We start from the raw sequence: 124,812 nt of genomic DNA on the forward strand, positions 1-124,812 counted from the left end.
TAGTCATGGTCAGATCCCGTCAGAAAAGTGAAAGTGACTTACAGGCTGCAAATTATATTTGAATCATATGAAAAACTTGTTAACAAGCACTACTGGTTTCCCGTAACGCAGGGTACAACAGCGGTTTTCCATGTTACTACAACAGGCAGCCTGGCAGTAGGGCCCAATAACGCCCATAACGTCTATTTCCATCAGCTGGTGAGCAATCAGGTCTTTTTTGCCTAAGCCCAATTCTTTCCCATCTGAAGACCCACCAGGTTAATGCATTTCATTTAGATATTTCTAAAGAAGAAAGTTTGGCAGTCTGCAGAGGGATATGTTTCAATGAAAAAACACATGGAGAGAACAATAGTTAACTAAAAAAAAAAAGGCTGTGGCATAAATTGTACATAATGTAAGTCCATTATGAATAGAATTTCAGTTACTTACATCAGAATGGTAGAGTGAAGTTCTTTTTATGTTAATCATGGTTTGGCTTTATCATTTTAAGCAATCCAGTGAAGTACTTACTGCCCCACCCTGAAGGAAGAAGTTCTGAATCACTTGCCTTATGAAACAATTGTGTCTGAGACCGCAGTACACAAACTCTCCAGTGAATGCTGCAGGCTTCTGCAGTTAGAGCCCGTCTCCATTTCCCACACTCTCCTACAATCCTCCCTTGTACCCCACAGCATAGCTGCAGAAGCCCAGCACACCACAAAAGGAATGCCTTCAGGCCTGCCACAGCTATTCATCAACATTATTTTGGACCTCTGTTCCTTGGGCCTGTGCCATGCCCTCAGCACCCAGCACACACTCAGGTGTGTATCTAAAGGAGTGGGTTTCTGCTCGAAGCTGACCAGCACTCTCCTACATACTCCTCAGCAGTGCCATTTAACTCTCTGCTTTCCATGAAGACAGCCATGCATATGCATGACTGACATCAGTGAATCATGTGCTTCACTGTATCACTTGGAAAAAAAGAAAAAAAAAAAAACACGTTTTCTAAGTTTACTATGAGAACATACTATTTCAGTAGAAATCCTACTATCTATTCATACTTTATAATCATAATTACTTGAAGAAGACATGTATGTGATCAATAAAAAGAGAGCTATAGTGCTTATCAGTTTCCATCAAAAGTTTATATTCACTTCTAGGTCAAACCCATAGGCATTGTCTGCCCTTCCCTCTAAGTTCAAGCCTTCAAGGATTAAAAATACATTGGAAAAGAAACCTTAAGGAAAGCCTAACAATAATTAACTACCTTAACAAGGACTCATCCTGAAAAGGAATTGACCAATAGGATGCACCGCAGATGATAAAATTATAACCAGCAGAAAATAGGTGGGAAATAGTTGAAGTTAGCAGGAACCGAGTTCAGAACCAGCAAAGCGGGGTTTGTTTTTTCCACCTCAATGAAATTCCTTACCATAAGACATTAAAGGTTTTGATGTGCTCCAAGGCAAATTAGAAGGTTTGTGGAAGACAAATCAGGTGAGGATTACTAATTATCAATCCATTACATATAGCTGTATGACCTTTTAGAGTCAGAAAATACCCAGCCTACACATTGAGACACTGTTTAAGCTCACCTTGTTTTTTGTTGGTTTTTGTTTGTTTTTAAGGCATTCCTTGCCTAAATAGTTGCTTAATTCATTGTCTGAGAGGCAAGAATATTTGGCTAGCTGTACCTTTCGTTTATTAATACACCACTGTCCTTGCAAACCAGGTCCCTGAAAAACCCTAGGACTCAAGAGGGCAACCAGCTGAGGCCCATACTGCTGAATCCTTTCGATTGACAAAAGTTGGTACCTTCTAATTTCCGTCCTCCAGCAGTTTTATGCAGTTTTTTGTTGTTGTTGTTGTTCTTCCCTTAACTTGGCTTGAACAGTTAGGAGAAAATGTAACTTAAATCAGCTTCTAGGATACATATAAAACAATGGGCCCATACAGAAGCCAGCAGGTTTAAATAAGCTGATATAGATGGATATCCAGATAACCTCAGGGAAGTGCCAGTGAACAGCAAAAAGCCAGTGACTTTAGAGATGAGAGGGTAAACCAAAGGCAAATTTAGGAAAACCAATAAGGAAGCAAATGTTTGCAGGCCCTAGTGAGGCTGACAGAGACGCAGAACCCCTTGCAGTTAACTAGGTAACCAAAGCTGGATCCCCACAGCCCTACACCCAAAGCAAACTAGAACCCAATCCTTGTTACAGCTTGTAGAGATAACCACACACACTCTTCTTACAAATCAGCAGTGCTGTGCTGACCCAACCCCAAATAATCAGTAAAAGGGATGGTGAAGAGATACCAGTAAAGTGCAAAGAGGAATTGAAATGAAAACCAAAACATACAGAACTTGCACTTATTCCATCTCCTGGGTTTCCTTTGGTTGATTATAAACTCCTTTCCATCTTTTTTTTTTTTTTCCTCTGTTGTAGTTTCTATTCCCTCTGGATTTTTTTTCTTTTTCAACTCTGGTAATTCAAGGAATAAAGAACTTTAAAAAAATAAATAAATAAAACCCCTAACTTCTGCTGCTTGCTATTGCTACAACATACTAGGTTTCCTGACATTCTTAAACAAGTAAACTAATGGATTTCTCTCCTGGAGAAAATACCTTCTGGAAAGGGAAGGACAATTAAATAATCAAATGGTGATTTGCAGGCAAAACACACTGAGAAACTCAAAGAGATCAGCCCAGTGCTTCTAAATGAATTATGTAAGGCAGTACATTTCAGTGATTGGTGCAAAAGTTCCCACCTGCAGTAAATAGGAGAGTGACTGATCATTTCTGCTGTGTTAATGATGTTTCTCCTTTTCACTTCTGCTTAAGGCTTCTATTCCCTGACCTTGTGTTTTATTCAAGTGTTTTTCTCCATTTTATAGCTGCAGATAAGACTGGAATCACAAAAATGACAGAAGCATGGAGTTTTTTGGTGATCAGTCTCATATTTAGACCATATTCCTCATGCTGTTACACTTAGCCATTCAAATCATCTGCATTTTATGGAAGAATCTTACTTTTTGTAGGCCTATATTCTGTTACCTATGCTAGCAGTTAGACAGTTACGGCTGAATTTGCGAATGAACTTTTGTCAAGTTTTGATTTATACACTGGAAAATGCCCCTAATTAAAAAAAAGGGGGGAGTTGGAGGGAAGGGGGATTTTTGACAGAAGTATCTTTTTGAAAGGCTACTAGGTAGACTATTTTTGATGTGAAAAATATTTATGGCATGACAATGCTCATGTGAGTAAAATTACACCAAAATTACTCCCACAACCTTGGCAAATATCTGCAAGAGCTTCAGTATCGGCAGGTGTTGTAAAGCACTGAAATTTAAGCAATCCAAGATAAGTGGTATTCATAAGTGATCTCATTTATTTTCTTACATTGCCATGAATCAAAGACAAAGTCAACAAATACACGTTGGAGCCTATAGCAGATCATAAGCAAACAGCAGATATTTAACCAATAATGGATAATCTTTCCTATCTTATTCTCCAGTCCTGCAAACACACACACACACCCTTATGCATACATGATTCCTCCAATTCCTGTACTTACCAAGTAAAGACTTGCATCTGGAAGCAGATTACATCTCTGTAAGTCCCCGATGAGTAGAAGGGGAGATGTCACAGAAGTCCAGCACTGCATTCATGGTGCAGAACAGGACAATTACTGCGACAGGCAGAGGCATGTTCTGGGAGTTAGAGGTCACCATTTTTTCAGTCATCTCAAGTTTTTCATAAGCAACTGAATGAAGATCACATGCCTCAGAAAATTCAGTGCACCAAAGAAATTACACCACAGATTAACAGGCCTCCAAAATTTTCCTTGTATAGGTGAAACAGATCTATTTGCCTGCATGCAACAGCTGGCTTGTCTCTGTGCAAGCCTTGTCCCAGCGAAGGGCAGGGGAGTGCAGGAAGCTGAACGGTGGATTTTCTGAGCAGTGTTCCCTGAAAGTCCTTGTCTCTCACTGCAGCCATGCTAAGGGGAAGCCTGGATGCTGTAAATTCCATCCTGAGGGCAGAGAACGAGGTGCAGCCGGATGCGTGCAGAGCAGTGCAGCCATATGCTGTGCTCAGGAGGGGGGTGGCAGCAGCGTGCCCTCAGGCAAGCCCTTTCCTCGGAAGGTGTATTTCCCTGCAATCATATTGTTACATTAGTTACAGGTTGTGCTTTTTATGCTCAAAGTACTGCAATAGTATTGGCCATAAGCCACTCCCAGTATGCAGCCCCAAAGCTGAAGGCATCTCTATAGCAATAGCAATTACATTTGATTTTTGAGGGACCAAGGTTTCTTTTTGAGTATCTGCTGCCAGGGCAGCCTGTGCTTCGTTTTTCTCCCCAAACATATACCTTCTCCTCAGGTCGCCTCTCTTTCTAGGGCCCTGTCAGGAGCCAAGGACAAGCATAGCAGGTGACACAGAGCCACGTTGCACAGCTGCTGCAATGTGAGCTGCTGCCCTAAGGCCCTGGGCTTTGAGGAAGCAGCAGTCAGACCTGACGTGCTCTCTGGCTTCCAGAGGATAAGTACCACTGTCCCCTCTGCTTTGGCAAGGCAGGTGGACATGGGGTAGGTCCTGCTGTGAGACCTCAGTTTTCCTTCAGTCCTGTGAGGTTTGTGTTTTCACATGGTTATAAGATATTAGAATAACAACATTGACCTGCTGTGTGATCTACTCTCTGTCCATGGCAGAATTTTTGTCTTTTACAGAAACGTGACTGTGGGTGTGTATGGTCACCCCGGCTAGTTGCTGGTTGCTCAGTGCCAGTGGCAATGCAACAGAGCACTCCATCTCTGAGGTGAATGCAGCTGGTCTAAACCATCTCCCAGAAGCAACTATGCGTACTTCATTCCAGCGCTGAAGAAGTGGGGTGAGATTTCTGATGTGATTACAGCTCTGAGATGCTACGCCTGACTGTAGTTCTGAACAGAACAAGAAATCTCTACAGGGAACCCTTTGGGAGCAAAAAATCCCAAGTGCTTTTACGCACAGGAACAGAGATCAGAAAAAACAGAACGCAGGAAGCGAGAAGGATGAGAGAAGGCTAACACAAAGTGTGGCAGGAACAAAGGCAAAGGTGTCTGCTGGGAATGAAGAAATCTGGGGTTATTGCAGATTTACATGCAGCAATTAATTCCCTTAATTTGAATAATGATATTGACCTCTTTTGTAAAATGCAACAGAAGGTGAAGGTTGAAAAAAAGATGTCTGTCTTTACAGTCATTACATAACTGCAACTTTTTCAGTGTCACATTGAAACACTTCCGCACCTGGGCATAACACTAACAGAGCATGTAATATAAGGACAGACAAGATATTGCTCAAAAATCCATACAGACAGAAATCCTCCACATTCAGAGGTGGCAGGATAGAAACGATAAATGCAGCCAAATCATCAGGAAAAATAATGTACTATTTGAAATGAAACTGAGCAGCTTCTCAGCTGTTCCCTTTCTGTCTGGAAGGAAAATGTGTCTCATACTCTGAGAACAGTCAGCATAATCTTACAGCTCAGGCATTTCAAGATTTTCTCCCATACTGTGGTTCAGAGAGAAAAGTTTGGCACTGTTTACAAATGATGGAGGAGTAGGAAGAGACATGAGTGTCTGTGTATAAATTTCAAAGCTAGGCCAGGCTGTATGCATCTAGCTAAGGAAATATCAAGAACTGTTTTAATGATCACAGAGTTATTGTCTGCATGACTTGAGCATTAAATTAGGACATATGCAGAGAAATAACACGTGGTTTGGTGCCCATGAGGAGTGATCATAAGGAAAGAACCTTTTCAGAGAAAGAAGAAGTGATCCATTGCTCCTTTTTATCATATAGAAATAGGTTTTCTAGAAGGATGAGTTAATTCTCCAGGCTTCCACATAACTCACATGATTCAAGGAGAAAACAGAGCTTTAGGAAATAGAATATAATAAAGAACTACAAAATAGAGCATGTATGGCTGATACTAATCATTTCGTATTTTAAGATAAATACTAAACTCCAAAGATAGTATGTCTTTGGAAAGATGTTTGGTTAATACTGTTTAGAAGTAAGAATTCTATTAGGTAGAAGTGCGTGGTTAGTTAAATCTACTCAACAATGTCTACTTATACGGTGCCAAATGTCTCTCTCCCAATATGCAGTGTGTAGCTGAAGGAACTGGCTGAAATACTGCTTCACCCATAACAAATGAATTCTTTCTGTTCCTTCCTTCTACCTCTCTTAAACTGGAGAATGAGGGTATAAACATGACATCCCTGAAGTCCCTGGATTCAGAAGAAGTTCCCATTGTTCCCCACCAATGCCCGTGCCTAAATCATCATTAGAACCAGAATGAATTTTTACAGTTTTTCCATTCCTAATGGAATATACAGATAATATTTTATTATTTCTATTATTATTATGTATTTTAGGAAATCAAGGAGTTTCAGAATTGCCTGTGCAAATCAGAAGGACAGGAAATTCTGCTGTTTAACATATAGCCCCAGATACAAGGTTTGATGTTCTTGTTTGTCTTCTTGTTTTCACATTTTTATGACATTGTGAAAATCTTGTTTATAAAGAATTTTGAAAAAAAAAAGTCATATTAAATGCCAAATATTAAATTAATGCCAAACTGCTTTAAGTTATCCCACTCAAGACTTATTAAGAAAGGCTTAATAAAATTTCTCATATTTTACCTCAACACTTTCATTTTTCTTGGAGATTCAGACAACTCAGTATAACTACAGTTACAGCCTGTCTGTATTTCCCCTAGCGGTAAGGATAACATGTAAAGCTTTTTATGAATGAAATAGTAATTAGAATGATGTAGACATATGCCTAGAAGTGGGGTATACAAATTCCTCCACAGATGAAAAAAAAAGAGATTATGCTGTACAAAGTCACAAACAATAGCAGTAGCAGGGATGAAACCATTTGGGGTTGGTGCTCACAGCCCCGTGTTTCTGGTACCTAGAAAATATATTTCCATACATTGAATTCATCCACCAAGATGAGACGTTGGTAGGAGAATGCTGAAATGAGACCAGAAGATAATGATAAAAGATGTATTATATGCTACACTACAAAAGAAATTAAAGAATCACAAAGACGACTCTTGTAAACTGCTTACATGAAGAGAGCTCTGTTCTGCTGGGCTCAAATCCAACATCCAGCAGCAGCTCAACCCACCTCAGCCCAATGACACCATCACCCAGGGCTGTGCCATCACAGAAAGGTCACCCAGAAGCAGTGAAGCAAATCACCTACATAAAGTAGAAATTGATGGAACTGCAGTTTCAGCCTGTATATTCAGGCTGACTGAGTCAGTGACACACAGGACTCTGCGCCTCTTACCCAATCAGCACACAACCTCCCTTCTCCATACATCTATGACTACCACTACCAGCAGCTCTAAAGATTTTTGTGAGCTTGCTGAGTGTGTGGGACTAAGAACAATTGAGTATATGTTGCTTTTCTCTTTTTTTTTTTTTTTTCCTGTAGTTTTAGTCAGCTTTTCATTACAGGCACAAGCATGCAGTTTTAGCAGGAGCACATTCATTTCTTTGACTGCAGCACTGAATTCTTAAGGCTCAGGGAATTTATATGTCAGCACCTATGATCTGAGGATATTGAAGCTGTTTTAAGTAAGCTGTCTGAGAAGCCAGATGCTATATGTCTGCTGATTAATCCATTGAAGTCTTTGCCATGCCTAGGACTACTTCTTTGCTTTCATTTTCACAGGAGGATGAATGTGCTTTGAAACCTTCAGAGCAGGATAGAGACATCCAGGAGACAAATGCAGCGCGCAGTGATCTCAACACACAAGCAGACTCCTGGCTGGGTGCTGGCACTCCAGCTGCTGTCTTGAGCTGCTGCCAGCTGCTCCCTTTTAATAACTTCTTGCAGAAAAAAAAAAAAAAAAAAAGGCCTTCAGAAGGTCTTTCACCCTTGGCCTGTACTCAAGCAGCAAATGGATGTTGCAGCACATAGAGCTTATGCCAAAAGGGATCTTCAGCCCAGCCTGATCTAGCCACAAGATTCCCCATAGCCCTTTCTGGAAGGCTCAGCAGCCTTTGGCCACAGCACAGCTTGGGTTTCTGTAGCTAAATAGGGCATTGGTGCTCAGTGACCCTGCCTGCGTTTGCACTAAGCTGACAAGTTTGTTCCTGCCTAGCAGAGCTGGCAAAACAAAATCACAGGGTGATGACTAAAAGGGGTAACACAGAACAAGTTTTTTAAAACATCTGCGGTTGAGAGGAAATAAGAAAAAGGAATCAAGAAAAGATGGGTGTGAATCCAAGTTATCTTTATCTCTTCCTTCTTGCTCTTCAGTCCCTACTTTGGGACATATTAATATACAGAAACTCTTAGACAAAACTAAATTTATCTTAATGACCTAAAAAAGAGAATGTTTCAAGAACACTAGATTTTATTCAGAATTTAGACTAAATGTTTAAGAAAGCACACTCAGTTAAGGAATCCAAATTACCCTTATTCTCCTTCTGATAAGTGCCCTTAGGAACCCCAGTGAGATAACTGCCCTGTCAGTGCACTCTTCTTACAAGGGGTAAGGAAGCCTTTCTAAGCCAGCACCCTTTTTGGCTGCCCCAGAAGAAACAGCTCTGCTGTGGGACTGCACTTTGAGATAGCAGGGATCTGCAGCCCAATGTTCCAGGTCCAGATGGGTTTTCATATCTTCCACGTTTGGAAGCTGAAACCTCTGCTCCCTCTTAAGAGCTTGAACTAAGAACAAGGGATCTGTCCCTTTTCTGGAGTAACAGAAATAGGACAAGAGGTAATGGCCTTAAATTGCACCAGAGGACGTTTGAGTTGGGTATTAAGAAAAGTTTCTTCTCTGAAAGAGTGGCAGTGCACTGGAACAGGCTTTCCGAGGAGGTGGTGGAATCACCATCCCTGGAGGTGTTTAAGAAACATGGAGATCTGGCATTGAGGGATGTGTTTTAGTGGGCATAGTGAGGATGGGTTGATAGTCAGACTGGATAATCTTAGTGGTCTTTTTCAACCTTAGGCTTCTATGAAATGAATATATGATTTGGTCTTATGTGGGAGATTTCTTAAGGTTAACTCAGCAAGTTGAGCCAGTTTACTTAGGGTTCCTTGATGCATCTGTTGTGATAGCACCTCTCAGGGCTGTATTAATCGGCACTGGTCTGGGTAACCCCAGGCTGGATGTGAATGTCCACAGTAAGCAGCTGTCTGTGGGTTCAGACCGCTGTAATCTCATGGCTGAGGCACTCACCACTGCACCTGCTGCTAGGGGAGATGCTGTGAGCTGCTCTGCGCTACAGAGAACTGGGCCAAGCTGCGGTTCCTTGCCTCAGGGGAAGCACTGGAGGGATTTGTGCACATAAATAGTATGTGGAAAAACAAGGGCAAATCAATAGCAATCAAATGATATAGTCTGCATCCTCTCTGAAAAGCCCCAGTGAAAATGACAGGAGTTGCAAACCATACATAACAGCTAGCAGAATTTTGACTTCAGCTCATGTTTTTGGATGTGACAGTGATGCTCCCATGGGACCCTGATGTGGATTTAGCTACTGGCTTACCTCTGTTGTGTAGGTACTACTGCTTGAAGAAAACGCATTAATTCTGGCACATGACCCTCAGTTTGTACTCAGTCAGCACACACCTGCTGCCAGCAGCATGCTGCAGAAGTTGGGTTCTACCATCAGGGCAGCCTGGTGCCCCGGCAGAGCCAGGCCTGTCTGAGTGCTGTGAGAGAGGTGGCAGCTCCACATCTTCCCATTGCTCAGCCTCCCATGGAAGCTATGGTTTCAGTTACTGCGACACAGATCTTGCACAAGCAGCTTTGTGAAGAGCAAATCAGAGTCACCAGACCACCTCTGTGAGAAAAACATCTAAGAGGCCTTCTGCCTGGTCACCATTCAGCAGAGCCTGTTGAAAACCAGTTTCCTTCTCTGCTGCCTCCTGCATGTTCAGTACAACCTGCAGCAGAGCAAAACCTTGTGTAGGTATTTCCAGCCATGTGACTGACTGCTTGCGACTGTCACATGCAGAAGGAGTGTGCCCTGCTGCTTTAGCCGAGGCTATTCTTAGCAGGCAGGCAAGTAATAGAGAGGCAGTGCACATACTCCAACTTCTGTTATTCACGGATTGAGTCACTTTTTGGCACTCTCACTAAAGCACTTGGCTCACAAACTGTTTGCTCCTCTCCTCAGAAGCACTTGTACCAACCGGCCATTCCGCGTGGCACAGGCTGCAGCACCGTGCCATCCCTGAGGCATTTAGTGCGATGTTCACCAGTGGGACAGCCCTATAGCATAAGCTGATGTTTTCAAGAGAGAAGTGGAGCTTGCTAAGATGCACTGAAAATTACTGAGAAGGAAAAGAAGTTTGCCTAAGTATAATTTGAACACCACATACATTTTAGTTTGGCCTGAGTGTGATCTAGTACAGAAAAACAGTTATTGTTTTGCAGAAATCAAGTGATAGTACTTTGCACGTGTTTATTGCCTTTTCTCCCCAATTTCTGTTCTTGTTGGCAGGTCAAGGTGCCAGGCACTTCAGGCATATCTCCTAGAGCAAAGCCAGCACAGCCTCGCTCCTCAGCAGGAGCCACCTCCCTTCTTGGTCATGGTGCTTATCTTGGAGCACAGCAGGATGAGGGAGGACACTGGTTGTCTCATGCCTGCAGAAGCACAGTGGTAGTGACACTTGCAGAGCCCTTTAGATTGTAACACACAATTAGGAAACAAGCATGAAGAGAAAAAAAAAAATCACATTTTCGCCCCCTTGTTCTGGATGTGCTGATATTCCCTCCTAATGAAAATAGGCTTGCAAACATTCTCTTATCCTCATTAAAACAATTTTTAATTACACTTTTTTTTTCCATACTTAATATCTCGAATCTTTTGAAAGGTGCCATAAGGATACAGAAATCTTAACTTTTACTCAAGCTTCAGAGGGCTCTTTGGGACAAGGCTTGCGATGAAGCTTCACACAGTGGCCTCAGTGCTGTTAACTTCCTGGCTCCCCACTGCCTCCAGCCACACACCGAAGGGGCTTCTGCCTGCTCAGGCACCTCTGAACATTTTGTGGTAATTCCCTCGAGCTTCATCCTCCACTCTCCTTCAGAGTACTGGTGAACTAAACTGCTTTCCACTTTATTTACTGAGAATCCCTTCTCAGGGCTACAGTACAAACAGCAACCTTGTTGTCTGCTGCTCATCCGCTCTGCCCCTCTTCTTTTCAGGGTTATTGCCTCTAATTACAGCCAGCAATGCAGACACAGATTGAGCTTTGGGGAGTTCACTGAACAGAGGAATGGGCAAAAATAAGCTAATCACTTTTTGTATTTAAACTCATCAACACTTCTTTGAAAACAAACATTTTCATTAAACATACCTCCTTCCAAAATGGATCTGTTTGCCATGGCATACTGGAGCTTGAAAAAACCCGTTTGAGAAACTAATGAGGGTCAGGGAAAAAACACTCATCTAGGTGCCTGGTCAACATTTTTATGCTTGTCAAGTGACTGCAGTGAAGAGTCCATTCATTTCTATCACAGCATCAAACTCCAGTTTGACAGAAAAGGAAATTATTTGAATTGTTCTAGTATTTGGCAGCTGCTTAGAAATCCAGGTGGAACTAGTCACAGTTTATTATAGATGAGAGGAAAAAAAAAATTAAAAAAATTACAAACTACAAAACACAAAAACAAAATCCAATCACCATTCAATGTAGCCACAGACACAAGACAGCAACTGTAATCTTTAATTATTATATCACTCAGAGCAGTTATATCTCACAAAAGAGTTTGAAGTATATGCACATTATTATACTGAATTCACGTTCTATGTACCAACTATCTTTTGTTAACATTACTTCTTTCCTTATTGGAGGAAAAGCTCACAACACCAATCTTACTTTCACATGTGTGCTTTAAGAAATCAATTTCAAGCAGTCCAAAACTTTTTTTCGTGCAAATAATGCTCAGTTGTTGTGAAATACTTTGACAGCTCTATGGAAGTTCAAGATTAACCATTCAACATACATCTCAAATGATGAGCAATCCATAGACTGGCACCTACACATTTAACAGGTAAAGATAAACTGCTTCCTTGGAGTCGACAAGAAGCTCACCAGAGACAGAGCAAGGATGCAATGGCATAGTAAACAGTTTGCAGATACTGGAGATATTTTAATGTCCCTTGCTTAATTTACTGTGGGAGTAGTTTCTGTTCTGTATCAGGTGTCCTTGAGAGAGTTTTGAAAGTAAACCTGAACAAAAAATAATCACGATTGCAGAAGGACAATCTGAAGCTAGCGATTCCAAATTCTCTCTAATGAGAGCATAAGCCAGCAAGAGGCATTTCATCTGATTTCTAACACCAGGCTAAAGCCCATCTGCGTAAACTGTGTTTTATTTCTTCTCATTACAACATCTGCTTTTCCTTTCTGGCTCTTTTTTCAGTAGTTGCACAGAGAAGTGCAAGCTGTGGTGAAGGGAATAGATTTTTATTCCAAGTTCACATCTCTAGGTAGTCTTGTAACATTCTGGGAAGCAGGTAGTCATGTTCTCTGGAAGTTTTCCCAATCCATGTTTACACCACACAAAGCATATACTTGTTTAAAGCTTCCAAAACACAATTTATTGGTTCCCAGAATGTTAGACCAACAGGTACCGTGTGCATTGCCTCTGGTGTACCGGGCCTTACTGCCTCCTTTCTCCATGAGAGTTTTGGGTTTTTTTTTTTTCAGAAAGCTGTACTGCCACATTCACTTCTCTTTTTGAATCTTTTTTTTGAATCTATTGAACAACTTATAATAATACAGTGACAAAGGGCTTCTTATTAAGGACTTTCTAAATTACCAGGTTGATTGAGATTATATAATTTTGAGGGAGGTAAGCAAAGAACTTTCCAGCAGTTGAGTACACCTAAAAGTACATCTGGCTCAACACTAATGGAAGTGTTTCAGCTGGGTTAGGGTCGCAAAAGAGACTTTATAGTTGCCATTTACAAGTATAGTCATACAACTCCAGGGCAGCAGCATATCTGGTACACTCTTTAAATATCTCCATAGGAATGAATTTCCTGTACATCCTTTCAAGTATTAGGTGGCTGAAATCAGTAACTGAAAGCAGGAACAGGTTGAGCACACAAAAACGCATCTACAAATTTCAGAAGTTAATTTCACTCTTTCAGCTGAAGATGACTGAATGTCTCTAGGTGTGGCAGTCAGCAGCGATGCGGTAAATCAAGTCAGTATACAAATCAGTGGAAAAAACCAAGGTATTGAAAGCTGTCCTGTCATACCTAGCTGAGTTCCTTTACAAGACATTTTCTAATTTGTTATTAGCAAAAATATTGAAGTGATTTGCCAAAGCAAAAATCTGAGGCAAACCGATACACCACCTGTTTTTACACCAGTAAAACATAGCTGTGGGAAAAAGCAACCCTACACCCCAGACTGCTCAGGTAAACTTCTATGGTCACAGCACTAACAGAGATAACAAATCCACCATTTTACACATGAAGTAAAACAAACATTTGCCATCTTTCAAATATTTTATTTTAGTACTTTTAAATATGTTTTAATACAACAAAGATATAAAACAATATATTAATTCAATCTGAGTTTATAATCAAACAATATTTACTTATTTACAATACTTGCTTCAAACTTCACTGGCATACCTTCTAGCCATTACATAATACTATTTTCTCCGTCATAGACAAATTGAAGTAACTGCTCAGAGTGAAAACTCATTTTCCTATATGCCTGTTATGTTATGGAACATGTATGATGCAGTTTGTGCTTACTCACATGTGACAAGATTTTCATATTTGACAAAACCAGATTCAAAGAGACAGCAATACCAATTTACACATTGTCTTCATCTACATAATCACTGGGCTAGCACGTTAGGTTACTGTCCTCCGAATTCATCATCTGAAGTTCTTACACCTATTACAAACTGGCTTTTAAAACATGCACATCACTGAATTATGTACATAATGCTCACTGCACCTTTCTCAAGATACAACAGTAAGTATCCAGGAAACTGCTATAAGCAAAGTTCAGAGTTCACAACAGCATAGCGCTCAAAGGGCTGTGAGGGTTTTTTTGGATGCTTTTCTCAATACAACAAGCAAGACATCTGCACAATCAATCCAAAGGCCTTTTTTCCACTCCCCTCCTCCCCAAGAAATACAGTTTCAATTAAAAAAGTGGCAACGTCAAGGATGCATCAGAAAGAGTGAAGTCTATTAATCATCAGTGGTCTAGCAATCCTTGTTTCATAGTCCATATGCACAAAATAATTCAGAGGACAAGCTGGCTCACTGCTAAGAGTTCTGCTGAATTGAATTCCTACTGAAAGATTCTGGTGTTTTCGATAGTTACAGGTCAAGTTTTTATAAAGAATCCTAGATTATTAAAAAAGTAAAATCAAAAAGCCACAGAAGTAATACTTCCCAACTTTACAGTATAAACTATGTGGACTGGACAGATGAAATACTATTTGTCACTCATTATAGACTACTTCTCTTTTGCTTCTCATCCAAAAAATATTTTTTTTTCCCCAAGACATCTTCTATTTCTTCAATTTGATGCTTAGTGATTACATTTCAGCTCCACAATAGTTTTGATGCTTGAAAATCTCAGTGGACTTTAGTAGATCAAAAACCTTGCTAAATGGTAATGGACAAGTAGAGCACCTAAGTGTGCAAGTGTTGCTAAAAAAAAAAACAAGCCAAAACAAAAAAAAACAACACCAAGGAGATACTGACTGTTGCAAATACTTCTTTTGATGCCTGAGTTCTACCCTTCCATCTTTTCTTTAAATATTTTCTTTGGTACTACATGAGAAATTACATGAAGTGTCCTCATACAGAAAATGACATCATAGGAACCTGCACTTCAGCGCTTGTTGGAGGATTTCAAGTATTTCTTCATAACATTTAACGTTTTTCTGTTCTGAATTTTTTATTTTTTTATTTTTTTAAAAAACACTGTTCTCTCAAGACAGTTAGGTACAAATTTATTGGAAATTCTACTGGAATGTTTTATTTGATAGCTGATAAGGGGAAAAAAGGAAAAACTGAAAAGAAAGTGACACTACCTACTCCCATTACTCTATCATACACAGGATGCACTTGGCCTAATGCAAGGAAATGCTTAAACTAAAATGACAACCCTCACTAAAATCAGAATATTTAATGACTTGCTTACACATTTAATCTTATCATTTGCTTCACCACAAGCAGTATACTTACGGTATTCAATTCTTGCTAGTCTTGAGCATTTGAAATCTTCAGGCCTACCTACATTTCCATACCAAAGCTCTGCATTAGTGTTATCTTGTTTGCCAAAGGACATAAAAATAATTAACACATATGAAAGTTTTTAATATCATTATTAAAGAACAGCTGAAGTCCAGAAAGCCAATCTAAGAAGCTATGTCATGAGGTACATGGAAGATGAGTTACATGAGTGGCTGTGCCTATCACCTTCAGGTCTGTGCACACATATACTTACTTTCAGACATTTCCTACACACATAACACCAAAGTGGTAACAAGGAAGATCTTAAGACTATTTTCAAGTTCCAAATATTTCTAGATTTCCAAAGTTGCTAGGAAAAAAGAAGCGAGGGGGTAGTCCCACAGACAAAAGAAGATGACTTGGCACATAAGGGATGCAGCAAGCTGAAAGAGAGCAGAGACTGGTGCACCAATGCAAGGGAGGACAGACAGCCCTCAACATATTTAGCATTTAATCCAAATCTCAATGATGCTCTGCTGCATTTCCTCAAGAAGGCTTGTCAGCAGCAGAGTAGCAGCAAAATGCTTTTAACACACTGACTGCAGAAAAGAGGTACAGAATTTTAAGCCTGTCAGTCATTTGCAACTTGTTTCCACCTCATTAACAATAAACCTTTCATTACCAGCTCTTCAGACAGACTGCGATCTTTTAGTACATTAAATCAGAATTTCTGTCTTCTATCAGTTTCAAGCTTTCCTCTTCCGTGTTTGAACAGAAGAACAAACTTCCTTTAAAGAACACTGATAGGCAATGTTGATTTAAAACATGGATTTACTTAAAAGAATCTGAAAAATTAAATTAGAACAAAAAGAGAAGCCTTAAGTTTCAAAGAGTCCAAACTTCATTTTAAAAAATGTTGAAATAATAGTTCTACTTTATGTAAACATTGTTACACGGGGCTGCACTTGAAAATTCTCCTGTATGCCTAAATTGCAAAATATTTTTTTCAGTCTAGACACAGCTGTGCCAGCTAGCACTGACACGTTTCTTGTCAGAATCAATGGCTTTGCAAGTCTAATAGCATACACCTCCACATTTAAGAATTCAGAATATAACCCTGCACATCCTGAGAACAGATCCTTTCCTAGAGTTTAAAAAACAGCATTCATAAATTTATCTTTGCAATGCACGTGCAGTTAAGTTAACAAACTGAGCTCTTTGTTTATAAAGTCTCAAGAGGAATGTTCAAACAGCCTTTCTGAAATCAGAAAGATAAGGACAGCAAGTGAATTGTCTTTCAGAGTTTTGGTTTTTTTCCCCTTAAGTGTAAGCATATTTCACCAATCTGGATGGCAAGAGCCACTAGGCTATGGCAGACTGAACAATACAGAATTCTTGAAATTTTACTAAAAATTGGAATGTCACAAATATAAAGTCTGCACAGTAGTATGATGTATGTGTACTCACTGCAGGTGGCAGAGATACTTCAAGATGCACAATTTCTCTGTGAAATAGGAACTAAATTAATTTACCAAAGTAATACATCACAAAGAGTGCATGATGGTCAAGATGGTGTAAGCCAGGTTTGTGAAAGAAATAAACTGCAGAGAAGTGCAAAATTTCAAAAGGATTCTTCTCTAAGCAGACATAATAGTCATCGAGACAGCTTGAACTAAGCCAAAACTAATTCATGCTACTTTCCAAGTCTGACTTAAGCCATGACATGCCACCTATTCTGAAACTGCAACAACAGATTAAAACGGCTCCATTTTTATGGCTTGCACCTTTTACCTATCAGTTTTCACTGAGAATAAATGTGTTTCAAGCCTCTACAGTCAGCGTTAGTGTTGTCCACTCACAAGCCACTGCATAAGAGATCACTATGTAATCCTTGCTTTCACATTATGGAGTGTGCTATTTTTTAACAACCCAAGCTCAACTGCTTATGATACTTCTATCTTTCAGAGTAGCAAATGAGCAACTTAATTAATAACTAGTCTCTTTCATATTTGTTAGAAGAACACATACAGTGTATGTCTTTATATATATATATGTAAAAAATGTACGATGTTTGTATATCCAGAGATATTCACCATGTTGTTGACACCAGAATGCTACAATGCACATCAATATGAGCACTACTTCCTAAACTCACTATTATTACTCCTCTTGAAACAGTTACTACATGCATTTTCCCCATCCATTTATGGGACAGTAAGATATGTGAAACTGTTCTGTTCTTCCAATGTTAAAGAGCTGCTCCTAAAAAAGCATGCACTAGTTTGAGTATAAAAAGCAATTAAACCCACACAGAAAAGTTATGCTGTGGTTTTAAACGCGCTAAAGATAAATTAACTTTGCTTTCAGTGGCTGTAGCATTTACTTTAACTCATTTATTTAAAACAAAAGGGAAGACTTCCCAGTGCTAGAACAACCATACAGATGACCGATAGACTAGACTAAGTAAGGTCTCATTAAAAAAAAAATAAAACAAAAGCAGACATCATCACTGCATAGCCACAAGGCAGACTTTCATTTTTGGCAATCTATACGCAGACCATTTATATTGTCAGTTACACCTTAAGACTTGTTATTAAATAACAACAGTTAAGAGACCCTTTTAGCATGAACTATATTGCTTTCCTCGTTATGACACAGTACTCCTCAATCTTTAAGCATACACAGTTTGTTTTAATAATTAAATTTATGACTGTTTTAAAAGAAAGTCATCATAAAGTTCTAAATTTTTAGTCAGTATACGGGAAGGATGGCATGTCAGAGAACGGAGATTAACCGAGCCTGTAAAGGGTAGATCACATTCAGCACAAGCACACATTTGAGGTTACTTAAACATTCACACAGAACCTTACTATTCACGATTCGCTGAATGCCTCTCTACCAGACCCTGCGTTGTTTTTTCTTAAAGCAACAACAAAACACATTTCTGTGAATTGTGGCAACCCCATTCTATGGCTAAGAATCTAAGAAACAAGACAAGGAGGCGTTGGCCACGGAATGAAAAAACATTGCTTTATAACCCTCCAGCTAGCCTTGTAGGGTCTTAGTCATAACGCTTTATAAATATCTGAATTGACCCACACTCTCTTCAGCCAATCAGTCTTTTCATTATTGTAGGTTTTGAAAACGGCCAGCAGTACTCATTGGGAACAGTACCATTAACGTTGCATTCAAAAAAAGAAAACATTGGAAACCAGATCCTTGCTCTTCTACTCTGTTGATATGCTCTAGTATTAGCCAATGTGTGGTAATACAAAAAGAGTCTTGTAGTGATGTAAAAGGCAATGAAGACATCTATAGAATAATGTTCATGTGCAGCCAAAATGAAGAAGATTCCAAAGAGGTTGAGGACCCAAGACAAGGTGTGCAAGAAGTTCCAGCTCCTTGGCGTATCTAGGAGAAAACAGAGCAACTGACCTTAAGTGTCTCAAAACCCTGGGTCACTACTCAATCCAGGCCTAGATCCAGTAAGTTTATACGCAGTAGTTTGGTTTTTTTCATCTAAAAAAGTATGAAATTATTGTCTTCATCTAGACTTCACAAGTCAAATAAATTCAATGAGAGCATGTTATACATGTCAACCATTTCATTAATGCTTTACAAATACAGATATCACTCTTTTCTGAGTTAACCAACTACCTAAAATGCTTTAGGATCACGTAAAGCAGAACTTAGTCCAAACAGCTTTTGTTCAAGAAAATGCCTCTTCTATGCATTAGGGAGAAAAATATCATGAAGTATAGATTTTTCTGTTATTCCAGTCATTCCTTCAAACATGAACTCAGACTAATTATCTTAGATTGCTATATACTGCATCAAACCACAGTTCATATTTACAAGACAGCACTCTTTCATATATTCTTACTTATGTGAGGTTTTGTATTTCATATTTGTGGATTATACCAAAGGTACATCTAGCCTAAAATTTTACTGATAGGTTGCTGACAGATATCAAGGGAAGTGTATAAGGAACAGAAAATCATTAATAACTTCCCTAGTATTCTCCCATCAGCAAGCTACAAAACCTTTCTATAATTTCTTGGCTTGCTTTTTTTCAGATATATCCTATTTATCGTTCCATAAATTGATGTGGTGCTGTTTTTTTTTTCCTGTCTGCAATTGAACCACCACAAACCAAAGAAAAAGCAGACATCTGAATTTGTTAACTTTAATGTTACTCTCCATGCCTTTGGCTGAGGACAAGCAGAAAAGAACACTTAAGGACATTTAAGTATTTACACTTGTGCACCTTTGGTTGGCAGCAAGCAGTACAAATTCTTAACACTTCATTCAGCACATTTAAATATTGACACTGTGTACTTACATTCGGTGACAAAGAAGTTGAGCATGGTCAGGACAACAGTGTGGCCACTGAACATATAATCTCCACATGTATGTACTCCAGTAAGAGTCATTCCAAAGCCACTCCATATTGCAAATGCCCGCTGGAGTTTTGCCCAAACACTGCCATACAACTACGTGTAAAAGACAATAACATTAACCTTTAGTAAGTTCCTATCCTGCACTAACAATACATCCTTCAAGTTATACCACAGATAACTAGAAGCTAGCTCTCTATTACTATGTGTGGTTAGTAGAATTGATTCTTTGGGGTCTGTTATTAAAGTACATGTTAGCACATCACTGTCTTTTATTGTTGTGGTGAGTTCCATTAGTAATGGAAATTACTGCCTCTGATTAATCCTGGCATTTAGAGCAAGTATTTTGTTGCAAGTCAGTTACATATCAAGTGTCACTTGTTTTTTTTCCCTGAACACATTCTACCTCATACTGTATCACTGTCCATCTTCTACCATTCAGCTCAAATTTCTAACTAGAAACTAGGATAAAAATATGAAATCCCACATTAGAAAATAATATTTCTTCTTAGAACACTAATATTTTGTTCCAAACCGTGCACCCAACAAGATGAGGAAGTGATTACTCCACCTTCTAGTTTTTCTAAGATCTTTAAGTGGATATTTCTCTGAAAGATTCTCTCCAGTTTATTTTGTGAAATATTCTTAAAAGTTCCCCTTCTCCCTTTACCAAGTGGCTCTCCTCCCTCCAAAACAGCAAGAGTTTTAGAGACTCCTACACATGCAATACCTGCATAATGGCAACAAATGAAGCGGGGCGGAGAGGAAAAGAAACATGCTGATCTTACCAATATACATCTAACATGATAGCCACTATCATCTTTATCATGACTTAAATAATATTTTTTCAAAACCTTTTTAAAAAGTAAACAGGAGAAAATTTGAAGCGTTTCATGCTCTTACCTTTCCAGTACACTGCAAGTGCTGGCCTGGCACAGAGAGTGAGGTAACAAACATTGTAACACAACGTAGTAAGAATACTGTCCCCATAAGGCTGCACAGCCTTCGCAGAAGTATAGACCTGGGAAGAATACACAGAAACTGATAGTAAGAATCCCAATGTATTGTATTTTTATGCTGGTAACACCTTCTCCCACCTCAGCTTAATTCCCACAAAGCTCCAAATCACTGGATTTTACTTGTAAGCAGTACTATAAAGGCAATACTCCACATGACAGTGTGAGACAGTGGAGCAAGCCAACAAAAGCCCTACAGCCCCACTCCTCTGCATTTATGTTAGCTGCACTTGTACTAGCTTTAGCAGTCATGTCTTCTGTTGATGAACTGATAAAAATGAACAAAATGGTGAAAAGTTAACTTATAATAGGCACACACATAAATGGGTTTTCTACCCTTCAGTGACAGTAAATCGCTAGACTGGCTCAGTCATCCTGTGGAATTTCATTCTCAGAATGAACAGAATTGTTACAACATGAGAATATATAATGGTGAGTCCCTGAAATATGCATGCTCTGCAGGAAATTACCTGCAAGTCTGGTAGAAAAATAAATTCAGATTGCTCCATAATTTTCACAACTCAACGTTCTTGATTAAATCCACTCTATTCTAACAACATATTAGGAGTTTACATTTTATTAACTGTAAAGTCTTAAACAGTCTTCAAATTCTAGTAACATTACTTCCTCTAAATCATATTACCACTTACTTGCCTTGAATATATACACTGTACCTGTGTTTATGAAGCAGAAGAACCAACAGCCAAATGTAGCAAAGAATTACACCACATACTTCAGTCATAGCAAATGCCCATGGTATCCTCGGGACACTAAAAAGAGATGAAGCAAGAAAGGTTTAACACAAAGGCTTAATTTTTTTTTCTAGTCTCAGTATTAAAACAAAACAACAAACCATGTAAGGTTCTAACTACAAAATTAACTTGCATTACTCTCACAATACTTTAAACAACAATCAAAATTATCGTTAGACTGAGTGAAATATAATTTCAATTATTTTGTAATTCAATTATCCCCTTTCTAGTCCTGCATTTTCAGGAAACATTTACATGGAATTCACCAAATGAAAGAAAATCTCAACTGTGCTCACTTGGTTTACATGATTTATTAACAGGATGTGTTCCTTTATTGTTTCTCTACAAAGCGTTCTGACACAAACTTGCACCACACCAATTATGCTACTTATGCTTGTAAGAATGCCATGTCAATACAACTAACGAAATCCTGCCAAGCTTAAAACCATAAGTACTTGTAATGAAACTGAACTAGAAGGGAAAGCATTAGGAAAAGTATGAATTCCTTTCAAAGGTAGATTTCAGTGATAATCACTGTATGCAAACCATCTAGCCTTGCTGACCAAAAGATTCAATTCTTGCATACGTGTTGCACTAGCAGTGATTTCCACTCTACATCCTCACCAAAACAGAGAACTATCAATTTTCAGTTGTGTGTTCCCTTTGGTGCAAAAGGGTAGCAAATCACTGCTCAAATACTTAGATTTCTAGTGATCCTCTTTTTGTTCAGTGAGCTGCTTTCTGACCTCCTCCATCCTCTCACCCACTGGATGCTTTGGAATTTGCCCTGGGAACAAAATCCAGCAATGCCACTGCTCTCATTTCTTTTCACTCTGTTTGATGAGGACCATCCTGGCCGAGCTATATATAATTCATGGAGATTCAGTACACTGCAACAAAGGATGAGATCCCTACTGACTTCACTGAATCCGATAATGAAGATGGATATTAGAAGGAATAAAGCCACAAAGACATGACTTTTAGAAAGTTTGACTTGTCTTTTGAAAATCTCCAATCTTCGTTTACCCATCCCAAAGCAAAAAGCATATATCTTCTCCAGAAAGTCAGCCATCAGTGGGCTGCCACAACTGAGAAAGAACTTGAAAATTAAGACCAGAACATTCCTTCATCAAAAGTTTTCCTATAGCAAGACATATTAAGCTTCATAGCAGCATCCGGATTTCAGGAAAAGCAAACAATTGCTTACTTATGACAGCTGACTTTTTACTAAAATGAAAAGATTGAATAATTAATTCTCATGTTGCAATTAAAGACACAGAATTAAATATAAACAGGGTAGAATAACAGCTCAATTTGTTTTCCCCTGCGATGACCAAATTCCTACATCTAACAGAAGCACGTTTCAGTCTTTGGAGAGAATGTACTACACTTATTACCATTTTGCAGAACCATCTTCAAGAACATACAAAACTTTGAAAATGAAGGAAAAAAAAAGATAGCCCACTTTAAACATCAACTTATTGCTTTGTTTTAAAAGAAAATTTCTTACCTATCTAGAAATATGTCTGGTAGAGGTGGATATGTCTGCATGTCAGGAACTCGCTCATGTACTATAACCATAACAAATGACGTAAAGCCAAACACTATGAAGACATAAACACAACTTAAAACTGTCTTCCAGTACTCTGGGTCCAGTCTTCTTGTCGAATGTTTGTTTTTTCCATTTGCATATTGATACTGATCGCCATTCAAGTCAGTAACTGGTCCATCATAGTCCCGAGGTACTTCACCATTGCAAAACCAATCTGCACCCTGCAGTGAGCCAACAGTAGCGCACACAGTGCCAATGTGACTATCACTGTTGTATCCCAGCTCTTCTAGGACATCAATATGTTGCTTCTGTAGCTTCCGTATGGACAACATCAGCCTTTTGATATCTCCCAGGATTTTGATTTCCAATGGAGGAGATCGTAAATCATACTCTGTGAGTGTCAGCAATGTAATTCCATCTAGTCTGTGTCTATTGCACAAAATATCCACGTATTCACAGAAGCCTTCTTCCTTCAGCCACTTGGCCACATTCTTGGTAGTCCAACGTCGAATGCAAAGCTGGTTATTGCCTGCCATCGTCCTCTATCCGCCAATAAAACTGACCTGTTTTACATTGGAGAAAGGGACAAGACCTCAATGTTTACTGAAGATTATTAGAACATCACTGTCTTCCATGCATTCTTAGATGCTTAGTTAGCCAAAGATGTTTTATGTAAGTGCCAACCAAAAACCAGGCATAATTTATTAGGTAAGTAATTATTTTTAAACAATTTCAGTCCAATAAAATTAAATTTAACTTGAGAAATGTAAAGCCACCCAGACTGAGAATGTTTCCTAGATCTAACCAGCCTTTTATCCATTACAAATGAAAATCTGAGTTTGTGAATTACACTAGGCAACAAGAAACAAAGACTACCCTGTTTAAGTAGTAGCTTAATCATTACTCTTGTCTACTGCTTGAACTTCAAAAACTAAGGAAGGAAGTAAGACCAGCAACCATGTAAAACTGAAATATAGCTAAAATAGTATATCACAGGTCCAACATACTTCACTGCTTTAAAATATATATGAAAGCTTTGGTAGCATGAGCTCCCACCCCAGTAAACCTAATGCTTGGTATCTACAGTCATACTGACCTGGGCCACCTCAGCTGTATGTTAATGGTACAGTTGTCCAACTTAGATATGTATGTATGAGCTGAGTAATTAATATAGATGCTTGCAAATAATTTAGGATTTTATACTCTTAAAATAAAAGCATTGGAAACCAAACACTATTTTTTATTTCAAAATCTCTTTAGAAGGGGTCATTATAGATAGAGATCATATCAAAAAATCAAAAAATGTATTCTCTTCTTACAGATTTCTCAATAATCCTTTTCTTAACTCTAGAATATTGTTTAAGAAGGGAATTCAATGCTGCAACAGTTTATTCATATGGAGCTAAAAAGATACCACAACAGTTTCAAACCATGGGGTTAGTTCATTGCTCTACAAATAATTTAGTGCAGTTAAAAAACTAATAATAATAATCTCAATATGTTACGTGGAATATATGAAAAAAATAATAATATTACCAATTACGTAAAAGTATTAAAAAGCTTATTCAATATTTAAGACCCAGAGCAGTACAGAATGGATTGGTGCATAATTTATACTTGGTAGCTTTTGTACAGCTACCGTCTAAGAAACAGATACGGTTTCACAGCTCTTTCCTGTGAGAGAAAGCAGTATAATTAACCAGAATGCTTCAATCACATCAAAACAAATCTCAGAAAACACATTACAGTGCAAAACAATTCTATTACTAAGCTTCTGCACACAGTAAATGGGCACTGAGCCCAACACATTCAAGAGTTTTCCGCTCTTCCACACACACAAGCTTTACTTCACCTTTTCTTTTTGAAAAGGTACCATGCCTATCATCAGAAGCAGCACCTATAATGACTGAGTGCAACTTCTTCCACTGCAAATCTAACAGCATCATGCGCTACTTCCTTCTGTATCAGAAAAGACTCCATTTGTCCATCAGCATTTCTCAGTAGTGCAAAAGAAGTAGTTCAGCTGAAAAACGGCCGTTCAATGTTGCCCTTTCAAAGGCCCAAGGGAGTGGTACTCCTTGAAATATTCCCTGTGGAATTGGTAGTATATAAAGAGCACGTACGTTACCCACAGATTTTATTTCTCAGAAGGCCACGTACAGTCAATACGTATATAACCTTTAACATCTTGATTTAAACAGTTGCCAAAAGATCCACAAACCATTACTCGTCTCCACATCTACTATATTCTTCCTTCTCCTTGTAAGAGTAGAGTTGAACATTTGTTATCTTAATACTACTGAAGATCTTGCTCAAAGCAGTTGTATCAACATAGCCATTATAAAACAAGTAACAATCTGTAATTAATGAATGGTTAGTTGATCTTTTCATATACTTAAAAAAGCTCCACTAAAAAGGAAAAAAAAAAAAAAAAAAAAAGAGTTGCTCATCGGAATTTCCAGCTTTCTTTATTCAGAAGTACAGATAAAGTACACCCACATGTTAATCTGTGCTTTCATAAGACTATCATCATCACACATTTTCCAAAAGCGGTGAATTTAGACTCACCAAAAACACACTCAACTTACTGACTGTCTTCTAATTAAAGCACTTTCGGAGGGCAAGTGCAGGAAACTCTTTACCCCAGCAAGAATTTTGTTCCTTCGGTAAAAGAATCTCAACACCCACTCAGTGTTTCTTCATATAGCATTTCAGAAATTTAAATAAATGAATTAATAAATTAATTAATAGAAATCAGCCCTTGCACGGCATGCAATAAACGTGACCTCACAACACTGAGTAGGCATACCCCAAAGCATCAAAAGTCATTACTGATGGGGCAGACAAGGGAGAAAGTCTGCATTAACTTACGATGCACCTGATAGCACCTGCTCCTGTTTTCAAATGCTGCCAATGAGAAGACATTTAGCCAGCTGGAAAAGACAAAGGTAGCACTAAAACACTAAGTTAACCATCCCACACAATTCATAGCTAACTTCATTGGAACAGCAGCAATTAAGTCCACTTTTGACAACAAGATATTTTCCTTAAACTCAGAAGCTGTACTCTCCTTTGAACTATGCATTCAGTGCCACTTTCATATTTTACACGGTAAAAAGCACATAATCTTAGCACCTGGAACACAGCACAGATCTCTATGCCAAAGTGTTCATTTTCTAGGCTTAAGAAAAATGCTAGCCTAAAAGACAGAAGCAGAAATATTCTACATATGTAGAATAATTTAAAACCTTATTTTTTTCCTATAACTTTTATGTGATTTCTTTTATCCCACTATTAACTTGGAAATATGATGAAGCATACATACATGGAGTCTGCACTGAAGTCCAACACCAGCAGCCCAGGCTGTGTAACCAACCAACGTAACAGAAGAGTCACCCAGATGACTGTACGTACCTTTTGGAAGAAAGCAGCACCAACAGCCTCCTACATTACTTGTTTTTATCTCCAAAAACAAATAAAAGAACACATGAATAACATTAAGCAAGCGCACTTAAGTGTCAGAGGGCAAAATATACTTTTCTCCTGACATCAGCAATGTCTGCAGTGAGCTGGTTGATTACTTTCCTGTTACTGTTGACTTTATATTTAGTCAGCTCATCAGCAGCACATATCATGTGTTCTATTTCCCCTTTTCCTTCTCCAGCCTTTCAATTAACAGCATGAACACAACTGAATGCGAACTGCTGCAGGAGCAATAAGTGCACATTTAGATACAGAAAATTCATCTCTCTCAGAATTATTACCCACAGTTCTAGCATATTTTCCTGCACTAAATTACCTTCAGTCAACCACCAAGCCCATAACTTCTCCAGCTCACAATGAGTCACCGTATTGAGGTACAAAGGTGGAAAGTTCCTGCTACAGTTGAGAGACAGTAGCAGTATCATTAGACTAACATGAGGCAACAGACCTGATACGGAGATGCAGATTACATACACCAGCTTCACAGCAGAAGGGTTAAGGCAGAAGCTGGCAGTGCCCACAGCAGGCTCAGCAGAGTGCTGCGAGTTCACTGTGCAAAGCCACCATCACTGTGCTGCCCTGTGTGCTGGGCAGCCTGTGACCCCTTGCTGTCACACTTCTTGATTGTTATTCCCAGCTAGTTTCAATTCTTGCCAGCCTTGAGAAGAATTCTAGGCAGGTGACTGAAGAACAATCAGCTCTCAAGGGATATAACCTACATTTCATTGCAATAGTTTTCAAGCTGAAGTCTGAATGTAGGTAATCCCAGCTCAGCCCCCCCTCACTGACTCCGCTGGCTGAGGAGCACCACATCTCACATTTTGGGAGAAAAGATTTCCATGTAACATCTGCTGGTGTGCAATGCTGGCACAACATGGACTCTGCTGCTGCACAGAAAAGTCACGCGAAGTAGTGAGCGCTGAGCCAGCTCTCCTGTACGCTCAGTCAGGACTGCTGTGCTGGAAAAAGAATATGGAGAACCACTCCCTCGTCACACAATAGCAGTCTCATACTCTGCTGCCACTACCCATCCCTGGCTCTTTTTGAAAACCCTGAGCACTCTGAGGTTGAGAAATGGGACAGACTTCCCGAAGGGAGCCCACAGTAACTTCACATGCAGAAATGCTCCCGTAAATCCTGCTTTCAGTTTTACCGAGTGACGTCGCTGTCAGATTTGCTCCGTAAACATTTCTACTAAGTGACCTTATGGGCAACATTACAACTGTTCAGTGCAACTCACAAAGGTAAGATACAAAGTCTCACAAAGTAACACCTGTCCGGCTTACTGTTAACCTTACATCACCAAGGAAGATTTGCTTTTCAAGAATGGTTCAGTGAAAGCTCTGCACGATGGAAAATAAAGAACTGACACAGTAAAAGCAAAGATTAGCTCCATATGCTTAAAGAGCCCTTCTGATGGAATGCCTCCATGCAAAACTGACAGCAGCTATTACACACGATCCTGGAAGCTAAACTCATTTGTCTTGAGAACCACTAAGTGCGATTACACAGCTCAGCAGCTGAATAGAATACATACAGCTCCTCGAGTGCCTCACCTCATTAAACCAAATGGCTGTACTACACTCAAGCGAACGCTGAGAGCATCTTCACTCCTAATCTGTTAACCAGCTCACAAAACATTTTCTATCCTATCACAATCATTCATGGCACATACAAGCGACTTTCAAGTAACTGATTGAGCACTCCCCCACTTCACTCATCTTAGAATGTAACTCGCAGTATTTTGTTGATATTTGTAGAAGACCTTGAACATTTCACATGCTAAATGTCAGATATCAAGGATTTTTTTCACCAACTTCAAAAAATCCCGCATCCAGCTTGTCAGAGAACAATAACTCAGATTTGCTGCTTTCCCCTTTTTAATCTCTTTTTCTTCTCTTTTCACACCTCACTGTTGTGTGAAAACAGTGGAATATAGAAACAATCCTGCTATCCGCATTAACATCAGAACAGTATTTGTAGTGGAGCCATGTTTGCTCTTGCTCTCGACAACCACTGACAAACTGATCTCCCCAGTTCCAACAAAGATTGGAGCCTTCCTCACTTTAAATGCATTAAGACACGCAAGAAATCCAGAAGCTTTGGGAAGCTGCGAGTATCGCATATAAGGCAGCACAGCTCACAGCCCTCAGCCGTTGGTGGGTGCATCACCGAGCTGCGCGCGAGGAGCAGCGGTGGTAATGAGCCTGAGGGATGGCAGCTCCCAGGCCGTGCTGTGCTTCTAACTGCGCTTTTGGGGAACACGCAGCAAAAAGACCACCATGTAAAACATGACGATTTCACATTTTTGCTTGTTCCAAGCCTACAGATCATTTCCTTCATGTGTAAGCTCTGCTCTCGCGTCCCAAACTTACTGGATTTTTACAGATGAGAGCCCCAGCAGTACCTCCCTGAGCAGCGACAGCCACCCAACGCACTCCCCGGGACGGATGACAGTACCACAGCCGCAACTTTCTCAGCTCACGGCCTTAACCTCTCCAAAATTCTCCCGGCGCCGCCGCCCACCACTCCGCGAGGGGCTCTACCGGCACAACACCTTCCCGAGCCCCGCGTCCTCGGAGCCCCGTACCGCAGGCCCCCGCCGTGAGCAGCCCGCCCGCCGCGCAGCCTTTCCGCCGCCGCGCAGCCCGCGAGCGCTGCCCGCCGCCTCCCACGGCCGCACCGGCAGCCCGGGGACGGGCCCCCGCGGCCGAAAGGGCTCCGGCACCCACGGACGACGCGAGCCCCGGGGCAGGCGATGCGAAGACCGCCGCGGAGCCCCCTTCTCCCGCGGCCCCACCACCACCGCCGCACTCCGCCTCACCTCAGCGGCGCCGAGCGGCCGTGCCGCAGCACCCAGCACCGGGGCGGCAGCGGCTCCTGTCCGCCCTGCCTCCCTCCGGCGGCGGCGGCGGCGGCCCCCGCAGCCACCCCATCCCCGGCAGGAAGCGGCGCGCGAGGTCGGCGGAAGGGGCGGGGCGGGAGGCGGCGGGCTGTGCGTCCGCGTTCTCCGTTCTGATTGTACCGAGTCGGGGTTCTGTGTGGCCGTTCCTAAGCCCGGCGAGGTGCGGGGTCAGCCCCTGCGGACGGTTGGTGGTGTGTTTCCTAGGGGCCGCAGGGGACGCCCCACAGCCTCATCAGAGAACAGCCGCAGAGAAGCAGGGTTTGTTGCTCATCGAGATGACAGCAGAGCCTGTCTGAACTGTGGTGGGGGTACAGCATCCTCTGTAGAAATACAGCGTCGTTTGTTTTTCCCAGTACTGGCTATCTGGAGATCATTTGGAATACCTTGGTACGACCTGGATGGGGGAAAGCTGGGAGTTTCTCACCACGCTGAACAGAATTATCTCTAATTTTATTATTAAACTTATGGACACAGAGTTAACCACACATCACTTAAAAAAAACTGCAGTAAAACAAAACCCACCGACAACAAAAACGTGTGTTGCCACGACGATATCCCTGTCCCTCATTCAAAGACATACATGTAGAAAAAAACCAGCAGGGCCCTTATAAAGCTCTGTTTCCATATCACACCATTACAAAACATTCCTCTCTTCAGCTGCGCCGTTATTCTTTTTGATGGTTGTAGAAAAAAAAAAACAAATCTGAATGCCAGCAGCAGGCTGATAGCACTCAGTCATCTGTCCAAGGTGATCCCGAGCACAGAGGCGGGCAGGACAAGTGACTGATGGAACTTTCAGGCAACTCTGGTGCTCCACAGCCTATAAATAATACAAACGGAGGGGATCGTAGGGGGCAGACAAATTAGACCCAAATGACTGCAGAAATTTATTTTGTCTATCAGCTGACATTTAGCTTTCAGCCTTTTGCAGCATCATCATGCAATCTGAAGAACATTCAGAAATTTCTGTATTGATGTAATTACAGTGAGGTCCCATAGAAGTCTCCTGAATTGTTGCTTCCTTTGAAATAAAAAACACCGGCGCCAGTGTTTCTCCATTAAGTTAATGAGCTAAGCCTTTCAGAGAATTTAGTCTTGCTCTCTTTCTTCAGAGGAAAAAGGGATCTTTCGCAATCCTGATGCACGTGCAACTACAGTGAAACAAAGGAAATTTTGCATTTCAAAATGCTTCACAGCTACATCAAGTTGATGAGTCAATGGGCAGCCTGGTGCAGCTACACAGGACTGTACACTCAGTTGTATCTGTTCTACATAGATGAAACACTGGACAGGCAGAATGGAAACCACCCTGCTCATTATTCAGTGCCCCAGTGCTGGTTTGAAGGTTCTTATCTCAGCAGTCTGTTCCATCCAGCTTTTATATTTTACATCATACAAAGCATAGCTTCCCAAATAAGTGCTGGAGTTAGAGGTGACCTACCACTTTCTTTGCCAAGATCTGGTTGCCTCTGCAGGCAGCACAGGAATGAAGGGCTGTATTAGTCCTCACAATGGTCCCCTTTTTTCCCGTGCACCAGATGAAAAACTGACAAGTCCAAACATGCCAGTGACAAACTGTACTGCATAAAGGTATGATCTGAGAAATAAGCAAAAATGCAGCAGACCTGAAGATAATCTGTTAATAAGCAATTTTGCTTACTCCATACCCAGCTTGTTTGCAACAAGAAATGAAAAATTAGAAGCCAAAAGCTTCTTATCCCAGTTCCCTACACTGTTGATTGCAAGACCAGCATGAACCAACAGTCATGCAACTCCCTGAATTCAGACTCCAGGTTTTAAAGTTGGAAAATGATCTCTGTGTGTACATATATAGTAAGTACACAGGACTCAAGGTATGTTATATCAGCAACAGATGTTCATGCAGTAAGTCCCTGGTCAACAGTGCTGTGTCAGCCATAAAAGTTGAAGAGAGAGATGTATGCAGGCTGGCCCTGCCTTGCAGGGATTACCCCTGTGCTTGGCTGATGGCCTGGTCTGCATCAGCCCTGTGGCATCCGCAGCAAAGGAGAGAGCCCTGCCGCATCTATCTGAAATAGTCACTGCCAGTGCCATTTTTCTTCTACTGAGTTTCATTGTCTAACAGATATTTCCAAAATGACCGAATTAGCTTACACAGAAAAGTGATAAGAGCACAATTTAGGACTCAGAGTGGATACGTAATAGCTATTGAGCCACTGTACTTCAAAACTGATAACTACTTTCCTTTGCTAGCACTTGATGCTTTTTAAAGAGTGAATTATCTAGATATGTGCTTTATTTAGCAGAAATTTCCACTAAACCTCATTCTATCACGGTGAATTATGTCACCCCATGCTATGTTGATCTCAGTTTGACAGGCAGTGCCAATGCCTACATGTCAGTCTGAGAATTTGTGACAAATGATGTGCTATTGAAATTTTTGGAACTACTGCAGATTGCCAAGAAAAAAATCTTTAGAATATTTAATTACATTGGGTTCATCTTCAGATTGAAAATTATTTATTCAATTTACACAGTTACATTGATCCAATATTCAGGATGATATTTAATCACAAAAAGAAAGGAAATTTTTATTGAAATTTCCCAACCAGTTCCAATTGCAATTTATTATGAGGAAAGGAAAAAGATGTATGAATGTAATGCTGTTTTTCTTTTTCTTTTGAAACAGTCTTTGTCATTAAATAATAGCGTTCACATTCAATATAATTTGAAATAGTCAATCTCCAATAAATGTCAAGACCATATGCAGGAAATGAAGGCCTCAAATGAAGAGAGAATGAACTGCTTATGAAAATTCTCCTCTAGCAAAGAATACACCATGGTAAGGAAGGACCTTTAGGTAGAAGTGCTACTTGATCTACATCACTTTTTTTTTTTCTTTTTGGAGATCTCTTCTCTCTACAGACCAAGTCTTGCCATATCATGTTTGTGATCTCAGTATGTGTGTTGAAACACATCAAATCAGTTGTGTGAACTTTCAAGCATCTGTTTTCTCTTTAACTTTCTTATTCGCACCATGGAAGAAAAACAAACTGAATTGCTAAGTACTAATCGACTTATTTTTTAAGGCAGAAGATGAACTTTTCAGAGCAAAAGCCAAGGAAGTGAACACTATGTGCTAAAGCAGACAAAATTGTGCCATGGATTACAGGCACATTTGTGTTGTAGAACACCAGAAAATCCTGTCTCACTTAGAATTGAACTAAATGTACGAGAACTCAATTAGTTGAATTCTTCTTCAACAATTAACCATCCCAAAACACAAATCATGAAAGCAGGCAGAGGAGGGAGAGTACCCGATCCTTTGAAAGTGCAGGTGGGTGTATCTATACAGCCAGGTTTGTTTATGCTAGCCGAGCTTCTGTGCTGGTGCATTTTCACTGTAAATCTTTTTCTTCTTTCAGAGTAGGTGAAAAGATCCTGATTCTAGTTTTCATGGGAGAGACAAAGTTGTCACGGGTTGAAATTAAGTTGGGTTGACAGCAACACTTTAAATAGAAAAGCATCCATGAGCACCCTGGTTTTGACCAGCACACATCTTCCTGGCAATGCCGTGCTGCGTGCTCATACAGCACTCCTTGGCTGCTGCCAAGATTCATGGTTCCCACCTCTTACGTTACTAGCCAGGGAATGTTTGATCCCGATCACTACACCAAGCACTACCTACAAAGTGATCAGAAAGGCATACTCCACCAATTAAAAGAATGCCTTCTGTCAGGTGCTGTTAATCATGCATTAACTTCAGCTGGAACAGCAGCTATTTTTAACATCACAATTGCCAAATGTTTGGCTTAGAGTTGTCGGCTATCCTAACAGGCAGGAGGATGTCTGAATTCTTGGTACCTTGGAAAGCCCCTGCTACAGATAAAGCTAGCTTTTCCCTTATTGAGAGTCTTCATGCTTGTTGCTTTTTACATTCATCCTGAGTAGCTTTAAAAGGGCCACAAAGGAAGTAAAGCTGTGGAAAACCAAAGCTACCTAGGCAAAAGTTTACACCTGGAAGGAAAATCCCACCAAAACTTCTTCAACAGTGGAAAAGAACAAGTGTACTGTAGTTATATACTGGAGGAAGCAGTAACTGCAGTAGAAAAGAATAGACGTGTAACATACAGCTAGGCTCATGTTCTTTTACATGGTGGAAGAAAGAAACAAACAGTAGATTCATGAAATAAACTTCTCTTGATTATTGATGATAGGCAAGACCTCAAAATCTATTTGGTGTTTAGTCTTCTAGTGATTGTATTGGTAGAACCTACCAGTGCATTTCTAACCCTCTAGCAGCTATACTTTTAAGTACCTCTGACTTACTGTAAGATACTTGCTCTGCATCTTGCATCAGACAAGTTCCCATTTTTCCTTTATCAGGACTTTTATGGCTATATAATGAACAGTCAGGCCTCACTGGCTGCCACTACTGCATTAGGGGCATCACTAAGGGCCATCATGACATCCTATGGGTTGGGGGCTGAAGATCTAGGGAGACGAACTGCAGGAAGCAGACTGAAACCAGCAAGGCACAATTAGGTCCAGCAAGACAGCCAGCCCTAGGGAGGGGGCTCGAGGACGTTACAGTATGGGGGCAGTGGCAGGAACTGCTGTCAGCACCTGCTCCAGCCCATCTCCCTACTGCCTTGTGACTGCTGTGGCTGCTGGCAGCGCTCCAGTGCCCAGGACGCTGCCTCTAGCTGCTGGGAGCAGGTCATTTCCCCAGCTCTCATATGTCTGGGGAGGAAGTATTGGGTCCCTCGGGCTCCCCAGGGCCTGGGACATGCATGGAGGACGTCCCCTCACTTAAGGAGCTGGAGCAGCTCCTGAACACTGGGCGGCCTTCTTGTAACCACGTTGATGAAGTGTGGCCTAATCTCTTCTTGGGAGATCTGTAAGTACAGTTGCACAGAATGACTGAACTTTAATGCCATTGCTTTACATTATGCTTCTCCAGCATATTAGTGTCCCTTATCGATGTGGCATTAGGCAGCTCATAGTTTGGCTGATTGATGTCATTTGCAGTGCAGACTGCAGTTTCTGAGATAATTTTATGGCTGATTTGATACTTGGTCTTGTTTATTCCTTGAACACAGTGCACTGGTTTATGTTGAGTACAAGGCATAAGAGATGCAATCGCTGTGCTGTTCCTGCCCTGTGAGTATCTCTGTACCAATCTTAATTTGTTTATGTTGGTCTTCTTCTTAGAGTAACAGCTCACAACAGATTTGTTTTGTGGAAGATGGGTGTTACCCACGTTTTAAATGCTGCCCACGGCACAGTATACAGCCACGGAGGCCAGGACTTCTATGGAGCTACCATTGATTATTATGGTGTGCCAGCACATGACCTCCCCAGCTTTGACATAAGCCAGTTCTTTTTCTCTGCGGCAGAATTTATCCACAAAGCCCTGAATACACCAGGAGGTATAGAATGATCATTGTTCACATTTGTATGTGTGTTGGCAGTCTTTCATAACCAGTCAGGCCCATGAGCTCAGTGGTGGATAAGTCAGTACGCAGCCTACTGCCAGTACCTGCATGGTAAAGGTAAAGCTGTGCTGTGCAGGTGGATAGCTACAGTTTGGTTCCAAAATAGCAAGGAAGACAGTGAAAAGTTGATGTGAGAGAAGGATGAGCAGTGGCTGAGAGAGACAGGAGTAGAGAGGAAAGGAGTTAGAAAGAAGAGAGAAATATCAGGAGGGAAAGACCTGTTCAAGAGAAGAAAAAACATATATCTGATACGGAAGCAGTCTTATCTGGTCTAGTCTTTTGACACCCTCTCGTGGCAACTGTATTTGTCATAACAAATGAATAGGAAGATGAAAATTCTGATTTCTTCAGCCACCACCCATGTGAAGAGGCCCACACACTGTGAATGATCTGTGAGAACAAGGCCCGCAGGGCTGTGTTCCCAGGGAGGAGATTCACCTTTACCCAGGGGAATTTACAGTGTGTTGCACAGGAGACTGAGCATCTTGGCACTAGTGCTATAAAACACTATGCATGTATAAAACACTATGCATGTATTACATAAAAGACCGCTCCTTAGCATGAGTAAACTGGCATTGATGGAGCTCTTTCTCACATGTTCTGCCTTCAAAAGAGAAATACAGCCACGACAAATTGACTTATTACTTAATGATGCTAGGCCAGTCATCTTTCTTGGTGGCTGATGTGTTAGTGCCATCCTTTCAGGCCAGGCTGCAGCATTCTTCTTCACCTAAGTAAGCCTTTCTAAAAGCACTGGGTCTGGTTTTCCTCTTGCTCACAACAGAGCAACATCATTGCTTTGTTGTTTTTTTTAACTTACCAGTGTTTCTGAAATCAGATTGTAACCTCATAGCACTGCTCATACAAGTGAATAGAACAATTGCAAATTAGACTTAACAGTTAGCAGTTCATCTCTTCTTGGACTAGGTGATCTTAGTGGTCTTACTCAACCTTAATGATTCTATGATTTTATGATTCTATTCTATGATTCATGTCTATTGGAACGGTAAAAAGTAAATTGTTTGCTGTGTAATCATGACCAAACTGGAGTTGCCTTATCTTCTAGTTTAAAACTTCATGCACCATACTGCTTCTCTTTTATGGTTATAATTTGCCTTTCTTCTTTTTTTTTTTTTTTTAACTAGCTAAAATTTTGGTACATTGTGCAGTTGGAGTAAGCAGGTCAGCATCTCTAGTCCTAGCATATCTCATGATAAATCACCACCTGCCATTGATTGAAGCCATCAAAACAGTGAAGGAGCATCGATGGATTTCACCCAATCGTGGCTTTCTGAAACACCTGCGAAATTTGGATGTTCAGCTACGGCAGAAGAAGGGCTGCTAAAAGGGCAAAACCTTTACATATGCTTTTCTGAATTTCATTTGAAAACCACTGTGCATATACTACTTCCCAGGATCAGTACATATTAAAGAAAATGAAGAACGCTATGCATCAAAGTAAAACAACAAACAAAACCAAACAGAACTGTCAGTGGGTGCATTCTGGCAGCTGACTTCCTTCAAGACGAGCACTGCAGGAATCAGGCTCTAAGCACTACCTGCTACAGAGCTGTTGCGCACAGTGTGATCATACCAGAGGGCTCCACTGGAGCTATGAAGGTGGAGTGAAGGTGTTCTTGTTCTGTGCTAATGCCAGAGGCAAGTTCAATAATTGCATCTAGCAGTACTGTGTGTTTGAGTCCCCTTTTCTCAGGAGTGTAACACCATCTTCTTCAGTTTGGTTACAGTTTTCATGAGAAAAGCTTGTTGCATTGCACGATTGGTGATGTGATAAGGACAATTTCTTAGGCCCTCGTGCTCTGCTGCAGACACCTTTGTCTTTTGTGGGTCTCTTAAATATTATGCTGCCACAGAGAGCTGTGACATATCAGTGGAATAAACTTCCTCTGCGCAGCTCTCTATGTGGTCTCAGGGTCAGCAAACCCACAAGTTTTTCTTATGTAAATATGCTGACAGGAAGGTACTATATATGATGTTGTATATTGAGGATATTGAAAAAGAAGACAGATTTTTAAGATACTTTGTAAGTGTAAACTCATCAGTTCTGTGTAAGTGGCTTTGAATCATTTCTGTTTTGAGCAGGTAGGAAACCTAGGCATTCATCATTACCAGGGAGCTACTGGCATATGTTTTCCTGTGTTTGCAAGTTCTTGCCCACAGTAAATGTAGATTGCTCTAAGGGCCTTTTGGATGTCAAATCCATGAAAGAAGCTGCTAAGGAGAAATTTTGGCTTTAAGCTAATAAAGCACTTACTTTGCACCATCCCTCTGCTCCTTACCCCTCAATCTGCAAGCAGGCTGCTGAGCCCCACTCTCAGTGACTGCACCCGTGCCCCAGCAACTTGAACCTGAGCAAAGACATCACACCCCATTGCCTGTCCTCCTGCCTGTACTCAGTTCCTTCCCAAATTTAAACTGAAACATAAGCTGATCTGACCTCTTCCTTCTCGAAGGATTAGTCCAGAGCCTGGAAGGAAAAAAGCATCAAAGATTCAGGAAGTCCAAGTGTTACTTTCCATCCACCTCTGAATAAGGGTGCTGTCTCCTTACTACAGTGTCTTGTCTATGTTCCAAATTTCAAAACTTCAATTAAAAATAAGCCTAAAACCCAGACAGTCAGATCCCCTCCTGCCTAAACACGCTTTATTTGATTTAAGTTCATCTTGTATTACTGTTTTTTAAATTCAGCAGGGAACGGAGTTAGCTTAAGTCAATAGCTAGGCTTAATTGATACAAGTTAGTTTAAAGCTGTTTTGAGGCTGTCACTTTTCCTATCGCCAGTTAATCAGTTACTTAAGCAACTTGATTTTTAATACAGGAACAGCATTTGCAATTCATGCTACCATTCTACCTGAAAATTACCTTGTTACCTTGTGGTGAACCGTGAAGCAATAATCAAATCTGTTTTTGCCCTTTGCTACTAGTTTGATTTATTGATTAGCTGCCCTTATGAACTTTCTCTGCCAGACCAAGTAAATACATTTCTGCATGCTTGTTTGCATCTGAAGCATCAGGTCTCATTATTTCCCTTCTGCTGGAAGAGGCTTGCAAAGATTATTAGAAGCATAAGTAATGGTGACTTGCGGTTTATAATTCTTCCTTCCCAAACCCCTATTACCCTTAATTCTTGAAGAGGCTGAGACATGGATGCTGATTCTGCCTAGTGGTTATGGGAATGCAGATATCCCTCTCTATTTCAATGCTTTGCAAAATAAGCATAAAGATCCTTTCAGAAGTCTGTTCAACTGTCTGTTCAGATTTTCCTAAGTCTTGCCAAAGAGCTCCACTGGCAAGAGAAAGAGAAAACTTTGTAATATAAAAAATGATCAAATAGAAAATTGCATTTAAACCCCACCAGTGCTAGCATAATCTTTATGCCTCACAAAGCAGCAGAGCAGTGGAGGAGGAGCTGGTTTTGCTTTGAAGTTCTCCATTAGAGTTAATAAGGATTTACATGAGTTAACATTTCAGTATAATTTATACTTCATTCACATTACAGTAGATTTCAGTCTGGAAGCCTTTTGAAGACATGGCACTGAAAAGTCTGAAATTCATGTGAGTGAAATAAAGCATCTTAATGGCTTTAGGCTGGGCAAAATTAGACACGTGCGAGAAAGATTGATGGAACCTCCCATCAGGATAATGCTTTGTGTGCCCCTTAACATCTGTCCCACAAAGCCACAGCTGTGAAAGCTGCTCCCATTGTAGATTAGTACCTGCTCTCTTACGTGCTGTTCATCCTATGAGGGCATTGTTTCACAAGGAGCAGAGTAGTGTTGAGTGGAGCCAAGTCAGTATGGCATCCATGCCACTAATGATATGGCAGTGATTTTGTACAGCAGGACTGGCATACCCCAGTGGATGGAATAAATTGCTTAGGAACTCTTTTTCAAGGGCGCTGGCAAGTCACAGAAGTGTTTTAAATCTGTGAAGGTAGTGTTGCCTATATTTCCTGCCTGCCTGCATTGCTCCTTTATATTCTGTGCACCACTGGCTCCCGCTCTGCGCAGGGAAAAGGATTCCCATCAACATATGCAAAAGTAGTAAAATTAGTCCTGTAACCTCTTGAAACAGAAAACACTATCTGCTGTGGCTTGATAGGAAGAAAAGAGACCTTCTCCCTGGTCCCTTACTCTGTCCATAGTTGAGGCTGTGATGGGACGTGACATTAATACTTCCCCCTTTTCTACTGTTAGCAGAAAAAAATGCATTTTGAATTTTGGTTTGGAGAGTTATGCTGAGGATCCCAAACAAATGAAAAATACTGCCTTGCCAGCAACACTTTGTTCGGAATATGCACATGTCAACAGGGGATGTACGATGAGGGAAACTGAAGGTGCTGAAACTCCTCATTGAGGGGGGGGGTCCCAGTCTGGAAGATGTTTAGATTCCTGAATGCAAGATCAGTGCCTGCTGAACTGACCTGAGCATGCAGGCTCACCCAGAGGGATCTCCTTACCCAAGACCCCACAGGTTACTGTCAGTGTTTCATCCTCTTGAGACAAACAGGCACATAGACCTTCCTGCCCAGGCTGGCCTTTCCTCAATATGGTCATATATATATATACGCTCAGTATTTTTCTAAAGAATGCACCTGACAAAATCCACAGCAAGGTTACCTAGGATGCTGCAGAAGGTAGAACTTTATGAACATTAGAGGACTAATGGGAAAAATTGTGGAGCAGAAATTTGCACAGGGTTACCAAATACACAGAAACTCCAACCAGACGTGGAAGCTCATGAGCTGGAGGCTGGGAGAGCATTAGAAAGTGGTGTATCTCACACTTGTGCAGTCTCATTTTCTGTCTGCATCAGCTTACAGCCACAGGCAGACACAAGGAGAGTGGATTCAATGGGGCTGTGCAGAGGCCGTAACAGCTGCTGCTCTCATGGCCTTTATTTTGAACTCGCCTCTAACAGGAGCCGTCCTATTTCCCAGTAGTTTATTATTAGAACTGGGTCACATGAGACACTGGAGATTGTGTCTCCACTGCACTGACCAGCATTTCTTTTGTGGGGAGAACTCTGTGCTAGCAAGCACAGCAGTACTGCTTCTGTGGGAAGTTGTAGGGGTGGTTATTTTTTGGTAAAACTTTGACTTAAAGCAGAACTTTTATTTCTGTGGGTGCTCCTGTTCATAGGGGAGGCAGCACTCAGCCCACTGGGGGACCTGTCAAAGCGCATGTCACTTTTAGGGACAGCCACCTGTTTGAGACCATCAAGCAAAGAGCATGCTCCAGTGTGTGGCTACCGATGGGCCACTGCCCGGGGACGGTCAGACAGCCAGCCAGGAATGCAGCGAGTCCAGCATTCCTGCAGCCCAAAAACTGCAAGGTGGAATTAAAGCACGTGGATGAAGAGCAGCCTGAGCTCTACACAGGCCGTATGTAAGTGCTATTTGAGGCTGAAGGGCTAGGGAATACAGCTCTCATTAACACATGCTGTCCAACTATTTAGTTAGTGTTGTTAAGCTTAGTTGCCTTAAAATAGCCTATGATTAGCATGGAAGAAAGCAAAGGGACTGCTCATTAAAGAAAAAAAAACAATACACATTACAATAAATTAAAAAGAGAATAAAATTCTCTTTAATAATTCCCATAAATTAAAAATTATAGATTAAAAGAAGATTTCCTAAATGCTGCAATGTATAACATGTAGACCTCAAGAACTAAAAATTAAAAAAATAATAATACTAATGAATGGTGGGAAGAAATACATAGATAACAACAGTGTGTACATGTAGTAAGTAAGAGATGAACTTTCAGCTAACAGGAGTAAAAATGTAGAGGTTTGCTAATGCAATAGCTGATCTACAACAGGGAAGTTACAAAGAATCAAAGCCTACAATCAGCAAAACTGCAATTTGTTCATACTATCAATGGGCTTTCTTTATTCTGCCAACATTTAAGATGAACAACATTTCAGAGTTAGGTTTCATGGCATCTTCTGGAAGTGTGGAAAAGAGAGAGAGGATTTGGATTTAGGGCACAACCCAGTGCTAAGCAAAGTCAACAAGCAGGGATTGTTTCTGTACTGCCATGACTGTGCCACAGGTCGTGCCAAATAACCTAAAGCAGTACCACAAGCTGTCACTGCTGGTTTCTGCGGAACCAGCTATGTGCAGTTTCTCAGGAGCTGGACTAAATATCAATCTAGAATTAAAGCTGTATTCTCTAAGACATACTTTTCCTGATGGTTTTATCAGAGATATGATAGTCAGCCTCTTTAAATGAGTTAAATATAATTCATCGTATACTGTGCACTATAACACATTAGGTACTCTTCACTATAAATAAAGTAGGAATGGCTGACTTTGCATGGTGTCTTTTATCCTGGAGGACTTTGAAGTGTTTAATAAATTGATTATTAAATAGTGTCTGTCTGTTAGCCATTGCTGGCACACAGGACAAAGTCCCTTCAGGTTGAAAGGTGAAATATTTTTAAGTGATATGCAATAAGAAACTCTGGGCCCAAGATGTAAAACGTCCAGCAGAAATTCAGCTTCACACTGAATTTTAAGCAGGCAGCTTTATCAACTGGAGCTTAATCAGATTAGCAAGACTAATACTACTCCAGCAAAGAAATGTCACACAGTTGCACCCTGAGGCAAAACGGTTGCTAAAACATGAGCAGCAATCACACCTCAAGACCAGCTGTAGGAAGACCTGAGTTACCTTGTGGACTGAATTTTTGCAAGGTGTTTGGGCCACTGACTGTAGTCAAACGGAGCCTGTGATACCTGTAAATTTACAAGAAATACAACCGTACATTTTCTGCAGAAATCACGACCTTTTACCTTTCTTTCACTACTTTACTGTTTCTTACACGAGTCTCAAAATGTTGTAGATGCTAGGGTCTGCAGACAGTAACATTACGAGGTAATAAGAAACATTGAATTGCTTTCTTTCATGAGCCTTCATACATGATTCTCTGTAGCTTTGTAGTCCATAACAAGGAAGGCCTGAGGAGGCTTGATGTCACCAACTGCTACACATTGCACGGGGAAACAAAGGGGGACTGAATGTTCTGTGGCTACGAATGTCATCGTTATGGAATACCTGCAGAGGACTTTCACCTTGGTATGCATTTCTGTACAACCTCAGAGTACATTCACAAGGCCTAATGGTTAGCTCCTCCCCTGATGAACCACTGCTCCAACACAGCAATTTCATTAAGCGATCACAGATTACTTCGGAAGCATTAACTAAACTTCACTGAACCACTTGGATAAGTCTAACTACCTACTTACAGATATTGCCTCCATGGCAGGAGAGAGCACAGCAGTGTCCTGAAAGATAGGAAGTAATGCACGTAACTATAACTATGCCCAAATCAGTGGCAAAGATGACACATGGGCTACTGTAATCACCAGAGGGTGTCTTCTGAAACAAGAGAAAAAAGCAACTATAATGATGACATAGGAATGATGCTGTATTTTAGTGAATGGGAAGAAAGGCACTGAGATTTCAGTTGAAAAACACAGATTTAAAAAAAAATATTTTTTTTTCTAAAGGTTGTTTTTTTGTTTGTTTGTTTTTTTAATTGGTATGTAAGAATACACAGCATATAAAATGTTACTTTCTGGTTTGAAAAGTAGCCCAAAGCTGCAAAGAGCCATAATAGACATACCAGTTGGCCATTTACAAAGCCTAGTGCCATATGTTTTCCCTCTTTTTCTGGACTCACATCTCTTATATCAAAGAGTCGTTCTTGATTTATGAAAGGGATGAATGTAATATCCTGAAGGATACTTTATCTCAGCTGCCATAAATTGGATCTTAGAGAGATGAGATGCAAGTAAGGCAGAAGTACCAACTAATGCAATTGGCACTGTACAATGCAGCCAGGAGCAGCACAACATACATTCATTTCTATTCTGCAGGAAAATCTTGGTTCCTTGTATTCTTGGAAAAAGCAGATCTGCTCCCCTTGGGCTGGCTTAACTTATTTTCTGTCATTTTCCTCAAGGCAATGCTATTCAAAGAGTTTTCCATTACTGAGCAATTCATCAAGCTGAGGGTTCCTGAAACAGCTGCAAGATTTAGATATTGAACAGAGATACAGTATACGCCTATGTAAATTCTTATGAAATATAAGATCAAAGTGATGGGAAGTAATGTTGGACAATCTAAATATGAGATAAAGATCAAAGGAATGTGACATAAAGCTTTGCTATCAAATCTGTTTCCCATCTTTTAGGGGACAGTGGGATTTTGCAGTTGCTCCTTACTAATTTGGTTAAATGAAAGAGAAAATGTGTTCCCATTTCATTGGCCACTCCATTCATGAAAAGTCATAAAACTTGACTTCAGGAGAAAGTTGCTCAATGTTTAAATAGCACTGAACTTAAAAAGATGGTAATGTGCTTTGTTACATTGGGATCAGCAAAGAAAAAGAGAAACAAATGTGGAATTCCAAGATGTACAAGAAGTCACGCAGACTGGTGAAGAGAGGTTTACCACCCTGCTGACAACTGATGTTCAGCTCCCAGGGACCTCCCAGAGGCGCCTTCTTTCCACCATGTCTCTACCCAGCTCTATCTTAGCCTTATAGACTTTAGACTTACAGCAACACATTGCCATAAATAAAATAAAGCTTTCTTTTCATGCTCAGAATCTCCCATTACCACCTACATTCTCTTAACACAAATAGTGCTGTGTCTTCAGTGCTAGTAAACACATAAAGAGTTATTTAATTTTACAGGGATATTTCATAAACTACCCACTCTTTCAGCCCTACTCTGCTTGCCCAGAGCATCTGTCTACTGTCAATGTTTTGCAAAGGAATGGGAACTGCAAAGATAAAATGCTAATCAGATTTCTGAAATGAATACCCAAATTGGCAAGGTGGCAACTCCAGCATCTCAGCATGAGCTGTGTAGCATTTGTTCTGAGCTCATTTGCAGCATGTGTGTATTTCTGCGCAAACGAACAAGTTCGGAACATCTGTGGTGGGGGCAAATCAAACCTTGAAGAAACTCCCACAAAAAAAGCAGTGGTGTAACCCAAGGCTGAATTAGCCCTCTTATTTCCAAAAAGTCTACCGAGGACAGTATGGCCTAGGAGGTGTGTATAACTGGCAGGTGCTCAAGTGTCAAAATAGAAGCAGAATCACGGGCGGCATACATCCTGTGCTCCGCGGGCAAGACGAAAACAAGAAAAGCAGTTGAATTGTTTGGTGTAAAAAGCAGCTTCCCAGGATCACTCCAGCCACGGTGTCGTTGTGATCAATCCGCATTGGCAAGTATCAGTTTTCCATATATGTTTCGCTTAATGCTGGCTGCCTGCGGAGAGCAGCTCGGGCAGGCTGATGCATGCTTGTTATCGCTGGCGTAAATATCTCTGCCTCGTGATATTATAGCACAAAGCAGCTGGACTATTTGAAAATCATTTAAAAAGCACTATAAAATTAGGGCTCCAATGCTCCTATTTTATGACTTTCATGAGCAGCCATTGCCTAGAGAGAAATTATCCTCTTTATTTTCAAGGCTAAAGGTTCTTTTAACATTCATCAAAATCGAAGTGCACCCTTGATAACACATTGAACTGTTACTTATCTAGTACAGTCTTCTTACCTTCTGCATAATATCACATTTGAGATCTCAGTTCTTCATATACAGCTCATTCCAGTGTATCTGCTGTTATTTTCACCAAATGAATTTGCATAGTTTCAGGAAAGGCTGGCTTATGCCCCAAAACATATTTTTTGCATAATTCTTTATTTATATATTTTCAATTTCTAGAACAATAGCTCTGAATGTTTTTGTTACTGATCCTTCTATAAAAAATGGTCAATTACCTCCTTTGGCAATGACTTTTCACAGACCAATTAAGCACTCTAAGGGAAAGATTTTCAAGGGCATAAATAGTGCTTAGGTGCATAGCCTGATACATTCCCTATTTCTGCCTTCGAAAAATATTTCCCCCACATAAAAAAAGTCCTTGATAATTTTTTGTTTGTCTATTGTTTCCACAGACAGCTTCTTTGCTAAACTCGGGAAAATGGTGAGTGAAACAAAGTAAATGCAAAGAATAAGGATGGAAATCCATTCTTTTTAGAAAAAGAAAGGAGCACAACTGTATTGACGATACATAAAGCTCAGATTTGAAGGTTTCTGCAGAAGACATCACATGAAATTCTTGGCCACAAAGGCCGTGAACACACTGTCTTGCAACTTAGGAAGACCAGTGCTTTCCTCCAAGTTGCTTAACCTCTCGTAGGTTTCTGTAAAAGCCCAGTCACTTCATTAGCCACGCATCAAATACAGACTGAAAATAAATATTTAGAAAGCCATAACCTTAGCACTCTTCTCAGAATTTCCTTTTCAGCCAGGATTTTATCTTTATTTCCTCTGGGGGTGGCAGGCTGCATCTCTGTGCCAAAAGATGGCATGCTTTCAGATCTGTGCAGACAGGGAAGGCTGCTGCTATTAGGGCGTGCTGAGAAAGTGTGTAGCCATGCAGAGGAGTTGTGAAGTCAAGGCACAGTATCCTGTGATGAGGAACTGTCACCGGCCAGACGGCAGCCTGGGTGTGTGCAAAGAGAGCCGTGCCATTGCGCCAGCACCTCTGCTAGCAGAGTCGGATGGAATATTTAACTGGTCATCAGCCAGTTTTCTGTTCACCAACTGGATATGCTTAAGCTAACAAAGGGATGAGATGGAGTTATGTGGTAATCACAGTCATTGACACAGCGAACTGGAGTCATGAATAGCAGACCCTCATACAGTCTGCTGTCACTATGGATGTAAAAAGTGGGGCAGACAGTTAGTAAGCTATAACAAGAAGGCATGTCATCTCTGCAGCAGACTTTTGAGTTCTAACAGTCAGCAAGCCACTAGTAACCTTTCTCAATCTGATGGTGCCACAAAAAGGGAAAAGGACCCAGGTGAGCATTTCGGGCCAGATTTGGCCTTTTGGGTGAAGCATGACGTAGCACTCCAGGCATCACAATTCTTACCTGTGACAATGATCAAGCAATGGACAGGGGATGAGCAGCAATCCAGCACCACAATCATGCCTGTCTTGGGTCTGCAAGAGCTTCTGACCTTCTGAGCTCATTTGTGTGAGTGTTTTTTCCCTCTCAGGTATATAGCCCTTACTCAGCAGAAATCTTTGCAAAATTCTTTAACCCAGGGCTTTCAAATTCCTTGACAGCCCTGAATTTGCCTTTGTTTTAGGAATGAACTATCTGTACTGAATTGTTTCTCAATATTATCTTCACTCAAAAAGAAGAAAAAGAGAGAGAGAAAGAGAGAGGGAAGGAAGGAGGGAAGGAGGGAAGGAGAGAAGAAAGGAAGGAAGGAAGGAAAGACAAAAAAGAACCCCAAAAGCAAAAAATGCAAATTAGCATTTAATGTAAAGTCTTCAATACTAAAAGGTCAGAGAGGGTTTTCTTTTCAAGCACAGAGATACCTATAGAATGTTGTTTCCCCAAATACATACTTGCCTACTAAAACTTCAACATGTAAAGGGTTTGTGCTTGCTCACCTCAATTCCAGAACAGGATTCAGCATTCCTTGAGATGCTTTGGCAAAAATGATCAGTTGGTGAAAGTATAGCAAAAGGACCTGGGATGTAGGATGTTCTGGATGAGGCAGCTTCAAAAGCGTCTCACAATCTATTAAACTTACTCATTTTCAGGAAGGCTTAATCCACTTCCAAATAGCAGGGGGTACCCAGTACCTCTGGGTGGGCAGCTGACGGGCAATAGAAATCCCTGTAAGCTGACAGCGTGCTTACGGTGTCACCAGCAGTTCCAGTTGCCATCACTTGCTTTCTTCACAAGATGAAGGTTATTCTGCTGCTAACCACAGAACCAACCTGAGACCAAAGTCTTTTTGACTAATAGAATAATATGAAGAACAATACCTTAGGAAGCCAAGCAGGACCAGAATTCCAAGAGTAGAAGGCACTGGGGTCTGTCTGAGCATCATCTCATGAGAAAGTGGTGTTGCTGTCCAGCTAACAGGCATCTGTATTATCAGTTGTATTCCCTCATCATCACATCAGTTAAAAGTTCTGTGTCAACCATGTGGCTAATGGGTCAGTTTCCCCTGGAGAAGAGAGAGGGGGTGTCTGAGCTGACCGCTCTTTCTCGTCCACTGTGACGCCCAGCAGCCCATATTGCAGCCAGTCTATGCTGCAGCCAGTGCACAGGCATGTCGTTCATCCAGTGCCTGCCTCTCTTCCAGCAGCAAGGTGAGGGTGCTTGCACTGCTTGGAGTCTTCTCCTACCACGAGTGGAGGAACTGGGAAAGGAAAGATAAGTTAGTCTGAGAAGAGAGAATAAAAGACAGAACAAATCAGCCTGATTTTCACCTGGGCTGATAGCATTATGTGCTGGACACCAACAGAGCCTGGTTTGTTACAAAAAATTTTGGCACTGGAGCAAATCCAGGCCGAATTGCATTGTGCGTAGGAAGAATGAGCACAGTTACAGGCTTTTCTTATACAGAAAATCTGCATAGAAAAGGATACAGTGTAGATCAGTTGATGAATCTGTCCTAGTCAATAGCAATTTCATTCATCGAGTACCCTTCACATTTTTCTCCCATCCAGCCACAGCAGTTTCTTCTACGTCACTATCAGTTCTCTAACAGCCAGCCATGAGTGCACTATTTTTAAAACACACAAGGTTGCTTTCTTCTGCCATCTTCTGGCAAAATGGAAAAACTACATTGTTTCAGTACTCGCCCTACTGTCGAGTTGTTCTGAGGCAAGGGCTGTCAGTAAAGGCAGCATGCAAATCAGAGCAGTCGGCATAACTGGGAAAAAATGCGGTCCTTCTTGTGTACTGAAAGCCTGCCCAACTCTTCCAGCTCTACCAGCTGATAGAATAGCAGTGCTCCGTTGGCTATCCCAGAACAAAATGTCTGCTTTGTAGTTCCATGACACAAGATACCTTTGTTTCCTTTCCTGATAGGCATGTAAAGATTTTCTTTCTACAATTACGTATTTCTAGTCTCCCAATGGAAACATCACATATCGTGCCGAAACATGTTACGTGATTTTTTTAATTCTAAAACCAATTACTTTCAGGTTGTTGCTAAAAATGGGTATGAGCTTAAATTAATTTTCTTGTTCTTTTTTGAGGTTTTGGAGTTTTTTGTTGTTTTTTTTTGTTTTGTTTTGTTTTGTTTTTTTTTGCTTTTCCTGCAATCACAGAGATTTTTTATGAATGGCTTAGTCTCAATCCTCACTCTTCTGCAACAGCTCTTCCCACATAGTTTTATTAAAAATATGACAGTAATGTATGATAAATATTAAAGTTAGAAAAAGAAGTCCAAAACAACAACAACAACAACAACAACAAAAACAATATTTCACCTTGAAATAAATGATTTAGAGATAGTAAGAAAAACTATACACAAAATTCCAGCCTGCCAAGGGAACATAAGAAAAGCTGCTAAAGGCACCTGCAAAAATGACTGCTTGGGATGCCAGGCACTGCAGAGAAAGAATGGTAATGCTATTTATGGTGCATGGATGGCTCCCAGTGCCTGAGAATCTCACAAATATATTCCTGCTCATTGAGAGTTTCTCAGGCAGAGGAGAGCCTTCCCAGGGTTGTGCTGGAGGCACAGTTAGCAAGAGGTTTGCTTTGGGAAAATGGACTGAAATGTGCAGCCTATCTCCCATGTGTCTGTTCCAAACAGCCTCTAGCAGGCACAGCCCCCAGCAAAGCCTCTTAGCTCAGCCCTGGGCATCCATGGAGCTGTGCTTTGCTGGGAGCTTGGCCTCCCTCCCACCCTACCAGCTCGGGCATCAGCCTGCAGCCCATGCAAAACCTCAGCAAGCTTCACAAAAACGACAGTATAAAGCCTGATGAGTGAGAGGTAGAAAAAGCCCTTCTCAAAAGTTCTATTGCACAATGGCCCTTGCTCAAGTCCTGCCCGATGCTGTGAGGCTCTGAGGTATCAATACTGTGCTTTGGGCATAGGGCAGGCCTGTGGTGCATCAATTGATCAAAAATCAGCCATTTAAAACCTGAAGAAAAATTGCTCTACTCCACACCAACAAAGCTGAGAGCATCCTTTGAGAGCTCTACGATTTCCCTGGAAAAAAAAATTAAGTGCCAAAATAGATCTTCCACTGTGGAGTACGAAGTCTTTCTGCTCTTGATTCTACTGCAAAGAAACTGCAAAGATTTTGTACAGCTTTGTCAACTTTATCAAAAGGTGTCTTTTTCATATGTACCCTTTCAAGCAAGGGAGAGCACTTCACTGCTTACAGTAACTGTGCAGGGAGAGACAGGCAGCTGCAAGATACCTCTGCCAAACGACTGAGAAATATGAAAAATCATTGACTCGTGCCTTCAGATATTCTGAAATCTTGAGAGCTTGACAGCACCATCAATTTTGTATTGACAGCAGCAGTCAGACAAAAGTCATTTGAGAAGTAAATTGAGGAGAAGAAAAACAGTCCTTAATCCACTGTTACACAAATCCATATGCCTGCAGAGGAGCTGGTGCTTAGGAGCCTTTTTTAATAGCAGTACATTAACATCTTTGTTTGTCTTTCCCAAAGCTTGCAAAGCTTTTTTTTCCCCCTCTCAGAATCCGACCTGTTTGACAACACGTGTCAGATGGTCACATATCAAGCCCATAACTGACATCTATTGACAGCTCATGACACCGACAGCATCTCGGTGTGGAGCTGGCAGTGCCACTGAGCCTTTACCCATATCAAGGTCACTGCTTCTGTTCTGGCTGGAGCTCTGCCCTTGGGCACATGCTGCCCCAGGAAGCTTCTGCCTGAGCACGTCACATGCCGCAGCCGCTCTGCCCCACTCCTTACATAAGATGGGAGTGAAGTTTCTACTATTAGAAACAGTTAGTGGCATGGCAAGCTGGGACGCTGCTGATCACAGCACGCAGCACAGGAATGGCTGCTAGCAGCGAGATTACAACTACAGCTATTTTAATTCAGGCAGCAGCATCAGGCAGGTCGAGATGTGCCAAGAGAAACAGTAGTTTGGAGGTCGTTTCTGTTTTTTGTTTTTAATCCCTATCAGTGGTGCCCTGGACAGCAGTGTTCCAGAAGAGAGCCAGGGGGGAGAGCATCACTCCCAGCTTGATAGACATCCACAGCCAAGTCGGAAATTTCAGTAGGAGCCTGTGGAGGGCAGCGCTGTCTTGCTGGGGATAGTGCACAGAATAGCTCAAAGATGCCAGCTGCTAAGGTAATATTTTATTTATTACTTTTTTCTCCTTTGAACCTGGAATCTGCAGATGCCAAAGCTGCCATCCTGCAAGCAGGGAAGATGCCCCATTTCTGCACCTGTCAGACCCATTTGCATACCCTTAGGATGTAGGCAGGTGCCATTGCCCAGGCCATGCAGCTCTGACAAGGGAGGCTGGGGGAGGCAAGATGGAGCTGAGGTCAGCACCGAGCTTCTCCCCCATGGAAAGATATGGCCTTGGAAACACATCTGGACTGGTTGTTCCTCAGCCCATTTTCAGCACCTCACGAGCAGAAGCTGATCCCCTGCAGCCCACTACAGAGAAGCTGCTGGCTCCACCAGAAAGGTTGGCCATGAACAGAGGCATCGGGCAAGGCAGAGCAGTGGAGTAGTGCCAAGGCTTGGGCTCTCCCTGGCCAGCCAAGCAGCATTGCAGTGTGGGGCAGGGGGTCCTGCAGCTGGCAGAGCCATGGCTACACTGAGGGCTGCTATCTGGCATCTTTCCCAAATCATAAATTCTCTTTAAAAAAAAAAAAATATATATATATATATATATATCAGGCAGCATAATCTTAATTGTACATTCTGCTTTTCTCTTCACTCCAAAATAATAGAAATGGCATTAATACAGTGCTGCAGTGAGCACGTACCCGCGCAGGGGCCAAGGGACTGCCTCTGCTTTTTGCAAGGCAGGGGCACAGCCTCTGGCAAGGCAGAGCAGGGCTTAAGCAGTGTGCAGAAGCAATGAACTTCTGCTGTTCCCTGCTGCTTGAGCGTGGGCAAAATAAAAGATCATAATATATGATGCAGTCAGCCAAGAAAGCAATATTGCTCTGCCATGTGCACGCTCTATACCGAGACGCGTCCAGGATCTCATTTCAAAATTCCCATAGGTGCCTCATTTAAACCATCAGCCATAACCTGCTTCTCATTTTCAATACCACTTGGTATTAGAGCTGCAGTGAACTGCTGGTGAGAGATTCTAATTCCTGCAAACAAGCCCCTGTAGGCTTGCAAGGAAAACAGAGAGTTCCCCTCTCAGTTGCCTGCTAGGTTCCCATCTGGCTGTTTTAACTCTGCTATTGCTTTTAAATGCGCCTGTTTCTGCACACGAGGCTTTCAATTCTACCTCAAGAGACTCCAGGGTTCTCTTAGCATCAGATTTTGGCCAAAATGTAGAGACACAGATTGGGTCTTCTTAACAAAAAGGAAGATCGAGTTTCACATTACAGTATCTGAAAGATTAATTTCACTTACACGATCATTTTCCTGTGAACTACACTTCTTTCCATCTGGATTTTTCCATCAGGGGGACAAAGAGCCATAGTGTGAAGCACTACCTGTGAGAAAAGAGCAAGGAGGGGAAAAGATGACTGCAGAGTAGCTCAATCAGAGAAAAGAGATGGAAAAACAGGATAGACAGCAGTTTAAAATGCTTCAGCAGGCCAATTTTTGTTTGCTTTTCATGTGAATTATATTCTGATCTCATGCTTTGATATTGCGAACCACCTAACTTGCTGGGTTTTGTTTCAGTGAGTTCAGGACATTTGGCTGCAGGAGTTTTCAGGGTCATGTTACTGTTACCCAGTGTTTGCCTTATCATGGCAACCAAAGGTCCACCCCAAAACAGCAGTCCTGCTGTTCCTGAGGCCATAACCACCTCATGTCACTGAAAGACACCTGCCACTCCCCAGGCTATCACCACAGCCACCAGCAGAGACTTGCCAGCTGGGAAGATGCAGGGGTTGTGGTGGTGGTAGGACAGGACCTGGGGTCCAGCTGCTGCCCTGTGATGGGCTCCTCTTGGGAATCAAAATAGTTCAGCTTCTGAGCTCAGTTCTGGCCTTAGGAGCCATAAAAACACTACAGCAAAATGGCAGCAGGCCTTCCCCATGCTGCAGGAGTGAAAATGAAAGATGTTTGGTTAGTTAGTGTGTGTGTTTAATTATACAAAACGTGTTTTCCTCAACCAGAAATGTCACTTCATCTTGTTTTCATATTTTGAAGGATTTTATGCAATGATAAACTCAAATTCCAAAACAGAAGTATTTTTTAATAGAAAAAAAGAAAATGGCCTTTTTCTTCCTTTTGAGATACTAAAATGAACTATATAAAATACTCAACATCAGAGGGCTTCCTTTTTTCTTTTTTTTCCTTTTTTCCTCAGAAGTTTGTTTTCTTAGGCTGGAATCTGCAAGTCCAAAACAAATCTATTAAATGCTTTGGACAGTTCAAGTCAAGCTTGACTTGGAAGCTGTGCATATTTTTTCCTCTGCCAGAAAAAAATCTGCATTAGAAAATGGCAATTTTTTTTTCCTAGCATCTGAAGAAAAAACAAACAACAGAAAAATCCCTTGCATACTGAAGTACTCAAGCATTAGGATAACATTAGCTGAGATACAAACCTCTGCAAGAAGCACAGCTGAGGTGTGGAGCACAGCAAGACCTGTCAGGGTGCACCCCCGTGCTCTGGATGCTTGGTGACTGATGGTTAACTTCAGAAGGGTTTCAAAGTGTTTGCCTCCTTGCCTTCTCCCCATGAAGCAAGGAGGTTAATCTGCCTGGATTGCCTCCAGAAGCTCTATCCAGTCTCAAGTGTCTCTAGTATATAGGGGAAAAAAAAACCAGAAAGATAGAAACAAATAATATAATGAGATGGCCTTAGGTACTTCCAGGCTGCAGCTCCAAAAGAGAAGAAATCCTCCCTAATTTGCATGGACTAGATCTCTGCAGAAGGTGTTAGTGACCTTGTAAGAGATTTTTCCACTCGTCACAGAGGATCCTGCCTTCCTGCATCTGTTTCCACCTAGAGGAGCTTCTCTGAGCCACATGGAGGAGGAAACATAGAGAAATGTAATCTGTGGCAGCACTTTTGCTAACTTTGCAGTATCTGAGAGTAGAAGGGGGCAGGGAGGAAACCCTGAGCTATGTCCCTGGTCCTCAATTAAAAAATTCATATTAGTTTTCTCATTAGTCCAATCATCTGGTATAGTTATTTCCAAGTTTCTCCTGAAGGGCCCATGGAGTAATTCAGTTTCAAGGCCAGCACAGCAGGGAGAGAGTGGCGTGGCTGGGAGGAGCCATGCTGCGCGCTGACATGAGGAGCTCACTTCTCTGGAATTAGTCATGGGAAGCGAATCTTGCTAATGTGTTCAAGGGAAGAGGTTTGCTGTATGAAAGGGAGCTCTGTTGCAGAGCACCTTGCTGGCTGCAGCAGCTGGAGTCGCTTGCTGAGTCCCACCATTACCAAAAGGTCTCAGCTCTAGCAGTCCAAGAGAACTACTGCAAAGTCAGGCCCAAAACAAGAGGCTTGGCAATGTCATCTCTTTTTCTCTCTCCATTACTTAACAAGCTGATATACTACAACAGAAATTAAAAGCAATGAGGTTTACAACAACTGAAAGCGTAGGAACCATCTGCTTATCTGCACAGCTTCAGCTTTTTAACACCTGCAGTGACTGAGACTCATCCACCCTCCTTGAAAATTGATCCATGGCGTTCTGAATCTCCTGATGTAGAACCTCTGTTATCCTTCTTTCGCTTTCCTTCTACTGCTTCAGCTTAACGTTCCGTGATGGTGGAAATACAAACAGATCACAATAATGCTGGCAGCAGCTCTTGAGCACATGGCACAACTACTGCAAGGCAGTAAGATTGGGAAGGTAACACATAATACCTTTTGGGAGAGCTATTCTTCATACTAATCTGTGCTGGGAGTGTAAAATAATCTTTTACAAAAGTTCTTGGTGTTCTGTGCCCTGAAAAAATGGTAGGCTTTTATCCATGTATTCCTTCTATACTTGCCTGAGTTACTCATATTTAGTTCTCTTCCTTCATCACAAAAGGTAAAACCAGTCAATGTTTTTCCATCTCTCCCATCATTTTTTACTGTGCTTTTTGCATTTTGCTTATTAAGTAGTTACCATAGGGAGACTCCCTTTATATTGGAATGCACAAAAAGCTGTAACTGCTCTTAATATTCGTGAGGAGAAGGAGAAAGAGGGGAGCAGGGGAAGCAAGTCACAGGAATATATGTAGTGTGATCAATACTATGCCTTGCATCACTGTACTAATCTTCCCATAAGCATGCTTGTTTGTGTCCCACATCAGCCTACACTGTTTAAAATAAGGCACCCAGCTGTTAGGACAGAGTTGTTGGTAGAGCTTTAGGAGCAACGTCTATCTGGCTGATGCTGCGGTGGGGCAAGGGACAGACTACATGAATTCTAAAGGTCTACCAGGGGTTTCCTAGAATTGTTGAGAAAATAAACCAAAACTCTAGATTGAAGTATTCAGGTATTGCAGTGCAAGCTGACATCACATAACCTTTTGCAGAACAAGCACAGGACACCTGTCTCACAATGGGAACAAGTTCTCAGGTGGCTCCCACACTGACTATGGCTTTAATACCAACAAACAAACAAACAAACCTTATCAGTGTTCTCAGGAGGTGAGAACAGCAATTTCAAATAATGAGATCCTGGCAGAAGGAATGCTCCTGAAGTCTCAGAGGAGGGCTTCCTGGAATGTCTTTGAACTCTTAATTCTTGATGGCATTCTGCCTCTGTCTGGACTGAGCCTCCTGGGTCTAAAACAGCAGTGTTGCAAAAAGGGCCCACGTATTCCACTGCAGGATCTGTAAGGGACCAAAGCAGTCCCTTACAGACTAGATGGGATTTTTAACATGGCAACAAAGCCAGAACTTTCAGCTTTGTAATTTTCCTAAATTCGGATGTTTTTTTTTCTTTACATTGCAGGTAAGTGCCCTCTCCTTCAGAGGAGAGAAACGGCCTCACTCTGGAGGCAAAATAGCTATCATATTATTTATACAAAGTGGAACAGCTCCCAGAAGAGAGGCTGAGGCGGACAAGACACAAGCATACCAGTATAGATGAGGAATATTCACCTGAGATATAGGAAAAAATGGTTCAAATTTGCTGTTTCTATTTATATGCATATATGCATGTACACTTTGTGTATGTCTGTATAAATGCATCCTTATAAATGAAAGAACAATTACACACACATGCATTTTGTTTATGTATGCACATACACTATGCAAATATATGTCCTACAGACATCCTAAGATTCCCACCTTGGCTCTAGAAGCCTCGTGAGCCAGTCCAATGGCTCATTCTTTCAAAAACTTGCAGTTCTAGCTAACAAGAAGTGAGTGTGCGTGAACACTTCTATACCTCTCCACATAAAATACTGAAGCTCTCCCATTTTACACTCATCAGCACAGCAGTAACAGCAATAATACCTGCACCTATGAGGGTCAGTCAGCACTGTGCTGGAGTGGCACAGGACATTTTTTTTTTTCAACAGCCTTACTTGACAAGAAATTAAACGATATCGTCTTATGCTGCTGCTCTCTCAGGGGATGAATTACATGCCTGTAGAGTTGTATACCACAGGGTCAATCCTGCTCTCTGGATGCCTTCAGCAACACCTGCAGGCCCTACTTCACACACCAGTTATAATAATGTAATGCTGTTTGGAGGGTAATGAGAAGGACTGCTTTGTGGGGAATATTATTTCTGCATGAAATAATTCCTCTTAATTCATTTCAGAAAAGCTGTCTCTGATACAACCTGAGTGTGTGCAAGAGAGGAGCAAGATGCTTCACACTAGAGACAACTCCTTTCCGAGCAGCAGCGCAGGCGTCCCAGCATCCTACGAAACTCCAGCACTAGCAGATCTCCAGCGACTGATTTGGTTCAGAGGAGGGTCTGATAACCATGTGGACCAAGTCTGGCCAAATATTTACCTCGGAGATGCGTAAGAACATATGGTCCTATTATTAAGATTATATTGGACTCTGAGAGGAGGAGGAAGGGAATTGGTGCACTGGGGACCAGTTATTGGGTGTGCAGGAATGTTTTTACAACACTAGCTTCCAAAACTGATAACACGAGGTGTTTAAATGTCATGGAAAATATGATGGACAAAAGGGTAATTTATAGTCTGCTTGAGGTTTTTTTTTCCTGTATTCCATGAGCCACAGCAGATTTTGGCAAGGTAAGAATTATCTGTATTCTTGCCAAAAGTCTTTAAAGATCTCATCCTAAACTGGTGTCAACTGTGAGAAATGTTATCTGCCCTGGAAACTGCTGTCAGGCAGCAGACGAGATCACAGTAGCACAGTAGCCCTCGGAGTCAAAAACAGAGCTGGCAGGGTCAGGAGCCAGGTGGAGGGGGACCCAAATGAATTATGCATCACAGATTTTGGCATTCCAAATCCAAACTTGCTTTCAAAGATAGTAAGATTGAAAATACAAAATAAGAATTTTCATGCAAGTGCTTCATAATTTTGATCGCTTCTATTTGGTGCTGTTTCCTTTTCTTTGGATTACTGCAGGTTATATAGATCATCAGGCTGGCAGAGCAACACTTCATTATCATGATTCTACAATTTTTTTCCAACTCCTCCTCCTCCTCCTCCTTATGAATTCATCTGTAAAAGATCATTGTTTTCTGGAATAGCTTCAGTCCTAGTTTATGGCTGGTAAGGAGGAGAATTCAGCTGCTAAGCATGATGGACCAGGAAAGAGGTGCTGCATTCTTGCCTTTGCCACTCATGTACAGTATGAGTGAGAGGTTAGCTGAAGAACTTGTTACACAAGTATTTTAAGGAAGATCTTGACCAGTCTGTGCAGCAAGCTATGTTCCCGGGGGTTAACTGCTGGGAGACATGTTCACCTAACAGCATTTCACAGGCAAGCTTGTGCTCAGGTTGCTTCCCATACCACCACGTTGCATTTTTCATTTGCATAGGACTGAGGACAATGTGCCACACTGTAAGCAAGCTTCAATCCCTGCATCTTTCTCTAGAGGGGGCAGGCCTTAATGTTAAATGGTGATGTTTTAGCAGAACATTAGTTAGGCATGATGCCAGTGTACCTTCGTGTCTTCCAACAGGTGGGCTGCTAGGAGCATAACTACTATTCAAAGCCTCAACATAACTCATATCCTTAATGCAGCGCATGGGCCATACAGCATCAACACAGGAGCCAAATATTACAAAGATCTGCAAATAGAGTACTTCGGAATAGAAGCATTTGATGATCCTTCCTTTGATTTAAGTATCTTCTTCTACGATGCTGCCAATTTCATAGGCAAAGCCTTAAACACTTCAGGAGGTAAGAGGGAGGCACCGAGAAGCTCTGGGAAGAAGTTTCAACATGAGCCAAATGGCTTCTCCATGCACTAGCAGCAAAGCTCAGGCTGAGCATAGCATTTGAGGACATGGGCACGGAGGAGGGCAGAGAGGCTGGGAGGCTGCTCCAGGCATGGCAGGGACCAGGCTGTGACTAGTCCTTAGAGAGCCAGGCAGGGCAGACGTACTGGCCCAGGGGCCAACACCAGGAGTGGAGTGTGAGGGCAAGATTATAGCACTGCAGGGCTTTTACCCTGCAGGAATTACCTCCTGGCACAGTCTGAGGACCTGCCCTTGCATCCCAGACAGGCTCCAGCCTGGGGAAACTGGGTCTGTGTGGCGACAGCTCTGCTCCCGCTCCCTGCTGGCACCTGCAAGTGCCGTCTGAAACGCTTCATGTGCCTAAATGCTTCACAACTGGAACCTGGGCCGGGTGTCCATTAAAGCTAGAGAAGCAGCACAAGTTAATGAACTAAGTCAAAAGCTATGAGTCTGACCCGCAGCCTGCTGAATTTTTGTCAGCAGAGTTTGGATTATGGCCTAGTTATCATAATTTCCATTTGTTCCAGAGTTTGCTCTGACTCCGACTGGCTGCGAGATCTTACTGCTTTGACTCGAAGTGCTTTATTAAATCCCTAGTTATAGCTCACACTGGGCTGCTGAGACACAGTAAATTACGAGACCGTTTTTACAGTCAGACTGTCCTACAGAGTTTATGGAACTTGTCAATGATCACAGTCAGGGCTGGGCCAAAGTTTTCTGCCAAAACCGTTTCTTTTTTCCACAGAAAATTACACTAATGAGTTTTGTCACAGAAAGCTTCTCCTTCAACAGAACATTTCAGCTATTTTAATCTGGAAACAAATACCTGAGAACTGAGAAGGATTGGATCAGAACTGGGTTGGGAACAGAGAATCCAGCCTAGATTCCTCTGCCTCACTGTTCTGCATGGTGAGAGTTTTCCTATAGCATAATGGCCAGCAGTTCCCCAGGGATCTGGGCTTCATCAGCTGCAAAAGCATCCTGGAGCTACACAGCAGTCTCCATTTAAGTTGGCAACAATTTTTTGAAAAATATTCTAGTTCTTGAAATTTAGTCTCCTATCTCAAACCAACCAACCCAATTTCCACAGCACTCTTTCCATGTTACATGAGAAAGAAGAAAGTCCACCATGCAATAGCTTCTGTCAGGGAAGGGCATTCATTATGTTCAATTTACACAATTCAATGCTTAAGTTCCTTCTCTCTAGAGCTAATAGAGCTTCAAGATAAGCTACGTTAACTGTGTTTTCAGATAAGCTATGTCAACTGCATTTTCTTTGATAACTATTGAGAGGCCCAAGCTAGATGCGTGTGCTCAGAAGTACCACCTTGCCTGAGATCTATAGCACAATCTCAGGCCGTTCAAGAATAAATGAGTATGCACCAATCATCATGGCTGTTCTGCCAGCTTGTTATTATTTGTCCTCCCTGCATTCCTTTCACTTCAGAAATGTCTCAGCCTTCTCACCTTGCTGCATCTCTTCCTTTTGCAGGTAAAGTTTTTGTTCACTGTGCCATGGGGGTGAGCCGCTCTGCAACATTAGTGCTTGCCTTTTTGATGATCCATGAAAACATGACGCTCGTGGACGCTCTGAAAACGGTGGGTTCTCACAGAGACATCTGCCCAAACACAGGGTTCCTCAGCCAGCTGCGAGAACTGGACATTAAATTAAGCGAAGAGAGGAAAAGAACCAGAGAACCTGCTAGCAAAGCACTGTAAAACAGTATCGCTAAAAGAGAGAGGACAAAACATTACTTGAATTTCCTGGATCTCTTTGAAATGAATTGCATTTGCAAACTAAGGATATAAGTTTAAGATGCTCTAGATTATATGTCGTTACTAAAAATACATTTTACCTGATCTTCCCGTTTTGCAAAACAACCTTAGCTTACACTTACTGTTGCTTGTATGTTATATCCTTCTCTCTCCACCTTAAAACATTGCTCACTGTTGGTTTAAAAAAAAAAAAAAGATATCGGATTCCATTTCAGAAATAGCTGCATTTCAGCAAGGAGTGAAGCTCATATCACTTTATGAAGTGTTAGGCCATTTGAGGTGAAAGATGCCATATTATTTATGCTACAATAACGCTTAAAAGTTTTCTTATGAATCAGCCGCCCCCCATCCCCTTAGCTCTCTGTATCCAAAATGGTTTGTATTTTGAGACCCGAATCTGACTCTGGTTAGTTCTTGTTTTTACAATTGGTGGAGCCTTTGAGCTGGGGGGTAAAGGGGCTGCTTAAGAGGCAGAGCAGCTGGGGTACAGCACAAGCCACTCTTACAAAAACAGCTCCAAGTCTACACCGATTTCCTGTTGCTTGTTCATCAGATTGGTTTGATTTTTTTTCCTGATGAAAATATCTTTCTTCAAGAGGGCATTCAAATACTGTTCCTCTTCCTTAAGAAAATTCATCCACAACGTGCTGTGTAACGTGCTTTTGAAAAGGAAGGTGGGTTCTCAGCTGAAGCTCCCAATAGCTGCATAGGCAATGGGAGTGGGAGCATGAAGGCATTTGACAACAAAGCTCAATGGATCCCAAGTCTCTCTGTCAGTTCAACATTACAAAACTCATGATTTTCTTTCTCAAAAATAAGGCCATTAGCATTGCAACATCATGTTCTGGGGCATTTGCTTTTATGAGAAGACTCAAGTGAAAACTGAAGGGAGGCAGAAATGGCAAGGGAAGTGCTGACAGACATCAGACTTTCATCTCTGTGTCTCTGGGCCACCATAGCAGCACTCAATAGCTACTGTTGTCTGATGGATCAGTGCTGCCTGGAAACTATGAGAGTCACATCTGGCTCTTGGCTCCCAGAGGACAAACACTCGCAGCACAAAGCCAGCTTGGGGATGGCAGCTGTTTGCATTCCTGCTACCACACTCCGGAATGCAGAAGCATGGATGCTGCCCACTGTGGCGAACCAGCTGCTCAAAAGCAGCAAAGCAACAAGGAAAAACACGCTTTGCCATTCCCAGTGCTGTTTGTAAGGCAGATTCCTGCCTCCGTGAAGGGCTACTCAGCACCTTTTGTAATTGTCTTTGGCCATATCTACATCTGCTATGTAGACTGTGCAATGGGAGCAAGAGCTTGGAGCAAGGATCTTGGTGCTGAGGCCCTGTCTCAGTGTGAGTACAGGGGGCTTTAGTTTCCTGTGTAAAGAAACCTGCCCATGGACTGCAGGGCTGTTCTGCAGGGCAGCACAAGCACAGCACGTGGTCATCTTAAAAGCACATTTTAGACCCAAATCAAAGGCAATATGCACATCTTCATTACCAATTAGCTTAGAATGAAAAAGGGAAAAAAAAAAGGAATAAAAGGTTTCAATTTGCAGGACGAGCAGTAAAATAAAGTAAAATGAAATAAAGTAAAATAACATAAAAATGGAAGCAGATCAGGATGCCCCAGGAACAAGAGTCTCCTCGGATCAGCTCCCGTCCCCACGCACGCCCCAGCAGCGCAGCACATCACGGCCGTGCTCCCGTTCCCACTCGCAGCCACCAGGTGGCGGCCTCAGCGTGGCGTAGCGGGGCTCGGCAGCGGGCGGTACGTGGCCGCCCCTGGCTGCAGGCAGGCGGGCACCGAGCCCCGGCCCCTGCCCGGCCGCTTTGTTCTGGCGGTGGGCGAAAACCCGGGGGCGAAGTAGCGGCCGTGCTGCAGGCGCCCTGCCCTGCGTGGGAGGCCCGGGCGCGACCCACGCGCAGGAAAGCCTCGCGGTCGCGCTGCCCTGCCTGCCCTGCGCAGCGTTCTGCTCTGCCCGCTCATTGCCTCCCTCCGGCTGATGCCTGTGGGTCCAAAGAGGGTGGGGGATGATGGTTTATAATTAACACAATTAAAAATAGACTTTGAATAAACCAAAGGCAGAGAAGCTGCTGTGTGACTGTTACGGTAGGAGGGAAGCTAGGGGCATTGCTCACACAAAGGTAAGCTGAGGCACGGCCGCGCAGGAGCTTCGACCACCAGGCAAGTACCTTGAGCTTGTTTGCCAGCTTGCCAGCCTGCCACACACCCCGCAGCACGCCTCGGGCCTCGGCCCCACCAGCAGCGAGCAGGGACAGGGGTGGGGTGAGACCGGGTCACTGCTGCTGGCCTTACAGCCTGGGCTTGTGACATGCTGGGTGGCTGTCCTGCTGGAGGCCCAGCATGAGAAACCAGCACCAAGTAAGATGCTTAAAAGCAGGGCTTTTTTTCTTTTAAACACCAGTCCAGCTTGTATTTAAATTTGTTGAAGATCTATCTAATAGCCATGAAGCACTGTAGATGGATTTCCTAATGCTGTGCAGCTGATATCCACAAGAGTCTTCCTTGGGAAAGGAGAAACTGCCCAACTGCCTGCACTGGAGAAAATGTGGAACAGGCTATGAAAAAAGTGCTGTGCTGTTCAGAAACAAAACATGAGGGGAAAAAAAAAAGAAAGATTAAGAAGTTTTTTGGGAGGGGAGGCAAGAGGGGACTTTTTACTTCTTATTTTTTATATACTCTTTATCATTTGGGGCTTCTATGAATTATTTGTAACTAGGATAGAATTTTCCAGCAAAAATGGGTTTTTTAATATCAACAGCCTTCCTCAGAACACTTTTATTGAGGAAATATGCCTGTATGGCTGTGGCAGCCATCAGGATTCCTGGAGTGAAAGAGTACAGAAGAGAAGACTGGGTTAAATTAATTCCTGCTAAATACCTACCAGCAGACTTGCTGTCTATATGGGGAGCTGGAGACAGAATTGTACCAGGATAGAAAGGATACTGTGTCTATTTATAACTCTGCCTTCAACACCATAGGAATTCAAAGGAAAACTCCAACTCAGCACACAGTCTTCTCATCATCTGCTTCTGTCAAGATTAAATCGGGGCTGAGATCATTCTCTTCCTCTGCAAATCTCTGCAAGGAAGGATCTCTTCCTTTCTGCCTGTAAAGGACTGCTGTGGTACAAATCACATCAAAGCTCATGTGCTCAGGGAGCCCTCACCCAGCTGAATGCTGCCTCCTCCTTTGCAGTAGCCAGAGCAGGGCTGAAGAGCCTCACAAGACCCCACAGCAGGTTAGGAGTGAGGAACAAAGGTATTTTACCTGCTTCACAGCCCTGCACCCCACGCTGTCCTTGACCTTTCTTTGCACAGCCTCTCTGAGGCAAACGGAAGTAGCAGAGCTCCCACGTGCTCCCAGTGCCTGCTGACAGGGATGGGGAGAGGAACAGGGCCTTGGCATAGGGTCATCACACTCACTCATCCTGTCACTTACTGAGACAAGACCATTACCCATGGGGGCATGAGCCTGTCCTGCCACTGCAGAGCCACCCATCCTGGGAAGGATTGAGCTCCGTTAGATGTGTGGGGTACCTATCCCTCGATTATCCCTGATAATAGGAGCACAAATGAAAGCAGCCTTGAAAAAGGCATTTGCAAAAACCTGACCACCATTCTAAAAATAAGGCAGGCTCCTGGAGTTTTTCAGCTCCACTCTTTTTTAGCATCATGGCGTCTCAGATCTTTCCTTCTCATCTTCCACCTTCCAGTTTTCTCTTTAATAAGAACTGCTCTTTCGTTCTTCTCAAAGAGCTATCTACTCCGTTCTCTCGCTGCTTCTCTTTTGTAATTCTGTTATCAAGCTGTCTGCTAGGTGGGGAGCAGAAGGTGCAGGACGTGGTGCTGCCTTTGAGGTACAGGTAATTATTATGTGCATCTGTTATTGTGGTTGCTGCCTCAACAGGTGGAAAACATGCTGTTCCCTGATAGATTGCAGCACTCTGTGCTCCTACCTCTTCTTTTCTCTAAAGCCAGTCATGTGGTGTTCCTAAAATAATAAACACAGACTTACTGCTGCCACAAAAACCCCTGGTAAATATATTTTTATGGGAATGAAATATTAAAGGATTTGAACAGTTATTCACTGAAAGCAAAATATGAGCAGTAAGGTTGGGTAAAGATTCAAAGACTGGTTTGCTTCCTCTCCCTGGGGCACATCAAGGCTCTACTGCTCACAGTTTAGAGATGGATAGTGGGGAATTACTTAACCCAGAATGATGGAAACAATTCAGACTATAATAATATAGCACGAGAGTTTCTCACATTACATCTATTCCCCATACTGCTGGCTATATTCTGGCTTCAGATTCACGTGCACAACTCTCATTGGATTCTGGAGGAACTGTATTTGAAGCCAAAATGCATTTCATTGTCTTTCTTAAATCTCTCTATGGTATAGTTGCTAAATCCTGAGCTCAAGAACTGGGGACAAAGCTTGTCTAAATGTTTCCCAGTGTCTTCTCTGAAAGATTCCCATCTGCTCTGCTTCATTTTGAATTTCATCTTCCTACTTTCCTAAAAACACAAAGCAGAAACACACATTTCCTCTGCTCTGGTGAGCAGGAATCACCAAATTTCCCAGCAGGTTCTCTCACAACATACAATGGATCCAAGTGTGTCTAAAAAAGCTACAAACCCTTGTGTAGCAGCAAGGGAGGAGACCAGAAACGTGGGCCAAGTTTCAGAGTGTTATGAACACCTCCCAGCCCCCAAAGGGGCTCCATATCCTGTTTCCCGTCTCCCAAAAATTTCACCTGGCTTTGGGTTTCATTAAGAGAAATATACATTTCTCAAGCCCAGGCTCGAAGTCTTTGGTTCATGCTTCCTGCTGACACTACAGAGACTGCAAGAGCCACGAAAGCTGATTCTGACCTGGGGGCTTCAAATTTACTACAATAGCAGAGCAAATTAAATAGAGAGCACATTAAGCGGGTTGGGAGATTGCTGTTGACCAACAAATCTTCATTAAGTTCCCGCACCAAGCTGTGCTGTGCCTCTGATGAAACTGATTATTGCATCTCCATCGTTTCAACTATTTCTCCACCAGGTTTAAAACAAATTCAAACTTATTTTAGGTCTAATTAGAAATAAAATGTAATATGAAGCCACCTTGCCCCATGCAATCTTCCAGTTTAGAGATGTTGGTATGTCATTCAAGCAGGCCAAATTCCTCTTTTTTCACCATTAGATATTTACTGCCTTGGTTTTTGCTAGGCCTTTTATTTAACACCAGTGTTTCATGGTGACTCTGTCCACTGTGATACGGTGACTTTCTGAGTTACTGGCTTGCATTACCAAAGGCAAGGTCTGAGATAGCTCCTGGCACTGCTCTCCAAACCTTTCAGCTGAGCTTCCTTTGAGATGCACCGGCACAAACCCCAAAGAGATCACTTGACTCGCATCTCCCACAGCAAAACCTGTACCTGGATAACAGCAGCTTTGACAGGATTAAAGCAAAGTCCTTTTCTGGCCTCCAGGGCTAAAAGGAGGCTACCATAGCAGGCGCATTGGATACCTTTCCCACAGGCCACTACCAAAAAGACAGCTCCATGGTTAAAACTCAGGTGCCAAGCTATTCTGCTATATGGATTCTGAAAACACTCCACCCAATTTAAGCATAGAGAGGTTTGATGGAAAAGTGCAGCAGAAGACAAGGGAAATTAAACAGCGGTGCTGAGAGTTATATAGCCTTAGCATATGCAGTATGCATCACAGGCTATCCTTGCCCTAAGGTAAGATGAGAAACAATTACTCAATATTTGTCTTCTAAAGGTAAGGGAAGAAACAGAAAGGGACATACCGATACACCAGAAATGTTAGCCTTCAGTATCACTCATTGCCAGTTGACATATATGGTGGCCATTCATGTTGGCCGCAGAAATTGCTCGTACCCCATACTTATGTTGTCTTCAGACTCAGAAAACACTTGACAAATGCAGATGGGACTCAACCTATCTGTAACAAAGAGAAAGCCTCAACCATTTGGGTCTGTGCAGCAGTGCCGCAGCACCTGGGCACTGCAAGACAACATCTCTCTCCCAAAGGTGCCTGTTGTGTCCCAAGTAAGGCTGAAGAGTGCAGCCACAGCAGTTGCCTTCTGATGGGATCCAAATTATTTTTTACTAATGGTTAGATGGTTTTCTGCTCTAGAGGAAAGTCAGTTCTTTTTGCAGCAGGTGATCTATGACATTTAGGGGTCACATTTTTTAACTGTTAGTTACTTTAGAAATATGGTATGAGTTAACCTAAAGGAGAAATTATTAGAAATACCTGTGATCCCAAGAGCTAACACAACTGCTGGGAAATTCTAGACCTCAAATCATCTGTGCTACAGGATATGAATAGATCCTATTATTTTTTCTTTCTGCAGAAAAGTAGTGAGATTTTACAATGAGAAAAAAGCAATCTGCATAGCTGACTTGGGATTTCACCTCCTCCCGCTGCATCTCTTACTGCATGCACATCACCCCACAAGCCTCAGCTCTGTTCATTCTCAGACTGACCTCTGTGCTAACTTGATTTATTATTTCAAGTTCTCCGATAGTATATTACATTATACCCCAAAGGGTCTGATTAGAACTGGCCAGTATTTTAATGATTTACAAGGGGCATCTGGGACCATGTGGATAGCATATATGTTGTGTCACTGCTATAGGAGGAGCCTTTATTGATCCATACCAGTGTGCTCCAAGACAAGACTGTGTCAAATTCCAATAAGCTTTAGTTCACAAACCTGATTTGACAGGTGGCCAAGCTTGCACTGGGACTGACTGTAGCTCTCATGGTGGGAATAAAACAAAACAGCTGGACTGCTTCTAGCTCTTGCATTATGAGAGGATTTCCATTCCTTTCTCTTCTATTTCTATCTTACAGTGCTTAAGGAGGTGTTTATCCTTCCTAGTTCTCCAGCCAAAAACCTGGGCAACAGGAGCTTGCTATCAGCTCTGTGGTCTGTCCTTCTGCCCGAAGACACTGGTGAGAAATACAGGCTTCTGGAACTAGCCTTCTGAGCCTCTCTGAGTCCTGCCATGGCTATCACGCTGCTAGAAAGCTTCAAATCAGAGAGACTGGGGTGAGAGAAAGAAAGATGAAGAAGCAATTACTGCAATTGCTTTTAAGCTGTAACACCACTGCATTTAATAAGGACTCATGCTGGTTTATAGGGTACTGCTGAAGAAGATCTTTCCAAATACTTAAAGATAGGTATCAAGAATAGCGTGTGGTGTTACAAGGTTTCTCTGTCCTTGGTTTAATTTTGCATGTTCCAGAAGCTATTTTGAGTGCCAAAACCAAAATCCGCTGAAACCTTCCTGGAAAACCTCATTCTCTAGCATAAGTTTTGGAAGGAAATCCCATTCAAGGCCAAACTTGACCATGACTTTCACCTCAGTATAAGTTGCCTTTGATTCAGCAAAGGCGAGCAGAGATTTTGACCCAAGTTAAACCTGTGAGTGACTCTTTCCCGAGGTTCAGCTATCACTACAAGTGCTCATCACTATTCTGCCCCTGGCCTTTCTCCCAGTTCAGGCACGTGGAGAGATGTAGGAAAAGCCAACTTTGCCATCTCAACCTGTGTGCTGGGAACACCAATGTCTTCCTTACAGGCTCACTGTGATAACTATTAAATGTACTGCAGTGCTCAGGAAACACCAGGGAACTGTGAGAGCTTACCTCCTGCTGTTTTCCTTCCTACCACGTTGTTAGGCTCTCCTGCTATGCGTCAGCTGTCTCCTGCAAGTGGGTAGCACCAACTTCTTCATGGTGATCGTAGAGACCACAGGACAAGAACAAAGAACAGTGAAGCTGTCAATGCCCTCAAAAAGAAAAGACCCAAAAAAGCAATATATTGTTTTTAAGATACAAGAACATACCAGAGCTAGTCACAGGGGAGAAGGGCTTTCCATTGTGCCATCCTTTCGGTTAAATCCTTGGGGCAGAAACCACTCATTTGTAATGGAATTCTTTGAATTCTGAAGCCTGATGTTTCCAATGGTGGGCTGGAAGACACTGCTGCATTAGTTATTGTCACAGTAGCCTCATTCACCTTCAGATGTAGCCTGCTAAACTTCGGTGGGGACACAGGACACTGGCTGAAGGACTGCATTGCAACTGGAGCCTGTGCAAGGCTCTGCACAAGAAGTGCTTGGCCTCTGAGTAGCTGTTGCCAGAGCAAGAAATGAACGTGACTTCTGTCCCAGACAATTTTGGATACCAGAGACGACCAAGGAAAATTAGCTCAGACTACATTAAGAACATGCAACAGGAAGTGAATCCACAGATGCATAAAACCATGGATAAGGGACTGAAAACTACACTCAAGTGATCTTTTCTCCTTCTTTCATGAAATCAGACACAGTGTGCCCAGCAACCAACCCTTCTGTGGCCTTCCCCTCCTGATTTCAGATAGCAGTGCAATATCCTGACCAACAACCCTCACAAAGCCCTTAAGGGCAGCTGCAGGCCTGTATGGCAGCGATGGTTTCACCCCAAACAGCCACAGAAATTCACCCTGCAGCGTGGCCAGGCTCTGCTTCCCACACAGCCCCAGCACTGGGGTTGAAAGGCAGCACAACAACCACGAGCCTCTAACACACTCTTTCAGGGAAACAGACTCAAAAGATTTCAGGCAATCTATGAGCAAAACTAAGCTTGTATTTCTCTGCAGGGTCATGCTGTACTAACACCATGAAGTAACTAGAGCACCATGTGCTCTCTGCAGATACGGGCTGCAAATATTGATAGAGCATAGTCATGAAAAAGCAAGCAAAATTTGTGTTGTTTGGGGAGAGTGATGGATTTGAACACAAGGGTCAGTCAGACAACCTGGCTGCTTATTAGCAGATCTAAGAAGAAAACAAGATGAGGTGCTTTACTCCTCATCCCAACCTGCATCACCTTGCTAGTCTTTGTTTCAGAAATGTTTAATCCTTCAGATCCCTCAGATTAGGTAATCTCATGGTGCCCCCAGGAAAACAAACAAATAAAAAAACCCACTAGCATCACCAAAAAAAAAAAACATTTACCCATTCTAAGTATAACTGTTTTCATCACAGACAAGTCATTGCTGGAGGCAATAGAGATACTGCAATTTCACAGCCTTTCTGCACAGAAAAGCCAGTCTTACACAGGAAGAACTGAATTTTAGGCAAGCTTATCTTAGGTGGGTGCTTAAGAATAGCAAGAGTTTCTCATTTATGTACCGCCTATCTTTTTAGCACTGCCGTACTGTAGAGTGGAATTTTTGTTTTTGAAATGAGATGTAAGAAATACCAGATTGAATGGATGAGTGAGTTATAGATGGACATTACCAACCATTGGCCAAGTCTGATGGCGCAAGTTCACTGCAGAAGATACTAGCAATAGTACTGGAGCAAGGAGCAATAACCCAGCAGGGAGCTAAAGAGCCTCTCAGATAAGACCATGCCGCTGTTATGACCAACAGTGCATCGAGGTGGCAGATGCATTTTGGACCTGCCTTTTGCTGCTGTCTTTGAGTCAGACGCAACATGTCCATTTGTCTATTAGATCAGCTTGAGTTAATGGATATAAGGATGCATTTGACACTGAGAGCATCAGGAGTACCAAGGGGCTTCACAGGGCCCATTTTGCAGCTCAATTTCTGTGCTCACAGCCAAAATCCCCACATCTATGCTGGGACTCAGCCTACACGGGAACTGGCTTTCCTTTGCTTGCTTGCCAATAGCTAAGCTCAGGTCCTTAGAGGTCTGCAGAGCTCTTGCTCCAGCTGACGACTTCATGAACACCTAGAGCAGGGAGGAACATAGCTCCCTGCACAGCTTTAAATGTTTGTGTTTCCCTGCACGTGTTGGTGACATCATTGCCACCTGAGGGCCTGAACCCTGGTCTTGGCAGGTAAAAGCCCTTTGGGTCACCTTACACTGGAGTTCTTGGTCTTGATGCATATTTATGTAACGATTGCTAGATGGCTGTAATTAAATGACTGTAAAGCACCACCTAAAATGCACTAGTAATAAATCCTTAATAGTTGATGCTATAACAAGCAGTTACAAAAAATATATCGTAACATGTAGATTGTTAACACAGTTTCTGGGCTTGTTTAATGTGCAGCTCTAAATAGTTAAAATGCACATTATTAAAATGGCACATAAAATTTGTAACTAGTAAATAAAGGGTCCAATTCAACAACAGGCTTCAGTAGTGAAGAAGACAGGGAAAATTGATTTTTGTGTGCACACCTTCTGCCAGCTTCTCCATGGTAATTCTTTAAAGTGAAGTAGGCCCCAAAAAAGTCACAACAAATAAAGAAGAATTTTCTTAAGCTATTTTTCCTAAAATTACTAAGCAGCAGAGGATAAAGCCCATCCCAGAGGGATGGCTTGCACAAGAAAAGCTTGCATCTCCAGGTGTGTCCCTGTCTCATAGGCTCTGTTTACTTTCCTCTAGCATCTATCTTAACTCAGCACCTATGCAACAGATACTTCTTTCATGTTTACCCCAGAGCAATACAGTTCTGGAACCATATGGGGTCCATACTGGGGCTGCTTTACAAGACTGCTCAAACATGTTGGTATGAGTGGGATTGTTCCAAGCTTTGTTTCTCCAGATCTTTCCCACTGAAACATGGGGTGGAAGAGATCCTTCCTTTGTTCTGTGCACAAACCGGTCCACCACCACCAGTTTCTATGCAGCATACTCCACAAGCCTACCCTTGTCTCTGTTCTGACTCAGAAGCACAGTTAAAATCCCACTACAAGAATGCAACTGTGTCCAGAAAGTCCTTGACTTTCCATTCAGTGAGCAAAGGGTGAGTCAGGGAAAATCTGTTTAGCTGCCCATATTTTTCATTTCTCTTATACCCAGTCAAAGCTACTGTGTGGGCAATATATCAAGATGATTTCCTGTGGCTAAAGAATAAAGAAAATGCTCACATGAGATGCAGAAAAATTAGCCAAATCAATAGGTGAGAAGATTTTACATAGTTAGTGCAAACACTACTGCCTGTGAAAGGGTGACTACTTCTGTCTAATTACATATGGCTGGTAAATACAAGCGTACTAATCAGCTGATGACAAGAGAGTATTTTATACTCCAGTCACAGGAGAGAATGAGGCCACCCTGTCCCAAGTACTCAGCACTGCTGTGCATCCTGAGACCGCCAAGAGCAGCAGGTCTGAGCCCTGCTGGTTGGCCCACAGACTTGCTACTTAAAAATGAGACAGACATTTTTGAGGCTTTTGAGGCCTGGCTACCCATAACATCAGTGGAAATTGTGGTAAAATCAACACATATGAGAATCAGAATGGGTTGATTAATTTCTTCCTTACATTTCAGTAGTGCTTTGTATCAGAAATAACATTGCTGATTTCCCTGGATGTCACACAGAAAAAAGTTCTACTTGGAAAAAAGAGAGGTGTCACAATTCCACTCTAGTCAGGACTAGGGCTTTGGTATGGGTGCACTACTGAGAGGAGGAACAAGTGGATATTTTCATCTTTCTTTTGGTCAACTAAGCTAATCTGCTCCTTGACGCAGACTCTGCATGGTCCACTGAGAGCAAGGCACCCAAATGGACCTGCTAAGTCACACCAAGACAAGTGGTAGCCTACCTCTCGATGTATAGCTGGGTGAAAGTTGTCAGCCTGGAAGCCTCTACTAAATTTGGAAGTGCTGTTCAGATTACATCCTCCAGCTGCTGGAGAGATTTTCTTACAAACAGTTGGCAATGCAAATACCCTGAGCTTCTCTGGAAATTGCCTCTATCACAGCTTTCAAGTCCAGCCAGCTCTACCTCAGTCATTGCTGTATTTGATTCATACAATCTATATCCCATAGTGCTCCTAGCAATTGATAAATTATTACTCCAGCGAGACTATGGGGTTAAATACCAAGGAAGAAAGAATGATGACAGTAATACTTGTCATTTGTGCAGAGATGCAGCAACATAAAACCCCTTCTCAAACATATGTTATCTTGGAGGAATCTTTCCAAGGGATAGGCTTTCTGAGAAACATTTATGGCTTTTGAATATACGACAGGCATGAACTTGACATGACCTGTTTTGGCCAAGCCCTGGGCTTCTGTCTGGTCTTTCACCATCACAAATCACTCTATCTGAAGTGCAGACACTGATATCTTTGGAAATGACAAGGTTACAGCACATACCAGTTTGAGAAAAAACAGGATATAAAGCACTTTGTTCTCAGGATTAAAAAAGTAAAAATATTTCTACTAAAGCTAGGAGGGAACAGCTACATTTTAGCCATACACAAAATCCAGTACAATGACTAGGATGATTAAAATATTGCATGCACCATTCAAACATGAGTATTGACATTCTCATATAGTACTAAGATCCTTTATCTTGGCATTGGAAAAATGGAAGGAAAAACAAAAGATATGAGCGCTTTCTATTAGTGCACCAGCTAAATTTCTTAGACATGAGAGTTGTTTTTCCCTCTCGACTTTCCATAGCATCATGCTGCAGAATTCCATGTTGCCCCAGCTCAGCCTTCACATCATCCTCTCATCTTGATCTTGTACCAATGTATTGCCAAATGGTCAAATTGCACTGGCATTTGAGTTTGTTCTCATTAAATACTGTGGTACTAGAAAATCAGATTAAGGTGACACATTTCCAAGGACTGAGAGACCTGTTGAGGGATCAGTCTCTAAAGGCCTCCTCCTCAGCAAGGCACTGAATGCAACCAACTGATTTATAGAAAGGCTACAGTAAATGAGTTAATAAAAAACCAACAAAATCATCTAGAATATATGCAACCAAAAGAGGCATCCACTGAGGGAAAGAGAGGAAGCCTAAAGAGGCAGCAGAGATGCTCTCTCTGACTTAATAGGACCACTTTTATCTTCTTCCTGGATATACATCACCACACAGCATAACGAACTGTTGACCTGGCTTTTCTCTTGGTCCTACTGTGGCAAAGCCACTAGTGGTTTTCAGATAAGGGCTTACAGATAGGGGCATGGCAAGGTAACATGCATGGCTCTCATCTAGGTCACTAGATCATCCAAATGACCTTTACTTTGTGATAGGTCTCTGATTGCAATTCTCCCCTTATTCATAATTAAGGAAATTCTATTATACAGTTCAGCTAAAATTACAGTTGTAGTACAAACCAATTCAAAATTAATCTAAATATAATGGTAAAATTTCTCCTCTGTAATTGAATAATTACTGCAATACAACACTAGTAGGGCAAAGATCAGGAACATTTCATGGGATTATTATTCAGAAACAGGCATTTTAAAACTGTATTGCTCACCCATGCAACACTTCACAGCAACAAATCCTCTGCAAAAAAAGAATATAGAGAAATTGAGCTGAGAATCATTAAAAACATTTTTAAAATGAAGAACCACATTATTACATATAATCATTTTCCTTTCATACTCATTTGTTTTAATCTATTCATGCTCCTTAGAAAACATTACACAATTTTATTCATATCATTGTTTTCTTTAAATATGTGCATTTCAGTAAATTACAGTTGCATGTGTAAAATTAGTGAGTTAATATGTTGGTCTGATGCTAGAACTGAGCAGTCATTTATAAAAAAAAAAAAAAATTGCCTTGTTTTACTGTCTGTAAATTTTCTCTGGAAAGCTATGATTTTTTTTTCCAGTGCATTCATTATTCAGCATATTAACTGAATAGTTCTACAGAGACTTCTCTGCTTTTGAATCATTCACAGCCTGTTAGTTCCAATTATTTCGCATTTGAAATTTGAACTCTAGTCCTCTGCTTTTATTGGACATAAAGTTTAAATGAACTGATTCTGTTCTCCAGTTGAACAAATGTGACCAGATTGCAAAACAAATAAGTTTCATACACAACTTCTGCTGTTCACGTCGGTATATCAACAAGAGTAAATTTCTTAGCTAGAATACAAGATTAATGTAAGCACAAGCTGAAAGTCAACCTAGCACAATTCCAAAGCAGCGGGCCTACCTTACAAAGAAAAACATTATTGCACAGCTTTCAGAATCCACGCAGTAAGTAAAGCACACACTGCCTACTTTGCCAAGTCTACAGTTATGTTTGCTTCTAGAAAGACTACTTTTTTTAACATCTCCAGCAGAACAGTTTTCTTAAGGTTTGCTGTACTTCAGAGCTGTCCCCCCAGGCTGTTACAAGGATGGGGTTATGGATCTGGAAAGCACAGTTCTCTTAAGGGCTGTGCTAACACCATGACGCTGCTGGGACTCTGGGGCAATGCCCTGTCATTCTCTACTCGTGGGAGGCTTAGGAAAGTGGGGCTGACTGCAGCCTCCAGTCCTGTGTGGCCAGGTAAAGTAAAAATCAAGGTATTTATACAGTGGTGAGGGCAAGGGGAATGGATAACAGGCAACAGTAAATAAGAAACAAAAAATGAAACAGTTGAAAGCAACTTTATAGGGAGTGAGAAGTGCCCTAGAGTGGTCATTAGCCACACTGCAAGGAAAGAGATACGTCAAAAAAGGGGGAACATTTGCTGCAGATATTATGAGCTGGGAAGGATTGGAGGAGGCTGTTATTCTTGAAAGCATTTAATGAACTGGCAGATGGCCCTGTGGTCAGGACACAGGAAATACAAGTCTCATTCTGGCTGCAGACCTCCTGTGTGGGAGCAGAAGAGTCACACAGGTGTCCGAGATGACCAGCAGCAGGCCAGGGCACAGCTGGCAAAGAAGCATCGGGGTGCCCAGTGCATTCATGCTTCGCCTTGCATAAAGCCATCTGAAATGGGCAAGAACATCTGCTTTTGTTTTCACAGTAAAAGCTGACACTGGAGGACATACGCACATTTTAGGAGGGGAGCACATTCTGGAGTGGAGTTCTTTGTAATACAAACAATACAAGACCATCCTGGTGAAAACTTGCTGTACTTAAGAGGACAAGTCAGACTGTGAGGGTGGCAGGAGAAAGTCTACTGAAATAACAGGGTGCCCCCTTGACAGTGAGATAGCAAGGCAAATGAACCCAAGTGCACAGTGGATGGGTGGCTTCTGGTCAGCATTTGGTGAACCAATGCTATCACTGTGGTCACTGCTTCCCTCTTTTGCCTCTGGGAACAGGAATTTGGTTGTCCCATTTCTCCTTCAGCAAAACAGTTCCCAAAGCAAGCTAGTCTTCAGCATCTCTCTGACTTTCATAGAATCATAGAATGGCTTGTGTTGGAAGGGACCCCAGGGATCACCAAGTTTCAATCCCCCTGCCACAGGCAGAGCCACCAACCTCCAGATCTGGTACTAGACCAGGCTGCCTCGGGCCCCATCCAACCTGGCCTTGAACACCTCCAGGGATGGAGCATCCACAGCCTCTCTGGGCAGCCTGTTCCAGCACCTCACCGCTCTCTCTGTAAAGAACTTCCCCCTGATGTCCATTGTCTTTGTGTGTGTGTAAAGGCAGATATCATCAAATAACATCACAAAAAAAGCTGTACTTAGGACTGGTGAATGAGCCTTAATGGGAAACCAGGAAAACATTTCACCACAGCTAACATTGTTAGGAAAGAAGCTCCTAATAACGTTTGTGCTTAAGCATGAATGCAGCCTATTTATGTATGATAGAACTGTTCAGTAGAAAGATGGAAGGTCTCAGGTTTGCTGTCCTGGAATGTTTTACCCCAAACCACCTGTCTAATCATTTACACAAAGTGGCAGATCATGACTTTGACTCACTGACTACAACTTCATCGATGTCTAGATGCTCCTGGTCTAAAGCTGCCTGAGCCGATAGATTTTGTAGTAGATCTGTAATATGGACACTTGACTAATTTTTAGAACATTAAAACGTTCTTTGTAAGACAATTTCTTAAAAGACAAAAATACAGAAACTATAAAAATACAATTTCTATTCTCTTCTAAAATCTTCCCAAAGGTTAAAATCTGCAGCAAATACAAGGAACTACTATTTCAAAGGAAGAGTACCACATGGAAATAGAACAATTCCAGAGACAGATTGATTTCTAAAAAATAAAAAGAAAAAAAGAAAAAAAAATCTAAGTTTCTCCGTGTAAATAAAATATTAAAGTAGATCTTTCAAGATTAGAAATGGGAGAGTTATTGGAGAGGGCAGAAAACAATGGAATGAAAATGAAACAACCTATAAAAAAACATATACGAATGCCTATATGAATAGCAGCAAGAATAACTATAACTTACTCATGCAGACTTTTTCTACCATGAGCATTTGCCATCAAGAAAGCAAGTGTGGCTCACAAATACCATTAGAAATAACCAAAATACTCATTACAGAGTTTCCTACATTGAAGCAGACAATTCAGAGTTAGCTAGTGAGCAAGATCTTGCATGACCAATTCCATTCAATTCAGTTCAGCTGGTTAAGCAAATTATAAAAGACAAATCAGTTAAAGTATATATAAGCAATTTCGAGTTGCATGGTTGAAGGAAAAGCACAGTGTACCAAATCAGTAACTTTTTTTCTTTTCCTGCTGAGTAGCTACTCTTACAAAAAACATTTTCCATAGCATTCCTTCTTTCCATTAAAGGCAGGGGTACTCTCATGCTGCCATGTCAAGAACTGAACTGTACTGCTGTGGTTACAGCAGCATCTAGAATTCCAAATAGGAAGTGGGAAAGTTTATATGACTATGAAAAAAAAAAAAAAAAAAACTTCAAAAATATAATCATGAGGTTTTAATGAACTGTTTGACACTTCTAAAAAAAAAAAAAAAAAGGAAAAAAAAAAGGTTGAAAAAAGGTTGAGTAGTCAAGGCCAAAATAAGCCCACTGAGGCCCTGAGCATAGCAGTTTGTGAAAGCTTTAGCTTCCAATTTGCCATAACAACATAAATTTTTGCTTTAGAAGAATATGCTGCAAAGGCATTGTCTGAACCCCAGCATGAGGGTATGCGAGCCACTGAACTGTCATTGTTTAGATTGCAATATTCGCAAAGACCAGTTGTGGCCTCTGCTATGATAAATCTAGCAACATGGAAGAAAGAGGCAATTTCCAAACCCAAAGAGCCCATTGTTGCAACCCAGGGCAAATTTGGTGAAGGAGTAAGTGGAGAAGAAGAGAGCACTACCTCAGAAATGTCTGGCTGGTGGTAACTGTTTGCTTTCCACCTTTCAGGATGGCCTGGGACTCACTGTGTGGCAGGGACCTGCTGCGTCCCACAATAAGAAGAGCCTCAAGCATCGCACGGCGAGGGCAGAGGGGGGACACCCCATCCCTGGAGGAGCTGCAGCGCCTGCTCTGGACACGTACACGCCCCATGGGGCATGTGGATGAAGTCTGGCCAAACCTTTATGTGGGAGACCTGTAAGAGAGGGAAGGGCTGAAGGTGCTGATGAAACTCTTAGCTCCCACCCCATCCCTGCCTAAATCACCCAATCTTTTTAAAGAGGGAGCTAGGTACTGATTTGGAGACCCTTTGGAATAAGTCTTATTTTTGAATGAGGCTGAACCTTGCTTAGAATACCACAGCACAAAAGAAAGGCAACTTGAGCATTCCCTTCCAGTAGAATACTACCCCTCCTAATTTCTCTCCCTGCATTAGCACAGGAGACTCATGATGCAACAGCCTGGTGGGGTCACAGCATCACTACTACAGCGCTCACACCAGAGCAATGTCAAACAGGACACCCTGGTACTTGCTTCCCATTTCAGATGACATCAGTCCCAGAACTGATGGATGCTCAGCAGAGATGACTTGGTGAGAAAACAAATCAGAAAGCTTTCAGCTTGTACACAAATGTACCTTACCCCAACCTTCTCAGTTGAGAAGAATCTAAGCGGATGTTTGGTGGAAAATGTAGGAAATCTAAGAGCCAGTTTCTTAAAAGTCCAATTCTGTCTTGAAACATTTTTGTAAACACTTCAAATCTAATCATCTTGTCAGGAAAAAAGCCTGTATAGCTTTATAACTTTCTAACAAACTGCACCAGCAGCCGCGTGTTTTATGCTGCACCACAATGCAGCAGGACAATGAAAAACACTCTTCTTCCTCCAGGTATGTTGCTCGTGACAAAGCACAGCTGAGCCAAATGGGCATTTCCCATGTTGTGAATGCTGCTGCTGGGCACTTCCACCTCAACACTGGGCCCAAATTCTACAAAGACCTTCCTGTGGATTACTATGGAGTAGAAGCAGAGGACAACCCGAACTTTGATCTCAGCATTTACTTCTACCCCGTTGCTCGATACATAAGAGCTGCACTGAATTCCCCAAGAGGTAACCAGATCATCTGTGCATATGACATACTTTCAGCACGCTTCTTGGTGCTGCTTGTTAACCTTCTCAACTTGGTCAAGCAGTACTCGGCATAAACTAACCACCTGCAGGTGGGGGTAAGAACCCTAAAACAAGCAAACACAAACCAAGCAGAGTCATCCCTGCCTCCCAAACTTCCACAGCAAGTCTTGCAAAGTTGATGACGCCAGTTGTAAAGAGAAAATATGTAGCTTGTTACTGAAATCACTACCCCATAGGGGGAAGAATAAAGTCACACTGCTCTGGAAGTTTATTTCTAGTCCTCTAGTACTGCTCTCATACTCTTCTTTTAGAGATTCCTGCTCAGAAACAAATTAGTTACTGCCAGGATTCCTCCCAAGTTCTACAGGGACTTGGGTAGGAAGCCCAGGCTGTGCTTTGAAGCAGAGCAGTTCATCAGACCAGAGCATAGGAATGTGGGCACAGCTGAAGAGCCACTCAGTCACCCTGAGCTGCTCCAGGGCAGCAGCTGCCACTGCCTCTGTGCTGTCCTACAGGACACACTGCTCACCAGCCTGGTAACAGCTCCTGCTACAGCCTTGCCCTGGCCCATGCAAGTCCTCTAAGGCTAGAGGGCAGGCTGTCATATGGGTGGGTTTTGCTTTGAATTGTTTGCTTGTTTCAAAAACTGCAATTGGTGTAAGCTTCTGACAGCTTATGTCTTTGTATTTGCACACCAAGGAAGAAAATGCTAAAATACAGTTGAACAGATGTTTTTTTTCACTGAAGATAAAACCAGGAAGAGTGCTCTGAATGAGCTTTCAGAGAGGTCTTTCCTGTGTCTCATGCTATTCAACATCTCTCTCAGCAAAAGACAACAGAATAGCAGTCATTTACTACCTACATGTGGATGTCCTGAGCTCTGGGAGGAGATGCATACACGTGATCTTGCCAAATTACTGATCTGTTTTAAAATAATAGCTGGAACCAGGTAAAAATATTGTAATGCTAATGATGTGCAGAATTCCTATGAGCACAAAAAAGGGAAGAACTTGCTAGGAAGCAAATTGGTAGAAGTGTGCCTAAGCAACAGCACCAGTCAAGAGATAATACCACACTGTTGCTAGGAAGTAAATTGGAGATAGAAATATAACTGGAAAAATCCTTTGACTTGCTCAACACTGTCCAAGTACAATGACAGAGGCCTGAAGCTGGTGAGAACCCTGAACGTAAAAGACAAGTCTTCACAATAGAAAATCACCTCTGTACCACAGAAATGCAGCTGCCCACTGAAAAGTCATTTATTAAGAGAACAGTTAGTTATGCACACATCAGGCTATTTTGCTGAAATACCAATGAGTGCTCTAAAATATTAACTACACAGCTTGGTAAGTGAGTAGATCTGATCAATGCGCCTAGAGACCTACACTGTACCAATCTGGGAAAGGAAGACATGCTTACAGAACCCAGTGCACTTCTGTGCTAGACACAGGAGTTTACTGCTGCTTGGAGGCCATAATCCATCCCAATAGAAAGCATTTGCCTTTGTGAAATTGAGTGCTGCATTTAGATTTCAAAACCACTAATGTACTTGGGAAACTTGGATCTGCACCCATGCCTATTACAGCATATACTATTTACAAGTGAAGTCATTATTGGTGGTGCTCCAGGGAAAAGTAAGATCCAAAATCTCTTCATTTGTGTGCAAAATGAGATAAAAAAAAATTCCAAATGGACTGACAAAAGACAGAAAACAACAGATGAATCATGGTGGCCACAAAAGCAAACAAAAGCAGTGTTCTGCATACCCAAATACTAGAAGTTATCAGAACAAGTTAGTGCTCAAGGCAAACACAATGAACTCATCATCTCTAGAGTGCCTATTTATCCCTACTCCTGCATTTTTAGATACTGCTTTACTAAACTCCATATGGAAGCAGGGTTCTGGGAATGGAGACAAGGTGAAATTCAATCATATACAGTCCAGCTGTTGCTGACATTCATCATTTCAAGGAAAGCGCAACAGTTTGGAAAATATATAAACAAGATGTTCTAAAAGCACAATTTCCTGAGGTACAGAAATTTAGCAGCTAAATATCCATGACCTGAGAAGGGATGAGACAGGGAGAGGATTGTTATTCACATCATTTAGAAGAAGGAAAAAAAAGCTGCATTTATTGTAAGCAGTGATGCTGAACACAAAATTATGCCAGGTGAAAAGAGGCCTGTTCGTATTAAATTCAGATATAATGAGGTACTTCTGTTTGACTGAGAAGTCATTTAAGACTACTACCTATTTGTTCTAGATTTTTATCTTACCTAAACAGGTCTTTGGTGATACCAGTATCCATCTTGCCCCTTTGTACAGGCATCTGGGCAGTTAGCATTTTTTGGGAGTGCAGCTAAGCCTGACCATAAATCAGCAGTTTGACAAAGTCGAGCAAAAGGGGAAGGAAAAGTGAATTAAGTGCAGAGATGAAGGCATACCATGACAGCTATCACACTAGCACTGTATAGAAAGATTCCCAAGCAGAATTCCCAAGCTTATCATTTTCTTGCCCTCCATACATGTTTAAAATGGGCAGGTTAAAGCCATCCATTAACTTACTAGAATGGTAAACTCTCTCCAAGGCATTTCCCTTCTTCCACATCACTGGAGCTAACTAAGAGCTGAACTCCTTCTCCTTCTTTATTGCTGTTGTTGTTTGTTGGTTAGGAAAAAAGCTTGACTGAGCAGAAAAGGGTCCTCTCTTGACTCTGCCATAGGGGTACCACAGGAATCACTTCATGCTGGCACTGCCCCCAGCAGGTGCCCCTACCTGTTTCCCAGGCCTGGGCAGAAGGGGCTCCCCTCAGACTTCTTCCTGTTCGCAGCCATGAGAAAACAGATGCTTGATCAATCAAGAACCAGACAATTGATCGTGCTCCTGGCTACAGCACAGTGGCACAATGTAGCAAGAGATGAGGGAACCGTGGTGGAGCAGGAAGAGCTGCTGCAAGTAGTCAGCATGGCTCTGCTGGGCCCGATGGGGTGAGGGAAGCTGGGGCACGCACCTGGGGTGATGGAGCCTGGAGCCTGGTCTGGAGCCAAATCATATCCATCCTGCAAGGAAGCAAGGGCTAGTTCAGGACATTTAGCTCAGTTAATGATGAGTAGCAGAAAAACAATAAGATATTATGCGTTTTAATGGCTAATTTGTTCAACTACATTGAATTTCCCAACTTGAATTTGGCCAACAAAGTTGAATGTGCAAACTTTATCCCTACTGCAAACCCTTTGATGTCAGCAGAGTTACAGCAGGCATGAGCTGGATACAATATCCATAATCCGCTGTTAAAAACCAAGTGTTATTGTTCTGCACAAATCCCAGCCAGATGACAGCCATTGTCTGCCTCTGCAAAGAGTAGCTTGAGACGCGCGGTGCCACGTTTCAAATAAGGATTGCAAGATTTAAGAATCCTGGAAACTAAGTGCCCCCTCTTCTCCTCAGTTAATCCCATTATTCCTAAGGGATCCTGTTACACGCTCACTGAGACAAGGTTGCAACACGGCCCTCTCATGTGGGATTGGTCCAACTTCTCTTAGCTCTCTATGTGCAAAACAAAGGCTGGGGAGGCAAAGCTGGAGGACCTCAGCTTGTGGCATAGATTCCGTGGGGCAGAAGATCTGGTTATAACCTCCCTGCCCACCCCACGACAGGGACAGGCATCACAATGGCCATTGTGAAGGCTGCTCACAGTTGCTCCCAGCACTGCTTTCCAGGCCCTGCTCCAGCAGCCACCCAGGAGCCCTGCCTGGTGCTGCAATGGTGCAGGCAGCTGCCTCTTGCGGGAGGCTCACATAGTGCTCCGGTGTCGAGATGGCTGCAGTCAGATGTGCCTCGGGCATTGCTCAGGCACAACTTATTATGGTGGTTCGGAGTGCCACTTAACCCATGTACAGCAGAGGGACAGGGCTCTGAGCTTGTAAACAGAACTTTTGTTTCCTGACTCAACGTTAACATTCAATTTGTTCGCTACAAATAATCACATACTAAATTCAAATCTGCTTTCATTAGAGCAATTTTACATTAATTAAATCATTTCACATGACTGATTTATCTGCAACAAACAATCATTTTATTCTCACTGTACCAGCATTTCTCATAACTTCCCTGTGTGTTAGAACAAAGGCTAACAATGTGGAATAGATACTGCATGTGTAAAAGAGCCACCATACCTGCAGTGTATCTCCAGCAGTACTGGAGAGCCATGGAGACTGGGCCTGAGGTCAATTGTTGCAGCTTGTTTGGACTCTCGATGAGACATCTTTTAAAACAAAGCTGCTCAGCTAAGAGGACAATTCTGAAGTGCAGACAACCTAGACAGGCAGGGAAGAAAATTTATATATGCTTACTCTCCACTTCCTCGTCTCACACACAGTTAGGACTTAAACCAGCAGAGAGCAAAGCCAGGCTGTACAAGCTGGTCCCTGGAATTTGTTTTACCCTCTGTGTCCTCAACAAAAATACAGTGGACAATGTTCAATGGCACCTGTACCTGTGCTCAGCTTAGTTTTCAGAGCCAAACTGTAGATGGGGCTGAGGTCTTCCCAAGGCAGAAGACTCCTTTATGGGTGAAAAAATAGAGACCCAAGAAACACTTTGCAGAAAGGAGGCTCAGAACAGCAGGTCCTATCCAGTGTTTACAACTGAGTTTCAAACTACTTAGTGCACCAAACTCAAATCCAACATCAAGGCCATCTCCATGATTTTGTGTGCTTCTGTGCACCCTGCTTCCAGGTGTGGTTCAAACTGTAAATATTTATTTTTCTTTCATTCATAGAGTGCTGGTAGTTACAAGTTGTCAAACAACAAAAAGAAGGTGTTTCTGATTCCAAGAAAATTTTTCAGAACATTTTGTTCTTTGGTTTTCATTGCCTTGGTTGCACAGTAGGACAAGTGTCTGGGTTTCCCCAGTCACTGCCACTGCTTTCCAGCCAGGCCTGCAAACTACTTAAGCACAGATTTTCCCAAAAGCCTTTTGGACTTAGCCCTCTTTCCCAATATTTCCCAAAGAGAAGCTGTGTTCCTGAACTCTTTTATATCTTCTGAAATTCTCAGACTTGAGTTATTTTGGTCTGAAGTGCTTCTTCTGGAGAAGATAACATAGCATACACGTCCCACATGATAGCTAGGAAGGCTAGTGATAGTGCAGCACATTGAAAATAACATCTAGAGAAAAATATAGATTAGCATCAGCTTTCAGTAAGAGTGCAAAGCATTTCCTTCATTCCCACAAAAGTAGACTTCTAAGAATGTCCATTTGGTTAGTGGAAGTGAGAGAGAGAGATGTAATTTAACTTGAACAACGTTAGGTTGTTAAAAAGAGTATGAATAAATTCTGGGAACCTCTATCTGAATGGGAAAATGCAAACAAAAATCACTTGATCTTCTAATTCTGCAGAATTTTACATTACATTGGAAGATTTCATCATTCCCCAAAAGGTTTCAATGCCCAGTCCACCTGTGCTGTCACTAGAGCCATTTTCACTGCTTCTTTAGAAACTATATTTGTCTCTTTATTTCTGCTGAAGACACGTCTATCTTTAGGGCTGAGCTCAGGTTTCTCATGCCAGGATAATGAAGGGTGGCAGTGTCGCACACACTGCAGAATCAACACCTCTCTGAACCTGCTGGTCAGAGCAGGTTTTTACAACACATGCTCACACTTTCTGAGCATGTGGCTATGTGATCATCATTAGTCGGAACCAGAACAGTTGCTAAATAAGTACTCTGCCACAAACAAAATGGGATTTAAGATGAAAAACTGTGCACAAAGTACCCAGAATTAAAACCAGGGGAGATGGGGGCAATCAGTTTGAGGTTTTAGGCTTGATCTAACGTCATCACCCAACAAGGATATTTTTGTCTCACTTGAAGCTTCACCAGCTGGTATGTCACACCCAAAACAAGGGGTGGTCAAGCAGGGACACCAGGCTAGGCTCAGGGGCCAAGGGCACACCTTAACAGAGGAAAGAGGGGGCACTCGCATAGCCTCACTGCTCACATTATTGACTCAAGTCCCACTGAAGCAGGCTGCAAAGCTCTGGGTGCTTTCCTCTGCCATCTCCACATGCCACCAGGCTGAGGGCTAAGCCCAAAACTCGCAGTGCAATCATGAACGCTATGATACATTTATGCATTGTCCCCAGTCATTAAAAGCCCCACTCTCCTTTCCACAGGCAAAGTACTGGTCCACTGTGCAATGGGAATAAGTCGATCTGCAACTCTTGTCCTCGCCTTCCTAATGATCTGTGAGGACATGTCTCTTGCCGACGCGATTCAGGCCGTGCGCTCCCACAGAGGGATCTGCCCCAACTCCGGCTTCCTGGAGCAGCTGCGAGAGCTGGACCTGAGGCTGGGGAGGGAGAAGCGTGCAGGAGCTGGGGTCTGCTAGCACTGGGGCCTGCTAGCATCGGGCTGGCCAGCAGCAGGAGCACAACCAGCCACCAGGCTCAAACTGAGGCCAGCACATGGACACTGCGGGCACATTGTTGCAGCTGCACTGAGAAACTCTGCTGGAGAGAGCCGATTGGAGCTTGCGATGTATTTTTTGGATAAGCCCACTAATTGAAAGAAACTGAAATAAAGAAGGATTCAGACCGGCAATTTCACCCACCTGGGCCTGCTTTTTTAACAACCAGCTTTGCAGGGTACAGGCAGCAGTTGGTTTTTCATGCAGAATTAAAAGGCAGTGCAGCCAACCTGAGGAGAGACTTTTTACTTGCTTCTAATTGCATTTATACAGCAGGAGGGAAAATGGTTAAACTAGTTTAAAAAAAAAAGAAAAAAAAAAAGGAAAGAAACCATGAGGTTTTCAAGCAGTCTTTAACCTTTCACATGCATCTGGCACAGGACAGGATATAGGGTTTGGTGAGCTGACATGGTGACATGGGCCAGGCTGGGGGCTCCCCTACAAACACAGGGCTTGGGCTGGGACCATCACAGCTCCTCCCAGCTTCCAGCCTGTGGTAAACTTATGGGGTGAGGGATCCCACACTCCTCAGGAGCCAGCAGGAAGGTGCCAACTGAACACTGCACAGCAAGGCACTCCTATCGGCCACAGCATTGCACAGCTGGGAGGGGACATGGCAGGGCAAGGGGCGCGCAAGGGCACTCTGCCAGGTGGGAATGTCCTGCTCCTGGTCATCCCACAGCTCACATTGCATTGCCGCGATTTCCCGCTGTGACAGAAAGCCAGAACCTAGCGTCATCGTGTCAGAGCAAAAATGAGCAATGTCTCTAACAAACCCAAAGTAACAGCTCCACATTTCGATTACTCTTTTACGCCCAATTGGTCATATTTAATCTTGTGAAGAACTCGAAGCAGATATTTGCTTCAGTGCAATTACAGCCACATACAGAACATTGGCAAATGCAAACAATATAGAATTTCCACTTGACGGCAGATTAATTTGGTGTGATGTTTTCCCTTGAGAGGTCTTAAAGGCTTGCAGTTCTGGAAGTAACATGCAGTTCATATTTATAGCACTAGGGATGGTGAATGGAGAGAGACGCATATACTCATTCTGAAGTTTCTTTTGCCTCCATACATAAAAAAAATTAACTGAGCACAGCATACTTCAAATGCATTTCTCTCATAATGCAATATGGAAACATGATTTCCCTGCAGAGTCTACAGAGAAATTCAGGTGGTGTTTCCGCTTCCATAAACACAGTAAGTAAAAAGCAAGCGATGCTAGAGGCTAATTTCCTCTCAGGGAGCAGAGATGGCTCGTCCCTCAGAATGGGTACCATCCTTTGAGACTGGAGTAAGTGGCCAGAAGGGAGGTCACAGCTAATGATGGAAAAATCAGTGAAGTTATGGCTTTCACAGGCCTCCCACTGGCTGCTGCAGACAGAGGTTGGGTTTCAGCGCGCCTGGTGGCTGGCTGCTCCTGGCACCTGGATCTGCTCCGCCAAGCTCTGCCGGGGGACCCTTGGTTACCACAGCCCATGCTGAAGCTGTTTTGTGAGCTGTCTTTTTAGTTGCCTTGCTAACCACTGCCTTCAGCTCTCTGTAACTCTGGCAATGCTGAGCCAAATGGCACAGCATGAAAGTACATGGGGTGTGTGAAGCACAGCAGTCCCAAATCTCTGTGCACTGAGCCCATCAGGACAGGTCATAATTCCCAGTGAGCTGCATGTCTGGAAACATCTGTGGTTGCAGTGTGGAATTTAAAATGAACAGCTCCTCAGAGAGACTGAACCTAAATTTACCTCAGCTGAGGCCTGGTAGCCATTGTGGGGCTGCTTCAGCTAGCTGGAGAGTGCCTCAGATGCCCTGCCATGCACGGCATGCAGCTGGAGGCAGGGCATTGGCAAGGCAGGAGAATCAAGTGAGCATCACTGTCCCAGGTGTGCAGAGAAAGCCTGCTTCTCTGGGAAGGGAAAAAAAAAAAAAAGAACAGGAGGCAAGAGGTTAAAATACTGAACCAAAGACAATAACAGGCTTCCAGCCCCAGGGCAAAGTTTTCCCTTTCTGCAAGAGCCTGGACCACTGACAGCACTGCTCTGAAGCCCAGAGGGTGGTAAGCATGTCCCCATCTTCTAGGAGTTTCTCTGTTCCCAAGCAGATGAGAGCATATGAGCACCCCATCACCTCTCCTCACACACACAGCTCCACCAAGGGCTGCAACAGCACCAAGGGCTGCAGCAGCACCAAGGTGTCAGGCTCAGCAGCCAGTGTCAGCTCAACAACCATCATCAGCTGCACACTGAAGTACATTATCGCCCCTGTGCTCTAGTTAAGCAGAAGTCTCTTAAATTTATAGCTGGAACCAAGACAAAGAAAACACAAACAATATTGGGTGTGGTTATAGATATACCATGTGCTGCAACTTCCAGTTCCAGAGTTGCTGATTCATTGCAAGCACCTAGTCCTAGCTAGCAGCCAGGAGCCTGGAGGGCAACTGCCAGGTTTACTGCCAATGAGCCAGCAGAGAGAAATCCCACTTCCACTCTGCAGGCGTACATCCTCCTCAATGCCAGCTAGAACCACACCTGTTGAGAGCACTACCTAAATATCCCCTGCCCCAAACTGTATCAATAGATACTGCAGGTGGAAGAAGTGATCAGATCAGCAGACTGGACATATGAATGGGCAGAGTGATATTTGTGCCATCATTTCTTCCATGCCTACTCCTGAGCCAGCGCAGAGCAAATGGTGAGGGCTATTTACAAACCTTTCCACTACATGTGTCAATAAGCAACCCCCAGCTCTGCAGTGGGGCTGGTGCCTGCCCACCAGGCAGACTATGAAGAACAATGGTGGTCCTAGCCCCCTGTCATAGATAAGGTACCTGGAGTTTGCCTGAGCTCCAGCAGGTTGTTTGGGAAAAAGCACAGCAGGATTGCTTTCCAGCCTCCAGAATTGGCACGAAAGCATGAGAACAGTTTTCTCAGTTAAGATATCTTGCCTTCTGCAGCTTTTCCTCCCAGACTTTCAGCAATGATAAATACAGAGAGTATTGCTGCGGGCATGTCTGCACTGCATTATTTATCCTTCGGATTTGCACTTAGGGTTTTATTTGTAAAAGGAAAGTGGGACCATAAATCTGCTCTGCAAAGAGCCAGAAGAAGAGAGGATAGAAATTTTCAACAAGTTGTAGGGAAGGAGATGCTGCCAAGGACAGGTTTCTCATGGAAAGAAGTGCCAGCTAGGATATTGTCCAGGTACAGTCAGTGGTGACAGCTCAGAGTGTCAGCCTTTTCCTTGCAGGTGCAAGGAAATTCGTGTTTTGAACGACACCGCTTTGTTCCGTGTGAATCAATGGCTACCATTTCTGCTTTAACTCTGGCACTGCACACTTAGACTAGGCGACTTTCTGCTGCCTGTCCCTGCTGCTGGGATGAGATCTGCCTGGCTCCTAACTGCCCCTCCAGAACTGCAAAGCACCATCAAGCCCACTTGCCAGATGCTATCTTCCTCCTATTTTCCATTTCATGTTTCCTGATCGGCAAGATTGAGCTACATCTTGCTGTGGAGAGGGGCTTCAAAATAGCTCGTGCTTAGCAAATTTACTTCATTGTCTGACATTCAAGGAGTATATGTAACTCTTGAAGCCAAATCAAACAGTAATCTATGTCCTGCAAGGCTTTCAACAGTTAAGCTTTCTTGAGGCTACAATTATTTTGCTTAGAAACTAGACTCTTGATCTGTTGCAGGAGGCTGCAGTTCTAATAAAGTCAAACAATTTGCTCTTTGCGATGTACTATTTGCGGTACAAGCATCACTGAGTTATACCGCTCCCCCTCGCTGCTACCTCCTGGAATCTCATCTGTTTATACACCATGAGCACTTTCAGGAAGCGCTCCTAAAAATACCCAGAGATGTTAGCAGAGGATATGGGTCTGGTTCTCCTCCTCCTGCTTCTGCCTCCAGAGCATCCCTCCGTCACTCTCATGCACAACAATCCTGCCTATTCAAGCTACCTTATTCCTGTGTCACCCTCTTAACAACCCTTTTCCTTGTTTCTTCGCCAGTAGCCATTCTGCATCCTGACACTGAGCACCTTGTTGTGACCATGTGGTGTCCCACCTTGTGTTTTCTCATTTGATCACTACATTAAATTCTCAAATTCTTGGATACACCTGTATGACTGCCCAATTTTCAGACAATGAGAGGCTGCCAAGTCAGGGCAAAAATAGCATCAGAAGAATAACATCTTTTTATTACTGTCTAAAGCAGCATTTGAAAACTGCAAAAACTGCAAAACATGATGCAGTACTCTCCATAAACCAACTTTTAAAACCATTCTCAGAGAATTTACCCTGGAGACGAAGCGTCTCCCAGTGGAAATACCCTTGCAAATAAAAACATTTCCATAGTAGTAGAAAACAGAATGTAGAAAATCTGCATAGCAAAACTCTAAACTATTGAAAAAAAAAAAAAAAAATCAGTTACTAAACTTCAGGTAACATACAAAAGATTTAACCCACATTTCTAAGCAGCTGATCTTTCCACTTCCTAAGATGTGGGCAAAGCCTCCCCTCACACAAATACCACTTGTCAAGGGATGGTTCTTCTACCTGCTGCAATCTGGTGCTATTGGTTGCCAACCATCCTCACGAGCATAGACATCTTCCAGTGCATTCAGTGGACAGAAAGCATGGACTGAGATTCACTGTGTCATCAAGGATCATTGTCCAGGTCATCCACATGTCACCAATAATTTGAAAACATACAGAAAAGAAACATTCAGCAGACAGACTCTACAAACAAAAGATCAATCTGGTTTTGTTGCTTGCTTGGTAGTAGGCAAAATCTACTCTTGTGGTTATGTCCTCTGTCTTCTGAAGAACAGCAGTGTTCTGCAAGACCCTTTTTATGAAAACAAAGCATCTAAGCCATTTAGTTCCTCAATATTGTAATTCACCAGTTCATTTAATGTTAAATATCAACAATGAGCTATTCACAAAAATTTACAACCAAAACGATTCACCAAATCCCTTCAGATTACTTGCTGAGAAGAGAAATCCAAGCCCTGAGAAGCACAAAACTTTAAGAAGTGAAATATTGATATTTTTCCACCAAAACATTTAGGTTGCTTACAAAAATAAATAAATAAATAAATTAGAACTTCACAGAAACCCCACCCATCATTGGAAAACTATCAGCCAGCAAAAAGCCAGCAAGGAATTATTTCTTCAGCTCTGGTGACAACTGGCTGTTACTAGAGTTATTCTGACACATTGTTTTGGAGAACATCTGTTTCCACTCTGACTCCTTTAACTTTCAGATGTGAAAAACAAAAGCTCATTTTCATGCCATGTCTCCCATCTTCAGTTGGCAACAGTTGCGTGATTATGAAGTTATTGTTATGCTGGATGATCTGTTTGTCAGTTTAGATTTTCCTATCATACCTATTTTTAGCTTCTCATTAGTAATACTTGGAGCCTTTCCTATAAATCTTAAACATTTATAGCACATCTCGACAATTCATCAAATGGAGCCAACCTCCAAGGAAAGGAAACTCAAACCACTTCCCCCCTGCTCAACTCAATGAGATTCAGATCCTTGTCTTTTAAACTTCAAACCCAACATTTTCCCATCTGCTCTTTATACACAACAGCCCTTTTGCTCTACACCAATATTTTATTCTCCATTCATAACTTTTTATTTCTCTCCAGAGGTTTCCTGATGCTTTTAGTCTGCTGGACTCATAGAAGTCTTGGATTTTGGAGGTTTCTCCCCCCTCCATTGAAGGGGAAAAATAATCATTCAGCAATGAATGGCCACTTTTCATTACTCATTCACAAGAGAGACACAGCAGGATCCCAGGGCTTGACTCTAAGACATTTTTCTCAGCCATTCTCACAAGACAGAATCAGTATTTTTAATCAGAGGCTATTGGACAATTAAATTTACTTTTTACTCTCTGTTCTATTCATTGAATTGCATTTTCAATCTTCTGTCCTTACAAATAAAATTATCAACAGGCTGCATCATTTTTGTAGCAGTGACATGCCCAGTATGTGTGACCTGGCCACAGGAGGAACATTTCTGAAAGGTTTGGTCTATAATGGGCAATAATAAAATGACTGCAAGAAAAAATAACCTGGCCTGGCCGAGAGGTTTTCAGGAGAACTTCTTCCCTTGTGAGGAAATGTCCTCATTGCCAGGCAGGGCTCCTCTGCCTCTCCTGGAGAAGCTCAGCCTTGCTAGCTCTGCACATTTGAAGGCTATGCAGTACATTTCTCAGATGGAACTGTTAATTGCCTGCATATAATCAGTTGATACCTGACTAGAACACTCAACTGACTGTTAATCAAGCTGACCATCTTTTTCATTTCCTGCACATTTAAACGAATCAAAGGAGACAACATGTAATAAGAAATGAAAACTGCACCAAAGAAAACAGTACTGGCATATGCATTAGTCTAATAGAACAGCTCAAATTTAAAAAATCATCTGATGAGGCAGAATAGCTGCCTGTGGGTTTTAAAGGACTTAGGGAGCGTTTGGCAGAAGGCAGTAGCAGAAAGGCATTACAGTTTTCCAACAAAAGTTGCCTTACATCAGCTGTCACAGCTCGAAAATTCACCTGATGTCTTTTCCTACTGTCATTTTTCATGGGGAAAAATAAAAATAAAGCATTGTAGTTTAGACTCAGTTCTGCTTTCACATGGTTACAACCTGGTTTTAAGACCACTACAACCACAAAGTCTTCAAAGCTCCTAACCCATCCTCCTTCACACCACAGACACACATTGTCAATTTACCTGCATCTCTGCTATCCCAGATCCTTTTGATCAGATGTCGAGTATCAGTGCAATAACAATCCATCTGGCCAGTCATACAAAAGCTTTTCAACAGATGAATACTAATGCATCTTTATCAGTCTAGCCATGCTGATGACAGTCATCCCAGTGCTCAGGAATGCTTGCCTGCCAACAAAGATGCTGGTTTGCTTTAAAAAAAAAAAAAAAAAAAAAGTCTGCTTGGAAAAAATCATGTCAAGCTAAAAATTCGGTATATTCTAGTAGTTCTCCCATCGCACTTTTGCAGTGCTTTTGTTACACTGGCCAAATAGTGCACACTGAAATAGCAACTTTCAGTATGTAGCAGATATTTTGAAAAGATGGCAACTGTGCAGGCACAATGATTCACAGAGATGAGAGTTTACAGCAGCAAACCCAAGCAAGCTAAAGGGAGTACCATCATAACAAGAAAATTTACACTAAAGCAACTCCCCAGGAATTTTTCCCATGGAAAATCAAAATCTTTAAATTTTTTTCTAAGTAAATCTTAAAATTAAAGATTTACGCAAAATGCAAGGTTTAAACCTTATCCAGATTTCCTTTAGCTCCGGACAAGTATAGAAGTGGGATCATAAAGTTTACTATGGCAATAGCCACTTGGTTTCAGAATCACAGCTAGACTCAGGCACACACACAACTCACCCCTTTATCCACCTGAGCAAGACTTGTGCGTCTGCCAACAGCAGATGTTCTGAACTCATCTGTTCTACTCATCCTTCCCCGTCATAGGGCTGTCTTTGTAAAGTGTGAGATCTTTTTATTATTATCATTTATCTTAACATTCATTGTTTTCATTATTTTCTTGACAGGAGCAATAAACTTATATTTCTCCTCTCCTCTGCCAAGGAAAGCTGAGTTTCTGTGGTAGATTTAGCAGTATGCACCACACTGGGACATGAAAAAGCTACAAGAACTAGAGCACTGCCACCTGGTACACCATAGACATGTCTTAGGGCTAAAGCAGCTGCGAGCACACACTGTTTCATTTACTTGGCTGTGTCTTAAAGCGAGCAGTGCCAAACAAAGGTGCACCTATACATATATACTGCAGTATTATCAAGATCCTTGACAGTGGGACATTTATCAAAGCTCTTCACTCACCAGCAGGCCAAGCACTGCTTTGCCAGCTTATGGAGCAGTGCTTTGTGAGCTGTCAGCCACACTGAGGTCACTCACACTGAGGTGATTCCCACCAGGCAAGGGAAATGTGATCAGGCTCTGTGTTATCACATATAAAGTGATGGAACAAACCTGTGTCTCAATTTGAAAGAAATCATTTACTCACAGAGCCATAACCAATTGATTTCTTTATTTCTAACATCTGGAAGGATCAAATAATAATGTAATTAATGCAAGGCTTCGGTCTTTAGACGGAAGATTCAACTGCATTAACCTATATGATGATATGTGAATCATCCAATTTTTAAGCTATCCATCAGCAGCGTGGTACATACACACTCACAGAGGAGACTTACACTGTAAAAGCAGGGAGAACTTTTCCCATTGCCTAAAAGTAAGGACAGTGATGTTGTCTAAAGGAAAACACTTGTCACAATGAAAACAACATTATTTGGTTTTGCAGCTAATAGTATCAATAATCCATGACATCAAGAGCCATAACTCAGGAAGGATTCGCAACCCAGGCCTGACACTGGCAGGGTGTGAGATGAGCCCTGTGAGGCAGCCGGGTACCAGCCTGCAGCTGGCTAGGGTGGTGCTTGGCCTGATGCCACCTCACCAGTCTTCTAGGCTTTCCTCCAAACCTTCCTCTGGTGCTGAGGGATGCTTCAGTCCTGACCACAACCACTGCACTGCTGGGCAACCAAAGAGAGAGGAATGGGGCAGGATGCGGTGGGAACCGTGAGGGACAGATGCCCCAAAGTGGCCCAGAGAGCCTCAGCTCATCATATCTGAAGGCCTGAGCTCCCACTTTGCCTGTTGCTCTTGATCATGGTGATGCTTTGTTGTTTTTCATAAGCATTAATAAGGGCATGAGGTTTTCACTGCCCTGTCATGTCTGCCTGAAGGATTTAGGGTACAAGCTGAAGACTAGCAGTAATTTCTGCCATTGCAGTGTAGCAGGGCTCTGGAGACACTGACTGTATTTATAGCAGTCTGAAAATTGCACCTCTGCTCACCAACTGAACCAGTTCCCTGAGCTGAATGCTGTAGCTAATTGAGAGAAGACTGTCATACAGCAGCAGCTAAATTTACTGCTGGGCCTCCAGATCAGGCTGTGCTGACTGCGTTGTGACAGCAGCTCTAAAGGGAGGTCATGCTCATTTCTAAATTTTCCCTCTAGGAACAAGAGTTCTTCTGCATCTGCACTGCTAGGTTCCTATTTATAGCCTTGAACCCTGTGATGTAACCTTCCTTTTTGTTTCCAAGGAAACAATATTTGATGTATTCTACTTTCAAGATTTTCTTCCTTTTGGTTTCCCCCAATCTCTTCTCTCCCTCCTTTTTTTTAAAGAGATAAGTCAATAGGTAAAGCTGGACTGATCTGTGCTGTGCAGCACAACTCACCTTCTCTCAAACTAGGCTTTTTCACATCACTGAAAAAAAATCAAAAATTCAGAAATATACTTAGCACTCATTTTACGTACTACTTATACATGCTACTTTTCTAACAGTAAATGAGCTACAGTTGCAATACACAACAACTCCTGTCCTAATTCCTGAAAAAATCCAGTTCTGCATCTTGAACACAAGCCCTCTTTTCTGGAAAGATTTCTCAGCCTCTCTCAGCGACCACCCACCCAGCAACCCTGCAGTTCTGCTCCTCCTGCCTTGCCCTGCCATCCCCTGCCACTGCCCTCCTTGTGGCAGGGAGTTTCCTTCACCCCCTGTATGCTCCTCTCTGGCACAGGGCATTTGTCTCAGGGCTGCTGTCACTCTGAGTTCATTTTCATTCACACGAGATCTTTGACGCGAATGTTCTTTTATAACACTTGGTTGTCACTTCACAATCTGTAAATGGTGAGATGTATGGGATTGAGGCCATACTCCATACTGAAATCAGCATCTGCAATGGCTGGAATGAAGCGTGCTGAATGGATTCCTGGAGAAATGCAGGTGCTTTGGAGTCTTAGTGGAGGAGCAGTGGATTATGCTAAACGCCCTCCTAAAAACTCTCATTGCTAGCACGGTAATATGAATGGATTGAAAGGTGCAGGAGAGCCACGCTTGCCTCACAAAAATGAATATTTTAACACTGCATGAAAATTAAGAGTAGCAATGCTCAGTGCATAAATACTGATGATTAATTCTGACTGGGAAACAGATGCACTCATTTGTTACTCTCCTGCCTCAGCTATTTAAAACAATAACTAAGCTGGACTAATGGTCTTCTGCTCTGCGTACAATGAGTTATGGACAGAAACTTTTAACACTCTCCATTCAGAGCATAAACGGACAGGTTAAATCCCAATCTAAACAAGATGAATGGACTGAGAACAATCAGTAACAGTTCCTGTGTTGAGGGGGAGAAAAAGCAATAAAGAGCATGCTGGATATACAGTCAGCAAATTGTACAAATTTTACACTATCAAAAAAAGGTCAGAAATAAGCATGCAAGTTATCTGAAGTCAGCATCTTCCATTTCACGGAATCACAGATTGTGATTTTAGGTCAAAAGGCTTGCAGACTAACACCTATCAGATCCTGTGTCTGTTCCAAAAAAGGTCAGGATCTTTTATTTAAGGTATTTTGTCTTGATCCAGAAGCTCCAAGTCATTCCATGAAATCTCTGACTTAGCAGCAGCAAGGGACACGCAATGGGAAGACTTACTCGACCTACACCTCTGCCAACATCTCTGAATCCCTTTAAAAAAATTCATCTCATTTTTTCTTTCCTTAAAACTCTGAAAAATCAAAGGTTTTTCATGCTCTGCGTTTCCACTGCAAGCTGTTTCAGGAAGTCACTTCTCTCTTCACTAGAAATCTTTACTTTCACCTCAAAAGCATTCATAGTCAGTTTTGTTCCAGAAAGATCACAGCTGTTGTCAAACCTTCCTATCTCTCAGTCCAACCACAGCTTAATCACCAGACAATGTTGCCACCCTCCTAGTGGTTTCAGTCTCTTGAACATCCAAAGCAAAAATCACATTTGACAGCAAGAGAAACAGTAGCAAGCTTCAAATGTTTGTCGCTAGGTTCTGTTCATTTACTTCTGAAGCAAAATATTTCTGGTAGCTAAAACGCAGAGCACATTTCATGGTCTGGCAATGCAGTGCTTTAGAGATTGTGGCTCTGTAAATGAAGAGCTTTATCAAGTTTGTTTGTGTCTCAAAGACACTCCTTGGCACTGGACAGGTCCAATCGGGTCTCAGTAAATCAAATGCTTATTTGATGTCAGTGAAACTAAGATGCAACCGCTGTTTTGCTCAAGGTTGTCAGAAAGCTTTTCGGTAATCACTTTCAGCCAGAATACATGCTCAATTGTTCTCTCCTGCTGCAAGGGGGAAAAATCCAGCAGCTTGCTCTTCCTCAATAATTCCCTCATATTTCATTTCTAATCTCTTAAGCAAATTACAAGTGAAGACCTTTGATGTATGCGCCAGCCAAACTCATTCATTTCTCAGTACTTGCTGGACTAGAGAGGATCTCCCGTTCTTTTGTATGTGGCTGATAATAACAACTTCAAAGCCCCCAGGCATGTGTTAGCTTTCCCTGATTTCCTTTCTAAGTATGTGTTTTGTGGGCCAACACCAGTTAAGACCCATAAACAGCTGCACTTGAATGCCATCTATTAAGGCAGCCCTGCTATCTCTCATAGTGTAACAACTCTGTTTCTACTTCACAGAACTACGCAGTCTGGCTTTTGTATTTTCCCTGAAATAGAGTACCTCATTTCCAACATTTATGGTGCTCTCATCTTAAAAGAGTCTGGAATCTGATCAAACTCGAAGTAAAAAAGCCATTAAAAGGCACTTGCCCTGAGGTGGTATGGAACATTCCCGTGGATTATGAGGCATTGTTTAGTTGTTGTGGGGTTTTACAACACAAAGCGTGCTTGATTACTGGACAGTAGGCTGTAGTTGCATAGTGCCACGGGACCAGATGTTTCAAGTGCCTCAGAACAACTGCACCTGAGCCTGTGGTTGGGCAAACTTCCCCCAGGCTGGCTCAGAAAATATGAAAAGGGGACATATTTCAAACCAGTTCAAGTTACAAGTTGCAGTTATTCTCATTATTTACTCTGTTTAACTCATTATCACAACACTTGGAGGCAAAGAGCACAGAAGACTTAAAGAGAACACTGGATAGTTGCATAACCACCACCAGAGATAATCTACATTGTAAGAAAAGAATTATTTTTGGAGAAGATATAAAACTTCATGCATCGGGCTTCCAGTCAAGCTTTATCCGAGGAGCAGAGAGATTAAACATCTCGTCTAGGGGGCGGAAAATGCATCCTAGAAATGAGGAGCACACATTTAGCATACCTTCCTTTAAAGTGTTCGTTACTGACCAGGGTCAGCAGCACAGACACTAGAACAACAGCAGCAGCATGGCAGTTCTCAAGTTCCTCCATCTGCAATGCCAACAAGTCTGTACCAAGAAGACAGCAAACATCTATCCATTTTCTGGCTCTCAGCTCCATTGTAAGTCTAGACTTGGCACTGAATATACCATGAGATTACTCAGACCTGAAACCTACTCTCAGCATGTCTGGACAAAGCTGTCTCATCAGTTACATACCAAGAATCCACATCTCATTTTTTAAACATGCTACGCTTAGGGAATAGGTTGTACCACATGCACCTGGAATCTCCGCAGCAATATGTGAACAAGGATAGAGAGAAGAGCAAAATCTCCTTACCCTAACAGACACAGAGTAGAAAAAAACAGTGGCATATTTCCAGCCTGTCATCAAATGAATTGAAGTGCAATCCTGTGTGTGATACTCTGGCATGTTAAAAACAAAAATACCTCGAATTTTGGCAATGCCACTTTCTTTGAGCAATTGGAGGTACCTGATTTTTAGACCTCAGGAGCACATCAGGATGCTCTGCACTGCACATAACTTACTCACTGGTTAATACTCTCTCTCCACAGGACTTCTCAAGCAGGTGTTCTTCTCACAGGTCTCTCTCTCAGCACTGAGAAATAAGAGAATAAGTAGTTTGGGGCCCCAGACTCTTTCTGTTCTCAGCGTTCTGCAGTAAGGAGAGATTACAAGAAAGTTCTCATCCCTTATTTTCCCATTACAGGGCTTTGGGATTTATACTCAACTCAAGTGCAAATCACCCAGAACACTTTTTTCTGCTGACAATGAGAGACAAAGCAGAGAAGAGAACAAGGCTCCTGGCAAAGCCCCTACCCCAGGTCCTCCCCACCAATCCAGGGAGTCTAGGTCAGGACCAGGGTCCTTCTCTCCTGGCCCCCGTGAACTTGGCAGTGCCTCCAGCCTCAAATACTGTCTTATAAACAGAGCCATGACTGCTGGGCTATCAGCCCTGCCAGGGACACAGTAAGAAAAACACCAGTCAAAAAATTTTATTTCTACCAGGTCAAATCCAAGTTACCATTCCAATAGCACTGCCTAAGAAACTCATAAACAATATTTCTACTTGCTCTACTACTTGGACAAACAATATCAACTCTTATCTACAAGTACACATTTATCGACTATAGAAAAACAACGTAAATAGTAATGTACCATAAGCCTATCATTTCTGATAGGTCTTTCATTTCATCCCCTTCTCAGAGTTTCAGAAATGCTCCTAATGTGTTGGCTTAAATCACTCAGATGCTGAAATCCTTGCCCTGTATACCAAGTCTTCCCTTCTGATTTGATTTGCAGGATGGTCTCCTGAGTCAACATAATTTTGATTCCCTGCTGACAGAAGCTAGCGAAACTGACATCTAGCTGAAATAAAGCAATGAACACAACAGACAGCACTTATTAAAGACTCAAATATAACTCCGAATACATCATCAGTCAAAAATAAACCACTGATGTTTTCTGGTAATCCTTAACAAGGAGATGAGGAAAAAAGAACAAATTCATTTCAAGCAGTGGTTTATGCACCTTCTTCGTTTTATGGTCCTGTAAGGCCTGTCTCAGCAAAGCCCCAGCCCCTGGCAGGAACCTCTAGCCATACCTCAGCAAAATGAGGGAGTAAACACCGTGCTCAGCCAAACTCTCATGCAGGGAAGGTGTTGGACAACAAGTTTTATGTAGTGCTGCATAAACACCAGTTGACTTCAGCAAGAATCAGGGGCATGCGGCATTTTGTGAGGAGGGCGCGCAGCCATTTAAAACATTTCTCTCTATCTGCAGTAATCAAAACAAGTTATAGCTAGGCTACAGCTATATGTCTAGTTGAAAGACTGCTCATCTGTGCAAGAGAGAACCATCTGGATTTACTTTACAGTTAACTTTAAAACATATATATATGAAGTTTCTTAAGTTTTGCCAAACAACTGGAATCATAATGGTTTCTGCATGCTGTTCACATCTCAGTACAGCTGCAAATGTCCATTAGGACAGTCTCATAATTATATACTTATTCTTCCCATGCAATTGTTAAAAACCTTGTTTTTCCAGCATATTTTGCAGCAAAGAGGAAATCTTCCAGTCCACCAGGTTGGAGTGGGGGAGGGAAGTCTTTTAAAGAAGTACCTCACTCAAAACTTTTACTTTCAACTAATGTTTAAATTTCAAACCTTAGAAAACAGAACGTCAGATTTTTCCAACTGTAGCTCTAGTGTGGTCTGGCCAGAAATCTATCATTTCTCTCCCCTCTCCTTTTCTTTAGCCAGGGTTTGTGGCAGAAATTTAGTTCTCTAAGATTTAAAAAAAAATAATAAATTAAAAAGTAGCTTTTGCGCCCCCTCTCCTTTCCTCTCTCTTGAAGGGACTTCAATTCTCATCCTTCCCACTGCTCGTACCCTGTGCTACAAGAACTGCCACCTATGAAGCTGGTCTGTGGCTTCCTTCCAGACAAGGTAGTGCTCATTCCACTTGGGTGTCCTTTTTGCTACCTAAGTCTTTTATCTAGAATATTAGCTGTGAGGGCTAGGAGTTGCCTTTTGTTATGTATCTGAGCAGTGCCTGGCACTCTTCTTGGTTGGTCCTATGACACTCTCAGAGCACTCATGAAGAATAAAGGGACAAAGAGTTTTGCTCCAGGGCAATGCTCCGACTGGTGCTGATGCAGTTGCTTTGTTCAGCTGGAAGAGTGGGACCAGTGGGTGAGCACAAGTGAGAGCCAAACCCCACCAGCACAGACAGCCCCAGGAAGGGGAGCAAACCAGGCATTCAAAGGGCCATCAGCTTAGCCAAGACTTTCAGAACTGACCAACAACATGGCAAACATCTGCTTCCAAGAACCCAAGGCAACACTTCAACTTCTCAGAGGGCAGGTGCTTACCTCTTTCAAAATAAGAGCCTGCCTGCCACGTTTCCTGAGTGTTTGGGCTCCAAAGCAATCTAACTCGTCAGCTGCTCAAAACATCTCAGCAGCTAGTATTTTTTACCTAACAAAAGCAAAACTAATGGAAACACACACAAATGTTCCCCAAAATAGAACGCTTTTCCAGGAGGTGAATGATCCCTCCCTACACATTCTCAGGACCCTACAGAGAGGGGCACAAGGGCTCGCATTGTTTTGACAGCCAGGCAGACAAACAAATACTTCTGTTTCAGCTTAATATTCCTGGCACTCAAAATGTCAGCCCAAAAAAACAATACCACAAGACACTGCCGTGCCATCGGCCTGACATCAGAAAGACAACCTGGTGGGGCGACAGCCGGAGGGAAGCAGGAGGCCGCTGCCATCCCCACGCAGAGCTCAGATCTGCACCTCACGCGGTCTCTCCTTGCCTGCGCTGCCATATCACTTTACCCATATTCCCCCGTACTGGGTCGCCTACAGGGATAAAAATAAAGCAACCCATGTTAGTTTCTGTTATATAGGGTCTGTATCTCCTCCTCCACCCAAGTTTCTCTGTTATCAGTATAGAATTAATTCGCACAACAACTTCCTAAGGTAACTTAGAAGGCACAGCGGGTTCCTAACATCTAAGCTCTCTCACATTTTAACAGTGACTATCTGAATAATTGGCAGGGAGGAGCTTGGCTGCTCTGTAATACAGAAACTTGGCTGGAGTGCTGCCATTAGCATAAAACAGCAGCGGGTCCAGCGCCCAGAACTTGAACTGAAGCTGTTTGTTATTCCTTCACATCTGTACTGCAGTATTAGGCACAGCCATGACTAAGACTGTGCCTGCTCCTTCTGGAATGGACTTTTAGCTTTTAACAGATGGGGTAACAGAGGTGATTGCATTCTCATTAAAAAACCCCCAAGAAACTGGAGCTAGTGTCCTCTGAAACTTAATGGCACCTACCTTGTGCTTGGGGTACTTTCGGAAAAAAAATGACAAAAATGCATGAGTAACCTAAGCTTTGGTTACAGGGATTGGCATGCACAGCAGCCTTTTCTTTCTTACAAGAGACAAGAGAAGAAGACCCAATGTGTATTCATCAACAGCTAGTTCATTGAGGGCATAAGGCCAAGGCTGGAGGCAAAGCCCCAGAACAGTTCGCCCAGCCACTGCGTAGACGGTCCCAGCAAGGCACATCCCAGCACACCTTCACGCCCCAGGGGACTACCGAAGTGGAGGTGATGTCTCCCTGTGCTGGTGGTAGGAGCACATTGTGCTCACCTTCCACCTGTGTACCCCCCCCTCCTCTTTCTGTAAAGTTCTGCCATATCACCAGAGCTCCACATCGCTTTCTAGGTGAAAAAAAGCATTTCAGAAGTCATATTGATACCAGGAGCAGCAGCTGGAGAAAAACAAGGCAGCAAGTAGGGCAAATGCACAAGCAGGGTATGAAGATCTCTGCACAGCATGGAGGTCACCCCACTGCTGTGCCAGTGCCCAATCACCTATGCACAGCGTAGCAGGAAGCAGAAGTGAAATGCTCCCAGCACATTTGCTGTGGTAAACTTCACATTGGGCTTGACAAAGGGACAAGAAGATAAAAGGATTGTTTCTGTATTATTATAGTCAACCCACAGACATCCCATTATCAGTTTCACTGAGGCTAGGTAACTAAATTGCCAGGTTTAAAGTTTCAGGTGACATCAGGGAATACTTTTACTAGCAGATGCAAAGACCGTCCTTTGGAGTGGGTAGCACTGAAGGTCAGAGTCAGCAAATCCTACTCTAAAAATAGGCTCCAGATTCAAAGTTTGTAAGACTTCTTTTGCCGCCCTGCCACACTCCACAGAGCCCAGCCACCTAGAGCACCTGCCCAAGCTCACAGGTAAGTCTGACCAATACTCATTTTCTGCTGTATTTCTTGAGCCCCTTGGCTTCCTTTTATAGCTTAGTCTGGCAAGTCAGTGAGAGGAGTGAGAACTGGCAACCCTTCCAAGGCAGCTGCCTAGTACTGCAGAGGGAAAAAAGCTATTACAGAAACAAAAAGTTTTAGGAAACCAAATTTACGATTTAAAAAAAAAAACAAAAACAAAGTGTCTCTATTACAGAAATTACTTGATAAACTGGGAAATAGGGTACAGCAACTGTATTTATCTTAGATGAAGAACTGAAATTTTAAAAGATGCAACATGCAGTTTTCCAAGCATTTTGTGACATACATCCCAGAATATTTTTCTTATTCTTTGATAATCGCTCCACCCTCCTGTTGAAGCTAACTTTTCCAATTCAATAAGCATTCTCTCAGATGATGCTGTGTTTTAAGTTTCTTAGGGCACTCCCAAAAATGTTTAACAAAATCTCAGCTTACTCTGTTTTAAATTAACCAGTTCAGGCAACAAAGAATGAGAGCAAAAATGAGTTTTTAAAAAGTCATCAGTGCCTTAGAAATTCATTGAAATAGTTGGTGAGTTTTGAATATTCACAGCAGGGAGGTTTGGGAAATAATTACACAGAGGCTGTGATTCTTCTAGTTCTAAATCGTTTAAAGACAAATGCATTGCAAGAACTGTTTTACACTCTGCTTCAAGCATAAAAATGCAGGGAAAAAATAAAGGAACTGAAGTGAATGACTGCTTTTGGTGAACACTGGGATAGAAACAGGAATATGGGATTATGTAATTCTTCACTTAAATACGCTGCACATGTCCAAGGAATTCCAGTTTGTATGTACAGCACTTAGCTTAATTCTTTTGGGGCTCTTTTTATAAAAAGATATTTTGTAAAGACTTGCTCCCCTTCCAAGGAATATTTGTAAAAAATTAACATTTTTTGGTCTAGTGTTAGAAAAAAACCATCCAAGGAACCTTTGGTGTACAGTACCTCATTCCTCTGAGGTACAAGTGCCAGGTTCACGCAGGAAAGCGCACAGCTCTTTGTGGCTATTGCTGGCATTGCTAGCTATTTGCTAGCAAAATGTCACGGGGGTGGCATAACAGGGAGCACCACTTTTAAATTCGTCTAGTTAAATCATCCAACAAAGCAAGCTTTTATTGCTGCAGCTTGCTAGCTCTCAGCTCAGATGATGCACTTCGATCATGAAATACATAGAAACCAAGGCACTGTTTATATTCCTCCCGAGTGTAAACACTGCACTCCAGACAGCATGCACATTAACTTCTGCGAGAACTTTCCAGTGCATAAAACAGCCCTGTGCTTAGTCATACTCAAAAAGGGTAACTACTTTTTTGTCCTGAGGGGAAGCATGTAGCTTGCATGCTGGCTAGAAGGGAAAGAACAAAAATTTTCTTAAGAATTCAGGAGCTTACTTGATAGACCCTCTCTTGCTCTTTTTTAAGACCTGCAGTTATTAAAGCTCATTTTTGTCTCTCTTTAACTCTGAGGAAGTGCTTATATGGAAAGTGGTTAGTATATGGGATTCAAGCCTTTGCACATCTTTTTGAAAGTGTAAGAGAAGTGGCATTCTCCATCCTTACCTCCTCTCAGGTACTTCCCTCTCATTATGCATGCTGTTTCTTCACGGTCTTATCTGAGGTGGTTATTAAACTGGAAAAATAAAAGTAAATAAAAATGAAAGCATTATTTTTGGAGATCTTGGGAACACACAAAGGAGTGTTGGACTCCTGAAAGATAGCTGTCCCCTGATTTCAGTGTTTTCCGATTTCAGCAAAGCTGAATTCCTCCTGATAAATAAAAACATTCAAATACGTTAGGTTTCCACACAACATCAAAGGAAATGGCAAACGTTCTTCAATAACAAGCACTTCATGCACAAAAAAACATTTCTTAACCATAATTATAGAACTTTTCTTCCTTACTTTATGGTTCATCTTTCAAGCTTAATGCTCATAGCAACAAAAAAATCAGGTGTTCTGAGGATGCTGATGACCTTTCACTCCCAGCTAAGCCAGCTGGAGCTGCAATTGCTTGGTATATTCAGCAAGAAGTACCTTTTAGCTAATGCCTGTCAGATAAGTAGCATCTGAGTGCAAAACTGAAGCCGGTACACTTATGTACACCAAATTAGATTTAATAAAACCAGCATGAAAAAAGCCTCACAAGAAAAGGTTGCCAATGTCATATGGGCTGAGAGAGCTCCCAAGAGCAGGAAACACGGGTGGCAAAGAATGTAAACTATTCTGCCATATAAGTATGGGTTGAAGTAGGCGGCAAGGCAAGGAAGTCCTGTGGCCAATACTGGGCATTCCAGAGCAACTAATAGCATTGCAGCTGTTTATTTTGAAGGAAAGAGCAAAGCAAATCACTATTTGCCTCCATTTTCCTTCCCACTTCTTATTTGTTTAGCCTCTCTCATTGCGTGTTTGTACGGCATGCCACCACCATTGGGCTCTGACCTTACCTGGGATAGACAGCCTCTGGCACACAGGCACAGCTGCGAATTAGCAGCCAGAGTATATTTGCTTGGGGCAACAGCAGCTATGTTATTGTGAACTCCTCCTGGGCCAGGGAGGGGTGCAGGAAAGAACAGCAGAAGGTGCATAGTTTCTTGCAAAGGACAAAGACAAAAGCAGTCCTTTTCTCTGCATCCCTTTGTTTTGTTTTTTTGTTTCTCTTCTATAATTTCTACAGCTTACTTGGATGTTAACACTCAAGCACACATAAATCTTGCCAAACTGTTTGGCATCTTTATATACAATGCTAAGGCTTGTGCAGCACGAAGAGCCAAAAATATTAAGAAATATAGTATTTTGTGATGTACATAATGACTTATGGCTTTCAGTCTCATAGTACTCAGAAACTGCCACATCTGGAAAACCAGCATTAGAAATGCACACACTGTCACTGAAGCACATGCACATCCAAACATGAGCCTCAGTCCCTCCACAGTCTGTGGGATTACCAACCAGTACTGCTTGTGGCTCATGCCTCCAAAACCCTTCTGCAGCTTTGGGGTGGCAGGACACATCCTTCCAGTTGCCCAAATTTGGAACAGGGCCCCTACACTCTGCAACTTCCCAGATTTTTCCTAGAAATATAAATTTAACCTGAGTAGCTTAAGGGACCAAGAAGAAGGGGCAGAAAGGAAACCTTTAATGGCTGTATCTGTTTCAGCTACCAGACTGTGCTCCCTCTGAATTAAACAGCAGACAGACTGGCAGATTTTCTTTCCTCCCTCCTCATTTTGTTAAAAATAAAATAAGCTAAAAAGCACTAAGCAATTCCATTTGGCAGCTGTAGAGTGGATAGTGAGCATAAAGAAGAGATTCCTTTGCTGTGCCTAATAGATGCTGCTTATCCAAATTAGCCACACAATTACTTCTATCAATGCAAAAATAGTTTAACGGTTTTTTCTAGTGCACAGCACTTGAGAACGACTTAAAATGCAGTGTAATTTGCCACAGTGCACGTCCTAAAGTGGCTCGCTAATGAAAAGAGGATTAACTCTCCATTATTCTGAATTACCATTTTGTGAAATCACTAACAATATTTTCACTTATACACATATAGCCCAAGGAGGAGAAATATTTCAAACATCCAAATGATTAACAAATAAAATTCATTAGATAACATACACTTTAGTCTTACTTATGAAGAAAAAGATTGGTGGAAAAAAAAATGCAGATGACTGAATTTTTATCATCCTTGTTCTGATTTTACACTTAAGTCCATGACAGCATAATTGGTGAGCAGCAGTGGTGCAGCATTACGTTCATATCCAGGATTGAGAAGCAGAACCTGCAAAATGAGACAGGCAAATTGCACTGGTTAAGAAAGTGCCCTGGTCCCAGAGAGGCATCTCTAACACACAGCTGGGAAACAGCACTGTGAGGAAGGAGCCAGAGGTCCCTCACACAACAGGGCCATCCTCACCTCAAAGAGCTTTCACACCTGAAAGTATGTCTCCAGCACCAGGTGGGGCCTTCCAGCCCACAGAGAGCACAGCCTGTGGTCGGGACCTGCTCCAGGCAGCCCTGGAGCCCCTCCACACCAGCTGAACACCTGTGGGGACCTAGTGCCCTGCAAAAGACACTCGAGGCTTTGCTGCCAGGGCTTGTGTTGGGCCAGTGGTCACATTTATATCCACCACAGGCCAGAAATCCTAACATTGCCCTTCTTTTTAGTCTAAGAGGACTGGCCCACAGAACAGTCTCCTCTCATCTCTATTTGGTCTACACAGAGCAGTCAATAAGAATGAAGTGCTATAACTGATTCCTGGAGAGATGCAAACCTTTCTGTCCGCCCCAACCAAATGCTTCATGGTAATTCATCCAGAGCTCAAGCAGCACATCAGCCCCTTTTCCCCTCCTATGAAATTCCACTACTTTACACTTAGTCTAGAGTTAGATCTGAAATATTTATTTTATCAGAGGAACTTCAACTGATGCTTGTGCCTTAATTCAATTTAAAAATCCCTGCAGAAGATAACACCGGCAAGGAATAAAGAACATAAAATTCAGGGAGCTTATGGCTTCCCAGGACAGAGATGAGCATTTCTCAGCAGAGCTCTAACTTGCAAAGCATTAACAGGCCTACAGACTGAGTTGGTTTCACATAGACACAAAACAAATGTTTGCAGGTGTAGCTGTGGCATTTTGAGGTCTGCAATCTAAGAGCAGGGCTACTTACAGGGTGTAATGAACACTGGACATAATTACTAATCTCATTTATTTCTCTTTTTCTTATTTTATGGAGTCCTGAATAAATGCTCTTAGTCCCTCAGCATCAAGGCTCTCATGCTAGGATCACTTCTTACTAGACAAACAGTCTCTCTTATCACATTCTAGATAGCAGTCCTTCCACTCTCAGAGACCAGCATTCTGCCAGTCCATCATTACGTCTCTGAGCCTGCATACGGAGTCAACATGATTTGAAGGAAGGAGGGCTTTCCTATGGAAGGCTCCTGGAGGCACAGGAATGGGAGCTCACATTGCTCGAAGGCACACAGACCGAATGCGAGGCAATAAGCTAGGAATTAATCCTCAGAGCCCCTTACGCATCTCAGAGGACTGCTTAGCTAAACATCATCATGTTTTAGGAAGCTCAGCTGAAAGAGAGATCCCCTTGCCAGTGAAAGCAAGCCAGTTTTTGAACTAAGGTGTACATATGCCAGACAAAAACTGACTCCACAATCTTGCCTAGCTCTGGAGTTGAAAAATGGGGATTATTTGGCTTTATCAAGTTCTGCTGAGAAACACAACATGACAGGCACAGAAGAGTCTAAACCAAGGAACAAAACCCTCTGGGAACATGGGATGCCAGTGAAAAATGGTCCTCTTGCTTGCGGAAATGCTCTACAAATAGTAGATTGTGCCTTGTCTGGAAACAGACACGAACAGCACCAGTGACCAACACACAAAAATATGTGGGAGTTGCTACTCTCCCTGTAAATTTTTCTTCAAGATGTCAAAAACTTAGAAACAAATTACTGGAGAATCTCTTGACCTAAAGGCACCCAACACATTGTATGGGGATGCCATCTGCCTTCCTTGTCTCCTGCAGCAGCACTGCGCCTGTACGGACGCTTCCAGGTTAAAAAAGAAAAAGAAAAAAAAAAAAAAAAGTGAGCCTGGAGAGGATGAAGTCCTTGAGCCCACCCTCATTAAGGAATCATTTGTCAATCAGTGGCTGCAGGAGAAGTACTGCTAATAGGCAAAGCCTTGCTCCCAGAAATATAGCCTACAAGGTTCACTGTGTAGGGCTGCATTAAGATCTTGAAAAAGTAGAACTGGTGTGCTGAGCAACCACCTGATACCTGCTTACAATTTGCCCCAGTGCATCTGCCAGTGCTGCTCTGAGCGCCATAGCTGAGTAGAACTCGCAGGCTTTGTGCTTCCTCATCTTTGTGTTCTGTTTGTGTTGTGTTCCAGCCTCCTGCACGGCCCAAGCTCCATGGAGAAGATGTCATCAGCAGGTTTGAACGCCGGGAAGAAAAATGCATACACAGCAATCAAAGTGGATCCTGATGGAGATTACTGTACCCCAGGTGCATTTGAACTGGAGAGGCTCTTCTGGAAAGGATGCCCAAAGTACACTCATGTCAATGAAGTCTGGCCCAACCTCTACATAGGAGATGAGTAAGTGTTAACGGTACCTCTGCACAGATGATGAGTAAGCTCACGAAGTACATCTCTATATAGGAGATGAGTAAGCTGTGCTAAGTGCAGCTCATAAACAGCTGAGCAGTGTCATTTCTCCTCCCACCCTTTAGCTAGTCTTTATCAGTGATGCCTGTTTTGATGTGCTACTGACAGCTGCCAGAGTTGGCAGAGCACCTTGCTGCCACAGTCCTTCCTGAACACTGGCACACAGCTCGGGATGCTGCTGCTTCAAGGAAGCACTGGTCAGGTGCAGAGGGGCCCGCAGCTAATATGGGGCCACAGAGCTGTCCTGGCATTGGTATGGACTACTCAAGTTCAAGTCAGTCATAAATCATTTCAGAATCGCTCAGTAATCTGCCATGTATCTCCATGTGAAAGTCTCTTCACAGTTACTCCGACTGACGGGCATTGTCTAGACCTACTGTACCACAGCTTCAGTTGGTTTGAGTTTAAAATGTAATTTTTGAAAAGTGACTGAAGAGTCAGCTGAACCTGCTGCGGTGTTTCTGTGCTTCCAAGCCTGTGCTTGCGTACACAGAGTGCTCCGCATCTCCAGATTGCTCCAGAGATTAAAACAGATGGTATCCTGTGGAAGGGCAGAGCTGCAGAGTTGTGTCTCACTGATCACACCAAATATGACTTTGGGGAAAAAAAACAAAAAAACAAAAAATCCAAAACACCCAAGCCTGCAAGATGGACTTAGCACTGCAGAACAGAGGACTAAGCTGAAACAGGCTATTCTGACACAGAGCCAACTGCTGCAGCAGGCAGGCCGTCAAAAAATCCCCAAACCAAACCCTGAGCAGAGCAAGAGAGCTTTTCTTACCCCTTAGGCACTATTGGTACACTTCTCATTTTCCTCAACACCCTTCCCAAGCATGACATCTACTTTACATCATCACCATAAGGCACAAGCAGCAGTCCCGCTGACTCCAAAGCTCTCAATAATTTTTTAAAAGGTCCTAAAATTCATCTGTTGCCAGCTTATAAAACGAAAGATATACAATCTTGGAAGTTACGAGGCTCCTAATATCATTGACCAATTATTTCTGTGGCGCCAGAGGCAATAGAAAGACACATGAGATCTGGGCTTGAACCAAGCAATGGGCTGTCACTTGAAGGGGAAAAAATCTTAAGCTTGCTCAAGAAAAGGGAAAATGGGTTTGAGTTGTCTTCTTCCTATCCTACCCTGCCACTCATTAGATATTCCTAGCTCAGAATTCAGTGAAAACAACATTTTCTTCTGGTATTAATTTCCTACTTCATCATTCAGACACCAGCATTATTCTAAATGAAGTGGTTAGAAGAATTTGCTTTGTACCTCTATGATGAAGCTGCAACTCTGCCCTCTGAGCAAAGAGGAGAGGACAGTTCTCTGCACAGTCTCCAAGTCCAGACACTGCCCACCAACTGTCTTTCCTGCACCTGTTCCTGTAACAGGGGCTTGTTACACCTTGCAATGGAATCAACTCTAAGAGGTGTCACTGAATAAGATACGCACCTTCACTCAGTGCAAACTAACCAGAGAAAACAAGTTTCTAGTGCCAACAGAAGTGAAAAAAAGCATTGGGAAACAGGTGGTGAGGAGAAATAGAAGTAAAGCTTTGTAGGAAATGGGGTTCCCAGCAAGAGGATGACTATTATCAGCCAGGGCTGATGAAATGCTGAGGGCAAATATGATATCTAGTATCAGAAAATCTGAGACGAGAGCTGGTCTGCAGGCAAGATGCAGCTCTCACGACCAGAATATGCATTTGATTTTAAGCAGGCAGCACCCAGACACCTTTATTATCTTTCCTCAGCTAGCTCCACATCTTACTTCTAATCGATAGCTTCTCCTTCAGAATGGCAGAGGTTTTGCATTATTTTAAGATCTCACTGTAGCACTGGTCACCAAAGAGCTGCCATGGAGATGTGAACAGATGTTGGGTGTATTTGCATCCTTAGCCATGCTAAATTAAGGTTGGTCTTAAAAGAATTTAGTGGAGCTCATCAACCAAATCAACCGAACACACACAGAGTTTATCCACAGAGCCTCTACATCTGTGCTTCATTCCTGTCTCCTGCATTTACAAGGTTAACAGGACTTGCGATGCTTATGGAAATGCTAATTAATTACCCTGACTACATAACCACATCTTCCATCTAATGCAACACAGGCTATCGAGGAGCCCTGTGAGGCCACTCAGTGCCTTTGTTACAAGACTTCACTGCAGATGTTGCCCAGAGGCAATGAAATCTCCACGAGCCTGTCAGGCCCAGAATAATCAAAGCCTCAAAATATAACATGCTGTGTTCAGCTCCAATTGAAATTTTCCTCCAGCAAGTTCCAAGGACTTTTAAAGACCACGCACTGGAACTTGCAGGAGACAGCCCAGTGATAGGAATAAAGCATGCTTTGCCAAGATTTTGATTTATCTGCTACCAGGATTAGTGCTCACTTGTTTCTTCCTTGTGTCCAGATGCCTTCTGAAGAGACAGAAAAGCAGCTCTGTCTTGCTTCCTTCTCTCAGTGGTCACCAGGTTGCATGGGCAGTTTTACTGACTAATCTCAAGCCTGCTTCATTCACTACAATCTCATGGAAGGTCTCTCCCAGAAATGCAGCTTGTAATTTCTCCCTTGTGGCTTTTCTGGAACTGCCTTTTTTGCCCAAGATAATGTTTGTGATTCCATATTTCTTAATTTGAAAGAATGTGTTAGCCAAAGTCCTCCTATGATTGTGATTTCCTCTTAGCCACCCTCTAGCTCTCATTAGGGTTTTAGGTGTGATCACAATTTCAAGTCTTACTGTGCTCCCAAATTACTGCCAGGTAGCATTCTGAAGACTAATTCTTCATAGGTTAATATGAAAGACCAATTTTTTGTCAAATAGCTGAACTGGGCTCACACTTCAAGAGAGTGATTGTCTGTGCTTCTTTCTGGAGAGGCTCAGGGCTTTTGATTTTGAGAATACAGGTGAAGATCAATAAGACACACAGGTAGCTCACACCTACAGACTGAAGCCCATGATAACTGAAATACGTAACTAAAATTTAAATACTGGCTTCCCCCATGCTCTCCCCTCTTTCCCCAGGAAAAAAAAAAAAAAAAGATTTCCAAGTGATTAAGTACAAAAACAATTTACGCTGATCTAGAAGAAAACAGATGGGGCTCACTCAGAGTAACAAATAGTTACTTCCCACTAGTTAGCACGGTGAACTTCTATGACTTAAAAGATATTAATCATACAAAAAACAGGATTGCATGTACATTTTATAACAATACTCACAAGGACATAATTTCAACTCTGTTAGAATGAGAATCTGCCAATTTTACCAGCAGTTAAAATCCAGAAGATCAGATCTGTAACACTGGACAAAAAAACCTCTTAAAGCACCATTTCCAAGACAAGTAACACTTGTCATCTACCCTTCTGGTCTTCCCAAGGCAATATCCCAGGCTGCAGATGATTTCTAGCACTTGATATGGCACAGAAATGACTGAAGCCAACTTCAATCTAGGAATTGGCTTGATGATATAGAAAGTTGAGAGGAATTTCCTTTATCTGTGTTGTATCACTTGCAAAAACACATATATGCAATAAGAATAATAATAATAAAAAAAAATCCACCATTTGGAAATAGAGAAAAATGGACTGCTAAATCTTTTCGTATTACAAGTTATGAAGATCTTGTTCAGTACTTTCAGTGATAACAAAATTCTTCTAATTCACACTGAACAGGAGGCATCCACAGAAACAGAGCAACACCTCAGAAGGAAAAGGAGATACAACGCTCCACCATCACTAGATTCCCTCTAGAGCTAGAGTTACCAAAGGAAATTGGGTCAGTATTATTAGAAATTCTCAACATCTCTCCTCAGCAGGGAGAAGTGCCAGATTTTCTTTAAAGAAGAAAAAAAAAGCGTCAGTGTTGCCTATATTGAGGAAGCTTCTTTTTGACACTGACCATCTGGTATGTTATCATCCTGCATCAAGCATTTTAAAAACATGGGAAAGTTTGAGAAGGACGATTCCTCTTCTAGTAACGTGTTGCCTCAGATTTCCTTCTGTTTTGTCAATCTGGGTCACGTCAATCTATGGGCTTTCACAGCCTATACTGAAACATGTTTGCAATGCTCAACCTTCACATGAAGATTAAGAGACTTGGCTCTACTTGCAGCTCATAAACATACACACCAGTTGTAGTCAGCCAGCACCATCTATGAAGAGCTGTCTTACCTGTGGAGTGAGCTGCTCTACCCATTTTGGTCACAAGGAGTCTTGCAGGATTCCTTCTCTTCTTTTAGATACAGCTGGGTTTTCATCCTGAGCCACCTTCTCTTCCCTTTGTTAGCTGCTGATAAATACTTAATACTTCAGATGAAGGTGCCTGAAAGTTGTTTTTCCCTCTCTTCCAACTTTGATGGTCTGAGCATCTTCCTGATGGAAGCAGCCAGGCTCCAGCTTGTTAATGGCAGTATTTCAAAAAGAGAGGAAAGGGATTTGGTACACTGGAGATGATAAATTAAAAGGAAGGATTTTCTTTTACATTATAGCTAGTTAGGTTGTTGCTTCCAGAATGCTAAATTTACTATGGTGCTTGCTCACAAGAAAAACTTGTGACAATCTTCGCTTTAAAACTGACAGTGGTCACAGTTAGGTCTCGGGCAGACCTTTACCTGCCCTTGCACAGCCTCAAAGATGTAAATATTCCTTTGGGAGTCATCTCCAAGTAGATGACATTTTTGTTTGGGCCAGTCGCTCCCTCTTGGTGATAGTCTAATATTATGAATATTTCCCTATGTGAAAGTTACTTTCTCTCTCATTTTCTTCATTTAGGTGGCATTCCCATATTGAAGCACTCCCCGTTGCCTCAGAACTTTAAAAACATCTTTATGAGTCCATCTGTCCTACAGTAAATGCAGGGTCTGATTCAGCAAAGCACTGAGCTTTTGCTCACCCTGCTTTGCTATCCAGAGGGAGACTTATGGGTATGTTTAACTTTTAGCATATGTTTATGTGCTCTGAATTAAAGAGCTAATGAGTTTTTATATGGGACCAATCTGCCCGGTTCATCTCTTACTAAACTGAATTATACTGAAACTTTAACTGTTATCTCTCAGTGCCACACTTCACCTCCTCTGCGTAGAAACACATTCAGGGCAAACACTGGAGACTGCAACTACACAGTGTAAGAGGAAATCAAGTGCCAGCAGCACAGATGGTGACAATGGACAAAATGAAAGAATATTCAAATGTTATGGCTTCACCTACACTGACAATTGTAGCAAACTTCTTTACAATGTCTATTTTAAATTCAACTACTATCTCTAAAATGGAAATATTAATTGTATTTTATTAGGAAATAGCAGCACCTAAAGTGGAGAAAAAGAATAGTCTTAGCTTGACCATTGGAGTCTGGTACTGAGCAAGGGAAAAATCTCTGCCATTTTCAGTTCACAGTGAATTAGGAATTGAACTCTAAATCCCCCCAAAAGGAATTTCAATTCATACAACAGTCTCTGAGTGATCCCTTGCTATTAGTTACCTCAGCTAACTGAACACCTGTAGATATCAATGCTTGAACTATTCCTTCTGTTCATCTAAAATAATGACGCCTCGGGCATCGTGAAATCTGCAAGGAAGATCAAAAGCATTCCTTCCCATCTACGTTGGATATAAACAAGAGTATCAGGCAAAATGAAACAACAGCAACAATGGCTGTGGTCAGAATAAACAGGCAGTTAAGTCTACTTCCACAATGGTACTACACAACAGATTTGGCTGAGGTTGGAAAGCAAAACCATGCTACACACAAGGTCAGAGATCACTGAAGGGCTAAAGCCAGTACAATCAAACACATCAAGAGGCACAACCATATCTGTGTTTACAAGTGTGTAGGCCTCCCTACAAGTTGACAGCCATTTTCTAGCTCTCCGTTAAGTGGCAGTCAACATCCAGCAGACACAGCAAGACCTCAAGTTTAACGGCCTGTATGACGGTTGTGTCAGCCACAGTATGCGTTTCCCCTGCCCCACAGCTCTTATTTTCACTGTACCATAGCTGACTGCCTAGGCAGTTAGCAAAGGACAGTATCCCTCATTGTGAACACATTTTAAAACAGTGGGGGACACCGAATTCTTAAAAATAAGATTCTGAGCCACAGAACAAGACTAAGCAAGCCTATCAGAAACAAATGCATTAGTTGCACTCACTATAACAAAAGGCAATCTCCAAAGAACCTAATCAAGGCAACAGGAAAATTGGACTCCAGATCAATGTAGCGGTGTCAAACTTAAATATGATTGCCATGCAATCTACTCTTTGGTATTGCCCTTGATCAGTACCACTTCATCATTTAATTCAAATCCTACATATTAGTCTGAGAAGTGCTTGCAGAAGCCAAGTTTGGTAGTATCTACAGCCTATCAAAAACTTCATCCGCTTTTTCTATGGCCTTAACTAGGATGCAATCCTACTTTATGTCCAGTATTTAAGATCTCTCTTGCAGCTGTTCCTGTAGGGCACAGTTCTCACCTGGGAACATCTTTCACTGCTGAATTCACGCTTTCAGCTAAATCTGGTATATGGAAAGCATTTTCTCTATCCACGTATCAGGTGGAGTCAACTTAAAGCTACTCTGAGCTGTCACCTCCACAATTATGAAACATAACTGGTAGCACATGATGACATCTTGTGTGACAGAAGCTACACTTACACATTGAAATGCTCAGGAAACATTCACAGAGAGAAGTATTTTTAGTTGGAAAAAGCAGTTTTTCATGATGTACTAATTCATCTAGGGCAGCAGTAGTTAGGCAAAAATATATTAGCAAAATAAAGCATATGCCTTTTTTTTTTAAAAAAAAAAGTTTAGTAGTCTTTCTGTACACTAATAAAACTTGACAGCTTTTACCAAAGAAAACCTTCCAAAATTAGAAGCTTTCTCTAACAAAATTTTCCAAACAAAATTAATTTTACAGTAACCATAAACAATGCAATTTTTGTGAAATTCCAGGCTGCCAACAAGCACATACACTGGGTACTGAGCAAACAAAAACATTGGATTCTCTCTCCTGTCTCACATCTCTTATCCAAGGGAAGAGAGGACAAAAATAAAGTATGATATTAAGCCAAACGTATGACTTTCAGCTTTCACTGAACACCAATGTCCGATTTCATATCTTCTTTTTGCTTTAGATCTCTGGTACTGTCAACAGGACAGTAAATGAATCTGACAGGATTTTGTGACCATAGGTAGGGTGTTTCTTTCTGCTGTTTGTTCTCATGTATAAATTGAGGGGAAAAAGCTTGGTAACTTTTCTTAGAAAAGAGCAATTTCTTTTTGAATCCCAGATGATCTTACTACTCACTTATCACTAACTCTTTCATTAGTTCTGCAGTATCAAATGATGGGAGAGAAGGCAAAAGCAGCATTCATGAGGTCCTATTTCAAGTTCTGCCACTGATTTGCTTTTACAACCTTAAATAATTAATTCCATTTTTTCTGTATTTTGAGTTTCTTCTTGTATAAGATGGACAGAAGCTGGTATTGCACGCATTACAAGGGTGCCAGGAAAACATTCATTTTTAAGGTGTTCTGAGGGTCAGGCAAAGATATGTATGGACTACAGCGGGATCATTCTCCAGAAGTGACAATATTTGACAACCTTTACAATGACAAATGATGCATTTTCAAACATTATGAGTTTCAATATCACATACCAAATCACAGATTTTTGTTGTTGCTTTTCTTGTCATTTACAAGACTGCTTTGTTTTAACAGGAAAACTGCGTTAGATCGCTACAGCCTTGAGAAGGCAGGCTTCACTCACATCCTCAATGCAGCTCACGGTCAGCGCAATGTGGATACGGGACCAGAATATTACCAAGACATGACTGTGGAGTACCATGGAGTGGAAGCAGACGATCTCCCCACTTTCAAGCTCAGCCAGTTCTTTTATTCTGCTTCTAAATTCATTGATAATGCGCTTCAGGATGAAAGAAGTAAGGAGGGTGCTGAAAATGGTTAAAAACAGGACACTGTTTACCTCATCTGATTATAAGCATAGCTCACAGCATCCAACTCTGTCAGAATGAAACAAGTCCAATACAGGATAACAAGGAATACCAAGTCAGTAGCATGGAACTAGTTAAGAGAAGATAATGATGGTAACTGAACGTAGGACCTTTCTCAGTACAGAGCTAGCAGCAGCTGAAGAACACCTACACTGATCAGTTTGACAGAAGTCCACATCACAGGTTGCATTAAGGTTTCTTGTCAGAGAGGTGCTTTGTTTTTTTTTTTTTTTTTTTTTTTTTTATTGTTGTTGATTTTTTCCTTCACAAACAGCTCAGACACAATCAGAGATTGAATACGTTCCTTGAATTAGCTGTCTTTTTTCTTAAATTAGTCTCCAGTAAGAAAAGGGGTGTTCTGCAGAGGCCCTAGGCTGCCACCACTCCACTGCTTCATTTTCTACAAATACAAAACCCACCTTCCTACCTGGCCACCACATCCACTCCAAGCTGCAGCAGACTTGTCATCTACATAGCAGCTGGGGATGGAAAAAACTCTTGACAGCAGAGTTGTCAAAATATTTCATGAAAGCCTTTGTAATTTCTCAGCTTGATTACCAGAATCCATTATTTGCTGACCTCCAGCAGAGCTCTATCAGAAGGTTTTGTAGTGCTGAAGGGCTAAAAGCCTAGGCCTCACTGGCTTTCAAGGTCACTCCCACCCCTTTGCCTCCTGCTTTCCCCCTGTGCCCAAAACTTTTAAAAAAAATAGTCAACAGGCTATTTTACCAAAAAAACCGCAGAGTAATTTAGATTTCCAGCTACGAAGACCTTAATACCAGAGGGTCACATATCAAGTTTCCAGTCTCCTGTTCCTGGCTGTTAAGCTCAGGTGCAGCAAGCTGCTACCTGGCTCGCCTCTAAGAACCAGCCAAGTCTTTACAACTTTAGCCATTCAGCAAGTACAGTCTACAGCAACAGTCTCTTCTCTTGTTCACAAGAAAGTCTTGAAAGCAGTTGTTTTAAAATCAAAGTCCAAATATCTGGAGATACTGCTTCAGGAGCTGACTTGACTTGAGAAAAAGGTAGCTGACATTTCAAACAGTCTGTCTAAAGCAGTGCCTTTGGGAAGGAGTGGGTAACTGTATCATACCTGTGTCTAGCCATGGCTGGAGGCCAGAGGTCACCATCAGACTGGAGTAGCTGAAATAAGAAATGCAGACTTCCTCACCCCTGTAGCTCTCCTATTCCTGTAACATCATTGCCTGCTGCACTGAGGGAAAAAAAAAAAAAAAAAAAAACAAGCACAAGGCAAGGCTGCAAAGCCTACAAAATACTTGAAACTCAGTATGTATTGGGGCAGGGGAGGATGAGACGGGGAAGTGTGAGCCTTGTTTCAAAACCATGGAACCCAGGAAATACTAAGACTGTACCACACACCAGTTCAGTACTGAAGCAAAGGATCAAATTAAAGAGTGACTGGATGAACTTCTACAAAACAAAAAAGCCTGCTCTGAAGTAGATCCTACCAGCTGCAATTGTTTCTGCAGCTGTGCACTGACCATCAAATCCATATGGTCTTTAAACTATAGCAAGATTGTTAGACACTGTTCATCTTCTCTGTGAATGCACATCTAGCCTAGATGTATTTCAAATGCCTAATGAAATGACTATTTAAGAGCAACTTTCTGACTGACAAGTAACATCCAAATTCCTAAACAGAATTTTATAGTAAGAAACCAAGTGCCTTTCTGCAGAGGTAACCAAGTAGGACTTGAATTCAGTATTAGGTGCTAAACAATTCTGATCAGTAACAATTACATCCATTAAAGTCATTTGTTACTTAGCATCAGAGATCAAGAAATGCAGAGAGGAAAAAGGAAGAAAGATTTTCTCGCAACAGGACAGAAAATCTGGTAATTTTCCTGTTGCCAAAATAGTTCTAATATAATAATTCTGGCTAACTTCAAAATCTTTGTGATGGTGAAAGGCTCCTTCATCAGAGCAGTACTAGCAGACTTTGAGCATGGGCAGATGGATTTAAGATGAAAACAGGTGAGGAAGATGATTCTGCCTCTATACTCTGCTCTCATGAAACCCCACCTGGAGTACTCCATCCAGTTCTGGGGTCATTGAGCTGCTGGAGTGGGTCCAGAGGAGGGTCACGAAGATGATCAGAAGGCTGGAGCACCTCCCCTATGAGGATGGGCTCTTAGTGTTGGGGCTCCTGAGAGCGGAGAAGAGAAGGCACTGGGGGGACTTCATAGCAGCCTTTCAGTACCTGAAGGGGGCCTACAGGAAAGCTAGGGAGGGACTTTATTTTATAAAGGCATGTAATGATAGGACAAGGGGAAACTTTTAAACTGGAAGAGGGTAGATTTAGACTAGATATTGGGAAGAAATTCTTTACAGTGGGAGTAGTGAGGCACTGGAACAGATTGCTCAGTGAGGTTGTGGATGCCCCCTCCCTGGAAGCATTCAAGGCCAGGCTGGATGGAGCTTTGAGCAAACTGGTTTAGAGGGACGTGTTCCTGCCTGTAGCAGGGGGGTTGGAAATAGATGATAAACATTCCTTCCAACCCAGACCATTCTATGATTCTGGATTCTATGAAAACAGCTTCTGTTTGCAATCATGCAAGCTATCCTTCAGCTGTGCTTAAGGATTTACCAAAATACAGAATTCAGACCTTAGGACAGCTTACAATTTTATACCAGGAAGGCCTGGTTACCATAACAGAAGGCACTATTTTAAGATTTCTATAGTATTCATTCTCCTGGTATCACAGTTTCTCAAAAAGTAAACTGGACAAGAACATCATTTTCTTCTCTTGCAAAGAACGTCGTGGGAAAAGCACATTAGAGATGGAGATTAAAAAAAGGCAATGTGAGAAGAATTAGACATAGATAGAAAGACTCAAAGCATCTGACCACAGAAATCTCAACATTTACTACTCCATCTGGCTCTGTAAAGTGAAAGCTGCATCTAGACAGTTTTTCAAGAAGCACAAGCCCAAACTCCAAGCAAAGCGACCAGAGCAATTCAGCAACTTGACTCCACTCAGCAGAACTCTGGCTCCGTGGGGTTCCATAACTCTCAAGGTGCCACTAAGTATAACTGGCCAAAATCACACAGACTGCAAGAGTGGATTCCCTCTTTTGAACAGAGGACTTGCATGTTTTTTTTTTTTTCATCAAAACTAAAGAGACTACAGAATAGCACAGAAGGCACACAGCTCTGCAGAAGAGTTCCACCATTTTGCTGTAATAGGCAGTCATTTTGAACACACACAGGAAAGCAACATCTTAATTTTCCTACAACTAGAAGGCATTTCAGAAAATTGTATGGCCATTTTTTGCCTTAGTTAATATATGAAAATGCACATTTTCTCCAAGATCCCATTTCCCACCCACACAAAAGCAAAGCTTCCTTGTCCTATCTCAACAACCATTTTACAAGGTAGGAAGTTCTAAAGATAAGTGTGAGGAGCTGAACAAGTGGTAGTTTTCATCCGTTTCAAATATTTGGAGTAATAATAGAAGGGATTATCATTTTCCAAGAGAGGAAGAGGCACTTACAGTTATCAGAGAGACTGGAATTTTGCCAAGATGCCTCTAAGACTATCTGCTGGGATTAGGATGCAGACTGTAACCATTAATCCTCTAGTGTTGGCAGTTCTTGTTGCATCCATTACACAGCAATGCTATTTGTGCCAACACATTGTCTCGTGCCTGGAAGCAAAGGAGTTAATCAGCAGGAGTCATGGCTTTGCACCCAACACTTCTCACAAGGCATAACTGACAGAGAAACTATTATTGGCCCTGACAAGTTTTTTTGTTGTTGTTTTTTTTTTCTTTTCTTTTCCTGTGGCAATTTAGCTAAACAGAGTGTTAGAGACACCATTCCAAATCTACTTCCTTCAGCAGTTCAGTCCTTTGTGTGACCCCCTAAAGGGCTTTGAATCATTTCTGGAAATTTTTTGAAGAGTTTCCAAGCCTGTTAAGCAGACCTGAACCCATTTTCTACTTGCTTTCTCCACCTCCCTATACATGGCAAATGAGGAAGGCTATATCCCTGACAGCACCTGGAAACACAGACTTTTGCCACTAGAAGCATGAATTTAAAACCAAGCAAAGTTATAAAGCTAAAACATCTCTCCACAGATAAAAGACTACTAGCAGAGACTGCAATTACAGTATAGGCCACTGCTGCAAGGACACAATTCTATACAAGAGGGAGTTACAGTGGGTTGACAAAAATGTGACTTTAATTCCATTCAGGAGTTACTAGCCAGAGAAGATTTCCTAAATAAGCTTTTCCAGAGTTTAAGAAGTGGTTTCCTTCTATCCACGTGGTAGTCTACTAATGCCTTCCACTCTCAAAATAGCACTAACCCCTGTCAGCAATGTTTTACACATCAAATACTTGGGCCAAAGTAATGCGACTCAAATCTTGAAGGAAAACGGTGTAAGACAAAAATAATATTTTTTTGTCAGTTTTTATCTCTAGCTCATAGTAACGAGAAATGCACCTCCCTGTATCCCATTTATCCTCATGAAAGGATGGTTTGATAGCTCAACAAACCTTCCCACACCTCTGTGATAAATACAAGGTGCAGCTGGGCTTGCTTTGTTATTTAAAGCAAGGTCCCTAGAGCTTCTCTGCAACAATTGTTTACAAATAAAAGCAAAGATAACTAGTTTAGGATTAAACAGGTAATTTCCTACAAAGATTGTGTTCTGTGTTCAGGTACTACAGAAATACTTACCATAGAAAGACTTAGGCTCAGTTTCCCAACCTGTAAAAAAATAGATCTTACAAAAAATACTAGTAAGTGTAGTTAAGCCTCCAAATGGAGCAGGGGCACTACAGAAAACTTCACATTAAGAAAAAGAAATCTGCCACTGTCTTCTCTGCATCATATTTCTTTGTTTCCACAGACAAGGTCCTCGTGCACTGTGCTATGGGTCGCAGCCGGTCAGCCACATTGGTCTTGGCTTACCTGATGATTTACAAGAACATGACAGTGGTGGATGCCATTGAGCAAGTATCACGGCACCGATGCATTCTGCCAAACAGAGGCTTCTTGAAGCAGCTGAGAGAACTGGACATAGCGTTGGCACTGCAGAGGAGGAATACCAAAAACAGCCTACCGTCCAACGACGATGAGAACAGCACGACAGTCTAGTATTGCTCCTGGCAGGGTTGTGCTACTTGAAAATAAACTCTATAAAAGGAGGGGAGGAAAAGCTGTAGTTAATCGCACAGTCACAAGGCTCGTTTGTTATCTAGAAAGAAAAATATCAAAACCATTTAAAACGCTGTCAGGATGAGAAAGAAAAGAAGTCAAATTTAAAACCTATCATCTTAAGATATCCTAACTTTAACAGAAATCTCAACATTAACAAATCTTCCCTGTATAAAATTTATTCAGCACAAAACCAGTCATAACTTAAATGAAAACATCTGAGTACCCCTAAAATCCTGATTCTAGTCCAAGTATATGACCTTTAAAAGAGAGAAACTAGCAATTCCTGAAGAGCTTTTGCAGGAAAAATGTTGAGATAGTTGCAACACAGACAAATTGTTTAGTCCCATCGTCCTGAAGAATTTCCCAGAAGTTTGCCTTTTATGTTCTTTCCTGGCACTGCCATTTCTTCACATAATCTACGAGCAGCAGTGTTCAGAGAGCCTCCAAACAAGTCTTCACAATGGACTTTGCAGCAGAATATGCAAACTAGAAACAAAGCAAAGTCCTTGATAAGATCAGATGCATGAACAGACACAATGGGTAACAGGTAGATACACACACATCGTTTTAGCAGCTTCATTTCTAACTTGCTTTTCCTAAAACTCAGGCAGCTGAACCCTTTAAATTCAACACACACATTATCCAACTCAATTTATTAGGCCACACACAACCCCCTTCTCTCAGAGAAAAACCCACCACACTGAGAAAATTATGCTTTGTGACTTGTTTTCTTCTACTTTTGACAATACACAAGAAATATACTGTGTCCTTGATATTGCTACAGAGAAGTTCCCATGGAAGTCCCAAAGCCCTCTAAAAAAATCATCGATAATAACCAGTTTTCATTAGATTTTAGTTACGCTTAAGAAGACAAAAGATACAAATGAAGCCTTTAAAAAGCTATCTCTGTGTACTAACAAGTAGAAAGCTGCTGCTGTACCTCCAGATACCACTAACAAATATTTACTTACAAGGTAGCTTCAATCATCCTAATACATTACTGTGCTCAAAAGCAATTGCTAATGTTATTTATTGACAATAATCTAAATATGCAAATGGAGACGCCAGATCTACTTTTCCACTTGAAGTTATTGAATTTAATACATCAGTAATTGTGTTTAGACACAACAGGAGTTTTATCACCTCAACAATACTACACCTTAAAACATACTATAGGAGAAGGAACAAAATTGAACCACATTTACCTTTCTTCCAGCCATGAAAAGGGTGTTATCACTCTCTCCATTGGAATTTTGTTTAATTCAGTGGATCAGTTACAAGTTATTCCCTCTTCTACCCTGCATGGTAGCTTGATGACTACTGTAACTGGAAGAGAATCTGTACCTGATTTGCATGCACAATTGCACATTAACAGGGTTTTCTAGAGCCTGGAGATAGGACATTCTTTTGCAAAATTGTGAAAATAGATGGGGAAATTTTTGATTTCCTGGGGCTCTGCTGCTTTAAGGGGAAACTAATAGATCCTTCGAAGAGCAGTCCCCATCTACTGATTGGAAACAAAATACAAGAAAGCCATAAGTAGGTCCCACTCATTTGTCCTGCACACAAGATTAGGAAATTGGCAAATAGCAACACTGATGTAGCAACAGAAAAATGTACCTACAATTTCCAAAGGATGGGATTCCAAGCTATTTATAAATTAGGAGCTGTCATTCTAGCGTGGAAATGAAAAAGCAGCATGTGAAGGAAAAAAAAAAAAGAAGAAGAAGAAAAGGAGATCAGTAGAACCCCATATTCCATTATTTCTACAAATACTGTGTAAAGGTGTTAAGCATGATTTCTCCAAATGGCTGAGGTTGGCAGGGACCTCTGGGTCCATCTGTTCAAGCAGGGACATTCATCACCTCTCTAATCAACCTGCACCAATGCGTAAGCCACCCACCCACTGAAGAAGTGCTTCATGATGCTCAGAGGGACCCTCCTGTGTTACAGATTGTGCACACTGCCTCTTGTCCTGGCACAGGCACAACTGTAAGGACCCTGGCTCTGCCCTGTTTGCACCCTCTCTTTAGGTATTTATGGATACTGATGAGATCCCTCTGAGCCTCCTCTTCTCCAGGCTGAACAGGCCCAGCTTTCTCAGCCTCTCCTCACAGGAGGAGTGCTCCAGGTCCTTGGTGGCAGTCTGCTGACCTTTTACCAGCATGTCCAGGTCTCTCTTGTACTGAAGGCCCCAGAATTGGACATGGCACTTCAGGTGTGGCCTTCCCAGTGCTAAGCAGAGAGGACACTTCAGCTCCCAGGACCCACAGGCAGTACGTCGTCCAGTGCTTAATACTTAAGCTCATTTAATCATAGTTAGTAGACTGGGGGAAAAAATGACTCAAGTCATGATGAAGCGAAAACTGTCATTCACTGCATATTCTTATAAATCCCTTCCCATCCCACAAAGCCCAAGCAACAACTTTTGATCGTACATACGTCAGAGTTTCACTACAGAAGAGCTAACCTGTATTACTATACAGGACATAAACAACCCTGAATATAGTTTTAATATAGAGAATGATGCTCAATAACTGGAAAAGAAAAACTGTCATGGCTCTTTACTCCCCTTGGTTGATTTGCTTGCTCCTAAATCTCAGTCTCCACAGAAGAGATTGTAATAGGACAATCCTAAGCACTACAGGTAGTGCTATCAGGCCCACTCTTTCTTAATTTACCTCTCTGTATGCTGTTATTTGTTTCCATCAAACAACTATCAGTCTGTTAGACGGTCATAATAAGCATCCAATAGAACTGAAACACTGAAAGCGGGGTAATGTCAGAATTTCAGACTTCTACAAGTCCTCTGTTTCTGCTCACATTACATAGCTTCTTACAAAATAAGTAAACAACTGGTTGTGTTTTGCATACTGCTATGAGAACAGGTAGCAAGAACATCACAACACTTACCACTCCTGTCTCTCCAAAAGTGATAGAATGCAGCTTCCAGGAATACTGCGATCCACCCGCTTCCATATGAACGAGGTTCTGCTCCAATGGCAAGCATCTTCCTTAGAACCAGGTCTTGCCTTAAGCATTCTGCTGGTATAGCTATGCCAATTAAACAATTCTAAAGTAAACATACTTCATTATTCACTTCTCAGGTTCTTTCCCTTCAGCTTCTGATTCTGGGAGAATCAATTAGACTATATCAGAAAAAGCAAAGTTCTGGAACATGTAGCTTCCACAATGTATGCAACTCTTGTAGCTTAGCCACATCAAATCACCAGTCAATCTCACTCAACACAACCTATAGCAGTAAGTGACCGCATCACAAATGTCACATAAATGTTGAGTCTGAAAGCAGGTCTGCAATGCAGAATGAGGCACATTTATTTCCTTATTTTAAGACACTATGGAAATAAAGCATTTTGGTTTTAGTGTCAAACCATGACCTTTGTTTATGGGAAGACTACGATTGCACAGGCAAGGAAACATCCTGCATTTCACAAGAATCATCTACTACAACTTTGTGAAAAATTCTTTTGAGGCACTAGAAGAAAACTAATTCTCATCTGGAATGGTGCTAAAGCACACAATTGAGATTGATACTCTGATGGGCAGACAATACATAGAACAGCTAGATCTGTGGAGGATGAGAGTTCTTATTAAGTAGAAATTTCAGTGCAGTAATGCAATTCACAGCTGAATAGTCACTATGGGAAAAGATTCAGAAAAGTCATTTGTCCCACTGAAAGGAATTCAGTTCTCAAAAAGTAGTACTGGAAACTTGCCTGTTGTGCAACACACAATACATCATTCTCCACCCAAGTTTTAATCCAACTATTGCAAATACAGAATTTCAGAAATATGCTGGAGTCATGATACTCTGTTTCAGGTTACCACATACTGAAATGGCATGAAGGTCTGTTTGCCTCTTTGCTAAAGGCTTGGGAACCTGAAGCTCCACAGCAGTAGATAAAAAACCAAGAGTCTTTCATTTACTACAAAAACATGTAAGTGAAACATTGTAAGACACAGTGCTACTTTGATATACAATAATTCAATAAAGATGAGCAGTCCTAGTTATGCACAAAGGCTGCACACTGTGTTTTCACCTTTTCTTTCCCCAAGCATAACAAAATGTGATAGTGAATTCATGAAGTCGAACACACGCAGTCTAAGTACTATGAATTCTCTTTGCCTTCATAAAGCAAATGTGAAAAAAAGTATTAGTTATATTGTTCTCTCCCATATATCAAGCATTCTAAAATCCAAAAAAATTAAGTTATTCCAAATTACCATTTCACTGGATACTTCATCTCCCATCCGGATCCACTTTTTAGACTACTGTGCCACCATATAAAATTGAATAGATTACGTGCCTGGATCTGTTAGAATCTATTTCTTGATTTGGAAACATCATACACTTAAAGGGTTTAACAAAATACACATTTTCTCTGGTTTTTCAATATATAGAATCAAACCGGTAAAGCACTTTTACAGACTAGAATAGAGAAACAGCGTTCTTTTTGCAGTGTCAGAGTGGGGTTGACAGAGATTCAGTGGTAATGCTCACCTTTTAAAAGCATTTTGAAAAGCACTTAGATTTTTTTTTTTTTTTTTTTTTGATACATTCACACACACTTGATTTAAAAACTTATTGCAT

The 124,812-nt window shown here is 42.0% G+C and overlaps 5 protein-coding genes and 1 long non-coding RNA gene across 12 annotated transcripts; 4 read left to right on the forward strand and 2 right to left on the reverse strand.

The window, feature by feature from the left end:
- Positions 1-13,511: 13,511 nt before the first annotated feature.
- SAMD8 (sterile alpha motif domain containing 8) lies at positions 13,512-58,817 on the reverse strand. Of its 2 annotated transcripts, XM_085229488.1 has the most exons (10): positions 58,683-58,817; positions 54,445-54,650; positions 52,420-52,615; positions 51,272-51,354; positions 46,702-47,081; positions 22,904-23,508; positions 21,316-21,411; positions 20,529-20,646; positions 19,571-19,721; positions 13,512-18,639 (listed from the first exon to the last, which is right to left on the reverse strand). In XM_085229488.1, exons 6-10 carry the CDS (start codon positions 23,479-23,481, stop codon positions 18,335-18,337), a joined length of 1,248 nt encoding a protein of 415 aa, XP_085085614.1. In that variant the 5' UTR covers positions 23,482-23,508; positions 46,702-47,081; positions 51,272-51,354; positions 52,420-52,615; positions 54,445-54,650; positions 58,683-58,817; the 3' UTR covers positions 13,512-18,334. The 2 variants fall into 2 exon arrangements, with proteins under 2 accessions (XP_085085614.1, XP_085085613.1); XM_085229487.1 differs by lacking the exons at positions 46,702-47,081; positions 51,272-51,354; positions 52,420-52,615; positions 54,445-54,650; positions 58,683-58,817 and adding an exon at positions 29,253-29,413.
- Positions 34,005-37,747, forward strand: DUSP13A (dual specificity phosphatase 13A). The gene is made up of 3 exons (XM_003207950.5): positions 34,005-34,212; positions 34,527-34,744; positions 35,956-37,747. The coding sequence occupies exons 1-3, from the start codon at positions 34,052-34,054 to the stop codon at positions 36,153-36,155; spliced, it is 579 nt and encodes a 192-aa protein (XP_003207998.2). The 5' UTR covers positions 34,005-34,051; the 3' UTR covers positions 36,156-37,747.
- Positions 43,776-59,094, forward strand: LOC100540595 (dual specificity protein phosphatase 13B-like). Of its 3 annotated transcripts, none has more exons than XM_085229494.1 (5): positions 43,776-44,074; positions 44,811-44,835; positions 55,588-55,795; positions 56,936-57,156; positions 58,708-59,094. In XM_085229494.1, exons 3-5 carry the CDS (start codon positions 55,635-55,637, stop codon positions 58,932-58,934), a joined length of 609 nt encoding a protein of 202 aa, XP_085085620.1. In that variant the 5' UTR covers positions 43,776-44,074; positions 44,811-44,835; positions 55,588-55,634; the 3' UTR covers positions 58,935-59,094. The 3 variants fall into 3 exon arrangements, with proteins under 3 accessions (XP_085085620.1, XP_085085619.1, XP_010712671.1); XM_085229493.1 differs by lacking the exon at positions 44,811-44,835 and adding an exon at positions 49,847-50,014 and having other exon boundaries at positions 43,779-44,070; XM_010714369.4 differs by lacking the exon at positions 44,811-44,835 and having other exon boundaries at positions 43,807-44,070.
- A 1,644-nt stretch (positions 59,095-60,738) lies between these two features.
- LOC100540751 (dual specificity protein phosphatase 13B-like) lies at positions 60,739-83,613 on the forward strand. 3 transcript variants are annotated; one of them, XM_085229489.1, is made up of 5 exons: positions 60,739-61,177; positions 65,893-66,091; positions 76,096-76,284; positions 76,976-77,196; positions 83,399-83,613. In XM_085229489.1, the coding sequence occupies exons 2-5, from the start codon at positions 66,048-66,050 to the stop codon at positions 83,611-83,613; spliced, it is 669 nt and encodes a 222-aa protein (XP_085085615.1). In that variant the 5' UTR covers positions 60,739-61,177; positions 65,893-66,047. The 3 variants fall into 3 exon arrangements, with proteins under 3 accessions (XP_085085615.1, XP_085085616.1, XP_085085617.1); XM_085229490.1 differs by lacking the exon at positions 65,893-66,091; XM_085229491.1 differs by lacking the exon at positions 65,893-66,091 and having other exon boundaries at positions 60,739-61,137.
- Positions 83,614-83,899: 286 nt separating this feature from the next.
- Positions 83,900-111,163, reverse strand: LOC146543863 (uncharacterized). Of its 2 annotated transcripts, none has more exons than XR_014884718.1 (3): positions 106,614-111,163; positions 102,368-102,437; positions 83,900-85,597 (listed from the first exon to the last, which is right to left on the reverse strand). It is a non-coding gene; the product is annotated as an uncharacterized LOC146543863 (long non-coding RNA). The 2 variants fall into 2 exon arrangements; XR_014884719.1 differs by having other exon boundaries at positions 106,606-111,163.
- On the forward strand, positions 100,442-121,343 carry DUSP29 (dual specificity phosphatase 29). The gene is made up of 4 exons (XM_003207951.5): positions 100,442-100,758; positions 106,721-106,927; positions 114,719-114,939; positions 119,890-121,343. Exons 2-4 carry the CDS (start codon positions 106,743-106,745, stop codon positions 120,135-120,137), a joined length of 654 nt encoding a protein of 217 aa, XP_003207999.1. The 5' UTR covers positions 100,442-100,758; positions 106,721-106,742; the 3' UTR covers positions 120,138-121,343.
- Positions 121,344-124,812: the final 3,469 nt, after the last annotated feature.

The sequence above is a fragment of the Meleagris gallopavo genome, chromosome 8 (genome assembly GCF_905368555.1).
Source record: "Meleagris gallopavo chromosome 8, MGAL_WU_HG_1.1, whole genome shotgun sequence".
Taxonomy (NCBI): Eukaryota; Metazoa; Chordata; class Aves; order Galliformes; family Phasianidae; genus Meleagris; species Meleagris gallopavo.

What these genes read in the sequence shown, in the direction of transcription:
- LOC100540595 (XM_085229494.1), top strand. Translation starts at nt 55,635, where the DNA reads ATGCTTCACACTAGAGACAACTCCTTTCCGAGCAGCAGCGCAGGCGTC. An exon ending in AATATTTACCTCGGAGATGC is followed by an intron (nt 55,796 to 56,935) that starts GTAAGAACATAT and finishes GTCTTCCAACAG; the next exon opens with GTGGGCTGCTAGGAGCATAA. An exon ending in AGCCTTAAACACTTCAGGAG is followed by an intron (nt 57,157 to 58,707) that starts GTAAGAGGGAGG and finishes TTCCTTTTGCAG; the next exon opens with GTAAAGTTTTTGTTCACTGT.
- LOC100540751 (XM_085229489.1), top strand. Translation starts at nt 66,048, where the DNA reads ATGGCTATCACGCTGCTAGAAAGCTTCAAATCAGAGAGACTGGG. An exon ending in AACCTTTATGTGGGAGACCT is followed by an intron (nt 76,285 to 76,975) that starts GTAAGAGAGGGA and finishes TTCTTCCTCCAG; the next exon opens with GTATGTTGCTCGTGACAAAG. An exon ending in TGCACTGAATTCCCCAAGAG is followed by an intron (nt 77,197 to 83,398) that starts GTAACCAGATCA and finishes TCCTTTCCACAG; the next exon opens with GCAAAGTACTGGTCCACTGT.
- DUSP13A (XM_003207950.5), top strand. Translation starts at nt 34,052, where the DNA reads ATGTCTGGGGAGGAAGTATTGGGTCCCTCGGGCTCCCCAGGGCCTGGG. An exon ending in AATCTCTTCTTGGGAGATCT is followed by an intron (nt 34,213 to 34,526) that starts GTAAGTACAGTT and finishes TCTTCTTCTTAG; the next exon opens with AGTAACAGCTCACAACAGAT. An exon ending in AGCCCTGAATACACCAGGAG is followed by an intron (nt 34,745 to 35,955) that starts GTATAGAATGAT and finishes TTTTTTAACTAG; the next exon opens with CTAAAATTTTGGTACATTGT.
- DUSP29 (XM_003207951.5), top strand. Translation starts at nt 106,743, where the DNA reads ATGGAGAAGATGTCATCAGCAGGTTTGAACGCCGGGAAGAAAAATGCA. An exon ending in AACCTCTACATAGGAGATGA is followed by an intron (nt 106,928 to 114,718) that starts GTAAGTGTTAAC and finishes TTGTTTTAACAG; the next exon opens with GAAAACTGCGTTAGATCGCT. An exon ending in TGCGCTTCAGGATGAAAGAA is followed by an intron (nt 114,940 to 119,889) that starts GTAAGGAGGGTG and finishes TTGTTTCCACAG; the next exon opens with ACAAGGTCCTCGTGCACTGT.
- SAMD8 (XM_085229488.1), bottom strand. Translation starts at nt 23,481, where the DNA reads ATGGCAGGCAATAACCAGCTTTGCATTCGACGTTGGACTACCAAGAAT. An exon ending in CCAGACATATTTCTAGATAG is followed by an intron (nt 21,412 to 22,903) that starts GTAAGAAATTTT and finishes ATCTCTTTTTAG; the next exon opens with TGTCCCGAGGATACCATGGG. An exon ending in CAACTTCTTTGTCACCGAAT is followed by an intron (nt 18,640 to 19,570) that starts GTAAGTACACAG and finishes GTTTTCTCCTAG; the next exon opens with ATACGCCAAGGAGCTGGAAC.